The sequence below is a fragment of the Chroicocephalus ridibundus genome, chromosome 12 (assembly GCF_963924245.1).
Source record: "Chroicocephalus ridibundus chromosome 12, bChrRid1.1, whole genome shotgun sequence".
In the NCBI taxonomy this organism is placed as follows: domain Eukaryota; kingdom Metazoa; phylum Chordata; class Aves; order Charadriiformes; family Laridae; genus Chroicocephalus; species Chroicocephalus ridibundus.
This window is the reverse complement of record NC_086295.1, coordinates 11,114,876-11,255,288: the sequence shown is the minus strand read 5'-3', so window position 1 is coordinate 11,255,288 and position 140,413 is coordinate 11,114,876. Positions and strand designations below refer to the sequence as shown.

Below are 140,413 nucleotides of genomic sequence, written 5' to 3'. Positions count from 1 at the left end.
AGCCGTCCCCAAGCACAGCCTGAACACGGAGCTGCTCTGCAAAGCAAGGCTGCAAATTAGCTCAAGGAGAAGGAGGCCGGTAACAAATGCCACCCCATGCAGGGGTACCGAGCGCGGTCTGTGAAACGTGGCAGAACTGCACAGCATCCTGCTGCTTAGTCTGCCCGGCACCCTGCACCCAGTGTTCGCACAATCGCCATCTCCATGGGGCAAAATGGCTTCATCTTCTCTGGCTTTCTCACTGCCAAAGGTTTGAAGAAACCTCCAAAAAGAGAGGAGGCAGCAGGACTGGTCTGTGGCTCACAGCAACATGACTAACTCCATGCTGGGGTGGTGTGGTGGAGCACGTGCATGTGGGACCCCATGCACCTTGGATACCTTGAGCCGCTTTGGAGCACGAGGGGTCTATCAAACTGCTGAGTCCTCTGCTGGTGTTGCTCATCTCCTGCAGCCCAGACCCCCCTGGTTGCCCCATGAGATGCCGGCAGAACCGAGTCTGCCTTCCATTCACACCATCACCAGGAAAAACACGTGGATCCCTCCCACGGGTGCATAAGAAAACTTGGAATTGGTGTTCGTTTCCCATAGTGCCAGTCTCCCACATATGGTCTATTGCCTTCTTTACTGCCCAGTGCCCGTCCCCTGGAGCTAGAGAAATTTGCCATTTTAAGATAAAACACTTATTGATGAACACTAAGGGTGTCAGATTTTGCTCTCTCCCACCCTCTCCCTTCTCTCTCCCAATTTTCTTTCTGGCAGAGACAGCCATCTGCTCTGCCTGCCCCAGGGCTCAGCCCTTGGTATAATAATATCTCCAAGCAGTCCCGAGCTCAGGGAAGCCGTGAGCCAGCAGAGCCTGCAAGCACCGGGAAGAGGAGCCTCTTGGGAACTGAGTGAGAAAATAGCAGGCCCAGCCTCATCATCCTCTCGGAGCACTCCCATCGCTTGGGAGGCCGAGACCGGCAGCGGAGAGAAGCTGCTCCGGGTTCTCACTGCTGCACATGGAGCAAACCTGCGCCAGGCATCTTTCTCGATTCCCGAGCTGCTTGGCACCTACCTACCACCCAGCTCAAATTCAGAGACTTTGGGAAAAAAAAAAAAAAAAGAATGCAAATCTTTTGAAATGATTACGAGTGAGTTCCTTCCCAGGAAGGAAAAGGTGGCTTTATAACCCAGCCCTTATTCTGTACTGTTTTACGGTAATTACCTGCAGACCAACAGCACCGTGACAACTTCAGCAAAGCCTGGAGCCATGCTGCTGTCAGCAGGAGCTGGGCAGAAGGAGCTGGCAGCTGTAGGGTCACCCCTTGACTGACCCTCTGCCAACTGGGACTCAAGTGCAGCTGCATGAGGCTGATAACATATTGCATTGCCTTGTGTGCACACCACAAAGCAGAAGGCATTGCGCCCCGTCGAGCCCTTCTTATCAAGAAGCTGGAACGTCCAGTCCAGCCTGGCTGGCAAAATCGATTCCTTCCCATCCGAGGGCAGGGTGAGCTCAACAGACTCTGCAGTGGACAGGTAGCACAGGCAAAGGTGGCTTCTTGCAGCGTAGGGTTGAGTTCCACCATCCAGGGCTTTTCTCCACAGCCCTCAGGGAACAGGACCGTGCTCCACTTTATCTCTAAGAACTTACTTCTTTCTCCCTGCAGTGCCACAAGCCTTTAGCTAATGAGACATCCTTGCTCTAGAAACTCAGAAGAAAGCAAATTGTTGCCAACTTTCTGCGAGGTTCCTTTCCAGGGAGTCCAATAAAGCACAAGAATAGATCTGATCTGCTAGAAAGTAGGACTTTTTCTTCCCTAGAGCTTGTTCTTCCTGCCGTGGAACAAGCTGCAGCAGGGTGATCCACCCGCTCCTAGCAGCGTGGTGGGAACAAGCAGGTGGTGTTCCTGGAGGAAGGCCGGTGAAGGGTCCCCAGCCCCAGCTCAGCAGAGCTCCTGGAGTGCAGGTGAAGGGCTCGATGCTGTGGCTCCGTTCATTATCTCCTGGTGGGTTTTAAAACAGGGCAGACATGCATTAACTCCACTTCTCTTACCGTCTTGCCAGGTATGTGCTGTAAGTGCTGGAGATGGCTTCTGTAAACAGCCTGAAGAGAAAAGAAGGTTTATAGCAAACAAGAAGTGGTGACATGGCATGGGCCACAAACAGCCTGTTAAAGAGGAACCTGGGAGGCCAGGGGCTTTCCCAGCTAATAATCTGGGCTGAATTGGGTCCTACTGGCGGGGGGATAGGGATAGTGCCGCAGCCCCACACCTCTGCAGGGTACTGTGTCTGGCCCAGGCGGTCCTACAGCCCGCTTGGGCTCCCTGGGGAAGGCATCTGCATAATCCCATGTTTACAAAATGCCCACTTAGTGTTGGAGCTGGACACACCAGGATGACTGCCTTTGCCAGAGAAATAGGCTCTCTTGCGGTGACAGGCTGCCCACAGCACTGCACAGGCGTGTAGGACAGGAAATCAAGGAGAAAAAATATCCTGTTCAAATACCAGAAGACAGCGTGTAATTACCTGAGCTGGGAGCCAGCCAGGACTCCAGGAGCAATACTGCTGCGAGAGCAAGAGAGATGAAAAGCGGGAGGGAGGGAGGGGTGGGGGAGGTGGTTACCAACAAAACCATGTGCGGAATTTGACTCTTTTTTGGGAAGGCAATAGCTCAGCATCTCTATGCTCTGCCCCTTGCTGGGGCTTTGCTCCAGCAGGGATGGAGAGAGACGTGGTTCCCAGCATGCCCTGAGTAGGTGATGTCCCCAGCTACCCCCCTGCCCTCATGCCCTGTGGAGATGGGGGACCTGCCCAGGGGATGCTGCAGCCCAGGTACTCCTCGTACCATCCCTCACCGCTGTGACTCCTCTTGCTAGAGCCCACAGGAGCTCCGCTGGCCTCTTTCTGCTGGGCCATTTTATAGCCCCTGCCAGTCCCAAGGCAAGATTTTGCATCCACACCTGACCACTGCTGGAACGGAACACAAAGACTTGAGCCCAAACCAGCCCCTCAACCTGGTGAGGAAGGTGTAGGTGGGTTGGAGCAATGTGCCATGACATCCTTCGGGAACAGAGCAGGGTGTTGTAAGCTTCAGCTGGTGGTAAGAGCCCACTGTCAATGGGAGCAGCATTGGGAAAACAGCGCCAAAGGCTGCCGTGCTTGCAGAGACCCACCCAGAGTGGTTTCAGCCTCACATCTGTGACCTTCTTGGGGCTGGATGGAACCTGCTGAATTCAGACTTCTCCAGGCTCTTCGGGGCTGTCAAGCACCAGGTCAGACTCTGCTCTTTAACTCAATAGCTGGCAGCTGCAGACTTGATGCCGGGCTGCTGTGTGCATCAGGCAGGTGGCACCGCAGGTCTCGAAACCAGGAGGGAAACCTTTGTGCTTCCTGAGGGAGGTGGTACTGGAGTCTGTGCTGAGGAGCTTTTTCGAATCAGGCCAAGCAGTCTTGGCTCATTTTTGTGCCTGTATTGAAGGAATATGGATGCACCTGGGATGATGATGTTCCATTTTCTCGGGACTCTGGTGGGTTCCCTTGGCTGCCTCAGGCCAGTCCCCCAACCTCTACTGACAGAAGCTTGATTTCTGAAAGAGCAGCAGTCCCCATCTCTGGGGAGGTCGGACCTAGAAGCACCCCCAGGCGTCAGCCTCATGGGGCTGACCTGGTGTGACTGACATCGAAGAGCAATCAGCCTGGAGGACCAGGCTTCTTCATGGAGCCGATCCTCGCCCCACAGAGCCTCATCCCACTGCCTGCAGATGCTTTTCCAAAGTGTTCTTTATGCTTAGTGCTCCTGGACCTGATCTACAACCCGTTTGGCCCCATGGAGCCACTGGCTTTGCGATGTGGGACCAGAGCCATGGCTGGGGGAGGAAGCAGTGCCCCGGGCGGGCAGGCGGCTAGCACCAGGGGACGTGTGTTAGGATCCAGGCACTGACCCTCCACCCTGACCTTCTGTGTCGCCCTCAGGATCTCAGAACTGGTGTTGAACTGATTCAAAGGCCAACCTGGTCTCGGGCGCTGCAGTTCGATATCCTCTGGAGTGCCGGGCTTTGCAGTTCCCTCTGTGGAGAAGCGAGCAGCCGCTGCCATCTCCTCCTTCCCATCCATAGCGCTGCGTATCCCATCACACTTTTCAAGAACAATTTTTCTCCTTAACCACCAGCCCCAAGTTTCAAAGTTAATTGGGGCTGGTGAGGTATAAATAGACGCTGGACCAGATGGAAACTCTGTCGTGATTTATAGCTAGCTGAGCCATCACATGTTCCACTTGTACTCTGAGCAAGGGCACTATTAATTATGACAGTGCCCAGGCAGATTGCATGGGAGGTTACGACAATGATATTCAAGCTGAGGACTTAAATATAACCTGGCCGTGACGTTTTGCTGAGTAAGCGAGACGCAGAGAGGACCTGCCTGTTGCAGGCACAGTTTTTAGGCCATTTCTCCAGCAAGCCCCAGGGAAGCAGGTGCTTTGGAGAGCTTTGGGTGGACAAAACCAACGTAGCTGGTCCTTCGCAGTGACTGTTCCTTTGCAGGATCCTGCTTTTGTCCAGGCACAGTCCAATAAAACCGAGGGATATTTTCTCTGCACTGAGGCTGTGTTCTTACACTGTTTCCAGCAGCTGCTTTGAGAAGAGCCCTATGTTTTGTCGCTGATGCAGACAAAACCTCCTGCTCCAAATGGGGAATTAGGATAGAGCTTCACCCAAAAGACTCCTCTTGCAGTAATTTCCCACCCCTGTGCCTCTACCTGGAGATCCAGCAATGTGCTTCTGGATCCTGAATCAGTCCTCAGAGGAAGGAAAAGGCTCCTGTATGAAACCCCAGGAAAGGGAGGACTGGAATATAGTAGCAGGAGAAGATGGAAGCTGTAGACCTGATTGTGGCTGGCCTCTCCTGCAGAAGGCAAACTGAGCCCTGGGAAGGGAGCGCTGCGTGTTCCTGGCCTTAGGAAGCCCATAAGAAAAAAGTCTGTGTGAGCATCCCACCCCACGAGCCCCGTACCCTTCACTCAGTGGATACAGATGGCCGTGGACCATCGTCCTGCCAGTCTGGAGCCCTTGTGTCACCCTGAGGGGCTGCAGCCCAGGCTGACGGAGCCGGGAAAAGGGACGGCTCCTTATCAGTGTTTCCAGGGCAGATATAAGGATCAAAGGACTTGCGGGAGGTCATCTGGGAGAGTCTGAGGCTGCACCAGGTCTCCTGAGTTTTAGGCCTCTTTTCATCACCGCCTGCTTCTCCTTGTAGCCCACACTTAAAACTTCTATTCAGTTATCCATTGTGAATTGGGATTTTGCTAATTACTGGAAGAAAAGCCCAGGGCAAGGGGGGTGACTATTCCTACCTTCCCCCAAACCCTTTCTGCCCGAGGAACAGATTCCCCGTTGTTCATGCAGCAGTCAGTTCAAGAATGGTTTGCAGATGTCCTGATTTTTCTGGGACCTGCTGCTCAGTGGTAAAATGAGAACATGAGCCGCAGCCGCCTCTTGCTTTTAGAAAGCGTCGACCTCTTGCCTTCCCCGCACTGCGTAGCTTTCAAAATACATACAAGTGTCACACAGTACCGTCAGACGAAAAGAAATCTTTACAAAAGCTTCCTTGGGTACCCTTTGCATCGCAAACTGAATGAGACGTGCAATTACAGAGCCATGTTTTAAGAACTTAAAACCCGGCTAAGCTCGATAGAAGGTATCAGACTAACAAACAATATGTAGGGAGAATTTAATCTTGCAGGGCCTGCAGTTATTTGAGCGGGGAGATTGTGTTTGGGATTAAGAGCCAAATTACTGCACAAGTTTTTAATAAATCTTTATATTTTCAGCCATACCTTATTATAGCTCTTTTGGGACAGGAGCTTGGTTTTATGATGGGCATAAATCCAGAAAAATAGTTCAGATTCTCTGGAACAGGCAAAACATGAAGAAAATGGATTTTGATCTGATCGGGGCTGCTGACTACTTAAAGTTCACATGCGAGCATTTCATTAAGGCACGCGATTGTCCAGAAAGCACCAAAAGGAGGCAAAAAAATATCTAATTTTCCTCATATTCCTAAAAAAATCAAAGAAGCCCATAGCACATACATCCACCCCTTGCTGGGAGTCCTCCCTTTCCACCTGCACTCACGCTGGGAAGCGTGTGTCTGAGCATCCCTGTTCTGAACTGATCCCGGTATTAACACACCGCAGAAACATTCACTTGGGGAAACACCATCCTTGTTATCGTAGAGCTCAAGGGACCAAAGCCCAGCTCCTCCTGTGGGCTGCCGGGTGGGCATTAATGCTCTTTGCAGGGCTCTGCCCGGCCTGGGTGGCCGCAGCCCTGGCTGGACACCGGCGGTGGCTTTGTGGCAGCTGGGGGAGGTGGCGAGCAGGGGGCTTGGGGGCTGCAGGGGCTATGGCTGGGTCCGCAGATATCTATCTTCCACCTGACAAATTGATCCAAACACATCAACATCACGTCTTGGTCTGCACCAGACACATCTGTGCAAGACGAGTGTTTGACTTAGAGTTAGCATCATCACTGTAGCGGAGAGGGCAGGAGCTGGGACAAACACTTTGCCCTCTTAATATCTCAGATTTCGGTGGCTTTATGCAGCTGGCAGCCGACACCAGGACCAGGAGCGGAGCTCGGAGCCAAATGGAGCTGGTTGTCCCCTGCAACAGCATGGCATCCCTCTGCTGCTGTGTGATGGGTAGTGTCATGTTATCAGAACAACACTGCCTGCAAAAATACTTGGGGAAGCAAAACCGAGTGTCCCGGGCTTGCTGCAGGCAGTGCTGGCCCCTGTGGCCCCATGCAGCAGCTCCCTGCAGCCCGTCCTTAGTGCCAGTCACCCGGGTGCCAGCGCTCGTCCTGCTGGGTGATGTTTAACAAACCTGTTCATGTCTCTGCTCCTCTGTATGTGGGGTGCTCCGAGATCCTCTGTGGGAAAGAACTCACTCCCATCACCAGACCTGAGCATGTGAGCATCATTTTATCTCCCGGGAATGCACATTTATGCCAGGCGAACATGGATATAGATCGCAGGTCATTAAATGAACCCCGGAGGCCAGGAGGTGGGAGAAGGAAGGAGCAGTGTGGGACAGGGAGCAAAATACTAAGTACTTAGTGAGGGGTTTGTGGGTCAAATCCATGGCACCAGAAACACTTCAACCTCTGCTGCGAAGAAATGCTCCCTGCTCACCTAGTTGCTAGCCGAGGAGCAAAGCTGGTCCAGAGCCCGTGTGGTGTCTGGTGTGGCAGGGGGAGAAGGGCTGTGTCTGTGCCAGAGCTGTGCCACCTTCCCATGTCACAGCTCTCTGCCACCTCTCCGTGTCACGGCTCTGTGCAGGCCGCTGAGACCCTGCTGGTGCTGGGCACTGTCACGGCTGACACAGCGTCAGGAGAAGTGATCTGTTCCCTGTTGCCTCTCGCTGCTGTGCCGCTGGCTCACCCGCTGCTCCTTAACGGGTCACTGTCCCCAGCTCCATTTGCTGCTTCGTCCTTTCCAGCCCAGCGCAATTGCTTTATTGCTGCTGGGATTCACATGGTTTCCCAAATTGGGTCAGACTGGGCAATTCCAGGTTGTGCCAGGTCCTTTTCTCCTTTGCCCTTTGCTTTGGGAGAGGCCGAGGGAAAGCCGGGGCAGCAGCGGGCACTGACCTGACCTGGGTATCAGGGAGCTGCACCTGCTGAGAGCAGCACGACCACCACAGACGTATGTATTAAACATTATTTGAGGAGTAGTATGAAAGTGTTCTCCTTGTCCTCCTTGTCATCCTGTGGTCACCTGCCACTACAGACTGATCCAGGCAAAGTCCCCTTTCTGTCAAACAGCCTTACAAACTCTGGCTGCCACTCCCAGGCCAGCTGTGCTCCCCTGCAGCATCCTCCCAGGACCAGCATCGTCTTCCCGGCCTGCTGCCCGCTGCTCTGCCCGGGCAGCAGGGAGGACATGGGAAGGGAAATATCCACTAGTTCAGGGCTGGCTTCTCCTTAGAGAGAGGTCTGATTCTCTCGGCAGGACAAGCACTTCTGATTTATGGTGACAAAGGGAAGTCATTTGATGTTTCCTGGTGGCCGCACTCTTCTATCAGCCATAACTTAATCCCCATTGTGCGGAGCACTGGCTCTCCGCAGAAGGAGCTGCTGGACAAGGCTCCCCATTGGGAAATGGCCCTGGCGAGGCTGTGGCCAGGCTCTCCATCAGGACACACCAGGCTTGGCACCAGCTCCCACATACCTGGAGCTGTTTCCCTGCAGGGATGCAGCACCGGACCACCTTGCACACCTCGCTGACAGCCCCTGCACCTCCATGCCTTCCCGGGAGGAAAAACCGTCTGTGCACACTGCTGTGCCCTCCGGGCTTCGCACACAACTCCTGCCACAGCTCACGCCCTGCACAAGCCCCAGGTCAGCAGCAGACGAGGAAAAAGCGAGGGCCCTTCCCTCCAGCACCTTTGCCCAGGCAGCACCGTCCCCGCCACGGGGCTGCTTCCCCCTCCCCGAGCCACCAGCTCCTTCCCCAGTGACCCTGGCTCACTCCCACTGCGGTTGCTGCCGTTCCGGGTGATTAATTCAGTGTGAGTAATTTTGGAGCAGATGATCTCATTCACGTGGTTCCTGCTATTTCTCTGGCAGAGTGGAGGGAAGGGGGAGAGGAGAGGAGAGGAGAGGAGAGGAGAGGAGAGGAGAGGAGAGGAGAGGAGAGGAGAGGAGAGGAGAGGAACATGATGTCCATGCGAGCTGTCCCTCCCTGCCTCCTCAGGAAGCCCAGCACCAGCCTGCAGACCACGTAGTGCTACAGGCAGAGCAGAAGGGAATTTGCTGGTGAATTGTTTTCTGTCAGTAGTGGGCAATTTAATCATTTAGGCTGTTAAGGGCTCAATTATGGCTTTGCAACAAGGGCAGTGTTTGGGGTAACCAGTGTCTGCCGTGGCTGAGGAGCAGCCTGGCTAGCTGGGCCGGCGAAGGTCCCCGACGTGGGACGTGGCACTGGATGGCCGAGCCATCGGGGACTGCCAAACTCTGCCCCTGCCAGGTGACGGGGAGGCTTTGTGAGGCGTTGCAGGGACTCGCTGCAGTCCCCCCCTTGGCAATGGGAAACACCAGTGGATTTAGCATCCTCCGACTGCCTACAAAGAGAGTCAGAGCCATTAAAGAAATCTGTGAGCCTGTGTTTGGAGGGATGGGACCTGCATGGAGGTGGCTGCCCCGTCATGGGTCCCTGGGTGATGGGACAATCATCAGCCAGGAGAGTGAGGGCAGCAACACTGCCCTGTCCCAGGCTGCACCACGAGGAAACTGGAGTGAACCCTATGAAATGAGATGAGATTAGCAAAGCAGTTGAATTATTCTAAGCTAATAAAGTACCTGGTCCAGATGGCTCCCACCATGAATACTATTAAAGAGAAAAAGTCAGGGTAAATTAGGAGATTGGAGGTTAAGGCTTTTAATTCATGTGCAGAAGATATTCTGTGGGGTGGGGAGCAGCCCCCTGCTCCCTGTCTGCCTCCAGGGGCAGAGATTTAGTGCTTCCTCCCAGCCCTTGAGACTGGGAGATGTGCTCCTTCTCCCCCAGTTTCTGCTGTCTTTCCCTCGGAAGCCCATGCTGGCCGCTCTTATTGCCCACTGGCACCACCAGGCTCAGAGCCATGGAGGTATTTTCCTGCCACGCGCGTGCCCACACAAACTCCAGCTGCTTGGGAACTATTTGCAGAATTATTTCCCTTCCACAAGAGTGGTCTGAGCCCCCCGACGCCTCTGTGCTGGCCCCCTCCTGCTGTCTGATGGGAGCCCACACTAAGACTCTCTACTAAGGGAGCAGGCGACATAAGTTTGCTCCTGAATTTTCGTGCTTGAAATAAGCCGTCAGCAGCAATGAGACCTGTGCTGTGCTTGCCTTGCGAAGGGCTAAGCTGCAGCCCTCATCGCAGAGGGGCTCAGCAGGAGGCTGTATTTAAGGACTGCTGCAAACCACAGCGTTCCAGCTACTATCTATCCCTCCCTCGCCCTGGGAAATGGATGCCAGAGGCAATAAGTGAGAGACTGGTGCAGAGCAAGGGTAGACGCAGCCCTGAGCTGAGCTGGAGGGAGTGTGGCAGTGCCAACCGGGGTCCAAAGTGCCTGGTACATCTGTGCCATGCGGAGGAGAGTGACAGCTCGTGACATGGGCTTGACACCTGCCAGAGCAGCTCCAGGCAGGAAAGCAGAGCAGGCAGGACCCAGCGGGGGCTTACAGGCATGGGATTTCCTACCCACCCTGGTGTTTGACAGAGGATGGACATTTAAAGCACATCCTTATTCCAACAGGGAGAGGGAGAAACTATGGCAGTGAGAAAAGAGCTGGTTTTGCTCTGTCTGTAATGACTGGGGTGATAGATGGCTGGTGTGTTTAGTTTTCTAATTACCCTGATGAGATGTATAAACTTGTTATTTGTTTTAATTAATGTGAAGGAAGCTGTCAGAATGCCAGAAAGTGGTGAGAGAGGGGGAGAAGGGAGGGGAGATGGGGACATTTGGAATTGAAGCATCCTATTAATATCACTGCTGTCGTATGAAAGGTCATTAATGAACCAAAGAAAAATGAGCGGGGATGGAAACAGGAGAACCAAATCTCTTTCTCTGCCTTCTGCTGTCCGCGTTGCCACCAGGATACCTTCCAAGCCTTCCTGAAGCCCTGCTGCCCCTTGTCCCCTGTCTTTAAGCAGCCAGGGGAGAGCCGGGCTCCAGTCGGTGATGGATGGGGTGGGAGGATTTCAGGGAAGACGAGAGCTGGTGCCTCACCACACTGACACGAGGTGGCTCAAAACTGCACCCATCTGCTGCCACCCAGAACATCTCCTGCCTTTGCCCCAGGACCTCACCTGGACACAGCCCTGCACCCGCAGCGCCCTGCTGAGCCGCAAGGGTGCAAATGCCCTGCTGAAGGCATCGAAACCCCCACCCTGCAGTGATGTTTGACAGGGAGAGGTGCTGCAACAGGCAGTAAAACCTCACTCGGTTTATTTATCTCATTTTTTCTGCTCTTTTGGAGGTTAACATGACCAGTGTGTGTTCCCAGCCCTGCGATGAAGCCGTGCTTGCCCAGGAATTGATTTGCCATGCTTGAGATGGAAGAAAACAAAGATTAAATTTAAGCTATTTGTTCAGTATCTCAGTTATGCAATTGGACATCGTAGATTAGGGAAGGTGACCTCCTGTAGCACAGAGGGGGGGATTTACTGACATGTTTGAGCAAATATTACACTTCCTGGGATCTAGCACAGCTCAGGATGGAGGAGAAAAGGCTGTGCTGCCTCCCTGCCCAGGTGCCTAAACCCTGGTCATCTCTGTATTCCCCCAGAGCCCAGACCAGAGGACCCAGGATCTCCAAGGCAGGGGCCAGCCTTGCTTCCTCCAGCCAGAAGGAAAGGGGGAAAAGGAAAGGAAAGAAAGATGAATAGGAGGGGGAGGGAGCAATGAGCATTTGCAGGATGTCCACCACCTGCTAAGCCTGACCAGCCCCAGGAGATGGAGTGTTTTGTTCCAGTCACCATCTCCCACACTCCCAGCTCCTGAGAGCTTCATGGTGTTGGTGGAGCCAAGGCTTCAGGCTCTCGCTTGCTGCAGGGAGGCTGCCAGGGCCAGTCCCGAGGGCTGTGACAGCGGGCAGGGGCAGGCAGAGGAGAGGATGCAACACTAGAGACCATGGGGAGGTTTGTTCACTCAGGAGGCCATTAATGAGCCAGCAATTTAAAATTTAAATCTGTGTGCTTAAAAAAAGAAAAGAAGGGAAAGAAGCCGGGAGGAGGACTGGTGTTTGCATCGCAAACTGTCACTGTCTCTGTTTGTGAAAAGGCTTTTGACTGACAGCAAAGTTTGTCAGAGGCATCTGACGTCAGAGCTCTGCGCAGCGAGGTGTCAGAGTGACAGCTTGCCAATGGCAACAGCAGCATCAGCTGCCTCTGGGTAGCTCCAAGCTCTCCTCCTCCTCCTCCTCCTCCTCCTCACCAGGGTTTCAGAGCAGACAAGCAGGCAGCCTTGGCACCGACCTGCCCGTGAAACCCCAGGGAGGAGGAGGAAAGGAAAGATGCTTTCATGCTTACTGGATGCCACATGGCTACGGAGCTGTTGTACCTCCATGATGGACACATCCTGGCACCGACAGAGCGAGGTGCCTGGAGCCACCTCCCTCTCCCGCAGCCCTGACCTCCCTTGCCAGCAGCTGGGCCCGGCTGGCAGGAGGGCAGGGGAGTGATGGAGGGGAGCGGGGCTGCTCGCAGAGGGCTGCAACAGAGCAGACTCCAGCCCGGTACCTCCCAGCTGCCGTGCAAACACCTCCAAACCTCCCCCGGGGGATTTTTCCTAGCAAAGTGTTCCACGGCCCCTTTTCTGGCTTCTTCCTGAAAATTCATGAGTGTGCTGAGCGCCAGACCGCAACGCTAACTACCTCCTGGGCCTTCCCCCTCTTCTTGCTGGCTTTTGTGCCACCTCTGACACGACCTGGACAAAGCAAGGGCTCTTCCTGAAGCAAACCAGGCAAACCAGCAGGAACTAAACCAGTTATTGCATGCTTTGACACTGAAACAGCAGCTCTGGCAGTGGCAGGGCAAGGTCAGGGCACAGCTGAGGACAGAGGAGGAGGCTGGGACGAAGGCAGGACGCATGGCTCATGTTTTCTCTCTTGATGTGAGATCTTGCAAATGGAAATGATTCGCCAGGAGAGCATCGGTTTCTCAGGCAGGGGCTGTACCACTGCAGGCATCCTCCAGAGGCATCGCTGGCCCTTCGTGCAAATAAATAAATCAATACAAGCAGTGGCTACGGCGAAGGATTTGTCCGCCTGGGCTTGGAAACACCTGAGCCATCCAGGATAATCGCCCTGTGGCCGTGGACTGATGGGTTTTCTGAGCCCTGAGAGACCTGCTTGCCACTGAAGTGGTTTAGTCCATCTGTTTAATGCTGTGCTAGCTGGGAAATTGTTTCTCTTCTTCAGCTTTAAATGATGAATTGTTGCCTGAAAGATTATCTTTTGTTTATCTCTCTTTGTTCCAGTGACCCACTTCACTGCCTCTCCTCTCACCTCCGCTCGGGTGCTGCTGGAGTGAGGGCAGAGGGAGCAGTAGACGGGATCATGCCCAGCCCCAAACATCAGACTGTTCATCTTTCCTCCAAGCCATCCTGTCCCCAGCTGAAACCCTGCCTCCGTCCAGCTCATGGCTTCTCCAAAATACTGAGCAGGGTCTGGCACTCCTGGGTCTAGAAAGGAGCACAATAAATACGTACTTGCTGGAATGAGAAAGGTGGGGAGGAGAAGGACCAACCTCCCCATTTCACCCCCTCCCTCCCTTCACCTCCTGCCTCCAATCTCCCCCACTTCCATGGAGAGCTTGGGGCTGCTCTCTGTGCTTGCACAGGAAGGTCTGTGCCTGCTTGGTGACAGGGCTGTGGAGGCATCACCCTCCTGTTGAGGGCCAGAGGGACGTCCTGGGGTGAAGGGACACAGGGATGCTCCACCCTGGCTTGGCCGGGGCAAACTCTAGTGGGACTGAGCCAGGCTGGGCACTGGGCGAGAAGAGCTGGGCTTGGAACGGGCTGCGAGACCCTGTGTGGGTGTCCCCCGCGTCACCCGGCACCCTGAGCCCCAGCACCACGGGCACCCGAATGTCCCCAGGGCGAGGCCGCCTCTGTGGCTCTGCTCAGAGGATTTCCTCTGTTTTCCCTGCGTGCAACAGGATGGTCTCTAGAGGAGGAATTTGCCAGCTTGATTTGCGGTTTAGATCATTTCCTTTAGAAAAAATCCTTGGGCCAAAACTCTTTAAGAGGACCAAATATTTTCTCTCTGGAATTTGGCATGGCTTGCCGCTCTATCGATGCAGTGTGTGAAGCTGTTACCTGTCCTAAGCCAGCTGTGTCTCCTACCCTAAATAGACAGGAGCAGCAACCCCAAGCCACCTTAAATCTAAAGGAGCAGTTCTCATTTCATTTGGGTGTTTCCGAGAACTGTAGCCTGAATTCCTCTCCGTTCCCTGACGACATGGATCCACAGCTTAGGAACCAGGTTTTCATGCAAATGAATTCACGGAGGTAACGGAGCTTTACAAAAATGAGTTGAATCTCACCGAGGAAGTTTTGGAGCATGCACCCAGCACAGTGCAAGAGCTGGAATAAAGCCATGAAGCAACAGGATGGATTTATCTGTAATTTGGTTAGAGCTGGGGTGGGAAATCTGCAGAAGGTCACAGTGACACTAAACAAGTGTCTTGTATTAGACCCAGCTCAAGTTTTCATGTCTCGGTGAAAGAGCTGGAGCATCTATAACTAGTAGCAGGTTATTTTTGGCATCTCAACCTATTTTGTAGCTCCCAGGAGGACAAAACTGCTTCTCTTTGACTTTGCAAAGCCTGGATTTCTTTTTGTGTCTGCAGGATGCTGGGATCTGCATTTAAATTCTTCTGACACTGCCTGTTAACAAAAACTCACAGGTCCAGGCTATTACTGTTCTTGCTCGCTTTGCACAGAGCAAAGAGCCCGCAACGTAGGTGGGGGCTGTGTTCTCCAAGCAAAATAACAGCGCAAAAGGGTGTCGCAGCCCTAAAAAGCCTAAAATTCTCAGCAGATGTGGCGGTTCGAGGGGTCGCTCTGTTAATCGCTTTCTTACAGGTCACTGGGCTACAGACATTTGGTCGAGGTCACTTGGAAAGTGGGTAGCAGCAGCTGGTACCAGAGCCAGGGCATCGGTGGCTTCCATGGACCCGTCATCAGACAGCTTTCCCCGACTCTCCCTCTTCCCAGCGTGTCCCTTCCCAAGCCCCGGCTGCACCCACACCGTGTTCCCACACATCCTCGGGCTGTTTGTCAGATGGGTGCCAGATCTCCAGTTCTGCAACACACTGTGTGACATCTGGTCTGCCTTCCCCCTTCCCCTGCTTCTCCCAAATGGAGAGAGCCGGAAAAATATTTAAGCCAGCATACATGGACCCAGCAAAATCAAAGTACTTCACAAAATTGACTGCGTTTCACTGGAATTTTGTTTCGAAATGAAACAAACAAACAAAAAGATCTGGCAGCATCAAAACATCTTGTTTCAGCGTTTTCAGGAGAAAGAAAACCTTCTTGTTCTGTTCTGAAAAGGCTTTTCACTGCTGAGATTGTTTCAGAAAATAGCTAAATCAAGCAGAAAGCAAATTAAAAAATCAAAGTCTTTTGGAGACGGATCCAGTTTCCAGATTTTGCTGTGTTTGGCAGCCAAGGGGGGCAGTGCCACTCCAGGCATCCCACCCGGTGCAGCGCTGACACAGCACTGCTCGCCTCTGGCTCCCGGTGTCTGGAAGAGTGGGGAGGTGACCAGAGGTAGCTAAAACCTAGGAAAAACAGGCAAAATCAGGGAAACCCCGCTATCCATGAGAAGATGCTCCTCCTCTCATCAAGGACCAGCCTCCAGAATAAAGCTGTGAACTGAAGAGGGACAAAGAGGACTTGTCATGTGACAAGAGCAAATGTCTTAGAGGTGTTCAGACAACCCCTGCCTCTGTCTCCTGCATGAGTAAGAACTGGGAAGGTTCTTCCATCGCATCAATGCCCAAAACACCCACGACATGTACCCAGGGACATGAGTGCTCCCGCAGCGCCAGGGCCCCATCCCAGCAAGGTGGGGACAACAGAAGTGAGTGTTGCAGCACCCCAGTGATGGGAAGAAACCCCCCAGGGCTGGGGTAGAGCTCCCAGGGTGCGCAGGTTTCTGCCGCAAAGTCCCTTATAGGAGAGTTTTCAGGGAATTCAGGGCTCTGTGCTTAAGCATGGTCTACCCAAACATCTCATCTCTTCATATGTCAGTATTTCACATTTCCTTCAAACACTTGGATGTATAGGGCCACTCTCACTCTTGCTGGCATTATGGAAAGTGGCCTTGTTAGGGAGTAGAGCCCCTGGCCCAGGGAAGCTGGGCAGATGCCTGCAGAGCCATCAACTGGGGACTGAGGGAAGCATGTATGGGGGGAGCACCTCCTCCAGAATCCATCCAGGGCTCCAGCACCAAGTGTTTTTTGCCTTGAAAAGCAAAAATAAGCAACCGCTCCAGTAAGTGATCTGCCCCAGGGCAGCGACGCATCTGCTGGAGAAAGAGCCCTTCTGTGCTTAAGCTGAAAGCGGAGCAGTCGGTGGTGCAGGGGTGTTGCATGGGACCCAGGGCAGTCAGGGATTTCCTGGGCTTCGGTGGCACGGGGTGCATCTTTGTCAGAGCTGACACATGACATCTTGACACATATAAGTTTATTTAGGCAATTGGTTCATGAAAGAAATGAGAGGGGATTAGAGCCACTGAATCCTCACAGTGAGCTGGTACAAATGCTGAGGAGCATGTCACCAGGACACCAAAGACCTTGGGCAGATGCTGCTGGATAAACAAAAATCCTGCCTCCTTTAGTGATGTGAAAACTAGACAACCAGGAGGGAGAGAAACAAACACGGTGTTTACAAAACTAAAACACCCCTAAACCTCAGCATCCAAGATGGGAACTGTACTGGCCGCTCAGTCCACACAGGATCCACAGAAGAGCTGGTACAATACGTGCTGATGCATGATCAGGGGTGAACACCTCCTTCCCACGTTTCCACATGCCCCACAATTTTATTGCAATAAACTAAAAGCAATTCTTGGACCTTGTAAGACAAGGTAGTTATCTCTAGAGCCAGCCAGCAGCAGATTTATTGACCTGTAGGATGCATTCAAACCATATTTTCTTTCATATGACAAGCGTCCTATTTTATTGAAGCAGTTTTTCAGCAGTCCCGAATCACTGCTGCAACTCCATTTTCTCAAAAGCAAGACAAGGATTTTTTCCTCTACAGTCAAGGAAATTGAACGCAGTACCTTTGTGAAATGGGGAACATCAAGCCTTTAATGGTAAGAATTGAAGTAAAAAAGGGCAGGTTTTCAGGCAATAATGATAAATGCTTTAATAGTTGAACCTGAAAGTGAGGGAGTCTTTTTGGCAGCAAAAGTAAAAAAATACGGTAAACTGTTTTTACAGTATTTTCACTGAGTATTTGGATGAGTGGGCCTAATATTTTGAAGATTGGAAGCAATTTGGATGAACTTGAAAAATTCTCCTTGGCAAAAAGTGTGAAACCCAGTCTGAAACACATTAGTGATGTTGACAACGATGCCCTCAAAAAGACTGGCAAAGGTGAATGGTTTGATGTGTTTGCAAATGTTAAAAAAAAAAAAAAGTTGAAATTAAATGTGAAGAGGGGAATAAAAATAAGACTGGTGAGATAAGAAATGGAGTGAAATATTCATGTACTTGGTGTGAAATATAGTCTCAGTAAAAACATGAAAACATCATCTGGGGTTTTATTGGTACTACCAGAACCAATGTATCTTTATAGAGATGATGAGAAATATAATAGCTCTGAAACTACTAACGCCATCAATGTAAAATTTCCAAGATATGCTTGTAGTGAATTTTATCATACGCTTCTTTAATTTTAACTTTCAGAAGATATACATTCTTCCCAGTACAAAATCCCTTACATTTCCTCTTATAGTTTTCTATACTTGGAGAATTAAGACAGGAGCTACAACACTTGAAAGAGCAGTCTGCTGGCGGCTTATAGAGACAAGGCATTTTGAAAGGTAGAGCACATTATTTTTGGTTTTGGGACGGGTTATGTCAGAAGACAGAAGAGGGTCGTGAAGCTAAATGTGAGCTTGCTGGTGAAGACTACAGCAGGGTATTGAGATCTCTGTTTGTTTTCAAGTTGATGCAATGTTTTAGGGTATTATGATACAACTTGTGTTATCGCTTGGTTGATCATAACTGGTCTTGCTTTCGGTTTGTAGTTACGCAGTTTGAGTCACAGCTTCAAATTATTTGTCTTGTATATTCTTCTATAAACAATCTGTTGGGGGCTCCTTATGTAACAGGATTCCTCTCAAGTTCAGCAAAAAATGCTGCATCGTGAAAAATGTGCATAATGTATAACAAATTTAGCCCCTTTGGTAACTGCAGACAAGTGAATCTTCCTTTCTTTTTGGAACACGGTTATCGCAGCCTGGAAGAAGGAGAGGGGGAAAATGCAAAGCAAAACAAGAAAAAGGGTAAAAGCAGCCTTTGTGGCAGTACTGTAAAAATAGAAATGCATTTTACCAAACTGTTGCTGGCATTTGAGGTGAAGAAAAAGCATTTTTCCCTTTCCCCATTGGCTTCTAGGGTCTTGCCCCGTGCTGAAGGACACAAAAGCCCTTTTTGGCTGAGCCCAGCCTCAGCATGGGCGCAGGCACACGGCAACGCATTTGAAGTATCCTCAAGTGCTTGCAGTGATTTCTCCCTCCAAGATGCAGTTTTGCATCACCTCTCATTCTATAAATCTGTCAATGTCTATCCAAGCCCAGAGCAAATCCATTTGCTACAACTTTTACAAGTACTAAAGCCCATCTGTAGGAAGCCACGCACGGGATTATTTCTGTTCTCTTCTCATTACAGACTCAGCAGACTCATTTATAATAGATATTTCACAAACGTGTTGCCTCCCAGGCTGGGAGCATGCGCGCAAGCAGATGGTAATCCGAAAGCGAACAGTTTGCCCAGGGAAGTGGTTGAGTCCCCATCCCTGGAGGTATTTAAAAGATGTGTAGATGTGGCACTTAGGGACGTGGCTTAGAGGTGGAATTGGTGGTGTTAGGTTTATGGTTGGACTCAATGGTCTTAAAAGGTCCTTCCCAAACTAAATGATTCTACGATTCTATGATTCTATGGCTTCGGCAGCATCGTTGACCCCAATGTGCCACTCCTGCGGAGGGAGCAGAAATGCTGAGATGAGGCATGCTGCAGTGAGGAACATTTCGTCCACATGATTATATGTTCTGGCAACTAAAGGACCCAAATCCTAATGTTAAATCAAAATTAAATTACCATTCACTGAGCTGCTGAGAGGTATCTGCTCTAAGGGAGGGTTTATGCCACAGACTGCAGCAGAACCCAGACAAAATCAGCTCCCGGTGAGCTCGAGCGCCAGCAGCACCCCAGTTGCTGCAGCACGGAGCTCACATTCCCTTCTCTGCTGGGGTTCTTGGCCTCCTGACTCAGGGCTGAGCTACCCAAGGCCTGTGAAGCTGCCTTGGTGCCTTGGGGCTGCCCAGGCCGTGGGGTGGTCCCCGCTGTGGGATGCTTCTGCACTGAAGGCTGCCAACCTCCAGCATGGGTGAGGTGAATCTAAGCCTGAGCTTAGACTCACATTTTCAAACTCAGAAGCTAATATCAGAAAGCTGAGGTGTCTATTTTCTTTATACCTTCTGCACAGGTAGCAGAACTTCCCAGTCTTGGCACTGAATATCGACGCTACAGCAGTATTTAAACATTTACTCTCCTTTCACACACACAAACATGAGCTCGAGTGTGTGCACGGGGGAATCAGGCAGAGTCACAGTCCTTCTAACGTCAGGGAGAGAAGGAAGCCTGAATCTTTCTAAGCATGACCTGGGACGGGTGCCATAATATTGCTATGTAATTTGGCTGGATAGTTCTGAGCCATCTTAATTCCCCAGCCATCATTACTTTGCTTGGTTATCATTCATACATTTCTATACGCGAGTTTGCTTGGAGGAAAGAGGTTGGAAATATACTGCCAGAGTGGATGAGCCTATATTTTTGGAATTGGAGCTAAATTACCCACCAGTTGAAGCATTATTGTGTTTTACAATAATTGCCGATTAAAATTCAAATGCACTAAATTCCACCTGTCATTCCCAGCATCGCCTCCGCTTGTGACAATGCCAACACCACGAGTGGGTATGAATGAAAGGACTGAAGGAAGCGGTTTGTCTGCGCGATTCCACGCTTTCATTCAGCCACTGTCTTCTAACTCCTCTCTCCCAAACCCTCAGGATATTTTCCACAAAATGTCTGCTCTACAGGATGTTTTGTAGAATGGAGACACCATGGCTCAGATTTTCAGAAGCAGCGTCTCTGTTTTCACAGCCATGCGGGACAGACGCCCACCTGCCTGAGCTGCAGCCCTCTATCATTTGTGGCCACTCAACCTTCTGCTTTAACAGAGACACTTAAGACTATTGACCGAGTTTCCAGGTGGGTTTCTCTCCTACAAAGCTGTTTAGAGGAGCTAGATGTGCTGTTCATGTACATGAGCTCCTACTTAGTGTCTCATTTTTGCTCCTGGACATAGGATGTGCCCCAAATCCATTTCTCCATCTCTCCTGAACTTGCCTGTGGCCGCAAAACTTCTTTTGACTGGTTTAACACCCCAGTTCTTTCCTTCTCCCTTTGTGCCTCCTCCAGTTCAGCATTTTTGTCCTCCTTCTTGCTTTTGCTCTTCCATCTTCTTTTTCCCAGGTCTCTCAAGCTTTTCCTCACTGTGCCTCGCATTTCCCAGCCTGGAGATCTGGGGAATAGCACAGCCCCTGCGGAGGTGGTGTGTTTCTGATAAACCAGGGAAGTGGATAAGCAAGTACCTGCTCTTAACAGCATTTTCTACATGCAGGTGTCTCCTCTTCCCTTTCGCTTGTGGCTGAATGTTGCAACAGACAACATGTGTCTGCAAATTACTGCATCATTCTGGGTCCCTATTTTAGTCATCAGAAAAGAATCAGCCTGATTTAACATCCATTTACCCATCCTGGCTGTCTGAACTGAAAAAAAAAAACAACCAACCAACCAATCAAACCCCCAACATTTGGGAAGGTACAGTGAAGCATAAGATGCTCTGCTGAGTTATCCCCCATGGCAGTGCTCAACCCATTCCCTCACTCCTGCTCCCAGGGGCTGGAAGCCACTGAATGGGCTAAACCCGTCCAGATTTAGTAGATGCCAACCATGAAAAAAGAGTGCAGCACGTGCTGTGAAGCCTCAAGATCTCTTAACCCTGGGGAAAAGGCTTGCTAGACTAATGTGAGAAGAAGCAGGGCTAGCAAGGGACCCAAGGCTGGCGGCTCAGCATCCCATTACTCATCCCCTCGGCTCTGTCTCATTAGTGGGTTAGCACCTTTGTGGGCTTGTTTTTGATAGCTAAAGAGGGAGAGAGAGAGATGTGACTCTAAGACAACAGGATATTAGGAGAGAAGGGTGGGAGAACAGCAAGACTGAAAACAAATCTGCTTCTAGATGGGGTTTTGGGTTTAAATAAGTACAGTGTATTTTGAACTACATGGTGCACACACCGTAGCGCTCTGACTAGCTCTTTAGGGCAGCACTCGCTGTGCCACAGCAGGGCATGTGTGTGGCTGGGCTATCAACAAACCAGAGCACCCCTGGCTTGCCTGGATCCCAACCAGCAAAGGATGCTGTAAAAGCCTGTCTGGCTTACAGCGTAATTTTGCTAAGGTTAGAATATACGAATGCTTCTATTAGTGAAAAGCAGAAGGCAGTCTTGAGATTAAGGCAGGAAATCTGCGTTCAGTTCCTAGCTCCAACAGAGACTTTCCTTATGTGGTCCTGGGGAAGACAAGCAAAACTCCCATGCTTCGTACCCTGAACTTGCATAAGAAAAATTATACTGCCTTCTGTTCTTTGTCTTGACTGCTTAGACAGTGAGCACTTGGGGAAGAGAAAGGCTTTCGCTATGTGTATGTACTGTGCCTGGTTCTTCAGGGCATCAGTCTGCAATATTCCCTCAACACAAATAACAAGAAATAATAAAAAAGTTAAAATGCGTATTGTTATACAAGTGTGCAACAACCAAGCCCAGGGAACCTGTGATACTTGGTGTAGTTGGGCATGTGAGTTAGTATCTCTCAGCGTCATCCCATATTGACGCAATGCCACAAGACCGGAGGTGGGAATGCCAGGCCGTTCTGCGGTGTTTATTCACTGGTTATGTGCATCCATGCTCAGCACATCTCACCTCCTGCCCTCCAGCCTACCCAGAAAGACCAAGGGGAACTCAAATGAGGAAAGGGAATCGATGAGAGCCCTGGAGAGCAGGGCCGATCAGGTTTGCATTTGCATTTGGGAGCTGGAGAACATTGTGTGCTACCAACGACGAACCGCCTGGCTCCAGCATCAGCTTCGCCCTGGGAACGGAAGGAGTCGTATGAGACAGGGAGGAGCTCAACTCTGCTCACCCGCAGGGATGCTGTCTTTAGTCTGAGTAGATTTACACACGAGATGTGTTCTCACTAGCAGGGTTTGTTTCTCCACTGCATTTGAGCTCCCAGCACGTGGACTCTTTTTTGAGCAAGCAGTGGGCAGGCAGGGCAGAGAGAGCAACATACACAACCCAGGGAGTTTGGTTTTATTTCCAAACAGGCATACACAGAGCCGTAGGGGAGTACAAGAGGGAGAGGGCAGCATATCCTCTCACTCCACTATATAAAAACTAACCTCCTAAGACTCAAGGCAAAAATATAAGCTACGTGACTAGTGGGAAGAGAAAGAGCCAGCAGGAAAAATCTATCAGAGCTTTCCATGGTTCAATCAGTCAGAGCCTGCTTCACTGGGGAAACAATCAATTAACCACTTCCACTAGAGCAGCCACAGACGTGCTATTCTGGAGGTAGTAAATCTTTCAGTTTATTTGTTCTCGGTTGCACTCTCAGCTTATTTACAACATCACAGGAATCTGCCTCCTTGCTTATCCTCACTTCTCTAAGTTTCTCCCAAGGATCTTTCTGTCCATGATGATCACTGAAGAAGAACACTTATGGACTAACAGTCTCCAGCTTCACTACAAATCCTTATTTCCCTTAAACGGCTAGTCAAAAAAACCTGTTTCCTCCAGGCATCTGGAGGACATTACGCCCATCTGATTTCCAGCTGTCAATGTATTTTGTCTCACTTTAAGGCAGATGTTTTGGTTTAGGATGTTTTGGCCCAGCCAGTAATCAAAGAGCACTGCAGTACACGAATTAGGAAGGTCCCTGTCCTGAGGAGCAAAATGTAGCAGGCGAATGAGAGGCAGATGACACCAAAGCTAAGGGATGATGCTGAGAGCGCTCAGCCCAAGCTCCTCTGTAGCAGAAGGGTGCAGGATGGGACTCGAGCATGGCCGGTCCCACAGGTGTGGTAAAGATGGAGGTGAGACAGTTTGGGAAAAAATGCACAAGAGGAGCATTGAGAAGATGTGACCAAGTGTTGCTGAGAAGCTGTGTGGGCGCAAGGGGTTCTGACAGCACCTGCAGAGGGAGAGGAAGATGGCAGATGGATGGAGCATGGAGAAAGGTGCACAATGGTGATGTGGGTGACGCTGATGGTCTTCCTCAGCCCCCCATAGGTAGATCTCAAAGCACTCAAAGCAGAAGCGTTTTCAGTCCTGGTGTGCTGGTGAAGAAAGCAAAGGACAGAGAAGAACGTTAGGGACAGAGATCAGCTATCCAAACCACAGGCCTGTGCTGTCCATTAGGCACTGGTGCCTCTGCCATCATTATGCTTTCAAGATGTAGTGGAACAAGAGACATTCAGATGACCCCAGCATAAAGTTGAGATTAAATTTCTATTCCCCATTTAAATTTTTCTTTGCATGCTTTAAATGAATAGAAAGCAGCTCTCAGCACTTCTAGGTAGGCCCTGTGCCTGGGAACCTGGAAGCAGATTTTGATTCACAGATGCCTCTTGCTCCTCCGATCAAATGTGCTGCCAGGGCTGGTAGACGGGAGCTGCCGTGACAGCTTTAATGCACTTGGATTTGTCCCTGTGGTTTCTGCTAATGCCTTGACTGGTGCTACTGAAATCTCTTCTTAAACATATGGTAATACATTCCTCACTGATGTCCCTGCCTTTCAAAACTCAGACCTGGAGTCATCATTGTCTGTAATAAGTTCATTGTGTTCCTTCTGCTTTACTGCCTGCCCAGCCTAGCTCTGATGAAGGAATTCATGTAACTCAGTAACTCCAGAGCAAATTTTGATTAGTTTTTGAATTGAAAAACATATTTTCTATTTGTAAGCCCTGCAAACTCAGCTTGGTATCTGACATTCAAAAGACTTCTGCTATTCTGGATGCATCACCAGTTAATTTGAGCAACCTGGTGTAGTGGGATGTGTCCCTGCCCATGGCAGGGGGTTGGAACTAGATGATCTTTAAGGTCCCGTCTAACCTGAACCATTCTATGGTTCTATGATAATGAAGACTCTGGATGTCAGGGCTGGGAGCGCACTAATAGGCCTTAATTGCCCTGACAAGCCTCATGTGGGGCTCACATGCACCCTCTCTGCCAGGAGGTCCATTTAACCGCCAGCCCTGGGGGTCTTCAGTTCTTGCCTGGGTGATGTTGTAGGTCAGCCTGTCTCAGACTGGAGACTGGTGTTTGGCTGACCTTGGAGCTAGTGTGTTGATGGGATCCATTGCCATCACCATGTTGCTCTGCCTCCCATGGCGTGGGACTGTGCCTGCCCTGCACTGGGGCTGCTCCTGGTCCCCTTCCCCTGAGCAGCCCTGCTCTTGCTGCTTCCTGACACTGGCAGCCACAAATGCGCTACAGCTCTGCTAGGATTTTCAGTAGATGAAAGACTCTTAATGGATTGATTTATTAACTCTTTGAGAGAAGAGTACAGGTAATATCACGGGCTATAATTCATATGTTGCTTACTGTGAATGGAAATATAAACAAAAGCAGTATTTGTAAGTATGAGGTCTCTAGCTCTGTTACAATTTTGAAGCTCAAATGAGGCTGTGCCAAGTGCTGGGAATGACCAGAATGCCCGGTCTGTTCATCTTCTGGTTGTCTGCAGCTGGGCTCCAGCACTGGAGGAGGAAAACACTGTTTCACTTCAGGCTGTTGTTCTGCAGCACTCAATGTACAGTGGTTTTAGCCACAGTTTTCCTTATGGAGATGTTGGGCTCTAATTTGCATTTTTGGAATAGCACAAATAGGCCTGTTGCCCCATGTGTTCAAGTGGGATGGCACTTGGTTACTGTGATGGGTGGACAGACCAAGTGCATGAGGAACATCTTCCTTTGTGCCCTTAGGGGACAGCATCCTTGCTGGGCAGACCAAGTTGCTCTCAGAAAACATGCTCTGTCTCATCTAATTTCAGGTTTTGTTGCACCAAATAAACGAGGGTACGCTGCGTTTCCTTCCCCAAAGCAGGAATGGGTGATACTGTGATGTCTATACCGTGGACAGCTGGTACTTTTGAGCCCGGAATTCTCCTATAAGGCTTGTTGGAAAAGAAATAAACGAGGCTAGCCTTTGGGAAGGATATAAAATTCACTTTCTTCATGGAGCACCCCAAATTCCCACCAGCACCTAACCAAGTGTGCTGCAGAACTGGTTTAAATACTGATCCAGAACTGGCAGCAGCCTTCCAATTTAGTTTAACCCTCCAAATGACCGCTGAAGAAAACCTCTTGGCTTATGTGGTTTCTGCCTGGGAGCTTGTGTGCTTCCAAACAGTGGATTTGGGGTTTTGGAGGGGCTTTTTTGGCACCTGAAGAGAGGTGGGGAGAGAAGACTGTTCTGCTGGTGGGTGGTGATGGCCGTGACCCTGGGGGTGAAGAAAGGGGAGAAAGTTTAATGCATGGAATTAAATGTTACAGTGGCCTAGTTGGGAACAGCCTTCTCTGGGGAGACAGAGGGCCTTTGGATATGGCAAATGGCCGAAACATCCCTTCCGAAGTGGGAGGGATGGATCTCCCCTTCAGCCTCCCCGGGTGTCTGAGGAAGCCCCTGGCCCGTGGCCGCCTCAGGCAGCCCCCCAAGATGGCTGCTTGTGGGGCCGGGGAGCCCAGTGCTCCTCAAACTACACCGCTGCCGCTTATCTCCCACCCCCCTTTTGGAAGAAACACCCTGAAAGTCTCAAGATTATTTTGGGGGGGATCGCACACAGGGCCGGGGGGAGCGTGAGGAGCCGCCGTGTCCCACCAGAGGCGGGGTGAGGCCGCTCCCGCTTCCCCGGCGGCCCCCCTGAGGCAAATGGCGGCGGGCGAGAGCAGCCCCCGACCCCCGCGCCGCCGCCGGTCGCTGCCGCGGCCCGTCCCTCCCCGGCGGGCGGTGCTGGCGGCCGTGAGGCGGGGCGGCGGGGCGGGGCGGCGCCCACAGCGCCGGGCGGCAGCAGGTGCCTGTGCTCCGTCGCGTTCCGCGCTCCCGCCTCGCCTCAGCCCTGCCGCCGCCTCACCGCGGCCCCCGCCGCCGCCAAGACGCCGCGGGCCGTGCTCCGAGTGAAGAATGGGGCGGCCAAGCTGGCCAAGCCGCCGGCGGCGGCGGGCGAGGCCCCCGGCGGCGCCCCCGGACCCGGGCTCTTCATGGAGCGGTCGCAGAGCCGCCTCAGCCTCTCCGCCTCCTTCGAGGCCCTGGCCATCTACTTCCCCTGCATGAACAGCTTCGACGAGGAGGACGCGGGTACGGGGCGGGGGGGGTGTGGGCTGCGGCCGAGGCCGGTGGGTCTCGGTTGCGAGTGGGGCTGGGGGTGCGTGGTGGGAGGGGTGTGGGGGCCCCAAGGCAGGGGGGGACCCGGGGGTGTCGGTGGGGCCGGTTTCCAGTGCGTGTGTCCGTGTCCACCCACGGGTGCTGTGGGCGAGGGGGCGACCGTGTGGGCCAGGAGCGGGTGGGTTTGCGACATGTCGGCCGTGGGTTTGGGGTGTTGGGGGTCCCCCCTCGGCTGCCTGGTGGGATTTGTGTGCAGCAGGGGGCTGGGGTGGTGAGGGGGTTTGTGCAGGGGAGCGTGTGGCTGCAGAGATTAAAAGAGGAAATTTATTCATGGTGATGGAAGAGAAGCGCTCCCGCTCCTCCTCGATAGCGAGCCTAGGGTGGTTGCAGATGGAGCATCTGAGGCGGCTGCCCTCCTCCTGCCCAGCTGGGTGAAGGGGAGAAGGCATCCATTCGGCTGGATGTGGTGTCCAGCCTGCCACTGATTTACACGCCAGACTCTCAGGTTAATTGTTCTGAGTGGTCATTAGCTCTGTGCTGCTCTCGGAGAGGGGAATAAAAGGGATTCTGTTTAAATGAGGGTGAAGTACATCACAAAACACGCACAAAAACCTTTCACAATGGATGCAGTGATTTTTGCCCGCTTCATAAAGACCTTTCTGGCCTCAAATAGTTGGCAGTGGTCATAAAACAAGACCAAGCTTCAAAAAGAGGGCCACTGGTAAGGAAAAGTAGGAAAGAAATTGGGTTGAATAGGAAAGGAAGGGCGCAGGGTGCTGGAGAAGGTGCTGGGAGGAGAGGGCAGCACAGCAGCTGCGTGGGCAGGGAGGACGGACGAGGGATCGGATGGAGAGCGGTGTATCAGCACTTTGTCCCTTCACGGCAGCTCACTTATAAATGAGGGATGTTTTTCGCAGTACACGCCGTACCGGAGACCAAACCTATAAGTGAATCGTCTAAGGGGCAAACAATGAAAGTTGGTAACTAAGGCGTGCGTTAACACTGGCTGTCATGGTTGCATCCCTCAAAATGCCGGCGTGCTCCTTTGTCTAGCGGCTCATCCCGAGAAGTGGGCATGCCAGCTGGAATACATGGGCAAATCAGCGTGCTAGCTGCTACACCTGTAACGCTGTTGTTTTTAAAGGAATTGACGTAAGAATAAATTCATCATCTGTGTGATTAACCTAGGATTGTCATCAGCATTGTGCAGGGGTGTCAAGGAGAAGATTATATCTTCCAATGGGTGTTGTTGTTTTTTTTTTTTTGTTCTCAAAATATTGCTGATGATTTATTTGCACTTCATATTTTGTTGGAATGCTGGGGAGCACACAAGACAATAACGGGAGCTTTGGGAAGTCTCGGCGCTGTTGCTTCAGAAATGATTGATAGCGAAACAGGCTCGAGTATGAGAACCTGACACAATGCCTTGAACAGCGTTTCATTCCCTGGTGTCTGACCCCTCTTGCTCTGAGCAGGGTGACAGTTTAACTGAATGCTTCCTCTTCCAGTGCTTAGAAAAATGGTTTTGCACTAAACTGCGTTTCTTCGTGCTTACTGAATGGTGATGTGTGAATGTTAACAGGCTGCTCTTAATACAACACAAGTAGTTGTCTCCGAATTAAATAAATCTACAATTAAGACCTTATTTTCCAGTAGCTTATTAGTGGATCTCACCTGCCTGAGTTAGTCTCGTTAGTAAAGCTGCTTGGGGTAACATTCAGTCCAGTGGGGACATTGCAGTATAGCTCCTGTGTTTTGTGCCTATGAGTGTGTATTCAGACATGTCTGAGCAAACAGCAAGAAAGCCTGTGCGCTGCTTTGTGGTTTTTTGCGTTAAAACTACAAGCGTATAATTTTCTCGAGAAAATAAATGTCGTGAAAGAGAAATGATAAAAGAAATGCTGAAATTGCGCCAAATAAGATTCTGTATTATTCATACCCATGCACGCTCCTGAAATTGAGAGAGATTCTGACCAGTTTTGGTTGCAGCGTGATTTCTGTCAAAAAAATAGATCTTGATAACTCATTCAGGGAGATGAATACTGCACTTTGCAAGATGTTCTCCATAGGAGATGGCAGGAAAAAAAAATTGATCCCATGAGCATTGACAAAGTAAACAATCTTATTTCAAACAGACACGTCATCCATTTTGTCTGAAGTGGAGAACCACATCTTTAAGAGAATAGTCATCCTACGGAAAAAGGAGAGAAGCTGATAAATGGCCAAGCTTAAAGAAAACTTGACATTTTCCTCTGAAAAGGGAAAGCAGCCTCATGAAAGCTCAAATCTACAAACAAGAAAAATTCTTGAGGTGTTTCATATAAGTTACTACGGGCGGGCCAGATTAAAGGAGTGTAAAAGGAAATTTGCAGAAGTGCCTACGCTGAGAGCCATGGTGATGTGGAAACATAGCTAGCCACATTTGGCCAATGCTAATGATACCTGTGAGTTCCAATATGTCCCACTTTCGGTCTTGAAAAATGCCTTATTTCTTACTTAGAGAATATTTCCTTTTCTGCCTTGGCCTTTTTGTTCTTCTTTACTGTCCACCTTCTGGACATTAGGTCCATTAGGTCTTCTGACTCTTCTCATCTTCCACAACTCTTGCGCCTGCCACACCACCGGGGATGTGCGGACTGAGTTCTCGGTGATGAAGTGGATGAAGATGGTGCCCACTTACATCTTAGCACGCAGAAGCAGGAGGCCAGCATAGGCAGCATAGCGACAGGACTTGGAGCAAGAAACTGGATCTCTTCTGAATGCTTCTAGAGCTAATCATGCCGTAGTGAGGGTGGCTGAGTTTCAGATGTGTCCTCTGGCAAATAATGCCACGTGCCTGTCTCTCCAAAGAGGTGGATGTGGACTTGCGCTCTTGTGTTGTAATACCCTTTTTGTTCCTCAGCTGCACATACAAGGAGGGTGCTCTGAGCAAACACTGAGCTCTGTTCACCAGTGAGCTGCAGTGGGGCTTTGAAATAACAGAAATTACTGTTTGCACTCAGTAGTGTAAGGACTCTAGGTTAATAACTCTTTTGATCTCGGTATGGTAATGTTGCTGTCCTTCCTGCTGGCTGAGTGCCGCTATCTTCCCTCCATTGAGGTCCCCAGCAATGTCAGTGAAGTTAAGGATTTTGAAACTGCAGTTATTATCATCGTAATTGTTGGTTTAACTTATGCAAATGTCTGCCCTGAGCTCTGATAATTTTTCGGTTGTGGAGTAGTAGACTAAAAAAAGGTGGAAGACAATCATGCGCTGTTTGTGGGCACATTTTTAGATGCCCCATCCCTGGAGACATTCAAGGCCTGGCTTGATGAGGCTCTGAGCAACCTGGTCTAGTTAAAGATGTCCCCCCTTACTGCAGGGGGGTTGGACTAGATGACCTTTAAGTCCCTTCCAACCCAACACATTCTATGATTCAAAATCAGTGCCTGTTTCTGACAGTGTGAACACAAATCTTAGCTGTCCTGAGGATCTGGCATGGGCTTGGTCTTGGCTGGAATCAGCCATTCAGTATGCTGGTGTTTGTGTAGCAACATGTCGGAAGGGACTGAACTGCCAAGTGGCAAGTGCAGGTGTGTTAATAATAGGGTGTTGAGGATCCATGATAACTGTGGGGACCTGCTTTGTAGACAGCTTGTGAGTCCTGGGTGCAGTTTGCAATTAAAACGACAGGATCATGGAACAGGGGTACATGAAATCCACCTGTCACCCGCAGTGGCCTTAGCACAGTCTTGCCCAGTCCAAGATGAGGGGCGTCCTTAAGGTTAATGGGGATGCGTTTGCTGGCATGGAGGAGAACCAGCTTGCTCCACGCATAGAGTTTGGAAAATTTGCAAAAGCAGAACAGAATGTGAGGTTTTGGTAGAGAGCAACAGCACCTGACTTGGAGCTGCACGTGCAAAGCCCGGCGAGCTTTGGGCAGGAGAGAGGAGGTGGCTTTAGTAGCAGGGACAGTCAGTGTAATGGTGGACCTGCTGGGAGTTGGGATGCCAGAAGTAGTCCTCAGCTTTGAAGAGAGCCTCCACATGAGGACCCTGTGTACTCCAGAGGACAAGGACTACACATAAAGAGGAACACAGGTAGGGAAATACCAAAAATCCCTGGAGAGGATGGGATTTCCTTAAGCCACTGTGCCTAAAAGGCAGGATCCAGGACTTTTCAGGCATGGATGTGCACTCCAGCTGTGCTGTAGCTTAAGTGGGTGAGATGCAGGCGTGCTCCAGTTCCTTTCCGTGTCATCCTGTGTCCTGGTTTCCTCGGGAAGGGCGCCCACTTGCACTGGCAGAAGGCATCTGAGGTGTCCCCTGCCAGGGATGCAGATTTCGGTGTTTGGGAGACTGTAGCCATGGGTCATATTGCAAATGCAGCTACCCTGAAGTCCAGATACAACTGGAGCATCTGTGCAAGGGGAAATGTGTTCCTTACAGGGATCTTGTATCCCTGCAAGAGAGCAGGGAGGCTTTGATCGGGAAGCAGGGGGAGGTGATGAATAGCTGCAAGGGACATGTAAGGGTCTCGTGGGGTAGGACCCCAGCACAAGGACTGTCCAGACCTCTGCCCTGGCTGCGAGATGGCAGGATAAAGTTGTGTCTTAGCCACCTGGAACCAACTGTCTGGCAGAGAGAAAATGGTTTCCAAAGTCAAAATGTCTCCTAGATACTGACGGTAAGCCTTCCATGTGTCAGCTGCTCTTTCAGAAAAGAGTTGAGTTAGAGATAAAATTCAGCCTAGGCTGCTGCTTCCACACACTATCAAGTACTGGCAGATGCACTGTGTTACAATCGATTGCTCTGAAGAGAAGCTATGTGAAATATTCATTTAATGGATTGATTAAAAACATTTGAAACATTGGGATGGAAGAACGTGCTGTGAAAGTGTAGTTCAGTTTAGAATACTCTTTTGTCTGGGTTTTATCTATTGAAGTTCTCTATAATTTTAAACATTAAACTTCTCTATAATTTTGAACATCAAAGCGTCAGAAAGTTATTAAATAGAGAGAGCCCCTATGCGTGTTTTCATGTTGCCATGGATATTTCTCAATTGCAGCGCTGTACTGGATGGGGGTACATATGATTTTTAAAGAAAATGATGATTCAAGTCCTTTTAACTAGTCTGTGTATTTTTAAAAAATATATGTATCAAGGGTGTTAAGTCTTTTTGGTGCTTAGTCTGTTTTCACTTCATCCAAAGTTACCTTTGAAGTTTTGTAAGCCTCTAACCAGTTTTGTTAGTTGTTCGGTAGGTAACCGTGTTCACATGGCAAACATACAGCAGACAAGGGAAATAATTTGCACAGCTGGAATGCTAACTATTTTTCTTATTAATCTTTTACAAATTAAATGTTAGTTCATCCCTGTGACCTTGCGAAGACATAAACTCTTGGGCTCGTCTGCATTATCCCAGGGATGCTGCAGGACAAATCTGAATCAGTCTTGGAATATACAGGTACGTAGAGAATTTGCTTGTTGGCTAATCCCTGCTGTGCATTTAGCCATCTCTCCTGGCTGGTGCAGGAGGCAGCAAAAGCCATGCCTTTTCCCTCTTCTTGCACAGTCAGGCGTCTGTCCTTGGCCATAGGTTATCCTGGAGATTGTAAGAAATGCCGCTTTCCCTGCTGGGCACACACTAGTTCTAGGGAAGCAGATGTTTGTTTTATAAATGGATTAAAATGGAGAACAATTTTAGGAGGCCTGCTGTCAAATCAGTCTTTCATCAGTGGAAATGGTATGAAACGGACCAATAGCCTAGAAGAAGATGCCGCGGATAATACCTGCAGAGGTTGGTGATCTCACACCCGGTCATGAGTTAATCCAGATCATAAATGCAGCGACTGACTGGTACACAGCAGATGCGCCTAGTTGGTGCAGAGCTGAGCAAGCTGTGCTGTTCCTCACATCCCCTGGGCACTAAAGGCAGCTTTCTGTTCTCTGGATCTGTCGCCTGTGTGTACGATCGGTAGACTGCAATTACAGAGGGTGGCTTTTGTCTTCTCCTGCGGCTGTGTGAGACCAGGTGAGAGCAGGAGCCCTGTGAATGAGTCAGCACTAGGAACAAGAGATTTGAAACCTTGTCCGCATTTGTGTTGCTCTTTAGTGTTGCGGCCGCCTGCAAGAGCGGTAGTCCTCGGTCAAGTTCATGCTGTGCCTGTAGAAATGCAAGCAAAGTGTCAGTCTCTGTCCCAAAGAGCTTACAGTTTGTGGCACAACCTGACAGATGGGTACGGTTAGACAGATGGGAGAGCGCAGGGGAAGGATGACGTGGTATTGGTCAGCGCTCAGCGTGGCGGGAAGCCTTCCTGGGGCACCAGCTGCCACCGCTCCCCTCTCCCGCTGGGCACCCCAGCAGAGTCCTCCAGCATGCCCAACCTGGAGCATCCACCTGGTACTGGATGTAGGCTGAGGAAGTGTTTTAAGTGATGCAGGATGGGGGAGAAGAGAGGTATCGGCTATCCTGGGGATGTCAAGCACTGTGCCGCGGTGGGGTCTGTAGACATTTCCTTGGTGGTCATCCAGGTGTGGATTTACAGGGGAGAGGGAACATGGATGAGGTCGTGGACCTCCTGATGGTGGCACGATGCTGTCCCCTGACCACTGCTTATTGCCGCATACACTTGCAGTCATGGGGAAGCATGGTATTGTCTCCTTCCCTCGAAGGTGACTGTGTCTGGCCTGGTGTATGTTACAGGTACTTGGAGGGTGTTAGGTTCCAGCCATGTGTGCAGGAGCTGTAGAGGGCTGGTTATACGTGACCCCTGCCAGCCACAGGGGAAGGATATCTCTTTCTCTTATTTTGCTGTCAATTTACTTCCAAATAGAAGAGTCTGTCCCTGGAAAGCTTTCTATCTAGGAGAGACTGTTTCCTTACTGCTTCTTTTTCATGTGAAGTTAATTCTAATGCAACATTTATTAATTCAAAAGCACTCTGTTCTCCAGGCTAAAAAAATTATCTTTGCTCTGTCAGATTCCTACATCAGGACAAGTTGTGAAATGCTGTAACTACTTCGCTTCAACATTTCTGTTTGACAGAATGTATGTATCTGCTTTGTGTAGGGAAGAATTAAGTTTGATTGGAGTAGTTGTTTTGAAGAATTAATTTATCTGTGCAATTATTTTCTGAAGCACTATCTGCTCATGTTTGAGTGACTTCAGTTAGATTAGAAATGTGAACATTTTAATTTAGGAAACGGTCTGCAAGTTGCTAATTTGTTTTAGCGGGGCAGTGAGACCTGGCTCTCATAGGCTTCTCAGCCCTGCCATCGTCTCTTCTCTTCCCCACAAACATCTATCATGAAGCACCCTTAGCATATTTGAATAAAGATTTCTGGTCTTCTGCAGAACTGCTCAATTTGAATATCTGTCTATCCAAATGAAGTTCCTTTGAGATTTGGCTTTATTTTCTGGGAGAGGGTGTGAAAACCACGTTATACTGTATGAGAACATGTGTCTTGATAGGGATCCTGCAACACAAACGATGCCTCAGTAGGTGTCACTGCTTAAATCGTCTGCTGATGACACACGCAAATTAGGCACGCTCTGATTTTGCTGTCAAACCGTGCTTGCCTTGGGATCTGCATTTAAGTTATGTCTTTGGCTTTGCTTTTGGAAAACAGCGTGCGTGTAAAGGCTGGGAAACTCTGGTACAGCCTGACTTCACACAGGGATACGGCAAAGCTCAGCAGCCCTATTTTTTAACCAAATCCAGCGCCACAGTTAAATCACTGTGGCACATAATGTTTCAGCTTTGCGCCATCGGAGTGCTATATCACCTTGTATCACTTCTGTCACTATAGTACACAAAGACCTTGTATAGCCTTGCAGAAGTCAGTCTAAAATGTTTTGAGTGGTCAACAATTTGGAGGGTACAGCATGTACAGAGGTAAATGTCACATTTTTCTCAAAACTGTTTTATGACTAAGAGGAACTTGGGCTAATGTCTGTGCGTTCTTATTCTTAGAAATGTGGAGGTAGAAGGGGTCCTGAAGAGTCACTTGTGTCTGCTCTGCAAGTAACTAACCTAGTCCTAATTAGAAGGACAGTTTATCCTAAAATTTAGCTTACTTCTCCATGGAAATTAAACGGATTACTATTGTCTTGCTCCTAGCAGCATGGGAAACAATTGATCGCTGCTGTCTTCAGAGCAACTCTTCACATTGCAGAACTGTTCTTCCCAGTGCCCATAATCCTAAGCCAGCAAATGACCGTACTTGCCACCATCGCTGCCTGGCATCGTCTTCCCCCTCCTTTTGCTTTTTGGACCAAAGGAGCCTGATTGAATTTTTTGCATAGAGCAGTTTCCCAAGCATCGGGTTGGCCTTCTTGCTGGACTCGGGATCTTGCAGGAGGAGCAGTGTGGACAGTGCTCTGGCTCCTAGCAGGGAGGAATAACTGTCACCCACACTTTGTGTGCAGTATTCCTATAAATACACATGGTGCTTTGCAGGAGTGTCCCCACTCCTGACTCACATTTGGGGTATGATCCATGCCACTTTCCAGATCATTCTCTGCAGAACTGCTGCCTGGCTACTCATTCCCTTTCTGGCGTTCGTGCATTTCATTTTTTTCGCGTTCTGAAGTTACTGCTTTTTGCATGTGCCTTTATTGAATTTCCTTGTATTGATTTGGAGGGATGAGCTATTTTATTCTATTGGTATCGTCCTGAATTCTGTATCTATTGTTTAGCAAGACCCGTGCTGCTGGGATGTTTGTGGGATTGGGAGGTGCAGTAAATGGCTGTTGGTAAGGTGCTTTGTCTGCCGGGCTCCAGAAATACTGCACCATTTTGTGGATGATTTTGGCATCTGGAGGAGATCCTCCGTAACTGAGGATAGGATCCATGGGTGAAGCGCAGCATCCCTGGAAACCGTTGCTTTCAGTCCATCTGGAGTGGCCTGCTTTTTCAGGTACCTTCTCATCACCTCATTTTGCAATGAGGTTCCAGGGACTGTTGAAGGGTCTTTCACAGTTAGTAGCTAGAATAAAGATAGTTGTGGTTAATGGTACTTCACATTGGTGACAGATCTGACCTAGGAGGTTACAGTCTCCCTCCCCATGGCACACGTGATTGTGTCCCTCTCTGGAGCTGGCCATCCTCCTTGGTGCAGCAGCTCAGCTGTTGGTGGGGTCAGACCTGCAGAATGACCCACCTTGCCAAGGAAACGGCAGCATCACCAATGGACAGGAGTGTGTGGGCACAGCCTGCCCCTCGCTTGGCTCCATGGGCAGTATGGGTGATGCTGACGTTTCCCAGTGGTGGCAGTTTCCCAGTGGTGTGGGACTTTTGCCAGCTGCCCACCAGCAGTATGTGTATTTACAGTTTGCAGGGAATGTATCCTGCCACGTGGATGGGAAACATGTTAACTGTGTTGCAGCCAAGATGTCTAAGAAGATTAAGATATTTTTTTTGTTGAAAATCCAGTTCTCTGTTTAGCACTTCTCAGCATCCTGGAAGGATTGTGTGGGTGGGTGATTTTTTTTTTTTTCTCTTTTATTTTTACTATTTACCTTTCCTTTCTTGTATTTGATGCATGACATCACAGCCCTAGTGAAAAGTTAGGAAAATTTGATTCAAGATTTTAAGGTTGCTGCTTTATATCCATATTTGGGCTTTAATCAGGTTGTCAGGAAAATAAATGAGAAGGCTTTTACTCTTTCTGATGCCTGTTAGACTTCCAGCTGTTGTAGCCGCTTCATTTCTGGATGGCAGTATTGTGACAAATCAGACCCAGTAGCTTTCTTTGTCCCTTGTGTTCAGTTCATGCTGCTGTCCCTTTGGCTGAAGCCCTGCTGCCTGCCATGAAATCTCACCATGGGCCTGTGGGATTAGAGCAATTGCTCTGCAGCAGTTTTGCAGAGCCCTCCCCCCTTTACAGTACTTTTAATTAAACTTACGATAAAGGTGGATAGTGGTCCAGACTAACTTTTGAGGCTTGACAGTATTCTGCTTCCCCCCAGCTCCCTCAAAACCAGAAAGAATTGCAGGAATTGCTGTCACAACCCAGTGTTATATTTCAATGGTGATTTTGGTGTGCTTGTGAAAACCCCACATTTTCGTGGGGGTTGATCCCTGTACATCTGCCTTTGTGAATTACATAGTCCATGGTTGCATCTCCTCCAGATCTGGGATTTTTGTTTCAATGGAAGTAGACAGGAAAAGGTTAGGTAGTATTCCTTGATGTGCCTTGAGTTAAAAACAAGCTTTCTGCAATGAACATAGTTTTGACGAGAGTCTGTCCTTGTTTTAAATATTGAATATGCAAAGTTAGGCATTTTCAAAAATGCCTGGGAGTTTTGGTCTCTAGTATTTGTTGAAAGTGAGTGGGATTTGGGGCTCTACCTGCCTTCAGCAGCTCAGAAAATCACGCCACAGCCCTGCAAGCACGGGGCTGAGCCTGGTGCTTTGCTTGTGCAAAGGCAGCTTGAGCAGAGGAGCAGACCCTCTCTTGGATTTGCCAATTCAAGGAAGTTGATGAAGGAACATTGAAGATGCTGGTCTGGAAAGCAGGGCAAGCAATGCCGAAAGCAGGCGTGCAGGCCAGTGCTCAGCCTGGCAGACAGTGCGTATTAAATCAGGGTGATTTATGGAACTGTTTCTGTTAAAAGCTTCCTCGTGCACTTTAGAAAGCGGAGCTGCCAGATTGGTCAAAATCCAATACCCAGACAGTTTGAATTGGCTGCCGGCTGCAGTAATAACCGTGGCGAAACTCTAACAGCAGTTTCATGCAGGCTTTGCAGGCTGCCACATCATTGCTGCTTCGCAGAAAACAGACAGTGTCAAAATGTTACGTGGTATGAGGACATTTCCATGGTAACATTAGCATCCCATGACACCCGTTCTTGTACTGCCGTGTCAGTGCATGCTGTCATCGTTGCACATTCTTCCTCCATCTGGGGCCTTTAGGTACTGATCATATGGATTTCTTCAGTGACTGCTCATAGTTATGGGGCTGAGGGTGGAAGAGGTGCTTTCTCTGGTGCTCTCTCTTAAATTAGACAGGTATTCCTGCTTTTAGCATAGCAACTCTTGCATAATTCAGCTTAAAAGCACCTGTTTTTGCTGTCTGCTGCACTAATTTTTAGCAGCTTTTTCTCTCTGATCAGACAGCTCGCTGCAACGGCTGTTACCTGGCGTCAGAGGCATCTGCACTCCTATCTCACAGCTTTGTCAGGTGGCTCCCAGATCGCTCAGTTTGTGAAGACGCTCCAGTCTTGTTTCAGGTCTGATCCTTTCAGCCTGGAGAGTGGTTAGCGCTGATGTCCATCTGCAGCCTGACAGCGCTCTGCTCCCTCTTCCCCTGTCTTGGCAGGAGCCATCAGCTGCTCTGACGCTGCTGACTACGGGTCTGGTTTTGGACAACAGCCGGAGCCGGAGGTCTTTGGGTAGAGTCTCATCCATGGCTATCTCCCGGTTTCATTCGTGTCTTGATCAAGGGTTCTGGCCTATAAATATTTCAATATTTTATACTGCAGTAACAATGTCCCACTAGAATGCCCAGTATTCCCCCTGTATTTTTTTCCCCTTTCCTCTCTGTATTTCTGTATTTCCACCAGGTAATGTTTTCCAAAATTAGCATATGGGGTTTTTTTTCACTGTGCAGGCAACGCATGTTTATTGGCTCCTTTCCGCTGACATAGAGAAAGCTGTTCTCAATATTTTATTGATAAGCTAGAGCTTTGGCAAGAAATAATAAAGGTAAAGACGTTTTCTGTAAGGCAGCCCATGGCCCTTCCACTGCTGCACATTTTTCATTTCTGCCTTGTACTTTGTAAGAGCGGTAGAGACATCTTGGTTTAGTTACTGAGCACGCATAGGTTCTGAAAATTGCTTGGGTAAAGAGACAGCCATTTAACTAATGATTTGCCTACCCAATATGCGTAAGCGATGGATGTGCAAACTAGATAAGTGGGTGCGCAGCAAGGGTATTTCTCACACAACCATGCTGTGGCATAGAAGGTCATGCATAATAAAATTCAGGCTTGTGATTTTAACATCTGGTCTAAAGTATTTCACTTAAGGGGACTGAGAGGATAAGTGGGAGATTTGAGAAAGTACAGGTTGAGAATAGGGGAAGGAGCAGAACTTGACTTTTGATCATATCTGTTCCTCAGAACCCACTTCTGGACTCTTTCACGACAACAGTTCTCAGCTCTCCCGTTCTGCCCAGGGCTCCGCTTTGAGCCATGCCAGAGTCCCAAGTTATCTTTCTATAAACTTGTTTTTCATCTGTTTCCACTGGATTCCTGGCTTCTGCTTAGTAACAGAGTAGGTCTGTTCCTGTGACCTGTCTGCTCTGTGTCTGCAGAAATACTCTTACTGCTTCTGGACAGGAGGCGACTATTACGTCCTAAACTCAGTTTTTCCCAAGACCCAACCCAAGCCAAGTGCCTCTAAACCTGGCATTGTGTCGGCCCAATTTCACTATTTTTCTATTTCTGTCTCAGTACTGCCTGGCTTACCTACTAGAGAGCTCTATGAAATATTGCATGGTCAGTTGAGGCAAAATTTGGCTTGCTGCTCTAGGAATAATACCAGGCAAATTATCCACAGTCCATTTTAGTTGGTGAATTTGACTCTGTTTTCACAGGCTGTTCGCTGCAGCCATCTGTTGCAGAGAGACAGCAAGCTTGTAGGACAGATTGACTATAAAAACCAGGAAGTCTTATTTCAGGCCATAATTTTGTGTAATTTCCTGAGTTCTAGAAAACTGTTTATTCCCTTGAACACCTTTCCCCTAGAGCCCTAAGACTGGGTCTCCAAAGTTCACCTGTAGAGGGTATTAACCACATGAAAATTGTGTGTGTGGGGGAGGGAGTGAATCCTGAAGGCATGACAACATAATGACCTGAAAATGTTCCACTGATCAAAACATTCATTAATAATTTCCAAGGCTTCTATCAGTTTTGCTAAGACTGTGCTTTTATGTATGGGTTGACCAATAAAAAAGTGTTCCGCAAGTGTCAGTCATGCGGATTAAAGCAGCATTTGGCCTCTGATACTCAGTAAATGGTTTGAAAACTGGATTTTGCCTGCTCTAATGCTAAACTACTATGTCAGGAAAGATTCTCAGCCTTTTATTTCAGTTTGGAAGGGTAGGGGGGGCGGGGGAAGCTTAACATCTTGATATGAGTACATCTTCCAAGGTTTAGACAATGTAAAAGACTCAGTGACCTGCTCTCTTAAGCTTTTATAGTCATCAGATTTGAGAGGAAATTGCAGTCAAAAGTGAACATTTTAGAACTTGCTGATCTAAGTGGTCTAATAGTCGACCTGTTTTTCCCCTTGATATTCCGGTGCTTATCTCTTCAGACCTGCAGGTGTTCAGTCCACTAAGGCTGCAGTGCAGAGAGGGGAAAAGAGCTGCAAAACTAGGACAGACTTGGATTACATTTAACAATGTTCTATTTTGACTTGACAACCAGCTATCGAACACCTACAAGTTTGCAACTGTGATTCACTCGGAAGCTGGCATAACTGATGTCACATTGTATTAATAGCTACAGAATTGTAACTGCTTTTAGCAATGAGATTCATTAACAGCCTCTACAAACACACTGAGAATCGGTTGAAAACCTGAAAATATTAGGTGTATATAAAAATGGATTATGCCATAAAGGAACGTCCCTGTGCTGCCAAATGTGTTTACAGCAAGTTCTTGCAGGCGTGATGCATAATGATTCCTCTTCAGCACTTTCAGTAGGTCTTACTGATAGCAAAAGGTGTTTGAGGACTGATCCGCACTCTAAATTAATTAGGAGTTGCTGATTTAATGGAGTTAATGTGATGTGAGTGTATTTGGGAGTTACTGTGTCCACGGCGTTTTTCTTGGCAAGTGGAAGCTCTCCAACCCATTCCTGCATAGGGCTGATGTTGTTTTGGGACGTGTTCGGTCCTTCACTTGTTTTAGTTGAACATTTTGGCATCAGCGGGAAGTGCTGTTGTGACAAACCATGCCTAGACGGTACTCTCTGAGCTGTACTAAGTGCACTGAGTTCATCTCCCCTTTGAGCTTTGCATGCTTTTCTCGAGATGGGCTGCCAGCCACCTCTGAGGAGATTGGCGTGGAGGAGGTGGAAGTGTTCATTTCTTCCTACCATGTTCCTTGAAGATACTGAATTAGTAGTTAATGGTGGTGGCATATAACTGGTCCACACCAGCCTCCATTAACCGTCCTCTGGGGTGAATGAGTCAGTTACTCTTCCAGGCTCTCCATAACGTTGTCTCTGTGTTACATACGTGTGGTTTTAAGGTTTGCATCACTGGCATGATAGATCAAGACGTTGTTGTAGAAGTGAAATGAAAACTGAGATTCAAGAGAGGAAGTGTTCAGGATGGTGTTGGCTGGATCTTGAGTGGTGTAGTCAGACTTGTCGCCAGGAGTGAATCTGTGGACGTGTACTTTTGGGCTGACATTTCTAATGCTCTGGGTACCTTTGCTTCTGACAGCAGTCAGTCATCCCCTTCCCTCGGTTCCTTCTTTCCCTTCTTTCTTACATACATCACACTGCCTCTTTGCTTCCTTTTGGCCATGAATAATTCAATTGTGTTTAAGTCTTTAGGTGATGTCTGCTCTGTCTCATTCATCTGTCGCCCGTTTTTGGCATCTGTCATTTGGAGGCGACTTTGCTTTTGCTGACCTGTGCCTCTTAGACTGGCCTCGTGTGCTGACTTCTGGAGACGGAGAGTCTCCTGAGACCAGCGGGAATGGTTGACTCAGGATGCAGCAAAATTGCAAATAACAGTCCTTTGAAAACAGCACTGTCTGGCAAGGGAGCGAAATGTCTTATTTTGAGAAGATGGAAATCCTAGGCATTTTTTCCCCTTTCTCATCGTTCTTTTTTACAGGGTTAGAAACCTTGTTTTCAAGGACACCACCAAATGGTCATTCACCCTTCCTGCCCTAGAGTTGTAAGTAGGTGTCCAGATAATTAAGTACAGTTGATCATCTTCCAGTTATGTTGTTTATATTTTACATGTTGGAGTAGCAAACGATTCATTGGGTATATAACACAGCAAGTGATCAAACTACCTCTGGCTCAACATGTCTGTGTTGAAACAGCCTATGACAGTGCAGGAGTGTAATTAACGAGACACATAGAATGGGATTGAAAAAAAATGTGAAAATAAGCAGAAGGATTTGAAAAGGATTAGGAGAGTAAATGACAAACCAGTAGTTAAATGGTGCATGATTAATGACTGTAGAAGTAAAAGGTTGACTAAATATTGTGACTCTGTAATGGCTGCCCCAAAGTAATAGAAAATTGTTTGGAAGATACCAGAAGTGGATTTATATCGACACATATGCTGACTCCAGGTTTAGACTGTTTCTTAGACTTTGCTTAGGTCAAGGTGAGCATCCCCTGAGATGCTTTCCTGGCTGACTGGATGCCCTGAGATTCATCTTCCATCTTAAATATTAATGATCAGCATGAAAACACCAGGTACCCCACTGAAATGCTGTGAGATAATTTATTCCTCTTCTGAGCCCCGGTACAGGTGGGAGTATGAAAACTGTCTGGTGTCACAGAGGCAATTGGTGGCTCTTTAGTATTAAAGGAAATTATATCTGTACTGGGGCTGTGTTTCTTAGCGCTGGAAAACTGGTGTGTGTATGCAAAAAGAATCTGAAGAAGGTGCAACTTCCACAGTGCTTAGAGGAGTAAGTAGGAGTTGCTGTTGGCAACATAGAGTTCCTGGGTGTAACTCTGACTTAATACCAGCTTTGTCATGTCTTTTGTATGATGCCTGATCTGGGACTGGATTTTATCTCTGGTTTCTTATCGCTGCGTCTTAAATTCTAATTTTCAAGGAGGTACTGAGCTCCTTCATGTGTTTAGTAAATCTGTTGTTGAGGACTTTGAGAAAACTCTGAATGTTCTAATTTCTGTAATATCTGTGTATCTCTGCTGTTGTGGTATCAGCGTCTGCATTGTTCGTAGCCATGCCTTGCCTTCAGTCTGGGCCTGCAGCCATTCTCAGCTCTGCTCTCTTGTGTCTGAGAGGAAACAAAGTTGTATATTAATGTGTTTTAAAGTTCAAGATTTGTCTCAAACTGATAAAAGCCAACAGAAGTGAAAGTGCCATCCTAATATTGAGATACTTGGACCAAAGATTTGTGGTTGACGTAATTTTTCCATTGAGAGCATTGAAGCAGAGCTGCAGGATAGGGGAATTTTGAGTGCAGCTGGGTGCGTGGTTTTGGCTATCATGAAGAACGTTTGCTGTTAGTATTGCAATATGAAGCCCCAGTAAAATTATTCTGTAAACTTTGATTGGTGTTGTGTGTGCTTCCCAGAGGGGAGGGAGCTATGGAGGGCATATGCTGTCTGTTCCTCGCTGCAAAGGACGCAGCTGACATTGGAGGACGCGGTTTTTCTGGTTTTCTTCCTTATTTTTTTTAATAAAATCTAGTTACTGTCAAAAGTAACATTTTTTCCTGTTACTGCTTATTTATCACAACAGAGTTGGACATGAGTAATGGTATGTAATTGTTACAAGTTTCTTGTTTCTTCAGCAGGAGCGCACTCAGTTTCTGTTCCCCTGCATGACAAACAGTTCCCCACCATTTTTTTGGGGGCTTTTAAGTTATGTTGGGAGAGTAAAGAAAAACTCTTTCAAATAGGTGAGTCTGACTGTAAAATCACAGAAACTGGAATAATGTGTGAGTGGGAAGGGGACAGATTTAGGACTCTGAACTGGTTTTGACTCATATTTGGAAGACTACATTTCAGTTGGTGCTCCTCCGCGCCTTCTAAGGACTGTTGCAGGCAGAGCTGAACTAATTACACCTCTCCTTCCCAGACACCCCCACCGGGGCTCTGCCAGCTCCTGCCACCATCCACAGGATTTGGATGCGCAGGCTGCAATCTGGGCACAGCTGGAGCCTCCCTTCACCGCTCACCTGGCTCTTTCTGCTTCTGGCAGATAAGAGGCTGAAACAGGCGTTTCCTCTGGTGGGGGCACTAATTCAGCTCTCTCTTCTGTCCATGGGTGGTCATTTGCATGAATCTTTGGGAATATGCTACCTCTGAAACCTGACCTCTCTGTCCAGTTCAAAGGTTCAGGAGTTATGAAGGATGGAAAAAGAGTAGAGGCAAGTCTTGTTTCCAGTGGCAGGTCCTTGAAAAGGTTCTCTCTTCTCTGTGGAGAGGGAAATTACTGCTCCTGATCTCTGTGCTTAGAGCGAGGGTTGGATTATCAAAGGTATTTAGATGTCTAAAGAGCGCCCACAGCTTTAAAGAATGCTTCATGAGCTAATTCCCACCGATCTGGTATCTGTCAAAAGGCTGAACATCTTTAAGAATTTGGCCTTTAACTGCAAACGATGTGAGGCTGGGGGATGCTGTTCTGTGTGCAGGCAGCCAGCGCACACCTTCCTGACTGGAGGCAGGTTGAACTCTCCTCGCTCACCACGGTGGGAATCCTTCAAAGTCTCCTGGATGCTGTGGTCCTCAGAGAGCTCCAGACCTTTCACAGAGTCAGAGGCCTGGGGTGTGAAGTGTAAATAATCTGAAGCTGCGGTAAATAATCAGCTCTCAATAAAATGTCTGCAGTGACTTTCATCCTGTCAGTGAAATCATTATTAGAGGTGTGTATTAGGAATCTGTTAATTTTCAAAGATAAAATGATCTATATAAAATATATCAGTACGAAATATATTCTGGCTCTGTGGGACAAATGTCTGTATGAGAAATGGATTTATACATTGCTTTATAATTGGGATCTTTGAATATAGGTCTGTGTTTGTTGGGCACAAATGTATAAGAAAAAGATTTTATTTAATGCAACTGCTGTTTTATTTATAATGCTTTCAATAGGAAAACCTTTCCATTGTATTATAACTGTCTGTGCAGGGTGCTTTTGATGTTAGCAGGTAGGATTAAGAAGAGTTCGGTTCTCTCCTGGCTACATATGCCTGTGCTGCATTGCAATGGGAGTTATTGGGAGTAGCCAGGATACATCCCAAGGACTAGATCTTCTCTAAGAAATTTCAGCTGACTTTTACGCAGGGCTCGTCGTATAAATTGAGTTTGGATAGAAAAGAGATCAGTAAATGGGTTACTGTCATCTGCCCATCATCTGCTGGGCATCAGGGGTTAATCAGCAAGTGATGTCCGGAAGACCAGTGAGCGTCCTCCAGTGAGACTTGTGAATTGTTACTAGTTTTATCTTCCCATGTCCTGGCTTACCTACAGAGGAGGTCACATGGTGTTAGAGGTGGGCTTAATGAAGATGTGAGATGGTGTTTCCTCTTTGAGGTTTCCACTGGACTGGCAGTCTACAGTGTGTCAGGAAAACTGTTCTGAGGGAAATCGGGCTCCGTGGTCATAGCTCCCAGCTTATGGAGTTTAGTTTTGTCTTTGAGCACTAAATTGCTTTGAATTCAATAATTCATCTCCCTCCAACTGCTTTATTGGCATTTGATTTATTAATGAGTTGGCTCGGACATCTGTCCTAATGTTTTATCACAGCAAAGCGAAACCAAGGGTTGCACTAAGCACAGATTGCAAACGCGAGCACATATTGTGTGACCGGTACACCATTTCCCTGTAGCTGGTTCCAGAGGGACAACATGGTTAGTAGATAGGGCATACAAGAACTGGAGCTCCTAAAGTCTAACCATGTTTTGTCCATCAGTGTCCCTTACCAACACTCATCATCTCTCTGTTTCTCTCTTGCTGTAGAAGAACTTCAAATCATGCTTCCTTTTTTTCAGAAGTGGATTGTGATGGTTAATTAGATAATGTTTGTAGAGCAGCATACAAAACCTGCCAAGGGTTACTGTCCTCACTGGTATTATTAGAGCTGGAGGAAGACTGCCAGAAGGTATTGATTACTTGGTAAAAATAAACCCTTCAAACTTCTTTGGTCTTTATTCATTACGGCTTTTTATCTCTGCATCCTGCAAACATTTCAGAGGGTGGATTTGTTTGCCAGAAGATCAAAACAAAATGTTGACAACTACTGGTGCCAATTTGTAGCCTCCTGTGTGGGCGACATCAGAGGGATTTGTACAGTGCTCTGGAAAGTCTTTCTAGGCTTTAAATCCACTTGGATCCTGGAACCGTTTTGTTGAGCAAAGCATCCAAGTGGCTGGGTAGGGATAGCACATCGAGTATCGAAAATAAGGAAAGAATCTCTTTGGGGTTTGTGAAACTGCATTATGTATAGCAGCTTGTATATGCCTCCTAAAGTTGACCTTTTGATTTGTTTAGTGACGTTTGTTAATTAGTTGAATAGAAGCTGAGCCTTGCAATGTATAGTGGGTGCTGTTGAGAGAGCTGTGGCTGACTGGCGGGAAGGGCTTGCTGCCTTCTGTGTTTTCTAGTTCATCTCACAGTGATGGTTTACAGCTTCTCTTATACCTCACTGTGGAAAACAAAATGTCACACTTTGAATTCATTAAGCAGCTGTGCAAAGGAGGGGGGACTGTTGAAAGGGAAAGCTGTTTTACACAACGGTAAAATACAGGAGGAAAAGTCGCATATCTGTAGCAGAAAATACGTGAAAGAGACAAACGTTGTGTAACATTCAGAAGGGCCAAGTCATGCTTGGTAAAGTGAAATTTCTAAGGAGAATGGCTACAACAGGAGGACACTTCGAGCAGGAATATGGCCTACAGGGTACCAGAAGGATGTACTAGCAGATACAGAGGACTGAAATTTAGTAGTGACTTCAAAATAAGTGCGGCCTTATGGTTTCTCAGATCGAAATGTGCAATCAGAGCAGAAGCAAAAGATAATGTCTTTCTCCAAATTAGGCCAAGGACAAAGCACAGACCTCCAAACATCTGCACATGTTATGACCTAGAAATTGCTTCAGCGGGAGACTCAGGCCAGGCTTCGGTAGAGACTGCAAAGTGCTTTCTGTGCACGTGTCAGACTCGCAAGTGGATTCGCTTTGGTTATCACAAGTCCCCTTCATGTTCATTTCTAGCCATTAAGCTTCTTCAAATGAATAGTTGGGTAAATAGGAGTTTTTTAAGCAAATATTGATGACTGCAGTTAGAGTCATCCATCAGTCTGAGACCGACCTGTCATGGCACAAGGGGCACATCTCATCAAAGCCACCCATTAGTGCTTGAAGGTCTTGTGCTGGCCTGGCATGCCAACCTGCTTGCTCAGGGACAGAGCACCTTCCGGGTGCACTGTGCAGTGTTACTCTTTGGTAATCTTCAACTACTACCAGCTTCTTTTCTTTTAAAACTCTGGACAATTTGTGAGCTAAGAAAGGGCAAGATCCATCAGCAGATGCTATAAAATCACTCCCCCAGTGCTATTTGCCCAGTTTTCTTCTGAAAGTAACTCAGATGTGAGCAAGTCTTCTAGCTGCCTGCTGCATAAAGTATGGGTGAAACAGGTTAAAAAAAAAAAAAAAAGGCAAATGACAGAATTACTGTGTAGCTGTGTAGGTGCGTTGCTGGTGAAGGGGAGGAATAGTGCCGGTGCCGAGAAGTGGCAAAGAGGTTTCTGTTACTGAAATGTGTCATAGCCCATCAGTAACTTAAGAGATGGAAGAAGGGCTGTGCGACATGGGACAGTAAAGACCTGACAGTACAATTTTAACATTTTTCCGATGGAGCTGTTTATATGTAGTTGCCCACTTGAGGTGACCACTGAATATAGGTTTTAATGCTGGTGCTGCTAGGCAAGTTCTCAAGTGGGCATTGCGGTGTCATCCCTGATGCTCCATGCACATGTGGAGTTAAACATGAGCATGTTGAGTGAGAGTGGAGGAGCAGATGCTCTATGGGAGGACAGGGCCTGCCCTGGTGGGCTGGGCACAGGTGGAGCAGGGAGACTCTGAAGGACATCCAGTAGACCTATTGCACAAGCTGTAGAGAGGGAAACTTGGAAGGAGCTTGGGAAGTGAATGGGATACTACTGCAGTCTGAGGACTGTGATCTCACTTCTCTCTGTTGTGGCAAAACGGAAGGAGTAAGAGGTTCTTGTGTCTGCAAAAGTGTCTGGATAAAGTCAGGGAGATGGTAGGATAATCCAATACCGTGGAGGAAACCTGTGAGGGAGATGAGTGCTGGGACAAGGCATCAGCCTGACCTTCTGATCACCAGCAGTATGGGTTTACTACCATCCATGTGTAATGCACAGCTAAATGGGAGATGGTAAAACCTGAAAGCAGAAGCATGGCGTCTTCCTAGAGAGCCCCACTTCTGCCAGCCGTGAGTTTGGCCTCTTTTATGAGTGCTCACTTCGCAACCCTGCGAGTAGTAGCTGCCCAGATTTATTGAGGTGCTTCTTCAGGATGCTGGCCCAGCCTCCACTGACTCCTGGCTTGGGGACTTCCTCTGCTCCTGACTTTTTTTTCCTCGTTAATTTTGTCCAGTCGCTTTTTGAACCTGTGTTAATGTCCATCAGCATCACAAAGTCCTGCAGATATCCACTCCTTGGCAGGAACAGTGTCTGGTGCCCCTCTTGCCTCATTAGGATGTCTTCTCAACTGGTGGCATGATGAGTTCTTGGCTGTGTGTTGCCACAGAGCTGTGGTGGGGCAGACCCTAATTTTAGCACATTATGCTGGTTTAATGACAGTAATAGAAAGTCAATTTATAGGCAAGAACAAATTGCCTTTTTATGTGGGGAGGAGAATAATTCATCCCCTGTGTTACATTATTAAATTTGTAATCTTCATTTCTAATGCTTTTCAAAAGTGAATATTAACAGAATCTAAAATACAGATCTTAAATTTATGAGCTGCATTTTTTTCCCCAAACTCCACAAGTTCTATAATTTGTCTTCAAAGGTGAACTTCAGCAAGTTTTTTTTTTTTTTTTAACTTAATAAATTAAAATCCCTTACTCGCTTCCTATCTCTGGACAAGCTTAAAGGCTCCAAAGATACTTACGTTTTAAATAGCAATAATGGATATCTATTTCCATCTTTGCTGAGTAGCGAGTTCTGAGTTCAGGCTTATTCCCTAATGATAAAAGATACCGGACAGAAAAAAATGACACAATTTTGTATGTCATTCGCTAGCGAGGAGGCTGTTGTGATGCTCTTTTTTGTTGCCAAGGAAACAGAGCCCTGAACTTGTGGCTCCACAGGCAGGAGAAGGAGCAGGAAAGGGCGTTATTTCACTCCTGAGCTTGCTTTGTAATTTAGGCTCGTGATTGGAGACTGTGAATGGGTTGGGACTGAGGGTCTCTCTCTAAAGTCCGCTTTCAAAATTGTGTGTCCTATCTCCTTGGGTTTTCTCCCATGTTGAAATAAATGTGAAGGCTGGAGCCCTGTGGCACAGCTCCTCCCTCGTACTGATAACGTGGGGTAGGTGGCTGTACGCGCGCAGGTCACTAGTGCAGTTATTGTACAAATCGGAGCGAAATGGAGCAGTTGGTGATGGAAGGGAAATGTGCTATGTCTGAAATGAACTTCTCTGACCTCGCCAGCACCATCTCAAGAAAACCCAAGGCCTCCTTACATCAGCCTCGTCTTTAAGTATGAGAATAGAAATGTAAAAGTTAACTGCAGGTATAGGAAGCAGCAAGTTACGCAGACACAGGTGCTTCATAAGCAAGGTTAATGCACAGTGTCCTCTTCTGACCTTGTTTCATTCCTGTTGGTCAGTCGTTGCCTGCACATCTTATAAAGAGGTTCCCATCAGACATTATTTTTTTTTAGTTGTGTTAAAACTATTTTTCACCTAAATAAAGATACATGCTGCTCTCTACTGCATTTTCTGCATGTTTGATCTTCCTGAACTGGCAGTGTTGTGTGCAAGACTGATACTGGCTGTATCAGAAGTCCCCACTTCTCTTTTATTTCTCCTTCATCTCTTCTCTTTTTTGCTCTCATAGGAGAGAGACAGGAATCACCAAGGTGCTCTAAAGCATTTTGCTCATCCCTGCTCCTTCTACAAAATGCATTTAGAAATATTTGGCACAAATCACGGGATTTTGGTCAATTTGCTGCCGTGTATGTGCCACAGGGTAGCGATGCTATAAGCAGCCATCTGTTTCTCATGAAGCTGGGCTGGTGTGCCACCGTTTTACACTATGAGTGATTAACACAAATTCCGTTCAATACAATATTGAACACCGTAGCATGTCTCTTCTTGACAGAGGACCAATTCACCAATTCTTCCTGCATCCAATGCTTAGTAATTGAGAAAACTAGATCTTGGTATTGTTCCTAAAACATATTAATCTGCTCCATTGATGGCTTTTTTCTTTTTTTTTTTTTCTTTTTCAATCTAATCCTCAGTAATCTTCAGACAGGCATGATATTTTGCTTGGTTTCCCATGCTCTCCAGTATCTTTCAGCAGAGATGAAGATGTTATGTCTATATTCCAGCTCTGTCCAAAGGGCTTTTTTTCCTCCGTTGGAAGCCCAATACTCTGCTTAGACAAAAGGTGAACTGAATTTCCCCGTGGACTTCAAATAATTTGGGGTGGTTTTATATCTGAGTGCTGCTTTTGCGCACGCAGAAGACAGATGTTGGAGAGTTTATCACTCAGATGAAAGCCTGTGTGCATCTCTTCAGGGTTTAGGCTGTGAAAAGTTTTGCTTGAATGTGGTTTGTTTGTTTGTATTTTTGTTGATTTGTTTTTGTTAGGAGGCTGCTGGTTATATTTCAGTGCTTCTGTTTTTGGTATTGGATGGTGTTTTCCATGTTTAATGGCTCGACTTGTCACCAGTTGAAGATATTTATGCTGTATGATTGGCAGGGCTGTTTGCTATGAGATGAAACCCGGTGTTTTGACCACTTTGATTTCTTAGTCACCATGAATCACTTTATATCGTAAGGTCCTACTGCTCCTGTCCTGCTTCTGGGCACTGAAGCCTGACCCTCTCTTCCAACTGTCCAGAGACGCTGGCAGCCAAATTATCATGGTCACGAAGGGCAGGGTGCTCTCCTTTCACTCCACCCAAGCAGAACCAGCCACTTGGGCTGTATTGAAAGTGATCCAAGATCCTGGCAAGGGATCCGTATGAGAGAACCAGTGTGTGTACCGTGGATGCATTTGCAAAAGCAGAGCTCTTGTTCATGAGTTGGAAGAGCTGGTGAGCAAGTTGGGATGCTGCTGTGACAGATCCTCTTTCTGCCTGCCAGAAAGCGCTGGGCTCTTCCTCAGGCTTTTGGGAAAGGCAACCACCCTCCATGCTTGCCACTTCAGCATTGCGGGGATGCTGCAAGCAGAGGTCTTCGTAGTGTTCTTTGTAGTACTTGTGAAGAAAATGGTTCCCGTTGGTGCCCCTATGATGGGATGCGGTAGTTGCCTGGCACAATGGGTGCTGCACGGCCATGGACCTTTCAAAGGATGTTTCTGTGTGAGTCAAAGCAAAGTGTAGAATTAGGGGGGGGGGGAAATGTGCTGGCTGGCTTGCTTCCTTTAGCATTGGCTACAGGTATTACATGGAAGCACCTTTGGGGAAAGGCTGACACAGATAGCTGTATCTGGTGAAATTGCCTGGAATTGGAAGCTGAATGCCTGAAATTGTTTGACTTCTCTGGAAACCAGACCATCATTTCCCCCTCTCTGCTTCCACCGTGGATCAAATAATTGCTTCCAAATGGACTCAAGTTATTAAGCAGTGTGTATAATTAAAGTCAACTCCTTGTGAATTTGATCATTCATTTCCTTAAGGAAAATATGATGAAGTAATTACAACCCAAGCTAAACACAAATCAAATGCTATTCTAAGCATGATTCTGCACCATGATTCTTATTTATGAATGACTCCAGGGTTCTGTGGCTTCATGCCTGTTAAAGAAATGTGGCTGTGTTTTTAATTGTGTTTATAACGAATGAACAAAAGGTTGCATGACTCATTCACTGTGCCAAGACGGTTGCTCGCTCTCTGTATTCATATACATGTGGCCTTGACAAAGCTGCTTGCTCCTAGAAGAGCATCAATGGGACAGAAGAAAAGGGAAATATCTTGTTAGTAAGTTTGCCCTTTCCTGTTGAATTTCGTCTGGACCAAAATTAAACTTTACCTGCGTTAGCTGTGAATTTGAGGGAGTCAGTTATTTCTAAAGCCAGAGCCCTGTCCTCACCCTCTCCCCTTTCTCCAATATTCCTATAGCACATACTTTCCAGTTTCAGCCAGATTTGGTAAGAAGTGGAACACGTGCAGACTCTACAAATGCTGTGAAAAGATGTCTCTCGGTAGAGAGAAAGACCCAAACTTGTGCCCCCAGAAGGAAAGGTCTGATGTATAATCTCAGCTGAGTTCAAGCAAAACCCTGGAGCTGACCGCTATAAATCCCCTGGGTGGAAAGGTGTGGAAGCTCCTCTGAGAAGTTTCAGTGGCTTCAGGAGGCTCATGACCTGAGTCCCCTTCTGCAAGGGGAAAACACAGCTTGCAAACCGGCTGCTTATGTTATTTCGCCCACTGCTTTCTTCCCAGGAGTTACAGAGCGAAGAGCAGGACGCTGGGCCCTTCCAGGAGGTATCATTATGGAGCAGGCAGGTCCAGCGGGCTCAGGAAGAGCAGAACAGCCTCCTGCAAAGCTTCGTGGCTTAGTAACGCTTCGGCAGGGCAAATCTTTCAGCTCATGCCATCCTTCTCTTACAGTGATGCTTTCTAGCTGCTTTATTTTTGTGAAGTCACTTCATTTTTGTGATTCTCCTCTAAATTGAGAGGTTTTCTGCAGCTCAGGCTCATTCATATTTCAGATCCTGGACTTAAGCAACATCCTCAGAGTTATTAATAGTGTGAGATGGACGGCAGAATTAGGACAGAGTGCTCCAGTTCAACTCTCTAGTAATTAAGTAGAGATCCTGACCTGGCCTTCATAACTTATGTTGGTCAGCTGGAGGACTTCCAGCCACGGGGATGCAGATCGGCTCCACCTCTGGTCTTCCTTGTGAAATAACAAGAAGAAAGCCCTGGGCTGGCCCTGGCAGACAAACTAGCCACCTGCTTTGGGCTTTGCATGTTTTCATGATGCCCAGATCTTCATAGTTGGCAAAGTTTAAGAGTTTTGAACTGAGAACACTTTGTCTTAAAGCACTGCTGGTTGGTGGTGCTGTGTCTGACATTTTCCCCAGCTTTCTAATAAATATTATAATATAGTAGTTTAAATAAAATCAGTTAAAATCAGCAGTCCCTGCGGATGGGGCAGTGCTTGGGTTTCATTGCCAGGCTGCTGAAGAAATATTCCAGCAGTGAATTTTCTGTATGCATATGGACATTTCATTTAATCAGACTCTTGCCTGCAAAGCATGGAAGACTGGGGGAAGAGAAGGGGGCAGCGTGTTCCGTTTTCTTATAAAAATAAAAATGCAGAAGCAGCCATCAGATGAAGCTATTTGGATCCTGCTGCTGCAAACAAAATAGAGACATGGAAAGAATGCTGAAGAGTTGCATCTAGCTGCAAAGTAGTTCCCATGAAATACTCTGAAAGAGACGAACGTTTTTGTAGTGTCATGGTACTGTAACATTTTTATGGTGAAAAGCTGAACAATTTTTTTATGGCAGTCAAAAATCTGTTTAAAAGTTATTGTCAGTGGAATTATATATGTTTACCTTTTAATTTCTTAGCTTTCTCATTTTTTAAGTGAAGGAAAAAATCTCAAAACTAATTTTCCTGGCTACATGTTAATTGCAGAACTTTTTCTTTAGACATTTTTAAATGAAAATTTTGGCCGTTTAATTTTTTAATATAGATGGATTGTCAAAAAGGTCAAAATTAAAAATAGTATCATGGGAACTGTTTGTTTTTAACCTCAAAAGGAAAAGAGAAAGTATATCACACTTTCCTAGTTTAAAACATCAAAATGGATCTCAAGAAAATAGGAAGCAAAATCAATGATTTACCAGTGTTCCACCCAACCTACAAGAGGTGATAACATCTGACTGGGGGTGAAGACCTGCTTAAATACGGACATATAGCTGGATTTAAAATAAACTGCAGCTCAGTCCAGCCTGGGGGAGAAAATGCTGCTTTGAAGTGGCTGAGGAGTTGGGATCTGAGCTGGGTTGCTGGTTGTTAGGAAGTGCAGGCAAGCCTAAAAACCCGTGTGTGGGGTTTGGTGCTTCCCCTGCCCACACCGCTGGGGTGGGAGAGGTGGAAAGGGGGAAACGCTCTTCTCCTGAGGTTGTCTCACGGGGGTGGGTGGGAGGGAAGGACAGGCTGTGCGGGGCAGCCTCAGGTCTGTGTTCCATTTTTAGCATTTATAGGAAGAAAGAGGAAGAAGTTTAGCTTTGTCCTGCCTAAATTAAGCTCCTGTTAGGCCTTAAAAATAGGGCTGTTGCTTTATGAAGGCTTGCAGAGCTCCCGGGCCGTGCACAGGTATGTAATGAGTCGTCCTCCTGTGGGCCAGAGGAAGTTTTCTGTTGTGCATCCCGTGCTCAGTGGGTAAAGAAGGGAAGACAGACTCTGAGACTGCTGCCAGGTGCCTACTTAATAAAAATAACCCTGTCGATGATTTTTGGTCCTCCTTGAATGGTGAGGAGGAAGGAAAAAACCTTATGGATTCAGGGGGAAGTTGGTTTGATGTGCACACGTCTGGGGATGGGTGCGACCACTGCTGGTAGGTGTGGGTGAGGAAAGGCAGGGTTGAGCACCAGGATGAGAGAAAGCTACATGTACTAAAATACCACATGGTGACCCAGGAGCAGTGGGACGTGCCCGTGGCTGTGTTACAGGTGGGAGTTCGGAGGAGGCGTCTTGCTGGCATCTTCGCAGGCTGCCCGTGCAGGTGGGGTGTCCTGGCCCTGCTCTGCGTTCAGCTGGGGGCTGTAGCTGTCACAGCAATACAAATAGTTACTAACGTTTCTGGCTCTCACAAGAAGAGTTGACTGACCTTTCCCAGCCCAGTGGATGTACTTAATCTGCACAGATTAAGCACTAACATGTTGAATTATTTTTTTCCCCATCCCACAGAAGATTTTCTGCTTAATTTGGAAAGAAAGGGTGTGATTTTAGTAGAGTCTGAAACTAGGACAAGGGGAGCAAAGCAAACAGCCTGATTAGTGCCCCTGTTTATCCCCAGTCATTTTCCGTCATTTCTCGTGGATTGTTCAGGCTGCGATGATAGCCTGGCGTGTTCTGGAGCACAGTACAAACTGCCTCTCTTTAGGTGCTCATAATTCACACTCCATTAGGATGTCGATGTAGGGAATACTTGGCGGGATGTCAGAGCTTGCTAGGCATGATGAGATTGAGTTCATCTCGTTAAACTGCATTCTGAAATGACAATCCAGTATTTATATATTATTTTTTTTCCTCAGCAGTAGCATCCCCTTAGGAGAGCAGCGTGGCTTGCTCCAAACACAGATATCGATGTAAAAGGGCCTGCGATGCCCACCCCGACAGCCGCTCTGCACAGCATGTGCCAGGCTGTCACAGGTGTTGGATATTCTTGTAAGGCTGTGGGAAGACTTTTCTTTTTTACCCCTTTCAAGCTGAACAATGGGATTTTTTATTCGTCTCAGAACTGATTCACGGCACACGAATCTTAGCACATGTCTGTAGGGATTCAGCATCTGACTAAACAGAAAGAAATCTTTTATTTTTAAACCCATTAGGAACAACAATGCAGTGACAAAGTTTGAAGCTAACACGTTGGCTCTTTCTCGGAGTATTTGAAAATAAGAAGTAGGTAAAATAGTCAGCGCTGCAGCAGAGTCTCACAGGGTGCTGAGCTGAGGCTCCCACTGCTGCTTTTGCTGCATGCCGCGGACATGCTGAAGACCAGTTGATTTAGGGACCTTCTTCCTAATCTCAGCAGGTGATAATATCCAGATGGGTATTTGGTGTTTTCCTTGTTCATTTTCAGCCCCAAATTGACTTGCATCATCTTTTTTTTTTTTTTTTTTTTTTCTGGGGCAAACCTTCATGGAGAAGAAAGCAAGAAGCAACTCATTGTATTTCACCTTAAGAGAGAAGTTTATGGATGTGGGAAATGAAAGGGCTTGCGAGTCCATGTTGGAGCCAAGGATAGAGCAGGCAGGTTTGTCATAAACTGCTGCATAGCTCAGGGCATGTCTCTTCTGCAGGCAGGCAGGTCCTGTCCCACCCAGCCATGTTCCACGGTACCCCTGGATGCTGACTGCAGATGCACTCTGCTGTCACAGTTGTTCATCCCCCTCATCTCTGCCTCTACATGATGTACAACACTCTCTGAAGGGTACATGACTCCATCCAGTGGGTTTTTCTCAGTTTCCTCACTGGGATTGTCAATTCTCCATCCTTCCTAAGTGCTGGTTTGTATTTAGACCTCATTTTGGAGGAAAGCAGATAATTCACTTGCTGAGGATCCCAGGTGTGAAGCTGGAGACCAGGGTCTGCCCAGGTCGATACCCTGAAGCATATATGGATGCAAATCGATGCGTTCTGCTTGGCTTGCGTAAGAAAAGCAATAGAAATGCAGTCTCTTCGCTCAAGCTTGAACTAGTCTTTCCTGGAAAATACAAAATGCTTTGCAATAGGAACAAATGAAAGTAAGCATTCAAACAATTTCCCTTCCTGATTTTCCCCTTGCACCGCAAGGTGACGTTTGGGAAGCAAGAAAAGCAAACCAGGCTGTTTTGCCGGACCCTTGGTGTGTATCAGGTGGCCTGTATTGGTGCTGCCTGGCTATGTGCTTTGGGTACCAATGTGTGCTGTGCTTGGAAGCAGTTGGTTAATTTAGGAGCAAAGCTGATTGAGTGTGAATCAGTCAATTCCTCATTTCAGGGTTAAATCAATATCAATTAATTCAAAAGTACAGGAGGGTCCATAGCACATGTGTCATGCTGGTTTCTTTTTGTGTTGGTAGCATCCAGCAAACTGAGCAAACATGGAGAAGAAAATTGAAACCAAACTGGAAAGAGAAGGTACGAAACGCTTGGGTGGGGGAAAAGGTAGTGACAAGAGAGGAGATAGTGAAAGGGACGTGCGCCGTCCCTCAGAAATATCAACTTGATAAACATCTATTGTAGAGTAATTCTGTGTAGTAGTAATAATTATTGAATCATGAGCCTGCGATGAGCTATTGCAGAATTTGTGTAGGTTTTTTGTCAAGACTTGATGTCCTGTGAGCATGGAGAGACCTGTCAGCAGCAGAGGAAGGGCTTTGAAGCGTTGTGTCTTAGACTGACGTAGAAAAGCACATGAGAAGCGGTAACTCTTTCCTTGGGGGAGAGTAGGGGATGCTGCTGCTCATTTATTTATTTATTTACTTGCTTCCCACCCCAAGATTAAGGCAAATACAGTTCTTGGTGGCTGGCAGTTCTGCCACAGAGGCTGCATGATCCTTGAGAAGAGCTGCCCCTTGATGCAGTTGACAGCTGGAACTATATTTAGGGAAGGGAGCTCTCTGAAGGATGCTCTGCTCTGTGCAGGTCCTGCGCTGTCACCTTACTCCTCTTCACCCATTACTGGGTTGTCTGGAAGGAACTTTTGGTTACTTGGTCTGATGTCACTCCCAGACAGCATTAGGGGAAATATTATAATAAGATCCAATTAATAAAGAACAAAATTATGGGAATATAATTAATGCCAGTCAAGAAGGATTTAGGGAAAATGGGTCTTGTCAGATATTTTTTTTCTTCTGAGTTTTAGTAGAAGCAGGTATCTGGGTAAATGTGATAAGCATGTAAGGGTTTTGTCCTAGAACAACATGACCCTAAAAAATCTGATAGTGATGAATAGATAAGAAACTTACTTTACATCTCAAAAAGCAGTTATCAAGGAAAAGCCTCAAAGGCAGGAAGCTCTTTTGAGGGCCTGGTTCTGTTCAGCTCTTTCATTTGATTTGGAGCAAGCATGAGTTTAAACCTTACTAAATTCACAGGTGATATGCACATTAGCAGGATAATAAATGGTACTGAGATTGGGCGAGTTATATAGAGCTGTCTGGACTTTTTGCTCCCTCCCTTCAAATAAAGTGTGTTTTCTTACATATTTCTTAATATAATGTTCTACAAGGTCATACCAGCAGGACAGGCAGGGACTGCACAGTGTCCAGGTGAGGTGTGATGCTGTACCAAGAATTTACTGTGTTCTTGGGAGATGCAAGCAGAAGCAGTGAAGATGAGAGTACAAGCTGATTTTTACCTCTGTACGTGTTTTTGCACTAAAATGCAGTCTCCGGTTCTGCTGTACCTGTTCTCAAAAGGGCGTTTAAAACCTGGGGAGGTCATTAAAAAGATTCAAGGGCAGGAGAAAAAAATGCCAGAGCATGAGAAACATAAAGAGCTCAGTCTGTTTAACTTGTCAAAAAAGAGGAAGAGATGACTTGATTATGCTGCAGAAGAGTCTTTATAGCGAGAACACAAAGCAGCTCTCATGGTGGAAAAGGACATTAAAAAAACTGATGGCTGAAAGCTGAAACCAGACAAACTTAAGTCACATCTCTAAATGTCAGGTAGTAAAATCAACTGCACAGGCAAACGGCAGATTCTTCATCTCTTGCTATCTTCAAATCCGGAGTGGATAGCTTTTTAGAAGATACCCCTTAGCCAAACGTAAATTATTTGTCTGAACAGAGGGAAATCGAAGCGCCTGTCAACACAGAAAACTTGGCATAGTGGCTGCTGGTCCCTTCTGGTTCCTGGCATCTGTGAGGTGCTGGGTGTCAAAAAATGTCTTCTTCCCAAGGTCATTTGGAGCAGAATCTGCTCTTCAGCTGTGTGTTGCATTGCAGGCTTGACCGGCTGCTTAACCTTTGTCGTTTACTGCTTAATTGGAAAAGGTGCAGGGAATAAATCTGGGGATGCTGCAGAAAATGTCAATACTGCTTTTATTCGTTCCAGATACTGCTAACAATTAAATTAAGATAAATGGTTTTGCCAGGCAACACCCTCATAGAGGCAAATCCTCTCCCTTCTTGATTTGCAAAGATATCGAAGCACAAGATGTCAGGTAGGAGAGGAGGCACAGCCCCTATACCATGCTCCACGCTGGCCAGAGAAGGTTGCTATGGCTTGTAAAATGTTTTTGGTCTGCATGCAAGCAGTGCAGCTTTGTACATATTTATTTCCTTTCCAGTTGTGCCATTTCTGATCTACCTTTCTCTCCAAGGTGACGGGGTTAAAACACTCTATTTTTGTAACGTACTGACTAAGGGTAAAGTTTGACTAAAGGGTTTGAGCGATTTAGGAACCTACATCCCATTTCTGATGGCATTTCTGGTACTTATGCCAGTGTCTTACCCTGTTTCAGTCTTGACTGGCCACGGTAGTTTGTGAGCTTGCCTTTTTGGCAAAAGAGTTTCCTCCCCTTCTGTTCGAGGGAAGCTTCTGGCAAAGAGAGACTGGAGGGCAAAAAGGCTGGATAAACCTTTCTCCAGAATAATGAGAGATGGTTTGTGAGATGCGGGAGTTGCTGTGCGTCTCTGTCTGGAAGAGGAAGGAGGAACGAAGGATTCTCATCATCTATTCCTGTCGTCTTGTTTTCCAGAGTTTCTCCTTTTTTTATTTTAAATAAGAATATCCATGTGTTATAGCTGTAAAAGCAATAAGGAATACTAGAAAACCAGTCACTCATAGAAAGCCATCAGTGGAAAGCTGTGCATGTGGTGCAGCAGCTGAACTTGCCCTGTGCCAGCTGAACGTCTCTGGTACAGTGCTCTGGTACTGCCCATCTTCCGTGGTGCTGCCTTTCCTGGTTTTTGGTTCCTTCTGCTTTATGTTGTTAGCTCTGAATCAGGAGATGGCTGATAGAAAGCAGGAAGCACCTTGGGTTGCTCTAAAGCCTTGCTCTATCCCAAACCTCCAGTTTGTTTCCAGATGTGGATGGACAGTCTTCTAAGTATGAATGTCTCCAGGCGTGTCTCATTAGATCAGGGAAATAAGAGATTTTTATTTTAAAACAGATGTTGCATAGTGGGGCAACGGGGCATTTTTAATTTGTTTCCTACATTTGTGTCATTTACTGCTTTGACTCTGGTTGCCTCCAAGGCTCTCATAAGGACTAACCTAAAAGGTGCGGAAAGATGCGTGTTCTGAGAGAGCACACATGAAGGAGGGATGGGCATTGATGGATGTAGATGACTAAAAGATTTTTTGTGGAGGTGAATGCAAGACAAATTAAATGGGCCATCAGGTCTGCCCACAAGGCTATGGGATGCTCTCTGAAAGGTACTTAGAAACAGCATCAGAGGATTCAGCAAGCTGTAGAAGGCTTGTAGAAGGTGTGTCGAAGGGGATGGTTCTGCAGTGGCTGGGGAAGTAGGTAAGACTGTTTCACGAGGCTTTGTTTTTATTGATGCCTACATTATTATTCTTGCCTGAAGGTTTGGATTTTGAAAGCACGTTAAAAATGTTTTACGTTTGTGTAACTTCCTGATTTATACAATGTGCTTCATGCATTGCTCTAGGCACACAAACAATACACACTGTAGTTAATGTTAACCCAGAACATGCATATTCTGTCCTCTTAGCCCATGGGGACACACATGCACATGCTGCGCCATATGTGGGGACAGCAGCTGGTACAGAGCCCTGGGGCCAACACATTTACCCAGTTGGAAACCTCATGATACCAGAGGAAAAGGGACTTTATAGCTGTATTTATAGGAGAGTTTTTGTCTCTGCATTTCAGTGTAGGTATAATTTGAGAAGCAGGATAGGAAGCATTTCTGATATCCTACTGATTTTTTTTTTTTTAAAGTGCCTGTTCACGCCAAGATCTAAAGAAAAGTGTTTTAGGTCAAGCAGCTTGCTACACAAATAACAACATTCCATGTATTTTAGACAGGTTCTTACGGATATCTTCATGTTTCCAAAGTAGCTGGGAAGGACTTGTTTTCTTTAATATTTGGGCATCCTGAGTTCTCTAGACCCAGTAGCTGAGTCAGTTCTTCTCCAGGTGTGGTACTCAAAACACTGTAGGGTTTCTGAGAGCGCCATGGGTCAGAGGCTTGTTGTCTGAATTGGGTTAATGGACGGGCATCTTTAAATGATTTAGATAATTCTGCTTTGTTCAGAAAACTTGTGGCAGATGTGTTTCAGGATGAGTGCTGTATGTGGGATGAAATCTGGAGCCTCCTAACACTAGCTAAAGCAATTAATAGTAATGGTATTCATTACATGTTCATTACATAAGATGGTTTGTTCTGGGAAACAGGCTGCTGGAGATGGAGGATGAAAATAGCAGCTGTTAATTTCAGAGGGCTGAGCCTCTGAAGACTGCACCCAGGAGGAACCAGAACCTACTTAATTCCCTTTGCGCTGTGGCCGAGGGCGTGTACGAAGGGGAATAGTCTTCTCCAGGGTTTTCCACTGCTGGTGCCTTTCCAGGTGCCACCAGGGAACGTTTTGGCTGTGCCCAGCTATTCCCCTATGGCCCGTCTGGGACGGCTTCTGCTTTCATGACACCTCTGGTGTTCCCTGGCCTTTTCCTCCCCTCTGCTCCCTTGAACTCGCCAGGAGCTGTGGCTCATTGCTGCTCCACACCATCTGAGGCAGCAACATGGGATTTGAGAAACGTTTCGAGGCACGGTCAGGCCATACATCTCCGCTCTGCCCATGACTACTGCTTCTGTGTTTCCGAACTGGGTAGCTCCCTGTACAGCCAGCTTGTGTGCCTGCACACACCTGCGCTCGATGCATAATTAATTGGTACAAACGGTTGCAGTAGGTAGGGTGGTATGTATGTTTTGAGTTTCTGCTGAGCCCTGGCTTGCTGGAGCACTGGGTTTATTCCAAAGATGACTGGGGGCTGCTGATGAAGCAGGGCTGAGTAATGAAACGCTGCGTGAGTGCAAAATACTGCCTGGCTGCCAGATGCCAGGCTGATCTTCTGAAAGACCTTCTCTGCTTCTCCTTGACTCTGTCGTGTCAAAAGGCTCTGGGAACAATAGCTGACTGTCTTTTCTCTCCTTTTGTTCCTAGATGGGGATGGTCGGAGACTGAAAGGAGCCATCCAAAGGAGCACAGAAACTGGGCTGGCTGTCGAAATGCCCAGCCGGACCGTCCGTCAAGCCAGCCATGAGTCCATTGAGGACAGCATGAACAGCTATGGGTCAGAGGGAAAGTAAGTCATTGAAAGGGAGCTGGGTAATCACTTGTGGGATGCACTGTTCTTCTTATACCTATTAATTTTCCTCCAGCATGATAGATGCTGTGTTTGTCTCACTTGTCTATACTGCAGGTGTACTGCCCATTCAATTAGAGAAGAACGGATCTCTCTGCCTGCATAGCTGGCACGTACTGTAGCTGTTTATATACTTTTTTAGTGTCCTCATTATTCTGAGCTGAAGCATATACCCATTACTTTTAACCGCTTTGCCTTTAGAAGAATAATTCAGGGTTAGTAGCTGAGGCTCATTACTGGTAATAAATTATAAGCCAGTAGTCTTTAATGTTGCACAATCGCTGTCCATCTTCCCTATTTCAAGATAGCTTTTTGGTTGGGGGGGGGGGGGGGGATAGTGCTGAGGTGTCGAAAAGGATGCAAGTAGCGAAACATTCATTCTTATATCAAAATACATATTTAGAAGCTTGTGTGTACTTTTGGTAACAAGCTTTCTTTCATTTCATCTGAGTTACAGTGTCCTAAAAGAATGTATTGTAGACATGTTTTTTGACCCCAAGAAAAGTTATAACACGCTTTGCTGCGCTTAGGCTTTATACCAGAATGCAAAGCAGGGGATCCTTAGCCTAGAACTTTGGGGGCTGATTTGTCTCCAAGTCTTATTTTTGTATTTCCATTATTTGAAGACATATATGGAGATTATCATTTTATTAAGATGACCATTCATGGGAATCTTTGGAGGCAAAAAAACCCCAGTATTTAAAAAAGGGGGCAATATATACTGTCAGATTGCGTGCCTCTAGGTAGGAGGCCAAAATGTTTGTATACCTAAAACGTGCTCTGTTTAAGCCAAGTGCCACACTTGGCATTGCTCCGTACACTCTCTAGTCGTACGTGGTATTCCAAGTACACTCTACTGCTAAAATGCCGTGATAGTCCAAAGGCGCTCTCAATTAATGTGATTCTGGTATTAAATAAGTAACAGGCTGTAAATTAAGAGAGACTTTCTTTAGCTTTAGAAGTAGGCTAATCCTGGAAAGGCATCATAGATCTGTGCTGAAGGTTGGAAATAGTAATGAGGCACAGGCTGCGATAGCAATCTTGTCACTCCAAAGCTGTGATGTACTTTATCTCTTCTGTGAGCTGCTGTCTCTGGGGAAATATTCCTGCTACACCAGCACAGTCCTGTGGCTTGGAGTTCTGCCTCCACTACGAGATGCAGAGGATTAGTGATTAAGTTCAATCCCTTGGCAATGTGGGGCAAGAATCTGCTTTCGTGCAGAGTAGAATTCTTTCCTTTTTATATTTACATAGCTTACCCTCCTGGGAAGGGGTATAATTCTCTGAAAGGTCTGTGTCCTATCATTGCACATGCTGGCGGCTTTGATTGCGCTTTCCTGGAGAGAGAATATTTCTGCCAACAAACTATTGCACCCATACAAGTGCTGTTTTACCCTGAAGGCAGGCGGCATGTAGCTATCAGCTCAACAAAGAAAGCAAAATATTGTCTTACAATCCAAATGTCTTTATTAGAACAAGTCTAACGTTTGGTATTCCAACCTCGAACACTGCCAGGACATCCTCGCCAGCCCCTCTGCCAGGGGTGGGATGGGTTCTCCTCTTACTTCTCTGAAAAGTGTGATTAAGTGGTTCCTGGATGCATTGTTCCTAGGTGGGATAATTGATCTCCTCTGGAAAGCCGGTGGGAATTGCAGCTGGCTGTCTGAGCTGGAAGTGATAAGCAAACGTGGCTGAGAGTACAAAGAACTAAGAGGGCTCTGTTCTCTTGAAACATGGTAGGAGGGCAGTTTCTTTGCTTTCCTTTACTGCAATAAAGAAAGGAATTGTATGGGGAATAGCTTTGAGGAACAGAAATGTATTCTCCTAAATCAGATTTTTCTTGACCTCTCTCGTTTGCTGGAGCTGTGTTCCCAGGGAGGCAAAATGAAGATTCATATGACTGTGTTAGCTGAGGCAAGTTTATTTTCTTTCTAATGATGGGTTTCTGACTGATGCAGATGCTCCTAGGTCAGAGAGAGTTTTCACCAGTGACTGTCAAAAAACCAATTTTCAGCAAGATGAGGTTGCCCTAGTTCTTCCTATCCATGCATCTCTTCATTATGTTCACACAGGAAAGAGAATGGATTCAAAACCTCATCTTCCAAGAGGGTTTGTTTCCCAAGTTCCATATGTTTTTATAATCCTTTTCAATTCAAGGACTAAAAGGACAACTTCCAAAAGTGGCACACTGAAATGGCAAAAGATTTAGTGAAACTTTGCTGCAGAAGGTTTTAAAATACCTGCTGTCAGTCGTACGAACGTGCTTTCAAAGTGATGCTGACGGACTGCTTTCATGTTTGTTGTGGCAAGCTGGCTACAGCCAGCTACAGCTGCTCAGTGCCACTGCAAAGCATCCCAGTTGAAGAATTTTCTGTAGTGCATGAATTTGAGCAATGCTGCTTTTCCTGTGAATACCAGAGTGCATGAAATCCGGGGTGGTTTTTTTTATGGATAGGCTTATTATGGAGGGAAATACTTCTCAGGTATGCTAGACCCTTCTTCAAGAAAATATTCCCTTTAGGGTTTTACCTGAAGACAAAGTATACTGAAGATTAGCTGGTCTAAGGGATGTATCTCCTGGAATTTAAGCTCGTGCGCATGCCAGTAAGTGCTAACAATGTCAACACACTGCTCCGTTTAATTTTTTGCCGCACAAAAAGTCCCCCAGCTATATTACCCAGCTTTTATACTGCACAGTGGTTGTGCACCAGTGTAGGAAATTAATATAATAAAACTCAATGTGAGACCTTATAGAAGGGAAAGGTGATATTTATTCTAAACGAAACTGTTTTCAGTCATTCACACTTCTAGGTTTCGCTCACTCACGCTCTCACCGCCCCGTGCAGGCACCAAGCCTGGTACATCCAGGTGCTGTAGCCGGGGACCAGGGACACCATCTGTCACGCCTTCGCTGTGTCTTCTGAGTTGTTCTTCACAACGTGCTGGCTCTTGGACTATTTCTTACACTTTCTAGGACTTAACCGGTTATTATGGGGTGATGTTTCACCTCGGGGTCTTGCTTTTTTCAGTTTCCATAGATCTTAAGCCGTGCTGCTACCTTTTTGCTTCCTTGTCTGTGGGATCTTTACGGCAATAGCCTGCCTTCAGACAGGGTATGGAAGCGATGTGCTCTCTAACTTTGATGTCCTCCTCCTGTTGTTGGAGGACAGGTCTGCTGCTGACAGGTTGGTTGTGCTTTTGTACACACAGATGTTTCCTTTCATAATGAATTCAGTCCAATTTTAGTACTGGTTGCAAATCTCTGCAGCAGTGAGTGTTTTCTTCTATGTATGTACTTAAAAATCTGCATAAGAGGACAGTTACCCACTGTAGCAAGTGCCTACCGGGTAGTCTCAGGACACCGCATTTACTGCAGGGATAAGTTCCAAATACAGGAACAACTCACAAACCAACCCCTGAGATTCAACAGAGATCTCCAGCTCCATCCTGGCTCTTGCACAACCTACATCTTGTTTTGGCTGGGTTTTGCTGCAGCTGCACGAGACCATGTACAACATTCAGAAAGCACTAGATTCTGGACTTAGGTGTAACTTATTCCTGCCAACCACTTTTCTTTCTGAAAATGGAGCAGAAAGACAAAAATGAACCTGGAACAAAGGACTGCTAGCTGCCATAGTCCCTAATAAGTGGTACTCATCGGCTTTTTTATTCTTGCTGGCTACTGCTGAGATCATTAAGTTATGGAGAGCTAAGGTGATTTTTACCTTAGAAAAGCACAGCAGGTGATGACTAGCAAAGACTTAGGGGATTGTTCTTGTACTGTCTGAGATGAGTCTGCCTGTCCAGCAAGGAAGCATCTTGTCATTAGCCGTATCATCTCTCTCCCTGTCGTGCGGGCAGCACCAGCCTGAGCCCTGCCTGAAGCCACCGTTGTGACGAGGGCTGGAGGCAGAATGCAGCCTGGCACTGGGCATCTCGTGCCTCTCAGCTTTGTTCTGTCTCATGCTGTTTCTGCAGGCTACGGCTTGTACCAGTCCTCCCATCTGTGCATCCAGGGCTGGACCAGTACCGGGACTTAGGCAGGAGAGCTACCTGCCCATCTCTGCTTCACAATGGAGCAGTAACTTAAAGGAACCTAGAGAAAATGCTGGGCTGGCTTGTCACCACATGGCCGTGTGAAAATTTGCTTTCCTTCACCAAAAATTATCCATCGTCATTTGAGAATTACCAAAAGACTTGATTCCTAAACACACCATTCAGGAGATTCATGTCATAGCTATTCACTGAATGTCTCTCTTTTGTCATCCAAAACCAGGGGACTTCTAGATTCTTTTATAGCAAATTATCTTTTGGGGTCTCCTTTTATCCAAGTCCTTTTAAGAAAATGGAATGAAATGTGTTGTTGATAAAGTTCAGGCTATGAGAAATCAAGACCTTTCGAGATGGAAACCGGGAAAGGCATGGAGATTGTTTCTGCAATATGCCAAGAAATTAGTCAGCCTGTTCAGCAACGGCACATCCTTTTTGTGGTGTTAAGCTTGACCAGCAAGGCTCAGAGAGGATGCAACCTTAAGAGCTGTAGTTACAGCAGTAAGTACAGTGAATCCCATCTTCAGGAACCTCTTGGGAACAGGCAAAATTGCTCTCTGAAGACAGGTAGCTATCTTTTATTCGGTGTGTCTGAGATGACTTGTGATTGCTAAAAATGGAGCTAGCCTGGTAAGGGAATGGGGGAGATCTTTGTACATAATTCACTGTATAGTTTTTATAGCTCTGTTTAGGTGGCAGAATTCATACAGCAGAAGGAATCGGATACACAAGCGGAGTGTGGGGTGTTACAGCACATAAGACGGCACGTCACGGTGCTAAAAATGTTACAGAAAGTGGAGTGGCCAGGAGAGAAGAGGAGCTTGTTGAGAGGCAGAGACGGGGACATTGCCTGGCGGAGCAGAGGTGTGCGGTTGGTGGGGTTGGGTTGGGTTTGGGTCCCGCAGGGATAATTACTCGTAGAAAACCCTTCCAGAAAAGGCTCCTGCAGCATTCACATTGACTCTGACTGGGTAAGGGGCTGTGTGCCCAATCCCCTGACAACATAGTCAGATGCATATTGCATTAATAATTCCTCATGTGCACCATAAATATTTTAAGATAGGGGCAGTGGACGTTAAATTAACCAGTTCTGCCTTCCTCCTTAGCTGATAGATACCTACGTGGCTTCTGCCTGTAAGATGCGATTTAAAAGACCTTAACATGCAATATGGATGAGTGTGATTGTTATACAGTACATTACTGCTCCCTGAAATTGGACTTCTGATGACTTTTTTTTTTATTCTCAAATAAAATAACTATCAAATATGTTATCCGTCTCGAAGGAGACTTCCCCCCTTTCCTGCTTGTGGATGAAGGAAGTATGTGTTGCTGTCCCTGGTTTTTAAAAACAGCTGGAGAACTTAGGTATGCATTAGATGTAACGTATAGTAAATTTGTTAGTTCAGCTGTGCAAGTCAAACCATTCAGCTGAATGGCTGTATTTAGGCGACTTGCTTATTAATTGCAATTTTGTGCACTAAGATGATAAAAAAAAGTCTTTTAGAAAATATTTATGAGAACAGAACAATAATTTCTGAACCGTAGATGCAATCACATCCCATGGACCTACTAGACACAGTGGAGCACCTCTTCAAGAGTGTATTGCTATTAAACGCTTGATGGCAAATAGGCGGTTTTGTGGATAGTGTGAATAAAATCGTGAAAAGCCTAAGACAAAATGTTATCTTCTGAAAATAGCTGTTCTCTGGGTGTGCCAGGGGTGGGTGTGTTGAAGCTATCTGCCAGCACCACTACCCCACAGCAGCGGAGCAGTGCAGCTCTGCAAAAGTCAAGATGTGCAAGTGTAATAGAGAGGCAGTAATTGGGGATTTGGTCCAACGGGGACACACACAGAATCCTCTCAGAATACCCCTCTTCTTGGCAGAGCTCCTCAACAAAAGGGTGTCACACCCAGCCTGTGAAGGGAGCAGGAGATGAACACCTTGCTCTGCATTTCTTCTGCTCAGACAGAGCCAATGTGTGGCCATTATTATGAGTTAGCACAGTCAACCCCAGTCCCAAAGTCTTGTAAGACAGAATTAAAAAGTACTGTATCAAGGGCAAGAGAAAGGAAATATGCTGGTCTGTGCTTTGAGCTGATAGCTCACGAATGGTGTTGAGGACTGATGTGCAAAGAGGAAGGACTGGAAGAAGGTTTGGAAGGAAAATGCAAAGCACAGGAATAAATTCTCTAGGGAGGGATTTTAAGAACAGGTTAGACAAGCAGCTGTCATGAATGATGTAAATAAAGCTGCTCTGGCCTTGGGACCTGGGTGTGGAGTGGGTGACCCGTGAAGATGCCTTCTTACCATATTTCCTGCGAGTTTTGCAAGGTTTTGACAAGCTGATTCTGCAGACGCTTGCAGCAGCATAATGGTATGTACCTGGCATACAGAGTCCCAGAAGCAATTTAAAAATAGATTTAGAAAAGAGGTCAGACAAACTCCGCACGGACAGGAAAAGAAATTAATGATACGTTTTCCCTAAATGTGTCTGTGCTGTTACATGCTCTGCATGCTAATGCGCAGCCAGTGACGGGTGGGGGTGTGGAAGAGGCTGAGCAGAGCCATGTATGCGGTATGAGAGGCATCAGCACAGGGGCTCTGAATTTTCTTTATGCCATTTTATATGGAAATCAGCATTTTCCATCTAGGCATTCAAATCCTGATCAGTTTATAAGTCAGCTTTGAACAGCTAGTTCTCCATCTGAATATATCTGAAGAAAAGTGACCTTGCCTTGAAGGAGCCAACTTCTCGATGCTTTACACGTGGAGAGGGAGGACACAGAGCTTTGCAATGGGTAGGTCAGGAAATGTTGCTACCTTGAGAGAACAGAGGAGCAAGCAGCTGGCAAAGAGCCTCTAAGCCACTCTTAAATTATGCTACAGAGGACAGATTTCACATGCCCTGACCTACAGCGCGCAATGCAGGAGCACAGTCGTCAGAGGCTGCTGCACAGATTTGCTAAATAATCAGGATCATGAATGTTGTGTTTAAAAAGAAGAACATCTAGGCAGTCTCAGCCCCAGTTTGAAGTTTGAGCACACGGTTTTATTCTGCATATAAACGTGTCACAAAAGAAGTTATTTTTTATTTTTTTTTTATTCAGTCACCTTTTTCTTATCGTGGGAATGGTGACGAGGTACACGCTTTGCGTGGGGACGCGTGCGGGCAGTGCCTGGGCTGTGGGCGCTGCTGGCCCTGTCGCCTGGCGTCTGCGGGGTCTTGTCTCCCTCTCGCGGGTGTCCGGACGACTGCAAGGGGAGCCGTTGTCCCCTGCTGTCCCATGGGGTGTCCCTGCTGCCGTGCCTCCACGCTAGCTGGCTGCTGTGCCAGGGACAGCTTGGGCTTAGAAATGGCTGTTTTATCCGTGTGTCTGAAATGGGTTTTGCAGTCTGTACTGAGCCTTGAGGTGGAACTGGTACCTGTGCAAACAAAATTAATGTTTGTGCAGGTTTCTGCTGATGCTGCTTCACATTTAAAGGGCTTGGAGACCCCAGGATCAGGAGTCTCCAGGGTGTCATTCTGCTCCTGCCCCTGCTCTGCTTCCTTACCTACAGGGTAGAGCCGTGTTCTGCAGGTCCTCCAGCAAAATGCCCTTCATTTGTCCTTGACACCCCAGAGGTGTCACTGACCTCCCTGTACTCTCTCTGTGCCTTCAGGTCAATAACAGTGTCACGTTCAACTTAAAACCAATTCCACAGCAAACCCCATAATCTTTAACTTCATTAAAATCATTCTCATTCAGCTGTCACAAAGCAGAGCCCATGAATCATGATTAGTGCAAGCAGAGGGCCAGAGAAGAGATAATTAATTTCGCTTTCCTGTTCAAAAGGCTGCGCTGCCCTTGCTCAGTGGAGGATTTGTGCCCTTTAGACAAAAGGCTGACAAGTGTCACTTGTTAATCTTCTCTGTGTGCGGCTGTTTGTCAGCACGAGATGGTCCTGCTGCAGCCGCGGTCCCCAGGGCACTGCTGGTTATGACAGTTGCTATTTGCAAATCAGCTGCAAAAGGCTTCCACTTTATTCCTCCGGCTATTTTTAGCACTTCTTTTTAGACTGCAATAAAAAAAAAAAAGACATTTTGTATTGGTGATAACCAGGTTGTAGCGATTTTTCCCCGTGAGAGGTATGTTTGGTGATGGGAGAGGAAGGGCTTTCCAGGGTTGCACCAGTGCCTGTGAAACCCATCTGCTGGCTGTCACCCAAGGTGGAGCCACCACTGTCACCTGCGGCGGATCACTTCGGGAGCGCATCTGGCATGTGGTGGTTCAGCTGGAGAGCCGGTTGCTGAATCAAGGGCAGGTTGAGAAACTGCTTAGTTTCTTCAGAGGTCAGGCTGGAAGAGTCTGCTGAGCGTGCAGCATGTGGCAGCGTGGCTGGGGAGGTCTCTTGGGAGCAGCAGGGCTGCGTTTAAAGACCTGAAAGAAGTCATGGTGGTCCCTGGAGCTCTTTGCCTCCCTGCTTCAGCTGCAGGAAAAGCAGGCGAGTGAATGGGGAAGGTCTGTCCCACCAGTCTCAGAATCACACCGTGCGTGGCCCCTTCACCTCAGCATCCCAGCTTCTCTCCGAGCACTTGACAGACAGAGCTCACTGAGCTGGATTTGAGCATCCTAAATTTAGCCAATGCAGCTAAATGGTTCCTGCTGTTTTTAATTCACGTTCATACTAAATTTCTGCAGTTTTATTTTCCCCTTCCCTCTCCTCTCAAGGGAGAAGCAATGGCTTTCTTGGAGGTAGGTTATGATTTTTCCAGACAGAAATTGTTTCCATTCCAGGGTTATTGGCAATACACAAATATATGTCCAGGAATCGGTCAAAGCCAAGGAGCCTGATTTAGAGCTGCTGCTTCTAATGTCTAATGAAGCAGCACTGCAAAAGGTCAGCCTCTGTGCAAATTAGCAGCCAGTCCCGCCAGCTAACGGCATAATCTATTAAAGAATTTATTCCCAACATCTTCCCTTCCCGGTCAAATATAACAAGAATGGGGAACATTACTGTCTAACCTAATATTGAGTTTCATATAGTGCTAGTAAACCTATTAACTGAGGCTGTTACCCGAACTGCCGGAGTCTTGACCTTGGCCTGTGTTTTTAAGTGGGCTCTTGCCTTTCCTCTCCAGATCCGCCTCGGTGCTAGAAAGCAGCAGCAGCTTCATTGGAGCAGCAGCTCCGCTGCTCCCCTTGGGAGGGTCCATGCTTGCGGCACAGCCCTGGTGTCCCTGCAGCAATGTCCTGCCCTCTCGCTGTAATTTGCACTGAGGAGCATTTAGCACTTTGAGGTCATCCTGAGCCCTCTGTCTTCTCAGTCTGTGTGGTGGTAACAGCATTTGCTTTGCTGTAAACACTGCCAGTTGCAATTGGTTCACCTTTAGCCCAACAGCTCTTGTTCTTGTGCTTTTTAACATGGTTCTTCATGCTCTGCTATTTTGCTCCGTATCACTGATGTAGGCTGTAGCATGAGCTGCTCCGTTACCAGATGCTTTTATTTTCTCCGGAGCTGCCCCAGCTGCTGGGCAGAGCCTTTGGGAGCAGTGTTGCCCAAAGGAGGGGTGAGCTGGTGTGTGACAGCACGAGTGGTTTCTCTCCATGCACGTATCAAGCACCGACAAATACTTGGCATCAGCCTTTGATGTGACTCTCTCCCAGCAGGTAAGGGGAAATGGTCTCCTGGGGCAGGTTTTGTGAATTATTTTGAGTATTCAGGGGCCAGAAGGGTGTCTCTTTGCTCTCCTGCAGCAAGTGGAGTTTCTGTGGGTGGTCTTCTCCCACTTTGTGTTCCTGCTGCAGTAACGCGGCTGGAGCTCACCCCAGAGAGGGATCTCTCTGAGACCTGGTTCTGGGTGTGCTGTGGGCTCTCACAGTGCTAGGCTCCGCTCGGTCCTGGGTTTCCCCTCCGCTGTCCTGGTCCTCGGCATCTTGTTAATGAGCCCAAGCATCTGTTCTGAGCGCAGCAGTGAACATTTCCCTGAACGGCTGTGGGTTGTCTTGCCAGCTTGTTATTTACGTGCTCGTTCAGGTCACATACTCCCCAGGGTAGGAGTGAGACCCAGGCTTGGCCCATTTATCTTCCATGAGTTGAGGAGAATAAAGAAAACATTTACCTTCTGGCTGATAGTCCATTCATCTCCTGCTGAATCTTATGTCTTTCTTTGTCAGGTTTCCTTTTTCTTGAACTATTTTGGGTTCTCTAAGCACTAGTTTTCATTGATTTTATGACACTCAATGGGCAACTCAAAATTCCTGAGCCAGCAGGCTTGAAGACTCTCGCTGGTCCTCACGTGCACCAGGACTCACTTCTTCCCTCCTTGTGTGGGCAAATCATAAGCCTGATAAAGCCCGTCTGGCTCCGGGCTCCCCCTTCCCCTGCTTTCCCCATCTCATGTCCCTGTCCCTGCAGCTTTACCAGTCCTGGGGGTGTCTCTGTGCACAGTCTGTCTCCGGCAGCCTTGCTACACACCCAGCATCTCTGCCTTGGTCCTGCGCACAGGACGTTGCTCCCGGAGGGGAGCAGATGCGGCTGGGTGATGGGGCAGGAGTTGCGGACCCACAGGGTACCCCACGCTACCTCTGCCTCCGAGATGGACGGTGACACCGGGGGTGCATCTGAGGAGTCGGTGATGCTGAAAAGTGAGAAAAATCCAAGCCTTCTCCATAATTAATGCCAATTATAAATCCTGCTGATTCTGTTGTATCTCAAAATACCACCTGGAGTGTTTGCGCAAACAGTGGATGCAGGGTGAAAAAACACCAAGCCAGGGAGAATCCACCTCGTGCAGAGCCCCTCCCAAGCCTGTCTTCCAGGATGCCAAGGCTCCCTCCGCCGTCATTTCACAAAGGTGACATTTGTAAAGAGCTCAAGGGCAGGTTTTTCCATGCTGAAGGCTCAGCCCCTCCCTGCGTAGCAGTGATAATCAGAGCTGGGTGAGCGCAGAGGGGAGGTGCAGTGCTCTGTGGAAAAGTCTGGCCGTTTAATTCGGTGCCCCCGTCACAGTGAGCTGAGCCACCCTGTGAACCTGTCATGAGGACATGTGCCAGTGACTCGTCCTCTCCAGTCCCGTGCATAGCAAGATGCTGAGGTGTGTGTGCTGGCTTCCTCGTTCCTCATATGAATAAATAAATATTCCTGTGGGGCTGAGACCAGGTCTGCAAATAGCTAATGAGAGCTGAAATCCCAACCTGAAATTAATGCTCTTCTGGCTGAGAATAGGGTTTAAAAAAATTTCTTCTTTTTAAATGTCTTTTAAATGTAACTGGCTTGCAGGGGGGAATCAATGAATCTTTGTGGCTGACTCAGGCTGCGTGAGAGCCTGCGGTCCCCAGCCTGCCCTGCAGGCAGGGTTCCCTCTCCAGCTTCGCTTCTACCGAACATGCAGCCTCCTGGCGGCATCCTTTCTAAGAAATTAATTTGGGGCAGCAGGGAGCTGTGTCATGACATGGGTAATTGTTCCCTGCCAAGGACATTTGGAAAAGTGCAGGAGGTTCATAATTGTGCCTGACTTTGGTGTGCAGCAGCCTCCCCAGAGACGGAGTGCAAAACCCAGTGTGGTGGCCTGGGTACCCTGGCACAAACCCCCCGACCTGTGTTTCAGCAGCCGTGTTTCGGTTTGGCAGATGCCACAGTTTGGCAGAGGGCCATGAAGATGATCCGAGGGCTGGAGCACCTCTCGTGTGAAGACAGGCTGAGAGAGTTGGGGTTGTTCAGCCTGGAGAAGAGAAGGCTCCAGGGAGACCTTATGGCAGCCTTCCAGTCCCTGAAGGGGGCCTATAAGAAAGCTGGGCAGGGGCTGTTTGCAAGGGCACGTAGCGATAGGATGAAGGGCAATGGTTTTTAACCAGAGCAGGGCAGGTTTAGATTAGACATTAGGATGAAGTTCTTTACAATGAGGGTGGTGAGACACTGGCACAGGTTGCCCAGGGAGGTCGTGGAGGCCCCATCCCTGGAGACATTTCTCCAAGGCCAGGCTTGATGAGGCTCTGAGCAACCTGGTCTAGTTAAAGATGTCCCTGCTCACTGCAGGGGGGTTGGACTAGGTGTCCTGTAAAGGTCCCTTCCAACCCAACACATTCTATGATTCTGTGCCTGTAGGCCAAAAGTTGGTGTCGAATGGTGGCCTCGACCTTCTTCCTTAACCATTTGCAGCAAGTGGGGCAGCAAGTTTTCCCACAGCCTGTGATGCAGCTGCATAAATTGGGTACAACTGGGTAAACCTTGATTTGTATCAGTCTACCACAGGTTTTGACCCTTTTGCGTTGCTTCACACATGTCCAGTGCAGTGACCAGCATCTGTAGCCATGCCATAGACCAGCCTCGCGTGCCTGGTGAATAGATTTGGGAGCTGTGTCCCCCTGGTTTGCTGCAATGACAGTGGTAGAGGCATTGCTGCTGTTTGAGGGTGTTGTCCCTTTAGTCTTGCACCCATGTTCAGGTCCTCTTCATGATCACTTCAGGCCTGGTCGTGGAAGCAGATATGAAAACCACACAGTGGATGTGATGGGTGCTTCTGGTGTTCAGCAGTAAGAAATGGGGTCTTTTGGTCAAGAAAGAGATGCATAGCTCTGTGCGTGTGTAAGAAACGAATAGGGAATTGAGCCCCAAGGGAACTGATGCCAGCACCCCTCATCTCACTTTTACCTCCTGCTCTAGAGGCATTATTTTCTACCCAGAAAAGAAGACTGGGAAGGGACAGCTACCAAGAGAGATCCTATAAGCTATGCTAGGAAGCTGCTTAGGTTATAATGTTATCTGGAAGAGGTGACAGGCTGCATATGAGTCTGAGATGGCAGAGATTTTCATTACAGACAATTAGTTATAGTTAAACAAGTATTAACCAGCTGGTGACTGCAACCATTACTGGTTTGTTGGGTTTTTTTGTACAAGGAAAGGGATTTTAAATGGATTCCATGTAACTAAACTGCCTAGAAATCAGGGAGTTTTGTGAGAGAGAAAGACTTCTGTAGATGTCATTCATTTCAATGATATATTAAATCTAGTTCTTTAGTTACTGGATTGCTTTAAAATGCAAATTAACCACTTGCCAAAATCAATTTCTCTTGCAGCTTGAATTTCAGTGGAGTCCATCTGGCATCTGCTGGGCAGTTTAGTGACTTCCTGGGGAGCATGGGCCCTGCACAATTTGTTGGGCGTCAGACCTTGGCCACCACCTCGATGGGTAAGGAACACAAAGATGTTAGGTAGCTTTAATTTAATCTTGAACAGACCGCTCCTACAAGCTACCTAATAACATGATAACATGTCCAACATCTGCTGCTCTACCACTCCTCCGCTCCGTTTCTCTGTTAAATCAAGTAAGCTTGGCTGAAAGGTTTTGCTGATCGCTGCCAATGTGGTGCTAGTAGGAGAGCACCAGCTTTATGCTTTCCTCCGTCAGGTCCAAAAGGCATAGACTAAGTAAAACACAGCTAAAATGCTGAAAATGCACCTCGTGCATCTTGGTGTTTTACTTGCTTTCTAAGGCCACTGAGCTCTGTAAAGGTTTTCTTACGGTCCACCATAATTGCATTTTCCAAAGCAGCCTGCAACTCTAGGTACTCCAGTTAGGGAGGGGGGAGAGGCTAGCTGCCACTGAAGAGCATGAGACTGAGTCACCAAAGCCATGTTAGAGGGCTGACATTAAGAGATTGCTTTTGAAAATGTGGGCTTGAATCACTGCAGAGCTGCTCCAGAGTAACGCAGGAGGAGATTAGGCACTCGGGGCCTACAGTTTGTTACAGCTTGTAGCAGGCGTGATGTGAGGATTGGGGTTTTTTTAACATTTTAGTAGCCCACAGATATGTGGTTTTGAAAGTCTTCTGTCTATTTTGACATTTTGGTTTAGGGGATGTGGAAATTGGCTTGCAAGAGCGAAATGGGCAGCTAGAAGTGGATATCATTCAGGCTCGAGGACTGACACCAAAACCCGGCTCCAAAACACTGCCAGGTAGTATGCTTTGACCTCCTAAAGTAATTCATGGACCCCCAGCCTCCTGTGATGCTTGTGAATAGGAAAAAATTTAGTTCCGCTTGGCTTCTACAGAAATAAGCAGTCTGTATGCGGTATTGAAAATAAGGCTGGTTGAGCAAACCTTTTCACTGCTGTAAATGCCTTCTTTAGAAATACCCGAGACATGGCACTCTGTCTTTTCTAAAGTGAGCATGAAGATTTTTTCATGTTTGACCATATTTATTTTTTCCAGCTGCTTACATCAAAGCTTACCTGCTAGAGAATGGCGTGTGCATTGCGAAAAAGAAGACAAAAGTGGCTCGCAAATCATTAGATCCTTTGTACAATCAGGTGTTACTGTTTGCTGAGAGCCCACAGGGCAAAGTATTACAGGTAAGATGAGCAAGTCTCAGGTCTGCCCATCTCTCTCTTCCACCTCTGCTGGAAGAGATTAAGTTTGGCAAGGGATGGGGGTAATTAACATAGATGAGAAAAAGCCAATGTTTTCACATTGAACTGAATGCACTTGATCTGAACATAATGAATGGAAAGGAAAACCTTTTTTTCATACCTGGCAGGGTGTCAAATAATCATCAGTTTGAGTAACATGAGTGCCTACCAGGAAAAGGAGGTTGATTTTTATTTTTTTATTTTTTTTTCCCCCGCCCAGTTAGGAGATAGGTAGTACCTATAGATGCTAAACAGTCTTGCAGTGCAGGTTGTCTTCTGTGTTTTATTCGTATTCAGAGTCCTTTGTTTTGGCCATCTCCCAATCGCATATCCTACCTTTTTCTACTTTCTTTACTGCCATGCATTTTCTGCCATGCTCGTTTTTTCAATTCTGCACCTATGTTTCCAGAGCACAGAGTGATTTGCATTGTTAATTCATACCTAAATCATTTCCATCCAATAAAGCCTGGCTAAAATCCACTGGTAATACTGATTTAATTAATCCGCAAGTTTCTGTTGCTTACCTCCACTGGTGTATGAATTGCCAGCTGAGCTGCTGGATCCTTCTCATTACTGAACTCTTCCTCTTTTATCTTGGTTAGAAGCATTTTCCCCTGTTGCAACAAGACTGCACATTTTTGACTGGAATGGGGTGGGACCTGGCTTGGTCTGCCCTTGCCTTGCATGGGTTTCCTTTCCTGCTGCCTTGCTGCCAGGAAAAGCACTTATTCCAAGAGAATAAAATGAGGAGCTTGGCTCTTTGCCAGCAGCCGTGCCACCAAACCAACCTTCTGCAGTGGCTTGCTCCATTTTGTGCTGACCTAGAGTGTTAATTTTTGGCTTATAATTGGCATTTGTTGTCTCTCCTACCTCATTTTACGGAAAATTGTAATGTTCTGGTTATTTGGAGCCTAGGGGAAAGAAGCTGTCAGGATTAGCCAGAGGTCACTAGTCACTATCATAACCCATCGTACTCATCCTCTCCTCTTCAGAACACGGACTCGCTCTGGAGTCAGTCGTCACCTTTGTCTTGAGCCACATAGGGCCACTTGGTCACGCGCAGACCTCCAGCATGCCTAAGCCCATGACCCTCACTACATCTGTTGTTCCACCCACTGGTCTCCATCGTGTCGTAAGTGTGATTCAGCTTTCCCTGCTCGTCTGCCAGCTCTCTTTCATTAGACCTTCCTCTGTGCCTGCAAGCCTTTCTCGGCAGTCTGTTCTGCTTCCCCTGCATGCCACTCCATGTGTGTCCCTTGTGTCACCGGTCCCGCTTGCCAGCGCTCGGCTCCTGCCCTTCCTCCAGGTGAGTAGCTGTGCCTTGTCTCCCTCTGCGCTGTCACGAGCTCTGAGTGCAGAAGTTAAGACATGCACTTTTCCTCAAACTGTTGGCTCATGACCCAAGCTCTTGCCCACCTTTTTTTTTGTTGATGTATTTTTGCAGATCAGGAGCCCTTCCTGTTCCATTCCCACTGGCCACCTTTTCTTGTGTCCAAGGCTTGCTACTGTGCCAGGACCAGGTTTTACCTGCAGGTGTTGGAGCTGCAGGTCCAGGGATGCTTTGTGCATGCCCAGCAAGTAGAACAGCAGAATGGTGTCTCATCCACACGTACATTCACCTCTTTTCCATGGCTGGGGTGGGGGGAAGTCTGATAACATTAGGATTTGTAAAACTGTGCTTAAAAAAAAAAAAAAAAAAAAAAAAAAAAGGTAAAATCATCAGCCAGAGCTTCACGTCGCCTGTTGGTAGTGTAAATCTTTCTGCTCTTCCCAGGCTGTAGCAAAGCCCCAGGAAGTTGGATGAGTAGAAAGAAGGATTGATCAGGTTTGTGCTTCCCAAGCAAGTGTGCAGGTTGGAGGATTAACTGTGCTCTCCCTCTTGTTCCTAAGGTGATAGTCTGGGGAAACTATGGACGCATGGAACGCAAGCACTTCATGGGAGTCGCCAGGGTCCTGCTGGAAGAACTGGATTTGTCAACTTTAGCAATCGGCTGGTACAAGCTCTTCCCAACCTCCTCGATGGTGGATCCCACTACAGGCCCGCTCCTGCGTCAGTCCTCACAGCTTTCCTTGGAGAGCACAGTGGGACCCTGCTGTGACAGGTCTTAGTGAGTGAGGAAGGGGGAACTGCTTTTGTTTTTTAAACATGCTGTCAAGGTTTTGTTTGCTGGAACTCTGACCTCAAGCGCAATGCATGTTCAGTCAGTTCTTGTGGAGCTGGAAGAGGAGGATAAACCAGTGACCTTAGACAGAAGACGAGGGGGAGGGCGCTCTGCCCTCTCCATCCGAGGAGGAGGTGCCGTGGGGCATGAGTCCTAGTTGTCAAATTAGACATACACCTCTTGTTTCACTTCTCTCGCTGTCATTCTTGGACCCTTGTTTCAGATCAGCATTAACCCTGGAAAGTTGCAGCATTTGAAAGCATTTGGGGGGAGTAAGGAAGGAATTTTTCTTGATGATGCGTCTTAGAAATTTCTAATACAGATTCTTTCATGAGAAAGTACCTGAAAAATTCAGAGGCCGATATCTGACCTAAAAAGAGCAGGAGCAGAAAGTGTAAGAGGAAGCCTTAGGCTCTTTCTTCTTGAAAGGAAGAAAAAGAAAGAAACCTGCAACTCTTTCTTTAGAAATCAGTTCCCTATCACTGAATCATGTTAACTGTAACAGTGGTGTTGCTGTGTTTTCAAACTGTGCCAAATTACCAGCAAGTGTCTTTACTGCATTACTTGTCTAACACTGCTGATGAAGCATACTTGGTGGGAGAATAAGTAGCGCCTACTTAGACCAGACAGTTTGAACAGAGTTCGAGTTTAGAAGGCTAATTAACTGCAATTTTGCTCTGAAAAAAACCCCACTAGAAGTGGGAGCTGAACATCAGACTTGCAGCTTGAGATATGTTTTGTATTGTCAGATACAACGTTCTGCAATTTCCTGACTCCCTTACTTGTTGCTGTGCATCCTTCAGTCACAGTGTCTTCTATCTCCTGCTTTTCTCCCGTCTCCTTTGTACTGGTACATATCTGCTGGAGATGCTGCCCTTCCTGTTGTGCTATGGACTGACCTGAAACAGGACTGTTTTATTCTGCCACGGGAGAGGAGATTGAGGTTTCTGGGGGTGCAGAAGAAAGAAACCTCAGTTTGTCATCTGACAAGAAGGTGCTGGGGAGCGCGTAACCTTCCTGGTGGAGAGAAGGGTGCTTTAGGCAGTCCCGGTAGTCCACAAACGTTGTCAAGCGTCCTGCAAGAGGAGATGCAATCCCTAAAGTATGGAGAGGTAGGGGGTGAGGAATCTGAAGACGCAGCGGTCACAGCATGTATATTTTGTTAATTAAAGTGCAACACTAATTGTAAACGAGTCGCGTAGATTAAGCCAGTAAAGCACATTCTCTGAGCTGCTGAGCTGCAGCAGCGGTTGTCAGCAGAGTTACGTGCTGGAGTAAGTGCGCTAGATCCTTCAGACAGTTAAAAACTTGTTATCCAAAACCACAGAGAATCTCCAAAGATTTTCTGTTGATAGACCTCTTTTGGCTAGGTTTTGTCTTCGTTCCTAATGAGGATTTGGTGACTGCTGTCTCAGAACAAGCTTTTGGAGATGTTTTACTTTGCGATTTAAAAGTGAAGGTCCCATGTCACGTTTAGGAATGAGCAGATTTGTGACCGGTCGTAGAGGCATACTGAACATTTATTTCTGCATGTGGACCTCAGCTTTGTTAGAATAAAAGCATGAGTGTTGAGTGGATGGTAAATGCAGTTGCTTTTGGTCCTAGCTTGTCTATGGCATTTTAAATTATTTTGAGATAAATTACGGGATAGATGCAAAAGTAATAGGCCTTAAAATAATCTCTGTAAAAAGAATATATAAAGGAGAGGGAAGGAGGATAAGGGACATAGAATGAATAGTTTTTTGAGTCTTCAGTGGCAAAAGCCTCAACATTTCAGATAAATCTCTTAATTTCCTTGATCAAATACGTCTCTGGCCTCTCACTAATTATTTTTTCTAAACGTATTAGACAATTTCTATATATTAGCTGAAGAAAGTTTGTTGCATGCTGGTCAAACTATGTTGTGGCTCTCTCTCTTATTTTTATTTTTTAAAAAAAGCACATTTACTGTAATTCAAGTCAGCATCTTTTCCTCTTGGTATGTAGTGAGTACTAGGCAATATTGTATAATATGTGTATGAACTAGAATAGATTAGGTAGATTTAGTGGTTTGTAGCACTGGATCTTTTAATAACTATGTCTTTCAAAGGACCGTGGGGAGCTCCAGGTACATCCCAAACCTGGCAGCTGAGTAACAGGGCTGTCTTAAGTTATGCTGAAAACTTTATGTTGGTAATTAGTTTGGACATTATCTGCCAGTAATAGCGAGTTAATCATGGTTTTCCTGTGTCCAATAAGATGAATGCAACATTTTTGCAGTCTTTAATGGGGAGTAGGAGACTATATAGGCCAAAAATACTCACCCCAAAAACTTTGTTTAATGACTGTGTGTTGAAAAGCTCAGTTCCTGTACACCTGGGCAAATGTCTCTATATCCTACCCCCGCAAAAGCTCTGCAAGCTCGATGATGATCAGTTCAGTTACAATAGGACTACTTAACACAGAGGACTATCTTCCGTACGTTTTTAATCGTGTTAAAAGGTCACTGTCAGGGTAAAAAAAACAAACCACGTTACAGTTCTACTTGTGTTATTTTTGTTAACATGTCAGATTCTGAAATTTGGAGGCAGTTTTAACAGTCTGCTCCATCCTGTTTTCTTCTGCATTTTTTCCGTGGTTGATTGTAGTCCAGTGGTTCTTGCTTTTGTTTCTACTCACTTCCAAGTCCTGTTTCTCCCCAGTAAGCGAATGTTGCTAAGCCCTGGCTGCCACACACAGCAAAATCAGGGGAACTGGCAAGTGCAGATGATCTTCCTTCGAAAAACAGAGTCACAGGAGCCCTGCTGAGGGTCCCCACGGGGCGCAGAGTGAGGCCGGGAGAGTTGCACAGTACCCTACCATCTAAATTCTTGCTTCACTCATGCCTGGGATTCCTGCACTGACCATGGTGTATTATAGTTAAAAAAGAAGTCTTCTAGTTATCCAACATTTTAAAGACTCCCAGTATAGCATCCAAGGCAAGTCGCAGGCTTGGAATAGTTTATTTTTATAAAGCCTAACCTTTGTCTTTTTTTTTCCCCCCCAAATTTGACTTGCCAGTTTCTGTCTAAGGTGATGTGATATGACAGTTGGGATTGCCAGTGTGGTTGTGTAAAAAGTAGCAGTTTGCTAGTGATGAGCAGCTGAAAACGAAACTTTGGTCCCCTTTGCAAGTCCCGATTGAGGTTTTTTTTCCTCTGTCCGAGTCTAGCTGTTAGTTATAGTCGGGGAGGGGGAGAAACGGGGGGAGCAGGAGACTTAAAAAAGAGACAGGCTCCATAGTATTCTTGTTCTGTGAGCAATGATGAGGGACGAGACTGAGGAGAGAGAAATAGCTGCCCAGCTCACGGTTGATTCCCTGTTCCTGGTGCGTGAAATTCTACATTTTAATAGTAATGGGAGGATTGCTTGCAAAAAAAATGGAGAGCTGATCCCTAAGTGTTACCTGCATTACTGTTACCGTGGAAGAGAAAGAAATCCTGATGCTGAGAGCAGAATGATCTCTCCCCAGTGGGAATCCCCCGCACACAGGGAGAGCAGAGCACTGAGGCCATGCCTCGCGCGCGGCTTTGTCCTCTCTGTGGTCTGAGCAAAAAGCAGCCGTGACCGTGGTTAGTCCTGGTTTGTTCAGGCAAAAAATGTGATATTTTCCCAGTCTCCCGGTGTTGCATTCCCTTTGCCCCAACACAGCTGGGATGCCACAGAGCCAACACAAGGTCCTCCCTCTGCAATTCAATCCATGGGTCTTCATCCCGCAGCCGCGAGGGGAGGCTGGAGCATCCCTTTTGCGCTGCGCGCGGGCCTTTGTGTCCACGGGCAGGGTAAGGGCCAGATGCCTTTATTGTTCAGCCAAGCACATCCCCACTTCTTGGCCATGGATTGTTTCAAAGGACATTGTAGAATTATTTGCTTGGAATGAAAATAGATATTTAGTGTTTCTAGCTACCGGATCCTTTATCAATGTACTGTTCTAAATTTGCAGGTCTTCTGGAGTATGAATATCACAAGTTCCTGTGAAGGAGCTATTTTTAATATGTTGAGGCAGTTAACAGAATCTCAACCTAAGCATGTTTTAGTAATGTTTAGACAGTAGACAACTTTTTTATGAAATTCATTTTAAGTTAGTTTATTACATGCTGTTGGTAATATTTTAAAACAGGAAAAATATTTTTCTTTAAAGACAAAATGCTGTATGTTTTTTAACAGATAACATAATTTAGTGTTTTCAAAAATGTTTAATGTTCTTGGTATGAAGTTTACTCATTCTTTTGATTTCTATGTTCCTTGTTATATTTTATCAACTTTTTTCCAAAAGAAAAGAGGCATATGTAAATAAACACCAGAAAAGAGTCCTAAAAGAAATTCTGTTCAAACTGGCCATAAAATTATTAGTAAATATTTGTTATCGTTCATTAACTCTCAGCTACTATTCAAGCCTTTGTTGAAAGAATTGATGTTGTATTTTCAAGATGAGGACTACTTAGCTAGTTTTGTCATAATCCTGTACTCTGTATAAAAATCTTTTTATAAAGAAAGTCTAATAGGCTAACAAGCAATAATATATTCCATTTGGTGTGCACAGATTGTGACTTGCAGGCTGTAGTACATATTGTTGATACGGTTTATAATTGTCTTCAATCTCAATGACATCACTTTTGAAAGAAATCCATATTAACTTTGATTGTAAAAAAAACGAAGACTGGGCTGTTGCCTCGTGAGATATATTCATGCTATAGACTTCTCTGTGAGTATATGTGCCCATTGACATGAAAGCTCTCTTAGGTGAAGAATGAAACAGCTGTAGGTGACTTCATACTACAGAGGTAAAAAATAGTTTCAGTATAAACTTCATGACTGTTTCAATCTCCCTGTTTTTCTTAGGCTATCTAGTATTTGTAACTCAATGAGAATGGTTCCCACTGCCACTGTAGCCCTGATAAAGCAAAAAAGCCTTTGCACTCTGGGGCCACATGAGTTCTGCCTGACAGCTGCCTAATTGCCTCGAGATACCAGGGGCAAGCTAAAGGGAGGGGTTTTTGTCAGAGCAGCAGATTGAGCTGCTCTTCTTTCAAGGCTTTGTGGGTTATTTTGTCCATTTCATAGGTGGGATTTGTCCATTGCGTTAGAAAATTCCACCCAAGGCAGAGAGATCGCACCTTCGCAGAGGGTCACAGGGGACTAACGTGTAAAACGGGAACAGGCTGTTCTGTGCCGTTCTTCAGAAGTTACCTAATGCTGGGCTCATCTAAAGATTTTTCCAAAGTGGCAGGATCAGGATATTGGATTTTAAGTCAGCTCTATCAGTGATGCAGTGCATAAAATAAACCAGCTTCGAAACAGCATCTCAGTTCATTGCCTGTGGATTTCTCGCAGCATTTCCCGTAGGAAAAATCTCCATGTTGTTCTTGAGATTGCCATTCTGCTGGCCATGCAGGCAGCAGGTCGCTGACCCGGTGGTGCTGGGAGCCCCGATGAATGATGAAATAGTTCACATTTTTTTGTGAAATGCTTTGAGGAGAGAGAGAGACGTGTAAATGCAAAGTGCCGTCAGTAGAGAGATCCAGGGCATGTTGAGATCTGGAGCCAGCATCTAAAATGAAATTGCAGCTACCAAATTTGAGCCAAAAAGTTAGAAAAGAGGCTGATCAGTGAACACTGTTTCATGTTTACCCCAGTGCAGACCTGCCAAGGCGCGTATGTTTGTGGGTGTCCCTATGGGTATGAACGTATACAGGCACACGGCGCACAGTGATGCTTTGGAAAATGCCAGGTTCCCATAGGGAGGGGAAATCCCGCTGAAGGGGCTGCCTGGTGGTACAATCGATGTCTCGTTCCCTTGTATGAGCCCTTTGCCCACCCAGGACCCGGCAGCCAAGTCTGTGGGATGCTCGTGAAACTCGGCATGGCAGAGACCCCGAGCTGCGCTCCTGTGCCCTGCCTGTGTCTGACGGTCTGCCTGGCTTTCCAGCACGTGTCTGTCAACGTGGTAATTCCCTGGGGAGTGTGCAAGCGATTAGGTATTCTCAAAATGTGGCTAACGAGTCTTAAACTCACACTGCCAGACCCCTCTCTGCTCAGTGACCAACGTCCCAGTGACCAAGCAGCCGCACGTCCATCCCTAGCCCCAGCCGCTCTCCCACCACAGCAGCATCAGGCCCTTCCTGGGGAACCTCAATCTCTTCCCATGGTGTAGACACGCTTCTGCCCTCCCTTCCCTGTGGTAGCTGCTCTAATCCCGGTGGAGGAGAGGAACCAGGGAGAGTTTCCTGTAGCATTTGGTTCTTTGCACTTTAGCGGTTGAAACTGAGGAGGAGCCAGCACCAGCCCTTTACAGAGCACCAGCAAACAGAGGCTACGACCCAATGATTTTCCCTTCGTGACTTTCCAGTAGCTAAAATGGCAACCAAAGCTATATCGTTAAACCCCACTCTGCTGGGTCAGTAGACAGCCTTTGCATTTACGCTACACGCTGGGCACCTCGCTTGGGCTTGAGACCCCCCCTCGCGTGGGAAGGAAGGGGCTTTGTCTTGCCGAGATGCCGCGTGGGCAGCAGCGAGCTCTGCTCGCTGAGCGGTGACGGGGGCAGAAGCAACCCGATGGAAGAATCGAGGCACACCTTCTGCTGAAGCCATGCCCACCAGCTTCCCAGGAGCTAGGTTTTTGTAGTTGCTTGGGACAGCTGCCCACCGGGGCTCCAGATTCCACTAACCACCAGCCTGGAACTTTAAATCCTGCAGCAGTTTTTTTCTTTGGGGCTGTTGCTCCTTACTCAGTGCTGCTCACTGGTCTCTGCTTTGATGATTCCATCTCCTCGCCCTGGAGCTGGTTTTGGCTTTGTTTGGAGCAAAGAAGAGTGAGGTTTGGAGGGTGATTCCAAGACACATTCCTCCAGCCTCATCACGCTGAGCTTTCCTTCCTCCTGCTCCCTGTGCCGCCTGGACAGGGCATCCCGGGGATGCAGTGCCTCACCGGAGACCCCTCAGCAGCACTGCCATGGCCTGCCACCCACCCGGGATGCCAGTGTCCTGCCCGTGTTTTGTGACAGTCCTGAATTCAGACCACAGGGAGTCCTTCCTTTCCCATCCTTGGTAGGAGCAGGGTGTCTTCTGCAGGGGCTGCTCATGCGGATGGCCGGGAGAAGGCAGGGACAGGGAGGGAGCTGGCTCTGTGCTGGCCAGGGAGGAGGGGAGCTCCCACCAAGCTTTCCTCCAGGTTCCCTTTGCTTTGCCCCGCTCCCGCTGCTCCCTCCATGGGTTATCTCTTCCCTCTCGATATGAGGCCTTATTCCGACCCGAGGGGACCGAGGCTGCCCGCAGCATCTTGTTGCACTGGAGCGTCCATCCCGCGCTGCCCGTGGGGAGCCCCGGGGCGGTGCTGCAGAGCTGGCCTCTGCTCGGGGATGGAGCCACCCCGCGGCCCATCCACGCTCTCTCCTCCCCAGCGCCAGCGTGCCCACGCTTTGCCTTGTACCCCCACTGCCCAGGGGCCTGGCCACGGTAGGGACATCTGCTTTCACGGGGTTAAACCTTTTTACTTCATCAGTTGCTCCTCGAAAACCCATAGCTTTGCAGGGGCACTACGCGGTTGCTGCCTCTCCTCTTGCCTTTCCATAGGAGTGGGGGCAGCTGATCTGCTCTTTTTGGTCTCTGTAAGCCTCTCCAAAACTTTGGGGAGGTTTTTAACGTCCTTTTAAAGCGAGATGTAATCTCCGTGGAGCCGGAGGGAACACAGGCAATAGAGCCGGGCAGCCTGCTTGCCACCGTGGCGAGTTGTTTGTGAGGTGCGTGGGCTGCCTTGGGTGGAAGGTGGGATGCTGTCCCGGCAGCGCCGGTGGGACGCCGGCCGCTGGTCTGTTGTTGGGAGAGGATTCTGCTGTACTTTTTTCCTGTCTGTAGGTTTTATTCAGACAATATGTAATGATTGAGTGATTTACAATTCAGTGTTAAGCTAATGAAAACGTTGATAATGGTGATAATAAAACCTTTCTTTTTTTTTTTCCTATGGTGTGTTGGAGGTTTTTTTTGGAGTGTCTCTGCCCATTATCGTCAACCTGCGATTTGAGCTGGCCCATCCCTTCTCCCTGTGCCTAAAGGGAATGAGAGGAGCGTAGCCTGGTGTATCCTGGCACTGTCCGAGGCTCCTTCCCAGTGCTCTCCATGGAAGGTCCCTCCCTCTCTGAATCATCCCCAGCTTCAAACCTGCATTTCCCTGTGCCGTTTCCAGATGTGATATGGCTGTGGGCATCTCCAGGCACGGGGCTGAGCCTGCTCCCAGCCCGTGCTCTGCTCACTGCCCCCGTCAAAAGCCTCCTGCTCTTTTCTTCCCAAGACCATTTGTGGTCAACACTGGCCATTAGAGATTGGTTTCGAAACTCTGGAGGTGAAGATGCTGCTGGCAGAAAAAACTACCCCTGACCGAGGTTGTTGGGAATTCCAGGGGTCCGTGTGGGTGCAGGGGGAGCCTGGGGACACTTGGGGACCTGTGGATGTTACTGGGTGTGCAGCTACTGCCTGGTCCTGTATGGCCGCGAGCAGGGCTCGATCGGGGGGGCTCTGGTGTGACTCCTGCTGCAGGAGGACAGGGCAAGAGCAGGCAGCGTTCCCTGGGGAGCCACCACAAGCCCTTTTCCCATGAGAATTACGAGGGATCACAGTGTCCCCGTTCTCTGAGAGTTTCTTAAAGGTTTTTCTCATGCCTCCAAATCCCTCTGCAGGTCATCGGAGCAGGGCCACCCACCTTCCCTGGCTGCAGCCCCGCGGGGAGCGGTGGTGGAGGAAGGAGGAGGAGGATTTCTCCAGTGGTGCGAGTGTCTGGGAAGTCAGGACAGCCCAGCCCAGCGTGGTACCGGGGATGAGCAGCATCTCCTACCCTCAGACCATCACCAGCCTCCAAAAGCAGGAGAGTGGAAGGAGGGTGAGAGGTGCTGGCTCTGTCCTGGCCACTCGGAGGGTGTCCTGGCTTCGGCATGGAAAGGGTGAGAGATCTCTGTCTCCTGCTCAGCTCCGAGGGCAAGGCCACCACAGCACTCCTGAGCCTCAGCCTTGGTGGGAGGAGGTGGGACATGGTAACAAAGGGCATGAGCTGGTGGGGTCAGCATGAAAGGACGCTGCTGAGAAGCCAATGAAAGCCTCATTTTTAAGCCTTTTTTATACGCTCACAGTTTGCACCCCCCCCCCTTTTCTATTTAAACCAAGGCTCACACAGCTGGTCCAGATTTGGGGCCACTGGTGCAAAGCCGTGCAGCTGCTGAGCACCTGGGGGAACTGGAGCCAGGGCACGTTGGTGGTGGGAGACTGGCTGCAGGTTGGGGCTGTGCTCCGGGCTCAGTCACTGTCCCTTCCCTGCCCTGCCGTGGGACAAGGGGACAAGCTGAGTCCGGGAGGGGATGAGCATCTCGCACAGGAGTCCTGCTGCCCCGGGGCAGGCAGGATGGATCTACAGGTGGAGAACCTGGCAGGGAGCAAGCAGCCGTGCCAGAGAGACTCCCCCAAATCAAGGACACCCCCCCCCCCACCTGCCTCGGCAGTGCAGTGGCCCCACTGCAGCCCCTCGGCGCTGGCACTGCCCTGCCCTGCTGCCAGCCCCGGCCATCGGAGCTCCTGCCCGTCCCCGTACTTGCCCACTTGGGCATCACCCATCTCCAGGCCCAAATCCCAGCCATTTTAGAATCTGGAACAGGAAAGTCCCAGTTGTAGCAAGCCTTCATGGATTTGGGGTGACATCAAAGCCCAAAGTTGCCTCCAGGGAAGCCCAAGCACCAGGAAAAGTTGGAAAAGTGGAGATCACTGGCTGGGGAGGGTGGAGGAGCCCAGGGCATCCCCGTGAAGAGGGCAAAGACACCATCCCAATGAGACCCAGCTGCTTCCCAGCTCTGAGACAGCCACTCCGACCCCCTCCTCCCTCCGATGCCCAAACATCCCAGCAAACATCGCCAAGGATGATATCCCTGGATATAAACACTGCCCACCCCGCTGTGGCAGGGGAGCCAGCCCTGGCGTACCCCAGCAGCCGGGCAGGGCTGGGGTCTAGGGCTCGGGCACATCCCTCTGCTCACCCTCGTGACAAATAACCAACCACCACCAGCTGGATTCACCTTTTATTAAACTGCCCAGAACAAAAGGAGGAGAGAACAAAGTTTGCCCTGAGGCCTTCCCAATGCCCTCTGCATGCCTTCGCCACCAGGAAAAGGGGATTTTCCTCTGGGAGAACCCCCTCAGAGGGTATTTTAGGTAAGAACTAAGAGTGAAAATGTCCCTTTACTGGGGGAAGAAAGTGAAATGGAGCTGCTGCTGCTGTCAGAGCCCTGTCCTGTTTTCTTGCAGGTGAGGCAGGATGGACATGGGCCACGTTGGGGGGCACCAGCTGGAAGCAACCTCCCAGGTGGGGCTGTGCAGGTACCGCATCCCGCCCAGGGACACACACCGAGACGGGCTCACCCCGTCTCTCAGAACCCCAGCAGCGACAAGGGCAAACCCAAACCACGGCACGCGCTTGCTGGGCCACCAGCTGGGGACAAGGTGGGCAAGGCAAGGGTGGTTTTAGCTAATGATCTCATCAGGGCCAAACCCTTTGCAGGTGGCTCTACAACGGTTCAACGAGGCTTTCCCTGGGACTGTGCCCTCAGCAGGGTCTGGGCTTATCCCAGAGGAGGGCTATGGCCGGGCTGGAGGAGCTCAGCTTCCCCTGGGAACGGGCTGCTGCATCCCACCAGCCAGCTCAGCCTGGGGGACCTGCTGCCACGGGGTAAGGTGAGCCAGTGGGTGAGCGTACGGACCTCCAGCTTCCAAAAATACTGAGCCAGCCACAGGCCGGAGCTCAGACCCAGAGGGCTGGCGATGGGAGACGCAGTGCCAGGAAGCCGTCCCCACGCACTGAGCGGCAGGACCGCAGCGCGTCCCCTCCCTCCCACCTCTCCCTGCCCACCCACCCGCTGCAAAGCGGCTGCGTGGCGCCGACTTACCTGCACCCCCTGCCAGGGGAGAGCTTAAAGATCCCCAGCCCCGCAGGGCTGACTAACGCGGGCTTTGTGTTTGGTAGGCTCTCAGCAAGTGCCACCCAGTGTCACGAGAGGCGGGTGCTGGCCGCGGCCACAGCCGAGGCTGGGCAGGGTGGGAGGGCAGCAGCAAATCCCTTTGGGGAGCCGGGAGGTGGGAAAGCAAACCTACAGCTGGCCGGCCTTCACAGCGGTGGGGGGGGCTTCTTGCCAGACCCGAATGCTTGAACCTACTTGGGAGGAAAAAGCAAAGAAAACTAACGGTGTAATTCGGTGCCTGCAAAAAAAGGAATGATTATTTCTCAAGGGGGTTTGCAGGGGCCTGCTGGACCCTGCGTGGGGCTGGCTGCCAGCTGAAAGGGGAGGGGAACAGAAGAAATGAGAGCAGTAAGAAGGACCTGACGTCTCCGTTCATAATTTATCATCGTTGTAAGACTCGAGCACCGAGTACAGCTCGGCACGTGCTCCTAGATGGATTTCCTCCGCAGCCGGGGGTGTTGCCGGCAGCGAGGGCTGTTGGATGATAAAGTGCTCCCCGGGGAAGAGCCGGTCTGACCCCGCGTGCTCAGGGAGACCTCGTCGATTTTGTAGGAAATGGAGTTGTAATAGACGGGGTTGGTGTGGCAGCTGAGGGTCTCGGGGTGGGAGGGTGCGGGGCTGCCGCACAGCTGAGGTCTGTAGCACAGGCACGTGCAGAAGGAGGGGACCGCGGCCGCCGAGTTGGCCGACTGGCGCCGCTGCCTCTCCGCGTCCTCCTGCATCAGTGGGATGAGGTTCATCTGGCTCGTCCTGTCCTCCACGGGGAGAAAAATGGCATTGCTGCTCTGGCTGTCCTCTTTCGGCTTGAGGTGGATGTTGTTGCGGGCCCTCCTCAGTGAGGCTCGCTCTTCGGCGTCCCGCCGCTCGTCCTCCGAGTTCATCGTCAGGAACCGCAGCACCACCAGGTTGAGGAAGGCGCCGATGACGGTCAGGCCCACCAGGATGTACATGAAGCTGAAAGCCACGTACGGGGGCTTCTTTTGCAAAGCCTCGTTCTTCTGCAGAGCCACAAAGTCTCCGAAGCCGATAGTGGTCAAGGTTATGAAGCAGTAGTAATAGGCATGAAAGAAAGTCCAGCCCTCGAAGTAAGAGAAGGCTGCGGCGCCGATGCACAGGGTCCCCATGCAGGACAGAAAGCCGACTAGGACCATATTCTCCATGGAGACGTTGGTTGTCCTCATGCCCAGACACTTCTTGATCTTCTTGAGCAGCATCCGCACGACAGTGTTCATGCGCTCCCCCAGGCTCTGGAACATGACCAGCGTCAGGGGGATGCCCAGGATGGCATAGAACATGCAGAAAACTTTGCCGGCGTCCGTGCCCGGGGCGGCGTGTCCATAGCCTGCGAGGGAAAAAAGGAAAGGCAGGCATCAAGCCCTCACTGGGGTTTCCAGCAAAGCTGCCCTGGGACCAAAAGGAACAGTAGGAGAAGGGGGGGAAAATGAATCAGTAACAGATCTGCGGGGGCCACAGGATGCCGCATCCTTTGGGATGATGTCACGTTGCAGCGTCGTGTGGGCTGAGCCCCATTTGGCCTCAAAAGAGAGAAGGTCCCTCCTGATAGCCCCCAAGCTTGTGTGAGGAGGCCAAGAGTAGCCTTAGAGCTGGGCTGGGGTCTGCAAGCCTTTTGCAGCTCACCAGCCGCGGAGAGACAGTGATGCCGGGTCTGTGGGGTCGCTGCATCCCTGCAGCGAGGAGGGGGATGGAGGTGCTGCAGAACAGTGACACCAACGGCCCGGTCACCCTGCGGGGAGGTAGGCACCCAGCCAGGCCCCTCCACGACTGCCCTGCAGAGCCGTCGTCCCCTCGGCACCCACTCCTGCCCCCCCCCGTCCCCTGTCCCCAAGTGTCATGTGCATCTTTGATTCTCCGCCACGTGACCATTCTCCGCGTGGACGGTTGGACAGGAGCTATAGGGCCCCTGCGCTATAGGGTCTGCAGGAACAGCTAAGTCTAGGAGGACTTCTGCAGAACAGCTTGGGATTTACTCCGGTGTCACTAAGACTCGGGCCAAAAGCCGCGCTGGATCGTTGGGGAGGAGGGGTTGCGCTGTTTTAAATGCAGGGAGGTATTTCTGCCACCGCAGCCCCGTCAGCCCTCGTCCCAGGGACAAGGAGCTCAAGGAGGACAAGGTTCTCCTTGAACGCCTTCCGAGATTTAATTTCCCCACCTCACTCCAGGTTTCAGAGCTGTGACTCAAGGACACACACAATTATACCGTGAGTCGTAATGAGGTATTCACCGCAATCTTCCGGACTTACGCGGCACCCACCTCACCTCATTATACAAGCTTTGCAGGAGCCGGTGGCCTCTGACCGAAGCGGATGAGTAAGTAACTCGGTGCAAGGGAGTCATGCCGCGCGGGGAGTCACGGCATCCAAAGGCATCCAAGCCCTTCTTTTGGGTTTCTATGAGAAACTACCGGGGCTGGAAACTTCCCTTCTGAAGGCGCCTGCAGAACAGCGCCGGCTCCTTCCCGCGCTGCTGGGTGGCCTGTTGCGAACAGCTAGCTATATTTTTCACTTTTTTCTAGGTATCCACGTGACTTTTGCATGAAGAACATGTTGGGGGGAATGCCCTCTTTTTATTTCTTGGTCTTGTTCATAGCTGTGACTTGGCTTCACCTCTGCCTCTGCTGCCGGTGGATTTCCAGGGCTCTTAGGGAAGCAGTGATGGGACAAGCAGAGGATGATAACCACGTTGTCCCAGGCTCCCGAGCGCTCCAGAAAACTCCCGCAATGGGACAGGGCTGAGGACAGAGTTATCCTCGACCGTCTTGTGCCCCGAACTGGAAGCAGGCAGGAAGGGACCGGTTTCTAATTGCTCTGTCTGTTCATCAACCCACGCAATCAAAAATGATAAACTTAATGCCTGCATGCCACATTTCACGGAATACGGAGCAGACATGAGACTGCGGCAGCAAAAAAAAAAAAAAAAGAAAGTCAGATCCAAGCTTAATAACCATGTGCAATTATCGGGTCCTAGGCTACAAGATAATACAATGACAGCAATGAGGAGGCAAATATAATGATCCAGAAGAGCAGTAAGTGGAAAAACAGTTGTTGTACCCTGAGAGACTCCTGAAAGAGCATTTGACTGATGCTTTCAAAATGACAAAGAGAATTAGGAAGAGTAAACACAGCTACATTAACATTAAAACTGAGATTTGGAGCACAGCCCCACATAAGGAGATCTGACGTGCCTGTGTTTTAGAAATACGGCATCTAGGCTGAAATTATTTATTGCATGGTGTGTGTGATAAGCATAGCCATTGTTTGTCACAGTCAACAGAAAAATAATGTAAATGAAGCTATAACCTGTCACGAGATGATGGAGATTTTCACGGAAGCCATTCATCCTACCCTCCTGCTGGGGCTCAACACTAGCCGTGCCCTGAGCCCACGGCTGCTTGCTGGCCACGGGCATCGCCAGCTGCCCTAACCCCCCCCATACCTCCTGGGGGCCCGCGGGGTACCTGCCCCTCCGCCACCTCTTGTCCTCTGGTAACGCTGGCTTGGTCCCACCAGCCCGTGTCCTGAGGGATGATGCTTTCAGCTGCCCGCTGTGTTTCACCCATCCCAAGCCCCTCGGCGAGGCTGAGCCCCGTCCTGCAGAGGAGGAGGTGGCTGCTGGCTGTGGAAGGGCAGGATTTGGCCTCAGGGTTCCTGCTTCCAAAACACCGATTGAAATCCCAGTATGAGCAATGGCACGAGCACAGGATCCCATGCCTGTCGGCCCCCATGGGATGCTCAGGGCGCACGGATTAATCAAAGTGGATTAATTAAACAATGCTCAGCTCCCATGTGGCTAATCTCACCTAGTATTAAGGCAATCCTCACTCAATTTAGTTTCCTTCTCTTGCAAAATTGAAGAGGACAAACCAAGGCTCTAGTATGGGTAAGTGTCTATCTGGGGATTTAATGAGGTTCAATCACTCCCCTCCAAGCTAATTGACACCCATCTCTCTGCAGGTTCCCGCGCAGGCAGAGGAGGTTCAGTGGCTGGTGGCTGGCTTGGCTCCCCCAGGCAGGTCTCGTACAGCCAAACATCCAGAGTTTTGAGCTGGCAACGAAGGCAACAGTTCCTGTCCAGCTCCTCGGCCTGGCTTGCTGGCTACAGCACTGCACAGAAGACGGACGCGGCTCCCACCTCTGCCCTCAGACACCCCCACCAACTTCTGCAGCTGCCTGCCCCAAAGGCGCCGCCAGAAGCCCCATGTGCTGCCACCTCCCTGGGACAATGTGCATGTTGCATTTCGTGGCCCCAGCCATAGCAGCACCCCTGGCATCCCCCAGAACCCCACAACATGGATTACCTCTCGCACCACAGGACACTGGGGTCCCACAGGGTCAGCTCAGGGGGTGGCCCAAAGAGGTGTCCCAGCATTGCAAGGGTGAGACCTGCCTCTCCTATGCAGGTAACCCCCCAGGGAAGTCCTGGGGTACCCAGAGGTGGTGGAGGTTTTGGAGGTGCAGAGGTGTGGGGATGGAGGGATGCGGGGATTGAAGGGATGTGGGGACGGAGGAATACGGGGACAGAGGGATGCATGGATGGAGGGATGCGGGGGTGGAGGGTTACAGAGATGGAGGGGCGCAGGAGGCACGCCGGGATGCCAGCACTCACCGATGGTGGTGATGACCGTGATGGCGAAGTAGAAGGAGCCGGCGAACTTCCACTGCCGCCCGGCGCGGTGCGGCTCGGCCTGCAGCACCAGCCGCTCCAGCTCCCGGTAGTCGTCGGCGGAGAAGCGGTACTTCCTCCGCAGCTCCCCGCGCTTCTGCTCCAGCAGCCGCTTGCGGCCGCTCTCCGCCTCCGACTCCAGCGCATCGAAGACGGCGGCGCCCACCAGCAGGTAGGAGAAGATGCAGAGGATGAGCGCGGCCGTCCGCAGGTTCTGCCGCTTCATGGCGAGGGGCGGCCGCGGCGCCTCAGCCCGGGCTCCGCATGGCCCCGCCGCCGCCGCCCCCCGCGGGCCCCGCCGCGCATCCCCCGCGCCCGCCCGCCCCGGCACCGCGCCCCCCCGCGCCGCCCCCTGCGCGCACCCTGCGCGCCCGCGCACCGCCCCCCCGCGCACCGGCACCGCGCTCCGCCCGCGGGCACCGGGCACCGGCTGTTCCGCGCACCGGCTCCTGCATGCGCTGGGCACCGGCTCCCCGGGCACCGCCTGCTTCGGGCACCGGATCCCGCGGGCACCGGGAACCAGCTCCCCGGACACCGGTTGCCAGCCCCTGTGCAGCTGGCACCAGCTCCTGTGGGTACCGAGCACCGGCTCCTGCATGCCCCGGGCACCGGTTGCCAGCCCCTGTGCACCTGGCAGCAGCTCCTGTGGGCACCAGGCACCGACTCCCAGGGCACTGGCTGCCAGCCCCTGTGCATTGGGCACTGGCTCCGGTGGGCGTCGGGCACCGGCTGCTTTGGGCAGTGGCTCCTCTGGGCACCCACTGCACCAGGCACCGGCTGCATGCACCGGGCACTGGCTCCTGTATGACCCAGGCACCGGCTGCTCCATGCACCAGCTCCTGCAGGTACCTGGCACCGGCTCCTGCAGGCACCGGCTCCTGTGGGCACTGGGCATCAGTTGCTCCGTGTACTGTCTCCTGAGGGCACCGGGCACTGCATCCCTGGGCACCGGCTCCTGTGGGCACTGGGCACCGTCTGCTCCGTGTACCGGCTCCAGCAGGCACCAGGCACAGGCTCCCCAGGCGCTGGCCCCTGTAGGCAGTGGGCACCAGTTCCCCAGGCACCATCTCCTGCGGGCACCAGGCACCAGCTGCTTTGGGCACCAGCTCCTGCGGGCACTGGATACCAGCTCCTGGGGCACCAGGCACTGGCTGCTCTGAGCACCAGCTCCTGTGGGCACCAGCACCGGTTCCTGTGTGCCCCAAGACTGGCTCCCACATGCCCCGAGCCCACCCTGCCTGGCAGCACCAAGCTGGAGCTGGCAGCCGCAGCCCGCCAGCAAGCCCTAGCCCTTCATCCATTATGGTGACATTAATAATGGTCCCTTTCCCCAAAGTTGCACCTGTCTGTGGCCTCCCAGGCTGGAGGAGCTTCTCGTGCCCGCGCCCTCGCTGCCTGCCCTGCCTGGAAGCAGGGACCTTTGGGCTGTGCGGGCCACCGCTGGTCCCGCAGCCCTGCGGTGCCATCCCCATGCGGGCAACCCTTGCCTCCGCTGCTCCGTCCAGTGAGGAACGCGCCCCGGTGCCCGTTATCTGTCTTCTCTCTGCTTTTTCCAGCCAGCCTGGCCTATTGTGCCCAGTGCTGTTTTAAGGGAGCTGAAAGGAACAAAATAACGAGGTTCAGTGTTTCTGCTGATTTCTCTGATGTGTTGGTCAGATGCTGCGGGTGCGGGGGAACGCGGGGCCCATCACCAGCGCTGTGGCGGCGTGGGGGGCAGCGAGGAGAGCCTCCCCTGGCTGATGCGTGGCAGACAGCCCAGGTGGGCTCGGAGGTGCAGGGGAATTAGTTTGGTAGGAGGCAGAGCCCACAACGTGAAGACCCTGTTTCTCATTACTGGTTTCCTGAGCTTTTATGTAAGCCGTATCTTTCACTTTTAAAAATAGAAGGATACTTCTCGGAGTTGTATGTTGCAGGAGATGGTATCTCCTTCGAGAAATAAACTCTCCTTCTTTTGACTGGAAATAAAACAAACAAGGCAAACAAACCAACGAGCGGGTTTACATCTCTCTCCACTCCATCTCATTTCTCTCTCTGGAGAGGACAAGACACTTTGGGCTTTAATTGCAGCAAAGGAGGTTTGAATTGGACAGAAGAAAAACTTTTTAACCATGAAGACAGCGAAACACTGGAACAGATTGCTTGGGGAGATTGTGGCAGCTCCATCACTGGAGGAGTTTAAAATTAAGACAAGCAGATGTCTGGATGTCTGCTGAAAGCTCTGTGGGTAGAGCTGATGCCCTCCCGGCGCAGGGGATCACTCGCTGCCCTCCTGGAGCCCCTTCCAGCCCTGCCCTCTGCATTTCCACGGCCAGCACGAGGGACACAGTGCCCTTTCCCGCTGTAATCGTGAACTCTTTCACCCTGGATGCTTGCCACTTCCCTCCTCCTTGCCGAGCCTCTGTGCCAGCACCATTAGTGAAAGTCGTTATTGAAGAAAAAATACAGGCGCCGGCATCCATCACCAGCCGCACGAGCCGTCGGTGCATTGCTGTTTGACATCGTAGCGCTTGTAGCTCCTAATCAGGCGGCAAAGCTGGAGGAATGCGTCTGGATTATGTTCTCCATAGTGTCGTTTGCAGACCTTCTAATGGGGCCTGGGATGGTGTCAAACCTCCGGACCCCGGGCAATGGGGGGGCCACCTGACAGCAAAGATCCACTTCACCTGCCATCCAGCTGCTGGTGATTTTTCTCCACTGGTCAGCAATGACATCACGCCTTGAAGACAGGACACAGTGCTGCTAATTGAGCTCCTGTTGGTTCCATTACAGAGGAAGGAGATCTTACCATGATCACACCACTGGGTTGCCTGTCACACATCTTTTAGGAGGGGTTCAGGGGACTCCGGTGCCTTGCAGGTTGAATTTTGAGGTTCCCCAGGTAATATTTGGAGCATTAAGCTGATGCTGTAGCGTGTTATCCAAAGACAGCTGCTCCGTGCAGATGTTGGGCCAACATGCCAGTGCAGGGTCAAGCATGCAAAACCCTGGGAGATGCTCTCCAGCCGTGGGTGAAGATAGGCATGAGCTGCTTGCACAGTTTCCTTTAGCAGCAGCATCGATCTTAGATGGTCGTGGACTACCTGAGTCCCCCACAGTTTGTTTCCAAGCATGTGTCTGCAGATGACAGCCAGCAGCACTTGGGCAGAGATGTAGAGCACAGCCTTCTCAAAGCAGTACCTACATAGGAGGGGGTCTGTGGATGGGATGTCACCCTCCCTGGCTGGGGCCGTTTGGGGCAGGGGGGGCCATCCCTGCCCCTGGAATAAGAACAGCTCTCAGCGCTTCCTCAGTGGGGTTTCTGCCAGCCCTGTCCTCTTTGGGCCTGGTGGTGGGTTGACCTTGGCTGGCTCCAAGGTGTTCTCCTGACCGCAGCAGAAATCCTCACCTGGCAGCGTCTCGTGGTCCTCACCTGGCAGTGTCTTGTGGAGCACGTCTTCCCTTGGCATGGCCTTTCCCTGCTGTCCTGCGAGTTACAGACAGTCAGGCAAACCTTTTTTCTGGAAAAGGGGATGCCATTGACGGAGCAGCATTGGAAGAGGGTCTCGTCCAGCAACAGGCACAACGAAACTGCTGCTGTGACTCCCGCGGGGGCTGGGGGTGTCACTGATTGCTCCTTTTGGCGTTTCCTTTGACCTCCTGCGGGTCACAGCTCCCTGTGGAATAAACGCTGCCCTGAACAAGGGTAGCAGGATCCATCTCCTAATGAGAAACCCCTCCGGGAACAAACCCAGCACTGACGAAGCCGGGACCGTGCAGGCAGAAACACACACAGCGGTGTGTTCTGCGCAGAGTTGTAGCCTTCATAATGAAGATGACGCTGAGATCAGCCTGCTCTGCGCTCTTACTGCTCACACATTGCTTTTTGCTGCGTGGAGAGAGACCAAACTGTGTCAGATCGCGGTGGTGCAGGGCAGTCCCTCCTGAGGCACGGGAAAGTTTCGTGCTTTCCCACTGGGGAGCTCCTTCAGTTCAACCTTTGTCTCTTCCCCAACTTCGCTGCGCTTGAGAAAGGTCAGGCTGGAGCCGCCGGATCAGGCCAGGCAAGATAATGTGCTTTACCATTGATTTCCAGTGAGAAGTCGCATTATGAGATTAAATGTCTCATTTTTATTGCATGGGGAGGCAGAGAGAAAGCAAGGGCTCTGAAAATAAAATAGAAGTCGAAGCGATGTGTTTCTGTTACAAGGTGCTTGTGACCGGGAATGAACATACCTCGTTTGTTTGTTCAGTCCTTTGGAGGTGAACTTTGAGAAGCTGCTTCCTTCCGAGGTTGGTAAACAAAGTCAAACCTCATCTGTGTTTAAACCAGCGCCTAATTAATGTGTCTAATTGGCCCACATCTGCTAATTCCAGGCTGGCGGGGAATTTATTAAAAAGCCTTTCTAGTTTTAATGGATTGAAATAAGCAAAGCAGCTTAACGGTCTCGGACGAGAGCCGCTGAACAGGGAGCAGCAGTGCGGGTCTGTCTGAGGGGGTCCCGCAGCCCGACGTGCGTGGGGAGGGGTGGGAGCATCCCGCCAGCTCCGCTCACGCTGCCTCGGGCATCGGTGCTGCCTCGGGATGCACAGGCAGCTCGGGGTCCCCGAGAAAAGGCGTCAACATTAACGGGATGCATGGCACCCGCTGCCATCGCACCCCCAGCCACGCTGCCCACCCACCCAGGGCCAAGGACGGGCTCTGGCAGGCGTCAGCCCCTCCACGGCTTTCGGCCACAGCGGGGGCTCAGGGACTCTCCTGGGGTGCTCTGCTTCTTTCCTTTATTTTTAGAGAACAAATAGATGTTTTCTTTTGCCTTAGTAAAAGCATCAGCTATTCTGGCTTTAATGCCATCTAATACCCAGATTATAGCCTTGCAATGCCACAGGATATTTTTAAAGCAATGGATTAGTTCATTTCTAAAAAGGATTAGATACCGAGATATGAATAACAACCAGCTGCAGCTGCCCAGGCAGGAGCGGGGCTCCGAGCCCTGCCCGGCTGTCCCAGGCCAGGCGGCACCGGGAGCCGGGCACCGGGAGCGATCCCCCCTCTCCACGCGACGCCCTCTTCTGCGGACACAGAGTCCCCCACTGCATCCGGGCTGCACATGGCAGCGTTTGCTTCTGCCCCGTGACTCCATAAATCTTCCTGTAAAGCATCCTCCTGGTAGCCAGAGCTCAGGGTTACTGGAGGCTCAGGAACCTCACAGTTTTCTCTCGGCTCTGGGATTTCCCTGACCCTTTGTAGCTCAGGTGCTTTGCTCTGCGTTGTAATCTGGAAGCTCAGCAAGGGAATTAATGAAGCGTTGGATATAAACTGGTTGCAAACGCAGATCGCCTCCGCGAGGTCACCATGGATGTGGCTTGCAGGTTTCAAACCCCCGGGCAGGTGGACACAGCTCCACGTATGACTGTCTTCAACCACCTCGCCAGGTACCAGCCATGCTAAACCTCGTCCGTGTCCCCTCCTGATGCCCCGCAGCTCATTAGTGAGCCTTCCCCAGTTACCCTTCCTACCCAAAACGGGTCCTGCAAGGGGCTGCCCCATCCTCCCATGGTTGTTGGTTGTACACGGAGCAGACCTGGGCTGGAAATGCTGACAGTACTCTTGGCAGTTTACGGCCACAAACTCTATTTTCAGCCTAATAAGTTTTTTATACGCTTGGAAAGCTGTCAGTTGAACATCAGCCAGGCACAAAGTACCTGCCATAAAGCGCCTGGACCACAACCAAACGGGAAAGGTGCTGCTTTGCTTTAGCAAGTTTTGATCTCAGCCGCTTTAGTTCATTTATTTGATTTTAGGATCTTGGCTTTAATAATAAAATAATAAGATAAAATAATAGTGCCCCTGCTTAATTATTTGTGGAAATATTTGCTGAGAGCCTGTTAAATTAGAACTGGAAACCAGTTTGGACTGGGGCTTGGGTCTGGGAGGCTCCGTGGTGCTGGTGCCAGGGTGGGCTGGTCCCTGCGAGGAGCCACTGGACCCAGTGACAAAAGAGAGAGGCTTTGGGAATGTGTCTGGAGAAGGGTCCCGGTCCCTGGGCAGGTTAATCTGGAGACGAGCTGTCGTGGCTACTAACCATAGAAACACGGCCACCTCAAACACTTGGCCAAATGGAGAGCAGGGCCTGATCCTGAGCGTTGCCTCTGCTCCCACCGTGGCAGCCGCACGATGCTATAAATGACATTCCTGCATCACAGCCCGCAGGGCTGCCAGGGAGGTCAAGGGCGGGGGGCCAAAGGGTCTGGGAATGAATTGCAAATATGCGAGGCTCTTTCGGAGGGTGCCCCGGTGACAGCTTCGCCCCTGTCCTTCAAGGCAGCCCCTGCCACGCCAGCACTGCACCGCAGCGACGGGAAGGGTCCCAGACCGCTGGGGGGTTCCTGTGGGACAGCCCTGGGCGAGCGATGGGCTCTGGCATGCTGTGTGCCACATCTTAACCCATGTGGCACCCTGTCAGCGCCATGGCCCCTGCTGGGAGCCCTGCAGGTGGCTTCAGTGTTGAAGGTGTCTGCCTGCATGGTGGGTTCATTAACCGGGTCCTGTGGCACCCTCCTTCCCACGGGGGAGCTGCAGGGCAGCGTGTCCCACTGCAGGGACCGCAGCCTGGCTGGGCAGGAGCATCTGCTGCCAGCTCCTGGCTCTGGCAGCACATTTATGTGCTGGTCTAGGTGTGCTTGAGGGAGGAACGGTGGTGGATCACAGAATCATAGCATGTGTTGGGTTGGAAGGGACCCTTAAAGGACACCTAGTCCAATCCCCCTGCAGTGAGCAGGGACATCTTTAACTAGACCAGGTTGCTCAGAGCCTCATCAAGCCTGGCCTTGGAGAAATGTCTCCAGGGATGGGGCCTCCACGACCTCCCTGGGCAACCTGGGCCAGTGTCTCACCACCCTCATTGTAAAGAACTTCATCCTAATGTCTAATCTAAACCTGCCCTGCTCTGGTTTATAACCATTGCCCCTCGTCCTGTCACTACATGCCCTTGCAAACAGTCCCATCCCACCATCGAGCTGAGCCATGCTCCGGGTGAGATTTGGCCGTGCCAGCAGCCGGGGCGCTGACCTCGTGACGCGGGAGCTGCGGCAGCCCCGTCTGCTGCCCCGGGGCTTCGCTTCCCAGGCAGACAGTTTACAGCAAATGGCTCGTTTCGATGCTAAAAATAACCTGCTAGGAAACAAATTGGCCCCAGCACTTCGGCTGGGGAAAAGTGCATTTATCAGTAAAACTCAAGATGTCCTTTCCTGTTCTGCCTCCAAAGCTCAGGGAACCGGCGCTGAGATGCTGACTGCGCTTCCCGGCCAGGCACCAACTTATTTCGATGCAGCGTTTGATTCCACCAAGATGCATTTTCCTTTCCCTGCTAGCGATGCTCCCCAGGCTGGTCCCAGCCGCCAGAAGCGGCCCCGGCTGCGGGGCCATGAGTGATTTCCCAGCCGAGGGAGCCGTGAATTGCCGTGTGAACGCGGTCCCAGCTGTGCCATGCCTGAGAGTGCAGCAGGTTCCCGGTGGGGAATGCATACAACAAAATTAAAACATTTGTTTTCTCTTGTGGTGAAAGCACCATGTCAGCGACGTATTTCTTCCTCTACCTCAAAATTGCAGATTTTACCGCGTCTTGTTTGTATGCAGAGATTTTCCATCTGCTTCTCTCCAGGCTTTGCTCTGGAAGGATTAACTGGGGAGATGAGACACATCCTCTCTAAATTGCAAATGCAAAGATGTCCCTGCGTGCGCCTGGCCCAGCTGTTTGTGCCCTGCTCCAGCCCCCGTTCTTTCTTCCCAGCCGCGCTCAGGGGCTGTGCGGGGTCCCTGGGGCAGAGCAAACGGCGGCACAGGAATCACAGCTGTTCCAGGCATCGGGACGCCAGATCTGCCATGAATCAGTTATAGGGAATCAAATTAACACTAGGCTTTTCTGGAGGCGGGCAAAGCACCTGAGCTAAATGGGAAAATAAACCAGAGGCTTCTCTGGGTTCAGAAATACTTAGCTAACTTTGAGGTCCTTTCTTTGAGCGTCTCTTGGGGTGGGAGCTGAGGCAGAGCAGTGACGGGGACCGTGCTCTTCTGGATATCCCCCCAGGGCACCTCCACACAGGGACAGGCAACAGACCCTGTTTGGCATGGCCAGTTTTGGATTTCTGGCTTCGTAACTGCATTTGAACGGTCCCCTTTATGTAGGAGGACTGAGAGCTGCGAGCTGTCTCCTGGCCTGGGATTTGCAGGCGCTGATGCGACTGCAAGTCCATCGCTCACCCCCGTGCTGTGCCTTTGGGGGAAATACTGCCCCGAACTCCTGGGCTGAGTCTGCTACTCGGGTTCATCCATGAACAACCCTCTGCTCCTCACCCCTGCGCCACTGGAAAGGAAAATAAACCCTCTTCTCGTCTTCCATGCTGCTGGGTTTGCTCCCACTGGGGCTAACCAGAGCCACTGGCAGTAAATCTGGGGATGAGGAGTGATGAAATGGAGACCTGGCAAGGAGAGGGAAGAGGCACTGACCCACCCAGAGATTGCTTCCTCCACCACCAGCTGTGGCCACAAAATCCAGCCATGGAGAGATGGTTCGTGCTCATCCCTATGGACAGGTGGGTTAAAACACAGACTTCTCCCTTACATTTCAGCTCACGGGGCCTCTCTCCTCCACTGTGCACGTTGATGTCTCTGTTCTGCAGCTGGCCCTGGGACAAACCTGCCGCAGCTTTTCCCACCTCCCAGCTCAGTGCAGTGGGGCGGTGGCTGTGGGGATGGGACTGTTGTTTCTGCTTTGCAAACAGAACGATGCTTTCCCCCAGCGGCCCTGGGGAGGCTGCAGCATCTGCTGGGTACTGCAGACCCGCTGGTGTCCCGGGCACCCCCAGGCACCCAGACGAGCTGCATCCCAAGGGCTCTCTGCATCCCCGGCTCCTCTGGGCTCTCAGCACGGCACTGTGTTGCCATCCCAGCCTTGCACACTCTTTTATTTTTTGGGGGGATTTTTGCCTCCACAACCAAATAACGCTTTATTTGGTGAGAGTGCCTGGCTCTTGGCATCGCCGCCACCAAGCCTACCCCTGAGCTCTCCTCTGGGCCAGCAGCTTCCCATTGCTGTGGGACCTTCTCACCCTAAATAACCTGGACCGGAGGCACAGCATGGTGGTCTGGGCCAGTAGGAGCTAACTGGGAGCTGTGGTGTGCGGTTCTCCCCCGCCTCTGCTGAGGAGCACCTCCGCATCAGAGCAAAGGCAGCCAGGACGGAGTTAATGTCTCCTGTCCTTGGGTGTCCTCGGCACAGCATGGAAGCAGCCTCTCCGAAGGAGCTGTGCTGGCACTGAGAAGCCTGGGAGCTTTCTGATGCTCCTTAGGGTAAACGTTTTGCCCATGAGCCTGAACAAGCAGAAGAAATTCACGCTGGCTGGGCTGCGCCCTGGCACGAAGGGCTCTTCAGGGAGCCAGATCCAGCCTGAGCATCTCCCAGTCAGTCGGGGCAGAGCAGAGCTGTTGGGCGAAATTTAAACTATAGTCTCCAGCGCAGGTCGTGGGGCACAGAGCGGCTCCCGGGGGTTTCTTGCTGCCCTGCTCTCCCTGCTGACCCTTGCCTTGAGCAGCGAGCAGCACGCATGGCAAGGGGCACAGACGGCTCGCCGCCGGGGGATATTTAGAGGGATGGTCTGAAAAATGGCACCTCTCTCTCAAACCTGGGCTCCCCGAGTCCTCCAGGACACATCCCTGCCTGCAGGGTGCAGCCGCAGTCGCTCTGTAACGCACATACAAATGCGTGTTACAGCTGCAAGCTGCGCAGTGCCGCTGCCGCCCAGCTGCAAGTGCGCTCCGTAGCTCTCGCTCTCCCCAGGCCCCATGCCGCACGGCATCGCCTATTTATAACTGCATGCACTGCAGGAATAATATTAGACTGACGGCCTCACACAGTCACGCTAAATGTTATTCTATTTATGTGATTTGCCCTTCTTCCCAAGCCGTCCGTCTCCCAGATGCCAAAACACTCTGCATAGCATAGACAAAGATTCAGATTTTTCTCTTTTGTTAAAATCTTCACCAATGGCACCCAGTCCCAGGTATATTTACCATTTTTCCCAGGTCACCTGGAGTAATTGCGTCTACTATTCCTTCCCCATTCTGATCGATATCCTTGGTAAATAGGTTAACCTGCCAGGCCTGATGTCCCTGTAGCCGAAGGTACTTTAGCATTGAAATTGTTTTGCTGCAGAAATAAATGCCTCTCGCTGAATCTGAGGATGCTGTGACCTTTCATTAGTGACCTGAGTGACTCATCCCTTTTTGTGTGCGCACTGCAGCCTCCCACCACGCTGTAAAAGATGCACCATAAAGTCCCCCCGCCCGGTGCCCTGCGTAACGGGGAGCCCAGACCTGTGGCAGCCTCCTGCTCACGCTGCTTCTCCTCCGGCTTCGCACGTGGTCTTCACACCTCCACCCGGACCTGGGGGCTCTGCGTTATGGAGATGCCCTGTCTGCGCGGCGGGGACCCTGTGCAACATCTCAGTCCCCAGCCTTTGTCCCAGCAGCAGGTCCCTCTCTCCCAGGCTGTGGAAATCCCCGACACAAATGCGTAAATGCATGTTTTTCCAGCACAGGGCAGCCAACGCATGCTTTTTTAGCAAACAGGGCTTTACTGCCGGTACCAACCCCCCCGAAGTGAGGTGGGCAGCTCGGTCAGAGCCAGATTTCAGCCACAGGCCATGCATCACACGCCATGAACACCTCGGGGGGCTACCGTCTTGTACCTCTGCAGCCAGAAGCTGCAAAACAAGGCCGGGCAGTCACCAGGCTGAACTCGGGGGGTCTCTGGGGCTCACTCACAGCTCGCTCCCGCTGCCCACCGCTCGCACACAGGAGCCTCTCGCCCCTTCGCTTTGCTGGATGCCTCTGGAAACCACAAAGACCTTGGAAACACGGCACGTTTAGTCTCTTTTTCGAAATCTGTGCAAAGTGAAGTAAAGAATTAAACAGAGTTGAGTCCTGTGCATTTAGCTGCTGCTCATAGCAATATTTTCTTCTTGTAGAGCATTTTGCATGCCAAGAAAAACAGTTTTGCATTTCAGGGAAAGAAAGTGGTGGTACTTCTGTGCATCTGTACATACACTTTTTAATTCCGCCTGAACGGCTTCCCGGGGCTGTCAGCTCAAAAGCTCTCCTTACAGTGACAAATCTTGACTGTGTTTGCAACAAATCTTCAACCAAGAGGGGTTTATTTAATGAACCAAGAAATGCTGCCACATTTCCAGGCTTGATCCCAGTCCCATTAATGTCAGCAGGAGAGTTCCCCCCACGTTTGGTTTGTTGGTTGGGTCTAATCTGGATAAGGGAGGTAAAAACCTGCGTTAGGGTCAGATTTGCAGACAAGTTCATTGCTCCACTTCGCTGTGCCAGAGAGTCTGTGGGAAAAGCAGATGGTACAGGTGGGACTCATCTCGACTGATTTTAGGCACCTTCAAGCCCAGCAACAGATAGCCAGGAAGGAGGAACATTCAGATCATCTTAAGCCAGGAGCCCCAAAGAGGTGAAATTAATTTATTTCTTTCTGCGGAGGCATCTCACCCCCTGAGGATGTGCAGCTCGTGTGAAGGAACCTGACAGGGCAGGAAGGTCTCTGCAGCAGAGGGAAGAGGACCTTGCTCAAAGCCAGCCCCTGAGCAGGCGGGTGCCAACCCAGGCGCTGCCGCAGGTCTTCTGCTCAGGTCTCCTGCCTGCGCCAGGAGGAGCCCAGGCTGATGTTCAGGATGTAACCACGGCACAGCAACTCTGGTGGGCAGTGACCCCCTCCTGCCAGCAGCAAATGCTTCTGCATGGCCCTGGCAAGGCCTGGCAGAGCTGCTGGGAGAAGGGGAAGGAGGAATGTGGCAGCTCCCCACCTTCCCTGCGCCCTCACCCACCGCCAAAACACATGCTACATCCTCACCTCCCCATGCCACGAGTGGGGACCAGCACAGAGCAAGAGCTGCCCATGCTGGTTGCTCCAGGGGCAATCCCACCACTCTGCTCCCAGGGCATAAAGAGCACTGGGGAGGTTTGGAGGGGCCAGCTGTGCCCACATATTTTGAGGGGGGTCCCCAGCAGTGACCATGCACCTGCAGTGTCCCACAGAGATCAGCGGCTGCTCGTTGCGAGGGAAGGAGACTCCCTGGATGGGAAGGGCTGGAGGAAGGAGGGCTGCTTTGCTGCTCCATCACCAGCTGCAAAAGCTGACCACACAGGCTCATGTGCCAGCGGTTGGCCCTTAATTACATATACAGCTAATAAAGAGAAGGAGCTCATTTCTTCAATTCACAAGGGGAAGCAACACCGAGAATCAAGGGGATTGCAAAGCACGAGATGCCAAAACCCCACTGTATCTCAGGGCCATCCTGGCTTTTGCTGATTTGACAGAAGCAGGATGCAGAAAAATGAGCAGATTTATGGCTGTAACTGTCCCTGGGGCTCGGAGGTGCTCCTTGGGATACAGCTCTTTAAATCATCATTAACAATGACATGAGCGGGCACTGGAGAAGATGGAGTTGGGCACGGCAATGCAGGGGGTGAGAGCAGAGTTTGCTGGCACTTCCTACACAGCGCTCCTGCCCCGGGATGCGGGGATGCTTTATTTCAATCAATCGTGCCCAAAGTGGGTGCAGTGACAGGGTGCTGCAGCTCCTACGGGCTGTGGGGAGCTGAAGCTGGATCTGTGGGGAGCTGTAGCGTTATGGATGGGTTCTGTGTGTGAAGATGGAAGAGTTGGAGGCATGGATATTTTTTCAGGAGAGGAGGGGAAGAGTTCGGAGCTCTGGAGAAGCTCAGATGGAGGGACTGCATGCAAGCGGCAGAGGCCAGACCTGCTCCTAGCATCTTCCCTACTAAGATATTCCCTACTGCAGAGACAGAAGAACATCTCATTTGGGAATTTTTACCTTTGTCTTTTGATTTCCTCTGGATGAGGTGGGAGCTGAAAGTTTCAGGGCTTTGCTGAGCAGATTTTGGGGACCTACCTTAGAGCGTGCCTGGCCCAGCACTGCTCTCCACCGGCTGCCTGTGGTCTTGCCGCGCAGGCAGGCAGCGCTCCCCGCAGTTCCCCGTCTGCAGAGACCTGGGAAACTCGTCACCACTCCCTGCAGCAGGCGGGCCCCTGCTCCAGCCCATGGGCCAGCTGGCTGCTGTGGTCCTATAAAGCTTTAAAAGAAGCCAGATGACTCATGACTGAAAGCGTTAGGTGTTTATTTGCACTTTAGACATTAACTCCGTCTGAAAGCCAGCCGCAGCTCCCTTTGCACAGCAGCAAAGGTGGGTCCGTGCGAGGAGCAGCTGACCGTGATAAATACCGGGCTTTGGTCCAAAGAGCGCAGCGTCTGCGGGTCAGCACTTTCCCGACAGATTTTAACTCGCAATCGACTTCCTTCAGCTGAGCTGCAAGATCTGCTGTTGCAAATCATGTCGCTTCTTTCACACGGACGGAAACGTTCAAGCTGTTCATGGTGGGAAACGCCAAGAGCGAAAAGCAAAACGCCGCTTGGGACCGACTATTCCCCCCCCCAAAGCGGAGATCCCCACAGCCCCTCGGCGGTGACAGACGCGCTGCCCTCGCCATTGAATCTTGACTTCACAAGCCTTCAAACCAGTGTTGCCTCTCTCTTTTTCACATGTCTAATTTTTAATAGACATGTCTAATCCCCTCGCAAGGCTGGATGCAAGAGTAAGGTGCTGCCACCCACCTGAAGATTTCAAAACTCTGCTGGGGTTTGCCTGCTGAAAGCAGTGGTTCAGGCTACTGCAGTCATTCGCCTTGCAAAAAACCCAACCCCAACCAACAGCCTCCAGAAACTTTAAAATGCCGAGTTGTTGTCTGCTGTATGCTCTTCCAAAAAAGAGTGAGTAATGCTAAAATACTTTTTTTCTTCTGTGAAGGAGGTGGGCAGTAGAGGATAACACGGATCCTGAAGCAGCTCAGTCACCCAGGAACAGCTAACCCGGGAACTGGCACAGCTTAGTCATATATTTTAAAACCTGATATTTTCATTAATATTTCCATTTCCAAAGCACTTCCCTCTGCAAAAATTCATCCTCTCAGCTGTTCTGCAACACAGGTGGTTAATTACTGGTGCCCTCTTCTTGAGTGTAGGATGGAATCCTGTCTCAAACCCACGTCCATTGCGGAGGAGTGGACGCAGTGGGGGGACAAAGCATCGTTCACCCCCATCCCTCACTCACCGAGGAGCTCAATGAGCCTCCAGGGAGCCAGGAGGATGTGCTTGGATGACTGCATTGGAGGCTGGAATGAGAAACACTTCAGGACTGGAGTAAATGCAATGTTCATCTCTTTCCATCTCCAGGTGTGCTATAGGCAAGATGGTTGGGTGGAGTAGCTTTGCTCTATAACCTGGTCCCAGTTTGCTCTCTGATGCCAGCAGTCCTGTCTGTCCCTTGTGTGAGATTAGAACCAGTGATGCTGCAGTCACCATCTCCCTGCAAAACAGGCATCAAGGTGAGGGGGCTGCTCCCGAGAAGGGGCCAAGCGCAAACTGAAGTGGTGCCGTCCTTTGGAGGGGGTATCTCAGAGCTCATCAGAAGCTTCCTCCTCACAGAGAATGATGGTCATCTTCTTCTCATCCGTCTGGCAAGAAGTTTTCCTGATGGAGTTGAACCCCAGGGACTGGCTGGCTCTTTGGCGGATGGTCCTCATACGTGACATGCAGTCTTCACTGGTCATCACGTAGATCAGGGGGTTGAGGGCACTGTTGAAGCTGGCCAGGCCCCGGGTCACCTGGTAAGAAATGTAGATGTTCTTTAAAGCCTGCGTGCAGGATCCTTGCAGCTGCCAGCCTCGAGACAACAAGTTGAGGTTTCTGAAGATGTGGTAGGGGAGGAAGCAGATGGAGAAGAGGACCATCACGAGAATCACCAGTCTGATGCTTCTTCTTCTAAGGCTGAGGTCCATGGTGTCGTTCCTGCAGAGCACCACCACCACATGGCAGTAGCATCCGATGATGATGAGGAACGGGATGACGAACCCAGTCATGGTGATGGCCATGTTGTACGGCAAGTAAACGCCCAAGTTCTCATGCTCCGTCGTGTCATGGCACCGCGTCCCCGTGTTGTCCATCTTGCTGAAGGCAAAATCTGGAGCTACCTGTGCGATGACCCACAGCCAGACCATCACGCTGAGCCAGGCAGAAGAGGTTGCCCCCTGGTACCTGCCCCGCGCCTTCAGCGGGTGCACGATGCCCAGGTAGCGGTGGACGCTGATGCAGGTGAGGAAACCGATGCTGGCGTAGAGGTTGAGGTGGAAGAGGCCCCGGGTGATCCGGCACCAGCTGTGCCCGAAGAGCCACGCTCTGCCCCGCAGGTAGTAGCTGACGAGGAAGGGCAGCGTGCTGACGTACAGCAGGTCGGCCATGCCCAGGTTGCCCACCAGCAGGCCGAGGGGATGGCGGGTGCCGCGCCGAGGCCCCGTGCAGAGGTGCCACAGCCCCAGCCCGTTCCCTGCCAGCCCCAGGGGGATCACCATCAGGTAGACGGCGGGCAAGAAGCGCTGGGCGAAGGCGGCGTCCACGGGGCACAGGGCCCTGCTGGCATTGCCGGGCCACCGGCTGAGAGCCTCGGTGGCCATGGGGCACTGTGGCGGCCCGTCCCAGCCGCCAGCGAGGCGGTGGTGGCAGGGGCGGGGCGGCCGCGGCAGCGCCGTGCCCAGAGCCGTCCCCGGCAACCCCACGTTCCCCGGGCCCGCGCTCCCCGCTCCTGCTGGGCCCCGGCCGGGGGCGGTTTGGGGAGCAGGGCTTTCCCCCGGAGCGTGGGGAGGATGTGGCTCAGCCGAGAGACCCGGTGTCCGCAGGCTTCCGCCGCTCCCTCGGCGCCTGCCGCCAGCCCACTTGAGATATTTTGAGCCAGGCGCCAGGGACGCGCAGGCCCACGGCTATTTCGGATGCTGCGGAGGAAGGGAGCAGGGAGGGGGGCCGTGCCTCGGAGCGGGAGGGAGATGTCTGACGATGGCGGGGGCAGAGCTTTCAGGCTGCTTCTGTTCTGTCCCACTCGGGGTGAGGAGAACCCCCCCATCCCTCCGAACAGGGGGCTGGAAGCCTGCACCCCACGAGCCGCCCCTCACTTTCAGCCCTGACAGCCATTCTCCTGGCTCCGCGGCTCATCCAGGAACAGCGGGAGCCGGGGTACGGTGGAGACCGGCAGCTTTCCATGGGGCTCGTGCTGCCAGCCCCGTTCCAGCAGGCAGCCATGCCAGCAGCCCCGCTCCCTGCTGAGTGGCTGCACCTCCCCTGAGCACACAGCAGCGACCGACTCTTGCTGCCGCCTTCTATATCCCTACCCAAGCACAAAAACCCGCTCCCGCACCCTGGCTCTTTGACCCCAGCGGGGAGGGAATGCCAGGCTGTGACCCTGCCTTCCCTGTCTCCTGCCTTCCCTGTCTCCTGCCTTCCCCGTCACAGGGGATGTCACGCAGAAGACCCCCCCCAGATACAGTGAGGCTGGGGCAAGAGCTAAAACCAGCGACCCCAAAGAGGACCCCCAAGAAAAGGCAGCCCCCGTTTGCATTGCTGAGCAGCTGCTGCCGCGTAAATGAGGCCAGAAATAACTTATCTCCAGGCGCAGGAGTAAACATGCCAGCAATCAGAAGGGAGGTTTATCCTGGCAAGCCATAGGGAAACGACCTTGGCAAAACGGCTTCATTTGAAGGGCTGAGCCCAGGACGGGCCATGGTCACCTGCTTTCCTGGAACTCAATCTCGGGCAGAGGCTAGGAAGAGGCTACCATCTCATCTGCCAGCGGGGAAGGAGTGGGGCAAGTCCTGCCGAGCCATCCTGACTGCCCTTCCCGCCTCGGGAGCCGCCGAACATTGCTGCTGGACCGTGCTCGAGCGTGGCGGGTCGGGGCCAGCATAGGGAAGCCCTAGATGGTGATAGCTGCTTGTTGTGTGTACCAATGTGTTGACTCCAAAAAGCGCTCGATGGAGCAGATAAACGATGGGAAAGGCCGTATGTTATTTCCTGCCTATGTGATAAAATCTGACCACTTCAGATGTGCCCCGGAGGTGAAGCTTAAACGCTGTTTCCACGGGGTGAGGATATGGCTTTTCTGAGGTTTGCAGAGGGCTCTGGTGGGCGTGTGCTCCTGCAGCGGCAGCAGAGGAGAGGCCCGTGGGAGCTCACCCCTCAGGAAAGCAGTCCTCCATCCTGCCCTGCTCCTGCCCCCTTCACCTCCATGTGTTTCAGCTGCTCCTGCAGCCTGGCGTTGGGGTGGAACTCACAGAGCAACTCTGTGGAGTTGTGGAAGTGCAGCGAGATGAGAGGAACAAACTGGGACTGGTTCCCTTTGTCTCAGAGCATCAGCCATTGGGGAAACTGAGGCAGAGAGAGCAGCTGGTTGGGAAGACTTCTGTAATCATGGGAAGGGTCACAAGCTGCTCTCAGCAGTGTAAGCAAAACTTCCTTGCTCCCCAAAACAAAGGCTTGGGGCTGGATGCCTCCTGGGAAGAGAGGAGCCGGGCAGGGCACGGCACAGGGAGCGCTGCCCGTGCCCAGCTGTAGCCCCGTGTCCTCCACATCTGCTGCTCCCTGGACCTGGTCGAGGCACGCACGCAGTGGTACAGCTCCGCTCCTCTCTCGTGCTTGCCTCTTGTGTGTTTAAGGTGTCCTTGTGACCCATGATTTCACGTGCAATAGAGGTGCTACCACCCGACTGCCTGAGCATCCCGTATCAGGATGCTCGCCCCCAGTGCCCGGCTCCGGCACACGGCAGCGATGCTGCTGCCAGGGCAGTGCGAGAGCACAGGGCTGGGATGGCTCCTGTGGGTACCAAAGAGGTAACCAGAGTGATGGGCTTTCAGGCAACCAATCCATGTCTCTTCAACAGCAAAAAAAAAAAAAAAGGGCTTTGATCTACTTCTTTTTATTGAGCACTGCACACCTGTGCTTGGGGAGGTATCTGAAAATGGTTACCTTAAATGAGGGGCTCACCCAGACCTTACTCAGCCAACACCATGTATTTAAAAATCATCAGTCATGAGAATGGCTTGGAAAAAAAATTTTCTGATGCACATTTTTTACTCATGCAGTAGGACACAGTTTCCCCTTCAGCTGCTGAGTGTGCTTCACTGAAATGAGCTGTCATCTGTTGCTCACGGCTGGGTCAGGAATATGGTCGTCAAATCACATGCCGTTTATGTATGCAGATGTGGCAGTACGCTCTGAGGACAGGAGTGAGTTGTCTCCTGGTTTGGGGTTTTTTTTTGTGTTTACAGGTGAACATAATCATCTGGGCATGGCAGAGTATTTATCTACTGCCCCACAAGAGCAGGCAAAGCTTGGGACCTGCTGTGTCAGAGGCTGCAATAAACCTGATCCTCAAATAACCATGTTTCCAGGGCAGCAGGGCTTTAGAGGGAACAGCAAATATTGTGAGACTAGCAATCAAATTGCAAGAGCTGATTTCCCCGTATTCTTAAGGAAAAATAACTCTGATTTATTTGGATTCATTAATTCATTATTTAGATGTTTTCTGCTCAGTGAATCAGGGAGAAATGACATTTTGCATTTTGCAGGGGAAAAAAAAAAAAGGGAAAAAATTATAGCAGAGGTGCATTGAGTCATTTCTGTTTGAGGTAAGAATTACAGGTTGCTGCTTAAAAAGTGACCTTTTGATTTTTATCATCACCCAGAGGTGGCTGGGCAGGATTTGGGAGGGGGTGAGAGTCCTGGCAGCACTCCCTGCCGGCAGCTCACCCGGCCTCGGTGGCCGTGTCTCAACATGCTTAAACAAAACCTGGCTTAAAAACAGGCTTTTCAGTACACAGGACATATCTCATCCATGTCAATCGAGGAACATTGCGGGTTTTAAAGTCTACATGAGCCTCATGTCACCACTTTTTTTTTTGGCACAGCCATCGCAGAGGTGAAATAAGTCAACAAAAGCTGCAGGCTGGGCCACGTTCATTCTGCAATTTGCTGCCTGCCGGAGGTTCACCACGTCCCCTGTATCAAACTGCATTAACGAATTAACGATTTGTATTCGGGCAGAGCACCAGATGACCACAGTAAAGAATTCTCTTTGTAAGCGATGTTTTACTGCACAAGCAGTGAGATTTTCTTTCTTTTTTTTTTTTTTTTTTTTTTTCCACCCCAAGAGGTGCCGGAAAAGCATCCTTGACTTTAATTTTATTTTCAGCACTGGCTGGGGGAGCGGGCGAGCTGCTCTTCCTGCTACTTGTGGGGAGGGAGGAGAGAGGAGCTCCCTCTGCCATTCAGCCTTTTGCCCCTGCAGCCCCAAGTCTGCCCTGGTATCGCCTTGGCCTGGGTCAGGAGGACAGTTAGCTGGTGACGGTGGTGGCACGATGCCGGGGAAATCCTGGTCCAGGGTGTGTGGAGGACATGTGTGGCTGGTGGGAGGTGGGATGAGTTACAGGGGGAGAATTTGGGCTTTGGTTTTTGGGAGGCTGAGAAGAGGCATGGCCTGGTCTGTGCTGGGCTGCAGCCCCAGCAGCAATGCAGCCCGCGCCATGCCGTGCTCGCCTGCGCACCCCGGCAGCGAGTGGAGACCGAGGCACCACTATGGCCAGGGCTGGTTCCATTGGCAGAGCTGATGGAGTTACGGCTGGGTTAAAGCAAAGGGGCAGAATTTAATCCAGGATATAATATACTGTAATGTTTTCAATGCTTTAATTCACTTTTTTTTTTACTTTTTTTATTTTCTTATTCTAAGCAGCCTGAATTGAGGTGCCTCCAAGCTGACGGGTCCTGGGTCAGACCTTTCCTGCAGCAGCCAGGCTGGAGTGAGCAGCAGGGATCCCGGGGGCTCACCGGAGCCGGGATCACCCCGCACAGACAGGCCCAGACAAGCTCCACACCTAGATGAGCACATCTTTATTTTCAGTTCCACAAATACACATCTAAACTGTCCAGATCTCACCTGGACACGTCACCTAAACCGCTGCTCCTTTCCAGTTGCCCTTCTCGCCCTGCCGTGGGACGCGCGTTCCCTCTGCACGCTTGTGCGAGGCCGTTAGAGGGCATTTGGGTTTCATTTTTCAATCACCCAGAAGGATTATCGCTGTGAGAAAGTTAAGGCAGAGCTGCCAAGCCGCTCTCCTGCGCCGACTCCTGCATAGCTGGAGCAGCTCCAGACCGTCGAGAGAGGGCCCCGACTCATCTTTGAGATTTGTTTTCTCTTTTTCCTGCTTTTCTTTTGGCCCTGGCGCGTGGGGTATGTGCTTGGATGGCAGGCGGTATGTCTGGTGCTGCAGAGCGGTCTCTCCTGCGTCTGAGCTTCTCGCTCACCGAAGCCCTGCCAAACCGCCAGTGCTTTGGAGAGGAGGAGGCCAGGCGGAGCAGGAAGGTTCGTGTTTATTCTGGAGAGATGTGGGGAAGGTGAATTAGAGCTGCCATCAGGAGGATGCCTCTGCCTGCGCCCAGGAAGGTGGCTGCAGGGTGGATGCTGTGGGATGGCTGAGCTCATGCAAGGTGGAGCTGCTCAACCTGGTGCGGCGGTGACTTGTGGCGTGCGGCCCGATGTACCTGCTCCATCTCTGGTGGGCCAGGGTGTGAGGGTTTCCCCCGGGGATTTGGGCTTCCAGGTGCTGGATACGGTCTCTCTCGCAGCCCCCGCAGAGCAGAGCTGGGTGCGTTGAGTGACGTGGTGGAGGAACAGCATCACCTTGCCAAAAGCCCCACCAATCCGGGAAAGGACCAGTTCCTGGTTTCTTGGGTAGGTTCATGCTCGGGGCAGGGTTTCCCCATTTCTCATTTCATTCAGCCTAAGAAACTCGCAGATGTTACTGCCACCCAGTAACCCTGCCTGGGGCAGTGGGGTGCACAGAGGAGGCAGGTGCTGTGTAACACGGGGATCTTGTTCTCTATTTCCACCCTCCTTCGCAGCCAAAGTCCATCAGTTCTTCCCCAGTTTCCCAAGGGACATGTCCTCTGTCTCCGCCGAAACCACAGTGCCGTGGGCTTGTGCCAGACTCTTTGTCGGGATGAGGTGTTGGCTCTGGGATGCGACCGGTGTGGGCATGGCTACAAACGACCTCCTCTTCGCCTCTGGAAAAGCAAAACAGAGAGTGATGGGGAGATGGAGGGGGTGGTGGCGTGTCCTCCATGTCTAGGGTGCAGGGTCGTGTGGTAGTGTGGGTGCCTGGCTCTGGAAAGTGCCGGCTACATGTGAGCAAGGCAGTTTTGCACCGTGTCTGTGCTAGGGCTGTGCCAGGATGATTAAAGGGGTGGCAGAGCCCTGCCTCTCTGGGGGAGCCGGGGAGCCAGGCAGGAGCTGCAGATGCATCTCCAGCCATACGGGCAGGTCAACCCCAGCTGTGCAGCTCAGGGTTACATGGGATTCATGGTGCTCTTGGATTCAGACATCCAGAGATCCCAAAATTCAGGTCTGCACCTGCAATCAGCTATTTTCCAAGTGCTGAAACTAGGAGACAGTTTAACTTTTGCTGAGACACTGTCAGCTCGTGGCTGGGGAGGGGTGATGGGGTGCCCACAGGTAATCAGGGCATCCCATGGCTTGTGTTGGCTGGCATTTGCCTTTTGTGGTCAAACCTATTGCCCAGGGGCACCAGCTTCACTGAGGCTCTCACTTACCGCCGGGGATGCTGCCGGCAGGGCCGGGCAGGGCCTGGCCATGCAGAGCCGCCTCTGGGTCTCCAGCCTGCAGTAGCGGTTCTGGTTGGAGACGCGAGTAGAAAAGCCCACGCCGCAGGTGGCCGAGCAGGCGCTCCACTCCGTGCCCCACTCCTGGCAGGGGTATGGCAGCGGTGGAGACACTGCCCTGGGGGCTGGATGAAAAGAGATGAGGGGAAAAAGAGCGGTTGGAGCCAGGCACTGTGCAGAGTGCCCTGCGGGTGCTGCGGGCATAGCCCTGCATGGCAGGGAAATGTGCAATGAGGTGTCTCCTGTTGATGCGCCCTCTCTGGGGTGAAGGGACCACCCCCAGAGACCTGTGCGGGCACCCCCTCATTGACATGCCCTGCATCTTACCTGCCGCAGCATCCTGGAGGAGGTGCTGGTCCCGGGCTTCACAGATCCACTCCGGGCAGCACTTTCCGGGGACCTCCACGCGCCGTGGGTAGGGGCAGTCCGGGGTGGGCAGCCGGACGTCCTCCTGGCAGAGCGGGACGCAGGTGAAGCCCCCGTCCAGGCAGCGGCACTGGAGTTTGCAGCTGGGCTGGAAAACCTCCCCATCGCGATAGACCCGGCCATTCACCTCGCAGCCCTCCTCGCTGTCTTCAACTGCAAGCGACAGCCAGGAAGCCGTTAGGGACTAAGCGGCAGAGACGTGGATGGCAGAGGGGACTGCTGGGGGAAACAGTGGGGCTGGCACGAAGGGACTGAACAGCGGGGGCAAGAGAAGTGACTGAGAAGTGACCTCCTCCCCTTCCTGCCTCCTCTCCTGATCTCTCTCTATTTTCAAAGCAGCAGCTCCCCACTTGGTGAGGAACCTACTGCCCTTCAGCTCTGACCCTGTCTTTCTGGGTGTTCAGGCTAGAAAAAGTGTCTCTGAGCTTTCTCTGTGGGACCCCCAGGCTCCAGCCACAGCAGGGTGACTGCAGCATCCCCAGGACCTCTGTGTCCATCCCCGCTCAAACCACCCTGAATCCCCAGGTGGTAAATGGCACGAGAGCTGGCTGGAGCTGCAGCACAGCCCTGAGGCCAAGCTGTGGGCACCAGCCTCACTAAAGCTGCTTTTGGAGCCTTAACTCCTCCCCTGAAGGTGCTGTGGGATGCCTGGCCCTGTCTGGAGCCCTGGCCGGTGCCAGGGTTATGCTGGGCTGGGAGCACGGGGGCATCCCCGGGGGACGCAAGCACCCCTGTGCTCACAGTTGCAGGTGGCTCCTGTCCCCGCGGGCGCCGCGCTGTAGTCGCAGACGAGGCCCTGGCTCTGGTCACAGACGTGGAGGAAGTCGCAGGGCTCTCCCAGGCGCCGGGCGCAGATCTTACAGCAGCCGCAGCCATCCAGGACCAGGGGGGACCCGCGGGGGCAGCGGGGTGGCACCCAGGGGCAGTAGCATGGTCTCCGGCACAGCTGGGCACACACCTGCGGAGGCAAAGCCATCCCTGATTCTATTCAGGTTGGTTTTTGGCTAATGGCTGCTATTTCGCTGGGGCAGCCAGGTAACCTTCTCTCATTAATTGGGCAGATTTTCAGTGGAGGGAGGCTCTGCAAATCCATGGGAATATGGCGAAGCAGCTTGGAAAGCTACAGTCACCTTAGGGCACAGTGTGACAGGCACCTATGGAAAACCAGGGAGAATCAGGGATACTCTGCAGGATGAGGACTTAAACACACCACTGCTCTGAATACACAGGAGGAGGATGGAGCTACAAGGTGAACGTCCCAAGTAGCGGTGGTTAGTTAGGGGGGCTGGCAGCCCCAGAGGCAGCCGATGCTGCCCTAAGCAGCCCAGTGGGAGGGAGGGAGGAAGGGAAAGCCCCGTGCCAGCCACCAAGGCAGCAGGTTGTGCCCAGCTCGAACCTCCCTGCTTTTCTTCCTGGTCCAGCTGCCTCCTCTGCCCTGGCCCTGGCTGCAGCATCCTCTGCCTGGCCCGGCCCGCTGGGCGAGGAGCCCTGAGAGAGGCACGTTTTCGAGGACTGGGAGCTACATTTTCCCCTTCTAGCTAGACTGAGTAATGACTTCGGCAGGGCTGTGCACTGCTCAGCCGATTGTTTGCCAGGGATGTGCCTGCAGGAGTTCACCCGGGCAGGTAGGTCTTTATATCCACAGCTCATTCTGCTCGCGCAATTACCCTGGCACAGACAGCTTTTGCAGGCAGCACTTGTGCTCCCGTCATGTCGTATCTGACAGGGCCGTTGCATACAGGGCCCCAAGCCAAGTGAGTTAGCTCTGCAGTTTGGAAGGGAATTCTTTGCCAGTACTGGCCCGGCAGCGTGTGTGAGCCCCGCGCAGCCGCCCCCCCGCAGCCCTGCTGCTCGGCACCACGCACGCTCTGCTCGCTGCGCGGCCCGCACCTGCAGCGTGGGCAGCAGTTCAGCAAACGTGCAACCGAAAAATTCATCCCTGTGCTGGTCCAGATACTGGTGTGTCTGCTGAGGCTGCCAAGAGATCGATGGGTTCAGCTGGACCACATAAATTTTTAGATACCGTTTTTCTTTCTCTTTTAATTTCTCCCAGTAGCATCAGGACTGACACGACCAGTTAGACAGAGAAGGTAGGTACCGGTGTGTTATCTGTTTCCTTTTTGCAGCAGTTCAGATGGTTTTTTATGGGGCTGTAGAAATATCACTGCCAGCAACTGGCGATAAAATATATCCGAAGTGGGCTGGGCAATCTGTGTCTTGTTCTAGTTTTACCAACGAGCACCATTGTTAGTGTGGCAGAAACCAGGGAGAGACTGGCGGCAGGGACCGAAGGACTGGCTGTGGTGGCCAGGTTTGGGCTGGAGGCACGAGGGCCCTTGGTGATTCTCCAGGCACTCGTGAGCGCCTGGGGCAGGAGTCATTTCTCTGTCACAGCTTACCCAGGCAGCCAAGGGCATTTTTCATCTTTCAGGAGGCTGCTATTACAAATCAATGTTTTAGAAAGATTAGCCAAGCCAACTCCATTAATCCATTTCCCCCTGCTCCTTGTAATTAACTTGTCTTTAGATGACAATGTGGCTCCTATCAGAGATCTTAACTGTCTGGGAAAGGCGCCAAATAGGCACGACGCTGCCATGATGTCCCTGCTTGCAGAAGGTCTGCTTTGGGATTCAAGCAGCAATTAGAACTTGGAGCTGAGATACGCCAAACTTTTCAGCTTTCCTGCTCTCTGCACAGGCAACTATTTTCACATGGAGTCCAAGAGGAAAAAAAAAAAAACAAAACTTAAAAAAAATCACTGCAACAACCCAAATCCTGTCAGAGGCATTGGCTTTGCATGAGCATCCTGAGAAGTCGGGGGGGGGAGCTGAGTAATGCCGGGGCTGGTGCTCGCTGCTTGGCCCCCTGCCTCGGGAGCCTGGGCAGGGACCAAGGCGTCTGCAGGAGCCGCTACCGCCGAGCTGCTGCTCTCTCGCTTGCAGGGGCACATACCACAGCCCCCGGAGAGCTGCGGGGACGGGCGAGCAAACAGACCGCATTGCTGTCATTCCTGGGCGCTCCGTGGGCTTGCACAGCTTTGGCCCACGAACGTTTAAGACCCCACTGCTTAATTGCAAATGTCTCTCCCGAGCATAGCTCTGCCCCCCTGGGACTGCGTAAATAAAGCCCGCCTGCCAGCCGGCGTTAGCCGCTGGGCTCCTTATAACACCCCAGCCCTCCCTGCATCCCACTTTGCAAAAACCAGGTGCTTGCCCAAGTAAGGCTAAAGCCACCCCAGGGCCCCGTCTCCCTTACCTTGGAGAGGATGCAGAGGAGGGAGAGGAAGAGGAGCTGCTTCTCCAGCTGGAGCCTCATGCTGCTCTCCCCTCTGCTGCTTCAGCACATCACCCCCCAGGCAGTTTGGAGGCAGCGGCGTGTTCACAGGTTTTAAAGCCCCGAGTAGGTCCTGCTGGTGTTTATACTCTCCCTGCTCTGATGTCACTCACAGGCTCCAATATAAACATGAGTAGGTTTGGACAAGCCTCAAGATTGTCTTTTTTTTTTTTTCTCTTTCTTTTTTTTTTTTTTTTCCAGCCCACATTCCAGCTGCCATTTCCACTCCCCTCTAGGTGAGAACGTGCCTTCCACCCAGACAGCGAGCGAAGGGAAGGGACGCTGTCCCAGGGGAGCACGGCAGAGGGGCTGGGAAGCCAGGCTGGTGGGGTGAACCGGCTCCTTGCTGCTGGCCGGGACTGGGAGGGAAGGTCCATGCCTCTTCCTACTGATCAAGCTCTGCCCAGGCAGAGCCAGTGTCTTCCTCCTGGGTTTTGAAGGGTTTGGTGGGGCTGGCCCTGCCACCATCTACTCTGGGACATTGTCCCCACAGAGTGGGGGACCCTCCCCTATATTTTAAGCTGGACGCAACGCATGGCAGGCTATGGGACAGGGGTGAGTTGCCCGGGCTGTAGTCAAGAGCAGGATCCTGTCCCTCCATCGCTGGGGACAGCGTGTGACTTGCTTTTGATTGCTGGCAACTGGTGTTGCAGCAGTTTGCCTGGCAAGCTCTCCAGGCAGTAGAGCTGTGCTTCCTTCCTTCTCCGCTCCTCTGGCACAGCAAGAGCCAGAAAAGGGTTTGCTGTGGTGGTGCTGCCACAGCATCCCCATGCTGCGTGGGGCTGCGGCTGCCCGGGGTGGCAGTGTTGGATGCACATCGTGTTGCATTACCCAGGGTCCACGATGCAGAGAGGGCTGCAGCCTGGCCCTGCTGGTTTCAAGCCTTGTAAACTCCAATTCAGCTCCCAAAAAATTATGACTGGCTTAAACAATCACGAGAACTTAAAATCCAATTTTGGGGAAGAGGAGCAGGGGCTCAGCATTTGCCTACAAATGCTTTGCCACTTTTTGGTCTGCCCTTTGCAAACTTTCCTCGTGGTGAGGCTGGCTCTTCGGAAAGAAGAAACTAAACATCTCAAGACCTCCGGGAAACTAAGCCCCTTCTCCACATTGCCGTCTCCCAGATCTTATCACAAGATGTAAGAAGGGGAATCTGGTGGATGCACAGACTGTCCTTGCCTTGCCAGCACGATGAGAACTGCTGCTGTATATCATATATTACGATATAAGTTGGCAAACACGCAGAAGAGGCTGGTGCTGTAGAAGCAGAGCACTGAAATTATGCCCCATCCTGTCCTCCACCATTTCCCCCCCCGCCCTTTCCTTTTGCAAAGGCAGGTGACAGGTCCTCTGCCACCTGGGCATCAATCCTGACCTCAGCTCCGGCACTTGCCGTAGCCTGGAAGCCAGGGCACAGAGCAGGGAAGAGCACACAGTCAGAGCTCTCCCGTTACCACCCTGATTCTCTGCTTTGGTTTTGCTTCGTTAGCTGCAATCAGTCTGTTAACGAGGTCATGGCAGCTTGCGGAAATACCAGGCCACCTTCCAAAGGCTGCTGTCACTTATCCCGGCGCTGGAGTCTCCGCTCTTCGTGTCAGAGCCTCAGCTCCCTGCATGGCCCGAGCCCTGCCTGGAGGCAACCCGTGGAGGTGTGAGGACTGTGCGTTGCTCCGTCCTCGCTAGCAGCGGGGTTCAGGCCCTACCGACGGGGGCTCACGAGCCAGAAGGTTTGATGCCAAAGGCTGGAGGCACATCTTGTGTTGCTGTTTGCTCCTCCACACCCTGGAGATGGTGCCCTCCCGCCAGCCACCGCGTTTGGGATGCTGCAGCCCAGCCAGACGTCCCGGGGGCGGCTGCGGTGCCTCCATCAGCAACGGCTTGAGAGCAGCCAAAGCGCTGGTCCAGCTTTGCCGCAGGGGGACGGTGCATTCTATTAATTATTCCAGGCTTGTGTTTATTAGGGACCGCTGATTAATGGGCATGACTTCATTTCCCAGTTAGAAATCAGGTGACAGTGCTGGTAAGGGAAATAAAAACCTCTCGTCGCCCTCAGCGAGCAGCTCTGGGAGCAGCCAGCAGCCCCATGTGTGAGGTCTGGGGGGGCAGCAGGGCACCCCCCGGGGGGTCCGCAGGGCTCAGGGCTGCCCAGGGGAGCCCACGGGCGATGAACGCCCCTGTGCCTGCCCTCTCCTGGGTACAGGTTTGGCCCTTTGGGGTGGGGACCCCTTCTTTACCCTCTCCCTCAGCTTGGGACAAGAGGGGACATTGGTTCCACAGCTGATACCACTGGGATGCAGTAAGGTGACATCACTATGATGGTGTGACATCACTGTGATGGTATGACATCACTAGGAAGCCAGCAGAGCTCGGGCAGTGACAGAGAGTCGCAGCACCAAGTCAAGCAGCCAGACAGGGGCCGAAGCCACCATCGCGTGCCTGGCCAGATGCCCATCCTTCAGATGGCATCGGCGATCCCCAGCAGTCCCTCGCTGGGGTTTGGGGGTGCCCAGAGGAGCTGGCGGGATGGGTACCCACAAAGTCCACCATGATTCTGTCTTCCCAAGGAGGATTTTCCATGGGTGACGTGGGCTTGAGTTTCCCGTCTCCCAGTGTCCCATGAGCCCACCCACGTCACCGTGCCGGGGGACCAGGGGCTGCAGGCAGAGCCCGACAAAGCAATACAGCCCTTGCGCAGGCTTTGATTTGCGAAGCCGCACGAGAGCAGCACATTAGCAGTTCGTTTTATAAATACTCAGTTATAACCCTTCCCCTCTGGAGCACGTACCCCATATGTGTTCTGTACCATACGTGTGATTTCATAGCTAGTAATTAAGTCCATATGTTGTGCTTCGCAGTTGCCATGGTATTATTGTCAGGTTTTTCGGGGGGTTGTAATTTTTTTTTTCTTTTTGTGGTCAGTTGTGCAAGAGAATAGTTGATACACGGATCAGAATACATCTCCTTTGAGTTAGCCGCTGGCAAGCTCGGCTGTTTCTATAGAAATGAAGGAACTGACCCAGTGAATTTACATTTTAGACAGCTGGTTTTTTTCATGTCTGCGCAATTTAACGTGCCATCGTGAATAACACGGCAAGGCTCTCATTTGCGCACCCTGCTCAGCTGAAATTGCATCCATCTGTGATGGATATAGACCATATTCTCCCTCCATCCCTTTTCCTTTGCTCAGGACTCTTCCCTTCTTTACTTTGTGCCGTGTATTGAACACCCTCCCTGGAGCTGGCTGAGGTCAGACCAGGGTCTGGACATCCATCTCAGCTGGGGAGCACCTGGGCTGGCCTGGGGCCTTGCTGGGTTTGTTTCTCTTCATACCAACAGTGAAATTATGGGTCTAGGGCGAGCCCAGCTCCATACCTTGGTGGGGAAGACATTCCCTTTGCTTCTGGGCACTGCTGGCTCTAATCCCCACTGCAGAGGAGCAGGGCTGCCCACGGATGGTGGACAGCACCGGTGGGAAAGCTGGACAGACACCCAGCTCGGAAAAGCCAAGAGCCCCTCGCCAAAAAGGAGACGTCTCAGGTCTCCCTCAGCTGTTGGAACCTTTGGGGTGGCTGCTGGCTGTTCTTCATGAGACTTCTGGAAACACCCCGGCTTTGGGAAACTTTGAAATACCTTCATTTTTGGCAGGATGAGAAAGTTGTTTCCTACCCAGAATGAATCCGTCTCCAGTTTCAAACAGCAAGAGCCGAGAGGGGTGGTGATGGCCATTTCCATCCCTGTCTGGCCATTTTTATTCCCTCTGGTTCTCACACCTTAACTGGAGAGCGGAGCTGGGCTGGGAGGACTGGCCACCCCGAGGGACGGGCCAGGCAATCTTTTACCTTGAGGTCACTCCTTCCACCCCAGAGCCGGGCTAGGAGAGACTGAAAGTATTTACCATCTGGTGCCTGTCCAAGTGACTTGCGAGAAAAGAATTCAGGGCTGCCGTCCAGTTTCTTGATGGCCAGGCAACTACATCAGAAAACCTCGGCTTCATCTGGGACCAGTTGACCCCTCCAAGCTCCCAGCCACCGCGGCGAGGCCAGCGAGGGAGCGAGCAGCAGCCGGGCAGTGCCCTCTCCCAAGGAAAAAGGGTCTTTTGGACGGGGAGCAATGCGTGGTGGTGGGGACGCTTGATCCTTCACCATTTTCCAGGCATTTCTAAGTAGGTTTCATTAGAAAGTAGCACTGATAAATGAGACTCGGTGCTGGTTCTGGTCTCAAAGCCTGACATTGCCAAGAGGAAGGAGCTGAGTGACTACAAGGGGAGCAAATGGACTACCACAACCAGGAAAGGGCTTGTTTAGCCAAAACTATAGTGAGATCCCATCATTCAGGCTGAGGGACTTCTCATTAGTACAGTCCAGCCTTATATCAGCTGTTGTGACAGGACAACGTGTTTTCTTAATAGACATATCAAACCCTGGGCAGTAATTCTGTGTGGTTTCTTTTTTTTTTTCTGCAGTCCAGACGAGAGCAATTCATAATTGTCCCCCTAAGTTAAACATTCAGATAACCCGAAGTATAAGACTTTTGTAAAACAAATCCTGGAAACTTCAGCCAGATGAGTCTTTCCATTATTATTTGGAAAACAGTGTCAGAAATCATCACGTATCAAACATTAATGATCCTCTGAGAGTTTATTTTTGGTATCAACATCATCAAACACAAACTTATTTTTAAAAAAATCTCACTAGAAGTTTTGTCTTTCAGACAAGATATAAACCCCAGATCCTGACCTTGTGTGGTTACTGACAGGCCCTTGGTATTTTCCATGGAGCTGCACGGCTAACTCATGTTTCCTGATCAAATTGCTCATTCTTTTTGACTATCTCTGTTTTTCTTGTGGTTTCAGGCTAAAACAGAGGGTGTTTTTCCTTCAGTTCTTGTCCTGCTCGAGTGTGCTATGTGTTCTCAAGCAGCTGCCATGTCCCATGCAGCATCAAATATGCTGCAAACTGAGGCATGCGCTAAGGGTACAGCCAGGGATGCTTTTAGGTCTTGCCAAATTTACCTTTTAATTGCAGCCAGCTCTGCTTTTACAGCAGGAGAGCTTAGGTGACGCCTGCGTTTCCTTCCAGCCCTGTTTTCTGTGACGCTGGGAAGACCTTTGAGGATGCAAATGCTGCACCCTCGCAGCAGCTCGTGCTGCGCCTGGGGAGCGGGTGGTGCTGGAAGAGGTTTGGGTGACATGGGTCGTGTCTGCTCCCAAATGTCACAGCCCTTCACATCCCCAGAGCAAATGTGAGCCAAAGCAGCCCAGGGCACAGGTGGATCCAGGACACTGGGACTGTGTGCAGGGAAGGGAGGGTTGGGACAGGATGGAGCTGGTGAGGGGACAGTGACCTGGGACAAAGGTACACCTCCTCCACTGGCGTATCTCCAGGGGGTGCTCTGCACAGCTTCCTTGCAAACTCCTGGTTGTTGCGGGGACCTTCCCAAAGACCTTGTGCACCAGGCGCTTCCTAGCATCCGTGTGGACTGGGAGGAGTCTGGCCCCTGCAGGGAAGGGGCTTTCAGCGTAGCCACTGAGCAGGTGAGCGGGGCTCCGCACGGTGGGCTGGTCTGGGGAGGATGGAAGAGCTGCCGGTTCACCTGTCTTGCACCTCGTTCACACCCCACACTTAAAAGCAAACCCCAAATGACTGGTCACCACCCAAAACCAGTTGGCAAGGGGACCTGCTGCTACTCCCCAGGGAATAAAGCAAGGACTGGGCTGTCTCTCCACCTCCTGAGCAAGACTAGAAAGGCTGAGACCAGTGATGCCTCAATGTGCAGAGGGGTCCTAGGCCACCAGCCCTCCCCTACGCCCCCTCCCCATGCCAGAGACATCTGGAGACATCTCCCAAGCATGCACTTTGCATAAACCACCTCCTCTTGTCCACTTCCCCAGCCAAGTCAATAAAGACATGACTGAAACCTTTAGTGTATGTGTGTGTGGGATCCAGTTGAGAAAAACAAGCCTCTCGGTCTCCCTATGGTTATGAAAGCAACGATGTCGCCTGGAAAGTATGTACCAGCGAGCAAAGAGCCTGTGTCGAGGGGCGAGCAGAGGAGGTGGGCACCGGCTCAAATATGACTCAAAATCAGGGTAAATTATTTCTGATGAACGTAATTACTTCGGCTCCAGCCCTGATCAATACGAGGAGCTGAAATGCTCATAAACCGGCCGAGAATGCGAACTATGCAGAATGATTTGTAAAAGGTGTTTGGCTGGGCGCGCTCTCGCCCGGCTGTCAGGCTGCCCACGGGGCAGGGTGACCTGTTGCTCTGGGAGGTGGGAGACCGGCAACTTGCTAATTGCAAACCGGTGGCCCCTAAACGAGAATCCCCCACAAAGGAACAGGCAGGCGGCTGCCTCACGCAGGTCCTGAGTCTAATTAAAAGCAACTCGCTTGGCTTGGCTGGGTTTCTTTTGTGCTCTGACCACAAAGCAAGAGCCAAGACTGGCTCTTTACAGCCAGGCTGGCTTACGCCGGCCCCCACGGTGTGTGGGGAAGTTTCGGGGGGCTGGCACCCAGCACAGCCCAGGCAGGGGCTCCGCGTGGGCACTGGCAGGGCTGGAGACCTGCGGGACCACAGGGACAGTGCTGGAGGGGACGGTGTCCTCAGACATCAAGCTGGCTGAGCTCCAGCTGTGTCAAGCGTGGTGTCAATCTGCAGGGGAGAGGTGGTTCCTCCTCGAGGGCACGGCTGCATCTTGGGGACCCGCACCCGCAAAAGCAGATCAGGAAGAGGAAGGGCAGCCCGGGAGATCCCCTGCAGCAGGTTGGCTGTCAGGAGGAGGCAGGAATTTCCTCCTGAGAAAGCAAGCAGAAGCTGGGGAACGGTGTTGCAGGGCACGAGAGTCTCCTGTGAACCGGTGGTTTGCCTGACACGGTGCGGAAAGGGAAGGAGAAAGGCTGTGACAGTCTCATTTTTGTCCCGCCGTTCCCCAGGGAGACTGGAAAACCCCACCATGAACATCTCCCACCATCTAGGCTTCTTCTCAGGAAAGTGTCTCCAGAAACCACGATGGCAGAGAGGCAGAAATGGGAAAAGAAGATGAACAGAGCCCCTTGCTGGTAGCTACCCACACCCCGGCACCGCGGTGGCAGGAGGAGATGGGGTGGTGACAGCTTCGTCTTTCTGCTCAAGCAGCACTCGAGCTGCCCTGCTGCCAAGGTGTTTCCAACCTTCTGTGGTGGCAGGTCCATCTTCACCTGGCTGCAAGTTACAGCCACCACCTGCTGCCGCTGCACTGCAGCCACCCCACCTCACTCCCATGAGACACTTGATTAGCAGTTGGGGCAAAACTCCCCGATTCTTATTTAATGGGACCCTGTTGGCTTTCAGCCATCCAAGCCCTGCCTGCAGAGGGTCCCTGCACCCACAGCCCTCCCGGCCATGGGAAGGGAGACCGTTCTGGAATTTTTTCCTTTTCTGACTAAAGGGTTTTTTTTATTATTTTCTTTAAAAAGAAAGAGAGAAATAAAAAACCAACAACAAAAAACCCAAACCCCCATCCGTGACTCGTGACTCACTGGGATGCGTCACGTTCTGGATTAGGATCTGCTCGTTCTGGGCTGGTCCCCTTCGCCACGGGTTGCCTTTTCCGTTTGCTTAACTGGGCCAGTTCTGTTTCTGGCGCGGAGATCAGCACCTCCCTGGCTCTGACCGCACCACTGGGAACGGCTCCTCCAAGGAAGCCACTGGTGGGCTCCCTTTGACAGCTCGGACAGCCCGGGGCAAGAGGAGCATCACCAAGCTGGCCGCTGACCTTCGGGACCATCTGCGGAGGCGTCTCGGCGAGGCGGGCAGAGCAGTGTTGTGAAAACCATGTGTGCCTTGACAGCAGCCCAGATCCCTGCAGCCCCAGGCAAAAAATAGCCAGAGCTCCTGCCGGGGGTCACCAGCGCAAGGCTCCCACCCGTGGCCACCGCATCCACCCTGGGAAAAAGCCCAGCGCCTGGCTCATCATGGAGCTGCGGTGAGACAGCCTGCTGCCCTTGGCCATGCTGGGAACTGGGACGGGCTGGGCTGTGCTGGGAATGGCAAAGGATCCTTCGTGTATTCCTCCACTAAAGACCATTTTTGGTCGGGTTTCCACCTGCTGCAGGGCTTTGGGGAGGGAAATACAGAAAGGGAGCATTTGACTGATGGGCCTGTCGGCACCTGGCAGCCCGACCCACGGCTTGGCTTGTCCCGGGAGCTTTCCTCTGGGTCGGAGTCAGCTGGAGCCCCGCAGGAGCATCTCACGAGGCAGCTCCTCTCATGGGCCAAACTCCAGGATGGGAAACACAGCCCAGAAGGTCACTCTGTTGGCCAGGACAGACACCTGCTCTCCCTGCTCCAGCTGAGCCCAAGGGAGGACAGTATCTGTACCGGGTACTGCCAAGGGAGCAGCTTAGAGCGTGGAGAGCTGTGTGTGCGTGGGGCAGCCAGGCTGCTCTTCAGCCCTCGCTGACGGCCCAGGCTGGAGTGGATGTTTTGAGGTGCTTTTGGCTGCCCTGCATGCTGTCCGTGCCACATTTCTGACATTATCTCCATCTCCTTCCTCCGGCAGGGAGCTCCCCAGGCCACATGGAGAAATCTGGTCTCCCCGTGCTGTGATTTTGCTGGAAATCACATCTAGCACGGTGTGTTTGGGGTTAGGAGAGCTGTTTCCCCAGCGGCTGGCTGCACTTCCCACCACCAGAGGCTGACCGCATACAAACCCCAGTTTTCTTTACATCCCCCGGTCCTGCTGAGATGTGGTCTGCCACCCGTGCAGGCGAAGCCACTCCGCTGGCCTGCCATCCAGAAAACATGCTCTGGATCGCCTGTATGAGAATCAAACACAAACACTTTGCAAACCGCAGTCTTTGAGTGCGAGGCAATGAGCCGAGAGCTGTCAAAGCGAAGGGGAAGATCCTCAGAGCTGCCCGGGCGCAGCCGACCCCCCTGGTACACACAAGCGGAGAAGCGACAGTGGCTCCAAGGGACATCAGCCACCCTCTGCGCCCAACCCTGGCTTTGAGACCTCACTTTTCTGCTGCTGTTCCCCCGTCCCGCCTGTGATCCCCGTCACAGGGGTGGTGCTGGGCGTGAGAGGAGACTGACAGTGCAACCCCTGCTGCAGACCAGCCCCTTTCTCCATCAGCTTGGCCCAGGGACGCTCTGCGCAGCCCAGTGTCCCCGCAGCGGGGCAGAGCCGTGCCTCCAGCCCCTCTGCCGCAGCCTCTCCCCCCTAAACCCGTGTCGTGTCGGTACCACTGTGCCTTCCCCTCCATTGCACTCACCCTTATGCCACCTTTGATGGCACCAAAAGGTGCTGCAACTCATGGGGAGGCAGCTTGATGGTTCTGCTATGACATGCAGCTTGGGACCTGGCCGTGTCCTCCACAGCCTGGTTGTCCTCCCTGTCCCCATGCAGGGCCACAGGCACCTGCTTCGAGCTGGCTTTCCTCTTCCAGGACGTTCCCTGCCTGGGCTGGTCTGCGGGGTACGAGCCCAGACTCTCTCCTCCTGCCTCCGAGCCCTGGCCCCTGGAAACATCTGCAAGGAAATAGCTGAAGGTATTGAAAGGGGAGGCAGGAAACGCTCCGAATTTTTTTTTTTCTAAATATAATGACACTAATGCTGTTTGCAGTGTTAAAAATAGAAGTGGAGGGAACCTGCCTTTTTCCTGTTTGCTTTCAGCTCTCGCTTTCCTGCCTGTCTCTGCGTTCTGGGGATCTGTGTGAAAATAAACCCAACAGAAAAGATCTCAGCGGTGTGCAAAGCAAAACCAGACGGGTTTGTCTTCGGCTTCAGCTTCTCCGAGCGGGGCCATGCCCCACTGCGCAGCACAGGGAGCTCGAGGCCGTGATGTCCCCACCTCGGGCAGCTGTCCCCACAGGCTCCATGCTGCGGTGGGACCATGGGCTGACCCAGCCACCAGGGTCCTGGCCACTCTCACTGGGTGTCTCTGGGAGCGTGGCCGCCCTCCCACACCCCATGTGCTGGCTCCAGTCACCCTCTTGACTTTCCCAAGCGTCTCAATGCAGCGAGTCAGCTCCGAGCATCGCTGCTGCTCTTCTAACTGTGGCTGGCAGAGCCGTGCTTGTGCCCGGGGCTGGATCTGCTGGTGTGCTACCACAGGAGCCCTGGGCAAAAAATGCCCACCTCTCCCATGGAGACGTTTCTCCAGATGGCTGTGGCTGGGCAGGAGCACATCCCTGTGCCCTGTATGTGCCCGTTCCCAGGTCTCCCTCCCAGCCTCCATTGGTGCATTGGGGGGGATTTTGCTGCCAGTCACTCACCAGCTCATTAGAAAGCAGGGGCCACGCTCAGCACCTGCGTCACCGAATTCAGTGGCTGATGGATTCAAACTCACTTTGGCAGCACTGAGCCAGAGGAGGGCATCCAGAGCTCAAGGGATCGGGATGTGGGACCCAGCTCCCTGCCCTGTATGGGGAAAAGAAGAACGCCGGCGCGCAGCAAACCGGCCAGGGAGACGGTGTCTGAGCAGCGACGTGCCTTTGATTCAGGAGGCGATGCCGCACCCCCAGTCAGCGCGGCTGCCTGCCGGCTGCAGGTGTTCCGATGAAAAGAGAGGCGCTCATTTTTCAGCAGACCAACCCGGGGTGTGCGTGTCTTGGATGGAGGCTGCTGCCTGATTTATTACAGACTCAGCTCTAGGTGCCTCGGGAGAGTAAGTCCTGGCAGAGGATGAGAGGCAGGCGTGTGTATGGATGGATTGCAGCGCACAAAATGCTGCATTGTAGTACAACTGCCTGGAACGCGCCGAAACTGGGAGCGGGGAGGATGAATGAGTCCTCCGTCCTGGTTTGCATTCCTCTGCCCTCCCCATTCCTTTCTCCTGTCGGTGAATGGGGTGGACAGGCAGTTCCGGGCTCTCAGTCTGTCTTGGAAAGCCAGGAGGCAGAGAAGCACTGGCCGGGAGCGTTGCTGGCACTGGCCTGGCAGAGCACGTGGAGCATGCTGCCAGCGCCAGGGGACCCGCTCCACTGTGCCGCGGGTGCCACCCCCTGCAGCATCCCCCCAAAAGGCTGATTTTTGGGAGTGGTTTTCCATAGGGTGACAACTTACCAGACTGACCCCAGGTTGTTCTTTCAAAAGTCTTTGGTTAGCTGGAAATAGACACTGCATGGGCCACTTTTGGATCACAGACCCAGTTCTCCTGCATGTCACTTGAACCTGGCATGACATGATTTTAAAAACACCTCCACAAGAAGCTTCCCTGAGTTTCCTTCTCCCTCCAGCTGCTTTCCTGGCCCTGGCATAGCCCTGACCCCCAATAGCCAGCACACCTCTACTGCAGGTTTTTGTGTGCCTTTTCCCTGCCGGGTGTGTTTGGTCCCCTTAGTGCCCAGTCTCTGCTGTCAGCGAAGGTTCGGATCTTTCAGCAGCAGTGTGTCAGCAGTATCCAAAGGGGCCATTGATTTGCAGATGTGACAATGTCCTGGGCTGGCAGATCATGTCCACCTGCCAACAGGACACCTCTCTGCTGACAGGGTTTCACTGGGAACTCACTGACAGTGCTTTTGGGGCCCATTTGAGCACCAAACCTGCGGTGGGAATGGGATCCTGACCCCACCTGGTGCTGATCGGCAACCTGTCATGCTGTTAACTGGGGCCAAACTGGAACCGTTGACAGAGGATGGACATACAGCCATGGGGACTGACAGCCCATCCCTGCGGGCTCCTCCCCTACTTAATGCATTGTATCTGCACAGTCCCTCTGTAAGGCACAGCGGGGTGACTGCCCCTGACGTACAGATGGGAGCTGAACCGCAGGGACTTCCCGGGCTTTCCCCTCTGCCCAGTTCTGCTGCTGATCTGCAAGACATCCCATCCACAGCCCATGTCTTCGGTGGGAATGGGGAATGGGACACAGCTGTGCCATCCAGGCTGACACCAGAGGGGAAAATAGCCCTTCAAAAGGACTTTAACCATAACTCATATATTTAAATGCTCATCTTCTTTTCGCCAGCCAGGCCTAGCAGATGAACCAAAGGCCCCCGGGACGGTGGGCAGCGATCTCGCTTGGGGACCACTGGAGGTGGCTGCCTTCCCACAGTGCATGTGCTCTCTTACTGAATCGGGGCCAATCACCCCGCATCACCCTGGCTCCACGGCCTTGCGGGGGGGGCTGGAGCCGTGGTCTGGGGGGAGTCAGGCAGTGGCAGTGCTGCAGCCCCCGGTCCCACAGCAGCCCTCGGCCTCGCAGCCCCCAGTCCCACAGCCCTGCAGCCCTCGTCCCGCAGCAACCCCCCGGCCCCGCAGCCCACCCACTCCCGCATCAACCCCCCAGCCTGGCAGCAGCTCTCATCCCCCCAGCCCCGCAGCCCCTCAGCCCCTCAGCCCTGCAGCCCTCAGCCCGCAGCAGCCCCAGCCCTGCAGCCCCCCTGTCCCGCAGCATCCCCTGTCCCCGCATCGCCCCCGGCCCCACAGCCCCCCCGTCCCGCAGCATCCCCTAGCCCCGCAGCCCCCCCGCCCCTCAGCAGCCTTCGGCCCCGCAGCCCCCGGCCCCGCATCGCCCCCGGCCCCGCAGCCCCCCCCCCCCACTCAGCCTCCCCCCGCCCTGCACCAGCCCCCGGCCCCGCAGCTCCCCCCCGCCCTGCACCAGCCCCCGGCCCCGCATCGCCCCCAGCCCCGCAGCATCCCCTGGCCCCGCAGCAGCCCGCGGCCCCGCAGCCCCCCTACCCCGCATCGCGCCCCCACCCGCCTCCCCCCGCAGCAGCGCACGGGCTCTGCCTCCCTCTCGCGGCCGCTCTGCTCGGGCTCCGCCGGGGGCGGGCGAGGGGCTGCGCTCCCTGCCCCGCATCCCCCTCCAGCATCCCCGCCCCGGGGGCCCCGCCTGCCCCCCGGCACCCCCGCACTGCCCCCGCCGCCCCGCACCCCGGTGTGTCTCCCCGCGCCCCTTCGCCGGGTGCCCACGCGGGTTTAGCGTAACGTCGCGCCCGCGGGCGCCGGAGGTGTGGGCAAGGCCGGCAGCGGGCAGAGCCTGTTCTTTCGTTGCTCAGCACCGTTCCTGGATATTTACCTTTTGCTTTTAAGCAAAGCCCTTTCGGCTCCCCCCGGGGAAAAACTTTTTATAGCCAGACTTGCATCACGCCTGGGGAATGACTGGAAACGAAGCCAACTTCACTAGACACAGTTGTCTAAAAATTGAAGCTGTTTTCTTCCCAATAATCTGTTTTCAATTTCTTCTGCAGCCCTTGAAGCCAAGAACAGAACAAAACAAGAGCTCCAGGAGATCCTATAGAATATTAATTGGGTCGGGGCCCTGGATTAGATGAATCAAAGCGTCTCCAGAAATTTCCAGCTCGGCACGGCGAGGATCAGTTTCTCTTCAAACATTTTTTGCTTGAGCCGTGCCCAGTCTGCCCTGGGGCTTGCAGCCACCTTTCTCTGTGGCAGCAGCCAAGCAGCCCCCTGTCTGCCCCAGCGGCACCAGGATGCCCCCCAAACGCTCCCAGCACCTGCTGGGAGCCTGCACTAGGAAATGGGTGGGAGCACCTGGATGTTCCCCTTCTGCTTCTTCTCCCCTTCACCTGCTTTTCTCTCCCTTCCTGCTATTTCTCCTTTTAATTGCACCCACTGCAATAGCCCCTAGTGCTGGTATTTCTGCTGGTGGTCTGCAAGCCCAGCTTGAGGAGCAAACATCTCCTGGGACCAGGACCCCACGTGTGAGTGCTGTGACCCTCAGACCCTACCTAGCTGACACTGCAAGGTGGGTCATCCGGGCATCCTGGGATGGCAACCTTGAGCTGGGACCAGGGAGGACATGCTCCCTGGGTATGAAAACAGCTCCTGTATCACTCAAAACCACCTACAGGCAGCGTGGAGCAGTGTCAAGGATGGACCAGTGCCAGGACCAAACCCTGCTGTCTGCCAGCTTTAAGGGCTCCGCGGGGCCTCGCAGTGCCCTGGGTCAGGGTGGCAGAGGAGCAGAGGCAATCCCCCAGCTTTGCTTCGTTTTGCAGGATGTGACACTGCAAGTGTCAGAGCCCTGAGAACACTAATGGGCCATAATGGCCCTGACCAGCCCCACCTGGCCCCACACCTGTGGGCCCAGGAGCCCTATTTAAGCTCAGCCCAGGGCCTCAGGTTCTTCCTGAGCTGTGCTGGAGGGGTGCTGGGCTCCAGTGCAGCCACAGCAGTGCCTTGGTTCTGACCTCAACCTGCTGACTGTCCTCCTGGCTTGGGGTCAGCCCTGCCCCATCACTACGGACCTGCCTGGTGCTTCTGGACCTGATCCTAGCTCAGGTGGGTATGCTGACTTCCCAGCTTGGCCTGGGACCTGCCTCATCACTGTCATACTGCCTTATGAGCTGTGCTCTGGGATGGACCTGGCTGCCACCTGCGCTGCTCCCTGTGATGGCACAACACCTGGGTTTGGACATGGTTCTGAATATCTGACCTGGACTGGGATGGAGATGCAGGTATGGGATGACAATGGGCTCCTTAGCCCTGGTCCACAGGTGCTGCTGAGAAGACCAGGGACCCCCTTCAGCTCTGGCGCTGCTGTGCTACAGCCTGAGCAGGATGGCTGGGCCAGAGCCTGTGCTAGTGGAATAACCCAGTGTTAGGCCCCTGATGTGGTGGGGTGTCAGATGGAGAGGATGCCCTCTCCCCCTGGTGCTGAGGGACCTGCAGGCAGCACCTCCCCATGCCTGACCTGTCCCATGCAGCGGTTCCTGCTTCCCTGCAGCAGCTGACCAGCCTGGCTTCCATCCCTCTTCCCCACATTCCGCCCTGAACAACTGTGTGATGAAGGGTTGAGAGCTTGGTTGAAACCCCTGAAGGAGCATAAAGCTGATTCTGTGGATCCTACTACAAGAAAGATACGGATGTGCTGGAACATGCCCAGAGAAGGGCCACAAGGATGATCAGAGGGCTGGAGCACCTCTCCTATGAGGACAGACTGAGAGAGTTGGGGTGGTTCAGTCTGGAGAAAAGAAGGCTCCAAGGAGACCTCAGAGTGGCCTACCAGTATCTTCAGGGGGCCTACAAGAAAGGTGGGGAGGGACTTCTTAGGATGTTGGGTAACGGTAGGACTAGAGGGAATGGATTAAAACTAGAGATGGGTCGATTCAGACTGGACGTTAGGAAGAAGTTCTTCACCATGAGGGTGGTGAGACACTGGAACAGGTGGCCCAGAGAGGTGGTGGAAGCCCCATCCCTGTAAATTTTTAAGGCCAGGCTGGATGGGGCTCTGAGCAACCTGATCTAGTGGGAGGTGTCCCTGCCCATGGCAGGGGGCTTGGAACTGGGTGATCTTTAAGGTCCCTTCCAACCCTAACAATTCTATGATCTTTGGGAGGGGTGGGGGGGAACACCAAACCAGGCTCCAGAAGGTGTTGCCTGTGGAGGGGTGAGATGCGATATCAGGTTCAGCGGGAGCTGGGAGCTCCCAAATCCGCTTGGGCCCTGCCTGCCCTGGGCCAGGGGAGCTGTGGTGGGGAGATCCAGGCTTTTCTGCTGTGACAGCATCCCGGCTCGAGAGCTGAGGCTGTGATATTAGAAAGAGTCTGAGGGGGGCAATATTATGCTGCTGTTTTCTGCTGCTCAGTCCCTACCAAAGTACCTCTCAGAAGGTCAGGTTTGGCAAAAGCATTCTCCTTTTCTTTTTCGCCATTGCGGTGAAGATGGGGTGCATGGCGCTGACCTGGGGCATCACAGCCCTTCTGAGAAACACTGTCCTCAGTTCCTCTCTGTCCTTTAATGGCCCGGGTGGCAGTGTCTGGCCGAGCGCTTGTAATCTAATTACCTGGCTTATGCTGGGGACTGGAGGGCAGGTCAGCCCCCCCAGTGCAACACGTGCCGCTAAACCCCAAGCACGCAGGGTCTCCTCTGGGGCTGGAGAAGCTTATTGCTGCTGGTCACAGCTGTCAGGTGTGCGTACACCACCCTGACCAGGCGTTTCACTTGGGATCCTCGTTACTCTGCCCTGATGCGGTGACTCTGCAATTTTTAGACAGCACTTGGCCATGGGACAGGGTGTGAAAACTGATCTAGCTCCTTGACGTGGCCTGTGGGGATGGAAATCTGCTCCCAACACGGCCCTGGATAACGGGAGGAATAGCTGTGGAAGCACCGCGGGTTTGGGGCTGCAGAGCTTTGCATACGTGTAAAACTGCACAAGCCTTGGCTCCCTGGGCCCCTTTGCAGAGATAAAATCAGAGGTGTCAGACCGTGTGTCTCCTGGTCCCTGCTCAAAAAGGGGATTTGAATAGAGACATGTGTTAAGGTGCCACAGCTGGACTTGTGCTTAGCCTTGGGAGCTGTATCTGTGTTGCTCGGCTCAATGACCCCCTCGCAAGAGCAGGGCAGCCCGCTCGGTGTGGAATTTCCTCGAGAGAAGTGCTGCAGGAAGGGGTGGAGGGGGGGGATTTGTTCCAGATGAGGCTTGGCATGCTCCCCTCTGCTCCTCCCCGCAGGTCCCACTGGCTCAAGATGCTCCGAGCCAGGCCCAGCAGGGCTGGTCCAGCGCTGCAGGAGAGCTCGGGTAGGTCTGAGTGGGGCATTGGGATCACGTTCCAGCCCCAGCCTGGACACCGTGCTGCTGCTCCTGCGGAGGCTTTGATCTGCAGGTGAGCTGTGCCTTTTGAGATCGTGCTCAAAAACCCTCAGGAGAAACACGTTGTGCCAGGCTGGGCTGAATCTGGGTGCAAGTCTTGGTCTCTGTTGGTGCATGATGCCTACAAGGAGGGCACCATCCTCCTCCTCAGCAGGGGGAGAAGGGCCTGATCCCCTCTATCCCGGCAGGATGGTTCCGTCTCCTGTGGAACGTCGAGGACGGCTCTGCCTCACCCCTTGGCTCCTCTGAGCGCTCCTGAAAGGCTTTGCTTGGGGCGGCAGCGCCGCGGTGTCAAGTCCCAGCTCTGTCTCACCCAGTGCCTTGAATAGGGGATGTGTTTATTTAAGGAACAACAAAACAGAGGAACGTGCCCTGGCAATGACCGCACCTCCTTATTGCTGGGAGTTGGACCGAGCTCCTCTGGGACCTGCCCCAGTGTGGTGTGGGGACTAACTGGGACCTGCTGGAGCATGCCTGGTTCCCATCCCGCTCTTCTCTCTGGGTTTGCCTTTGTGAGAATTGGAGCCAGGGCAGGGAGGGACTGGTGTGTGCCAGGGCTGGGCTCCCCTGGGGCGCAGGCACCAGGAGGGTCTCCTGTCCCACGTGGTGGAGGTGTCTGGGCACTGACCCAGGCAGCGGGGTGGGAAGGGGGACCTCTCATCATCCCAACCAGCTACTGGTGAGAAGGTGGCTCCAGTCCTGCAAGTAGCATCAGGTTCAGTAATTCCCTGCAGCAAAGCCTTCCTCCAGTGCCCGAAGCGTCACCCCTTGTGGTAAAGGTGGTGGGCTTCTTTCAGCACACTTGGCCAGGGAAGCCTTGTACCCATCCACCCCCTTATCTCCTGGCCTCCTCAGGATGATCTTGGCTGATAACGATGTTGGCCTTAACCTGAGATGAGGTCCATTCTAGTGAGGTTTCTGTCTTAGCTGCTGCATCTGGTTCAGGCTTTTCTCAGCTCTTTCTCTTGACAACGTTGGCACAAGAGGGACACGGCTGTGTCTTTCCATAGGATGGAAAGATTCCTTTCCATCCCTCTCTTTACCCACAGGAGGAATCAAAGGGCAGCTGGAGCCCAAGGTCCCAGGAGGAGATGAGCTGTCTGTGCCTCACCTCCATGGCACGGCAACGTGAACCTTGCTTCCATTTGTGGTGATATTACCCTGGGTCTTGAACTTGAACCTTGATTTTAATACTGTGAAACAGGCTGATGAAGCGGCTAGGGCAGAGGGAAGGGTGGTGCTCCTGCCAAGGCGAAGCTGCCCCACGCTGCGGGGACCGTGTGCTCCTCTTGCCTGCGGGCACTGCGTCCATCCGTGGCCCGTGATCTGAAGAGCTGGGTGAGAGCAACGCTGCCTTTATCCTTGGGTAACCCACAGCTTCCAGCGTGGGCTTTGAAGGCATTTCCAGGTCTGAAATGCTGCCAGATCCAGACCACTGCTCTTTTTCCCAGCCCAAAGCAATGGCACTGTGTTTCTCTGCTGTATCACCTTCAAAGCTGTGCTATAGCCATGTCCTGTGGGCCCTGGAGCAGCCGGATGTCCCCATAGCTCTATTCAAGCATCCCTTCTGGTCCAGGAGGTGTTCAGAAAAGGTTGAAATACGTTAGCATGGCCTGATGCTCCGTGCGAATTGGCCCTCTGTGTTACAGCCTTAATCCGGTTAGGGGGATCAGCGTGGCAGGCTTGCAGTGGCCCACGTGGCTCTGCCTGCGGCTTCATCCCGGGATGCGCCTGTCTGCCCAGGCGTCTGTGCAGGGCATGGTGTCATCAGCCAGGTGTGCATTCCTGTGCTGCTCGGAAATGCCACCAAATGGGAAAATGCAACCTGTTATAAGATAGGCTCATCTGTACCCTAGGGTGGTACACCTCAGGGGGAAGGAGGGGGGTTCCACTGTGGGGGTTATAGGTCTTTCTATTTTCAGGCTAGTACTGCACGTAGTGGTGTGAGGGTTGTGGTTTCCTTGGGAGCAGCACCAGGCAGGAGGGAGGCAGTGGCAGCTCTCGGCTGTACCCCGGTAGCCATCAGCCCTCTGAGGAGCTGCTCGGTGGCACCCTGTGCTTGCCTTAATGCTCTCGGGGCTGCAGTTGCATGAACATCCTTAAGAAAAGCCCGTCACCCGCTCCCTGACGATGGAGAGCTGGGGGAAAGTCTGCCTGGGACCACGGTCTTCTGGAGGCCGGTGTTGGGTCTGCTCCCAGCTCCTTTGAGAGCAGAGGGGAAATGAAGTCCCTTCAGGGAGCAGGGTGGCTCCTCAGCTGGGTTTTTGCCTTTCCCATTGACCGCAGGGTCCTGTGATCCTCAGCAGGAACCAAGCGGGTCACAGCTGAGTTCCCACCAGTGACTCCAGCGTGGGGACTGGTGGTGGCTCGCCCCGGGGCAGAGGTTCTCCCTGCACTGCGGGGAAGCTGCAGAAGTTAAATGGGAAATGCTGAGACAAGTTAGGGCTTTGTCTCAGAAACAAAGATTTTGCCGAAGCAATGGATGCTTGGGCTGAGAGCGTCTGCTCTTGCAAAAATGACCCGTATAGCAGTATGTTGTGGTTATACAGGACGCAAGCATTTATAATCCCTTACTGGTAGAACTAATCTAAACACTTTTTCCTCTCTTAGTCACTTACAATGGGCTGTACGTAGTGTGACACTCATTGGTATCTGGTTAAAAAACAAACAAAAAAAGCCCCAAACCAAACAGAGAAGTACTTTTATTTTTTTTTCTTCCCCCCTTGAAAATCAAATCCCAGCATAAGCACAATTTTTAGTATTATTTTGGAAAGTTACTTGTGAGTGTCAGCAACCCTGGCATGCAGCTGGTCTTAACCTGTGGGGGGCAAGAGAAAGGAAGCGTATTTTAATATAACCCCTGGGAAATAAGCGTTGGAATATCTTCCAAGATCAGTTTTACCCCTACATTGCTGCCTGGAATTTTTCCGAAGGACACAAAAGTTAAACGATGAAGAGCAGAGACCAGAGCCATGGCCAGGCTGTGCGGATGAGCAGTCGTTTCCCCTAGGGACGGCCCCAGAGCATCCTCCTGTTGTGCCTTGTACTTGGCCAGACCACCCCAGGCATGAGATGTGTCCCTGTCCCCTTACCAGCCCCGCTAGCCTGTGGTGGCTTCCACACATGGTAATGCAGCCTGGGGTGTCTCTTGCGTCCCCCAGCCCTGTTAGTGTGTGCACTGATCCCTCACTCCAGCAGCCCTGGGGAAGCAGCACCCTCCCGCTGTGCCTGGGACTGCCTCTCCTCCTGCTTGCAGGGCTCAGGAGGGGCTCCCAGCTCGGGGCAGTGACATGAACCGAGGGAGCAAAATCACACTGGGGCCACTTCATAACCGTGTTTTCCCCCGGAGTTGTTGTTTGCTTCCTATTCTTAACAGCGAGGCCCTGGGGAGCGCCTGTCGTGCTGAAGGGAGGGAGGGGTTTGGTCTCTTCTCCACCTCAAAAGCACGGCTCCTCGAAGCTGGACCCAGCGCAGGGCTGGCTGTCGTTACAAGTGACTCCAAGGCTTGACCGAAATGGAAGGGAAAGCAAATGAGGTCTGAAGTGTTGGGCTGACACAAATGTCCAAGCAAGGGTTTGGGTGGAACGGAGGTCTTTGTGTGTGCCCCTCTGGCTTCCCAGGTGGGAAATCACAATCAACCATTAAACAACAGACTCTCGTCCTTCTGGCTGCAGGGAGGTGTGGTGTTCTCTCTAGGAAAACATTTATTTAACATCAACAGTACAGCAGTTGTCGCAACCACCCGATTAAGCCAGTGGTAAAGATGGATAAAGTGGATCAAGGTCAGGTCAATTAAAATCAGCCCAAGCCTTATTTCTAAGGCTCTGCAACGCAGTTGAGTGCAATGAATATGCTACGTGGTCCTGGCGTTGACGCTCCTGGAAAGAGCTGAGCCTGCAGTGCACATGTATTTGCTAAGCAGAAAAAAAAAATAATCAAAAAAACCCTTAGTACACCGTTCCTTGTTGATGGAGCCAGTTCAGCTCCATTTGCCTCTTCCTGACCTTTGCTAAAAACCCTCCTCCCAACACGAAAATTACCCACGTTATTTTTTTACCTTGTAATTTCCTTGAATCTCAAATAAAGGCTCTATCTGACCTCTGTCCTTCCAGCGTAGATGACACATCGAGCAAGGCTGTGCCCCCAAAAGACCATTAGAAAGCACCGTGTACTCATACTGGGAGCATTTATGCTGCAGATGCTTTGAACCAGAAGTCAGACCTCAAATACGTGATGCTGCAGGACACTCTCCAGGCAAAATAGATGTTTTTCAAGCAGCTGCTAGAAAAGCCCGTGATGTGGAGGTGAAACGATCCAGGAGAGCCAGAGCTCACCTTGCTTGGGGACAATTTCACACCCAGTTGCTAATTTTTATTTCTGCCCAGACCCTCTGTGCACACCCAGGGGAGTTTTACCCAAATTCAGTGCTTGCAAAGCTTTGGGAGCCTGGAAAATCTCGATCTATTTTGGTGGCTCCAGAAATCACAAGTTTTAGTGCATAAAATACCTGCTGCTTATTCCCACTGGTTTCCCATGAGCCTGGTTTAGTGCTGCTCCATCCTACCGGCTCCTGGAAGCCCTGAGCGATGCTGGCACCACGCTTGGCAGTTACTTTCCCCTGCCAGTCACTATTTTGTAAAGAATATTTTTGCCGGTTAACTGCAGCTAATGTGCTTTCGTCTCTACAGTATGGATGTGGTCAGTGCATCTCTGAAAGGTGGTACTTAATAAAAAAAAACATGTTGATGAACTTTCCTCCCCAGCCAAGCCCTGTGCTTTTCCCACGGGCTCCGCTGCAGTGTACATACCCAAATGACCTTGGGATTCGAGCTGAAAAACTGCTGTTTTCTCAATGCCTACTTGGCTTTGGGGCAGAAATTCCATCACTGCTCTCATGGCAAAGCTGGGGAGGAGCGACAAGGGATGCCGGTGACA

General features: G+C 50.9%; 4 protein-coding genes across 4 annotated transcripts; 1 reads left to right on the top strand and 3 right to left on the bottom strand.

Annotated features, from left to right (window-relative positions):
• Nucleotides 1-25,909: 25,909 nt before the first annotated feature.
• RIMS4 (regulating synaptic membrane exocytosis 4) lies at nt 25,910-85,833 on the top strand. Its single transcript, XM_063349931.1, has 6 exons — nt 25,910-26,246; nt 61,053-61,194; nt 74,363-74,475; nt 75,142-75,243; nt 75,500-75,639; nt 77,587-85,833. Exons 1-6 carry the CDS (start codon nt 26,150-26,152, stop codon nt 77,803-77,805), a joined length of 813 nt encoding a protein of 270 aa, XP_063206001.1. The 5' UTR covers nt 25,910-26,149; the 3' UTR covers nt 77,806-85,833.
• A 2,100-nt stretch (nt 85,834-87,933) lies between these two features.
• On the bottom strand, nt 87,934-93,881 carry KCNK15 (potassium two pore domain channel subfamily K member 15). Its single transcript, XM_063350423.1, has 2 exons — nt 93,493-93,881; nt 87,934-90,211 (listed from the first exon to the last, which is right to left on the bottom strand). The coding sequence occupies exons 1-2, from the start codon at nt 93,773-93,775 to the stop codon at nt 89,298-89,300; spliced, it is 1,197 nt and encodes a 398-aa protein (XP_063206493.1). The 5' UTR covers nt 93,776-93,881; the 3' UTR covers nt 87,934-89,297.
• Nucleotides 93,882-106,798: 12,917 nt separating this feature from the next.
• On the bottom strand, nt 106,799-109,520 carry LOC134522425 (P2Y purinoceptor 1-like). Its single transcript, XM_063350090.1, has one exon. The coding sequence runs from the start codon at nt 109,125-109,127 to the stop codon at nt 108,072-108,074; it is 1,056 nt and encodes a 351-aa protein (XP_063206160.1). The 5' UTR covers nt 109,128-109,520; the 3' UTR covers nt 106,799-108,071.
• Nucleotides 109,521-113,271: 3,751 nt separating this feature from the next.
• On the bottom strand, nt 113,272-118,993 carry CCN5 (cellular communication network factor 5). The gene is made up of 5 exons (XM_063350070.1): nt 118,855-118,993; nt 116,341-116,557; nt 115,501-115,752; nt 115,105-115,298; nt 113,272-114,558 (listed from the first exon to the last, which is right to left on the bottom strand). Exons 1-5 carry the CDS (start codon nt 118,912-118,914, stop codon nt 114,535-114,537), a joined length of 747 nt encoding a protein of 248 aa, XP_063206140.1. The 5' UTR covers nt 118,915-118,993; the 3' UTR covers nt 113,272-114,534.
• Between the last annotated feature and the right edge of the window lie 21,420 nt (nt 118,994-140,413).

Bases quoted from the DNA above. Each gene is read 5' to 3' on its own strand.
- RIMS4 (XM_063349931.1), top strand. From the start codon at position 26,150: ATGGAGCGGTCGCAGAGCCGCCTCAGCCTCTCCGCCTCCTTCGAGGCC. The intron at 61,195-74,362 runs GTAAGTCATTGA...TTTCTCTTGCAG, and splicing joins AGCTATGGGTCAGAGGGAAA to CTTGAATTTCAGTGGAGTCC. The intron at 75,244-75,499 runs GTAGTATGCTTT...TATTTTTTCCAG, and splicing joins CGGCTCCAAAACACTGCCAG to CTGCTTACATCAAAGCTTAC.
- KCNK15 (XM_063350423.1), bottom strand. From the start codon at position 93,775: ATGAAGCGGCAGAACCTGCGGACGGCCGCGCTCATCCTCTGCATCTTC. The intron at 90,212-93,492 runs GTGAGTGCTGGC...TTTCCCTCGCAG, and splicing joins CACGGTCATCACCACCATCG to GCTATGGACACGCCGCCCCG.
- LOC134522425 (XM_063350090.1), bottom strand. From the start codon at position 109,127: ATGGCCACCGAGGCTCTCAGCCGGTGGCCCGGCAATGCCAGCAGGGCC.
- CCN5 (XM_063350070.1), bottom strand. From the start codon at position 118,914: ATGAGGCTCCAGCTGGAGAAGCAGCTCCTCTTCCTCTCCCTCCTCTGC. The intron at 115,753-116,340 runs GTGAGCACAGGG...TGTCGCTTGCAG, and splicing joins GACAGGAGCCACCTGCAACT to TTGAAGACAGCGAGGAGGGC. The intron at 114,559-115,104 runs GTAAGTGAGAGC...TTGCTTTTCCAG, and splicing joins TGCCGGCAGCATCCCCGGCG to AGGCGAAGAGGAGGTCGTTT.